The 140,234-nt window shown below is 52.9% G+C and overlaps 2 protein-coding genes across 14 annotated transcripts; both read left to right on the top strand.

Moving 5' to 3' along the window:
* The first annotated feature begins 34,343 nt into the window (after positions 1-34,343).
* Spocd1 (SPOC domain containing 1) lies at positions 34,344-61,897 on the top strand. Its single transcript, XM_060379483.1, has 14 exons — positions 34,344-35,166; positions 52,046-52,087; positions 52,993-53,142; positions 53,613-53,670; positions 53,884-53,962; positions 54,704-54,863; positions 54,976-55,092; positions 56,638-56,763; positions 58,454-58,625; positions 58,770-58,920; positions 59,234-59,369; positions 59,783-59,872; positions 60,282-60,468; positions 61,203-61,897. The coding sequence occupies exons 1-14, from the start codon at positions 34,387-34,389 to the stop codon at positions 61,844-61,846; spliced, it is 2,892 nt and encodes a 963-aa protein (XP_060235466.1). The 5' UTR covers positions 34,344-34,386; the 3' UTR covers positions 61,847-61,897.
* Positions 61,898-64,717: 2,820 nt separating this feature from the next.
* Positions 64,718-125,932, top strand: Adgrb2 (adhesion G protein-coupled receptor B2). Of its 13 annotated transcripts, none has more exons than XM_060379477.1 (30): positions 64,718-64,828; positions 95,483-96,302; positions 108,475-108,558; positions 108,837-109,001; positions 110,201-110,365; positions 111,009-111,173; positions 111,257-111,424; positions 111,523-111,624; positions 111,774-111,880; positions 112,733-112,927; positions 113,011-113,079; positions 113,158-113,266; positions 113,589-113,922; positions 114,643-114,748; positions 114,927-114,970; positions 115,208-115,334; positions 115,671-115,774; positions 115,869-115,971; positions 116,921-117,071; positions 117,249-117,318; positions 117,736-117,802; positions 117,950-118,035; positions 118,332-118,430; positions 120,413-120,584; positions 120,900-120,995; positions 121,290-121,329; positions 122,026-122,645; positions 124,552-124,587; positions 124,890-124,988; positions 125,450-125,932. In XM_060379477.1, exons 2-30 carry the CDS (start codon positions 95,498-95,500, stop codon positions 125,633-125,635), a joined length of 4,674 nt encoding a protein of 1,557 aa, XP_060235460.1. In that variant the 5' UTR covers positions 64,718-64,828; positions 95,483-95,497; the 3' UTR covers positions 125,636-125,932. The 13 variants fall into 13 exon arrangements, with proteins under 13 accessions (XP_060235460.1, XP_060235463.1, XP_021492394.1 ...); XM_060379480.1 differs by having other exon boundaries at positions 64,749-64,828; positions 124,893-124,988; XM_021636667.2 differs by lacking the exon at positions 64,718-64,828 and adding an exon at positions 88,632-88,782 and having other exon boundaries at positions 124,893-124,988.
* Positions 125,933-140,234: the final 14,302 nt, after the last annotated feature.

Raw genomic sequence — 140,234 nt, 5'->3', positions numbered from 1 at the left:
CCTCTACCCTGGGAACATTTAGGGGCTTGAAAAATGCCATGGAGAGATAGTGCCGATGTTAAAGCGTGTGCCGCACAAACGTGAGAACTGGAGTTTGGATCCTCAGAGCCCAAGTAAGGCCAGGTGGACGTGGTGGCCCTTGGAAGGCAGAGAAAGATACCTCCAGAGTGGGCTAGCAAGACTAGCTATATTGGTGAGGCCCGAGCTTGAATGAGAGACTCCGCCTTAATGAAGTGGAAGAGGAATGAGGAAGGAACTTTTTTTTTTCTTCCTTTTCTTTGTTGTTGTTTTGTTTAGGAACAGTATATTTTTGCTTTTGGTTTTTCGAGACAGGGTTTCTCTGTGTAGCCCTGGCTTTGTAGACCAGGCTGGCCTTGAACTCAGAGACCGGCCTGCCTCTGCCTCCTTTCTGAGCCTGTGCCTTTCCACACCCTAGTCAAACACCGTCTTAGGTCTGTTTGGAAAAAATAAAAAAAGCCTCAGCCAGTTCTATGCTGTTTGAATTTCTAAGCCTTTGTAATGCACATGGAAAACTCCTGTTCACTCAGATGCCAAATTCTTCAGCATATGCCTGTGTATGTCTGTCTGTGTGTATACGTGTGTCTCTCTGTGTGTGTTTGTGTGCCAGGAGTGTGCAGGAGTCCACCAAAACCAAAAGAGGGCGTTGGGCACCCTGGACCCCTTGTTATAGACCATTGGGATGAACTCTACATGGGTTAGAATTGAACCCAGGGACCTCTGGAAGAGCAGCAAGAGCTCTTAACTGCTGAGCCATGACTTTTATTTTTACAGCTTTATTGTTCAAATTCTCTTTTTAAAAAAGTTTGTTTGATTTTACTTTATGTGCTCTGGCTGGTGTGAGGGTATCAGATTCCTTGGAACTGGAGTTACAGACAGTTGTGAGCGGCCATGTGGGTGCTGGCAATTGAACCTGGGTCGTTTGAAAGAGCAGACAGTGCTCTTAAACACTGAGCCATCTCTCCAGTCTCCTTCAAGTTCTCTTTAGAATCGCTTTGCCAGGTTTTATGATAAGGCCTTTGGGGATTCTGAATATGATTTTTATATTCGTTTGAAGAACATAATTATGATTCTTCTTTTTTTTCTAGACAGGATCTTGCCTGGCTGCCCTGGAACTTGCTCTGTAGACTGGACTATCCTTGAACTCACATAGATCAACTTGCCTCTGTCTCTTGAGCGCTAGTATTGAAGGCATGAACCATCTTGCCAGAATTTTTGTTTGTTTTTGTTTTTCAAGGCAGGGTTTCTCTGATTAGCCCTGGCTGACCTGGACTTGCTTTGTCGACCAGACCAAGCTGGCCTCGAACTCACAGAGATCCTCCTGCCTCTGCCTCCAGAGCACTGGGATTAAAGGCCCGAGCCACCACACCTGGCTTTTGTTTTGTTTTTGACAGAGGGTCTCAAACTGACAGAGGCCAGACTGACCTTAAACCCACTATGTGACCAAGGTGACCTTGAACTTTTAATCCTCCTGTCTCTACTTTCTTAGTGCTGAGACTATAGATCTGTGTCATGCCTGGTTTTGTGTGGTGCTGGGGATTGAACCCAGGGTCCTGTGTCTGTTAAGCAAATACTTTACCAACTAAGAACTTCATTGGGTTTAAACACCGAGTGTCTCTTGTTCAATTCTCGTGTTCCTCCACAGAATTTTCCCCTATAAATGTTTTACACACTGTGGTAAGTCTATTTCTTTTAAAAAAAAAAAAAACATTTTCATTTGTTTATTTTTATATGTATTTGGTCTGCATGCATATCAGTGCATGCATGTCTATGCATCACGTGTGCCTGAGGAGGCCAGAAGAGGGGGCCGGATCCCTTGGTACCAGAGTTCCAGAAGCTGTGAGCCGCCATGTGGGTGCCGGGAATCAAACCTGGGTCCCCTAGGAGAACAGCCAGTGCTCTTAGCAGCTGAGCCATTTCTCCAGCCTAGTTTATTTCTGCTTCCTTTAGGCTTTCAAGATCCTGTGACTGGAATCATTCTGTATCGCAGTTTCTAAGTACTTTTTATTGTTTGATTGGAATGCCATTGATTTTTGTATATTTATTTTGTAATTGGCCAAGTTCCTAGACCCAGTTAATATATTTAATGGATTTCTGGGAGGGATTTCTAGATATTTAATCATAGGGACTTTAAATAATGATTACTTGGCCTTCGCTTTTCTAATATTTATCTCGACTTTCATGTATTTCTCTAATTAAATTAACCAGGACTTTCAGAACAATGTTAATGAAGAGCTGTGGTCGGGAGATGGGTGGGGCATTGTGTGTTTGAGGTCAGTCTAGATGACGAAATGAGATTCTGGTTTTTTTAAAGCTGGGTGGGCGCTCTGGATTGTTCTTTACCTAGAAGAACTGTTTGTGTAGTTTCCTTGCGGTGCGGATGCTAACGGCTGCCTTGGGACCTTAGAAACCCTGAATGGAGGTGCGTGCCTGAAGCCAAGCACCGGGGAGGTGGACGCAAGAAGACCGGAAGTTGAAGGTCATCCTCTGCACAGTGGGTTCTAGGCCAGCCTGAGCTAGAGACCCTGATTCAAAAAAAGAAACAGGCTCGGTGAGGGCGGGTGACACCCCGGGGGGAAAGAGGCCGGCTGTCAAGCCTGAGGACTTTACTTTGATTCCGGGGACACATGTGGTAGAAAGAGAGAAGAGGCTCCCGCAACTCGTCCTCCAGCCTCCACATGCGCATGCGCACGGACCACATGCATGCGTGCATACATACCTAAGTGTAATAATTAAAATAGGTCTGGCAAGATGGTTCAGTGGGTAAGGTGCTTGGCTTGATTAAGCCAGATGACACAAATCTGATCCCTGAAACCCATAGGTGGAAGAGAGAACTGGAAGTTGTGCTTGGATCCCTACTTGTATGACCATGCTAGGGCAAGCGCGTACACGCGCACAGACAAATAAATGTAAAAAAAAAAATTAACGTATAATACAAAAGTATCATTTTTATTTTGGTAAGATCTTAGAAACACAGGGATATTATATTTGTCGAGTATATTTTCATTATCTTTATATAATGGTTTTCGTTTTCAAATTATAAATCAAATAAATTATATCAATAGATTTTATAATATTGATCTATGTTTTTATTCTTGTAATGAGTGCCACTTGGCCTTGGTATATTTTTCTCTTAAACCATTATTGTGGTCTCCTTTCTAGAATAAGTTATATTAATCGATTTGCTAATATTGAACCATCCTGACATTCCTATAAGCAGCACCCCTTGATCTGGCGTATTTTTCATCTAATACACGGAGGCTTTCCTGGTCATAGTTTGTAAAGGGTATGAACATGTTCTATGAAATTATCTGTATAGGAAACATCACAGCCAGCCGAGGTGGCACACGCCTATAATCCCAGCACTCGGGGAGGCAGAGGCAGGCGGATCTCTGTGAGTTTGAGGCCAGCCTGGTCTACAAAGTGAGTCCAGGACAGCCAAGGCTACACAGAGAAACCCTGTCTAGAAAAACAACAACAACAACAAACAAACAAACAAACAAACAAAACCCATCACATTCTGCTGTGGTTTTATTAGGAGTTTTGCATCAATATAATAGAGGGAGGTTGTTCTGTTTTTTGTTTTTTGTTTTGTTGTTGTTGGTGGTATTTTTTCCCCCTTTACTGTACTGTCTTTTTCAAGTTTGAGGGACTGAGTCCTGGTAAACAGCATCAGGAATGCTTTCTTCTTTTTCTGCGTTCTGGTGCCCTTGTCCCCCTAACTGACATAATTAACTGTCCAATACGTAGGATGCGTTATTCCCACCTGACAGCTCAACAGGGATGAGAGCCACACCTATCACGGGAGAGCTGGGAGGTGAACTTTGTCCCTGAGGGGCAAGGGAGCTGGGGGCTTGCCTTAGTCTGTGCTGTTCCAACAATACGCCTGGCAGGTGTGCGCGGCACCACGCCTGCCAGCCCAGAACCCGGGAGGCTGAGGAAGGAGGGCCTGGAGCTCAAGGTTGTCATCAGCTTTAGTTTGAGTTCAAGGTCAGCCTGGCTTCCATGAGATCCTGTTTCAAAACCCAAACCCAAGACTGGGTGCCTTACAAGCAAAAGGAACTTAAGTTTTCTGGAGGGGGGGTGGTATATGAAACGGAGGCACCGCACCAGCCCTGGGTGTGTGGTGACAGCCCTCCTCCTTTGACCGTGCTTTTCCTGACCTGCGCTCACACATTACAGGAGGAGGAAGGGCCAGGAGGGATGGCTAGTTCGTGAGTCACTGAACCTCTTCAAGAGTGCAGAGCGCGTGCCTTCAGCCTCACTTCTTCAGGAAAAGAGAAAGGTGGCCTCAACAGCGGAGGAGTGGCTTGGAAACACTTCCCTGCTCGCGTCCATACCCTCCTATGCCCCCCCCCCCCATTGTCGAGTACCACTTGCCAGGCTAGGGATTTAGGAGCTCAGCAGCTAGCTCTCTGCTTCGCCCACTCAGACTCACCTAAACCAGGGCACTGCACACACATGGCTGGCCTGGGTTATATCGGGAGATTCGCTCAGCAGTTAGTCGGAGCCACTCGGATTTTCACTGCTGTGTCCATAATAATGTAAAAAGTGGTGGTGAATTTCAAGTGAGTGGATAGAGCATTGGAGAAATGGGAAGAAATCGGAGTCTCTGGACTAGTTAGGAAGATCTGGCCTCTCTTGGTGTGGGTGGGACACATTTAGTCAGTAAGGGGTGGAAGAGCAAGAGAAAAAGGGAGACGGATAGGGACAAGGCAAATCCACTCTTTCCTGGAGCCAGGAGCCATCTTTTCCTGCCCCTGGGCACCGGAATCTGCAGCTCTGTGCCTGCTGGATACAGGGCTCGTGCCAGTAGCTCCCAGGTTGACTTCAAATTATCCAATCAGCCCTCTGGGTCCTCTGGCCTTTGGCCTTGGCACTGTGTCAGTGACTTCCCTGGTTTCCCAGTAGCAGCCATCTTGTAGATGGCCTGTTGTGGAGCTTGTCAGCATCTGTGATCATGTGAGACAAATCCTTCGATAAAGAAATGTTTATCTGGGGCTGGAGACGTGGCTCAGGTTAAGAGCGCTCACTGCATCCGGGCGGTGGCGGCACGCACCTGTAATCCCAGCACTCTGGGAGGCAGAGGCAGGTGGATCTCTGTGAGTTCGAGGCCAGCCTGGTCTACAAAATCCAGGAAAAACTAAGGCTCCACACAGAGAAACTCTGCCTCGAAAACAAACAAATACAAACAAACAAAAGAGTGCTTACTGCTCTTCCAGAGGACCCGAGTTTAGATCTCAGCATGAAGGCTGAATAGCTCACAACTGGCCATAACTTCGAACAGCTCCAGAGGATCCAATGTCCTTTTCTGGAGTCTTTTGGCAACTGTACTCACATGGGAATATACCCATACATCTAATTAAAAAATAATCTTAGGCCGGGCTCTTACTTGGGAAATTGAGGCCAGAAAATCATGAATTGCCAGGCGGTGGTGGTGCACACCTTTAATCCCAGCACTTGGGAGGCAGAAGCAGGCGGATCTCTGAGTTCCAGGACAGTCTTGTCTACAGATTTCCAGGACAGCCAAGGCTACACAGAGAAACCCTGTCTTGAAAAACCAAAAACCAGGCCTGGAGAGATGGCTCAGAGGTTAAGAGCACTGGGTGCTCCTCCAGAGGTCCTGAGTTCATTCCCAGCAACCACATGGTGGCTCACAACCATCTAAAATGAGATCTAGTGCCCTCTTCTGGCGTGCAGGTGTACATGCAAACACACATTGTATACATAATAAATAAATAAATAAATCTTAAAAAAAAAACCAACCAACCAAAAAAACAAACGCCCAAAAGGACAAACAAAACAAAACAAACAAAAATAAAAATAAAATAATTGATACCATGGTTTAAACTGTCTCAGACCTTCCTATAACAATAGCTAATACTTACAAAACATTCTCTGTATGCCAGAATCTGGCTAATTGCTTTTTTAGTACTGTGTACTAGGTTGTCTCATCTGCAGGATTCGTGTTTTATTATTATTATTATTATTATTATTAATTTTTTATGTGTATGGGTGTTTGGTCTACACACATGTATGCATGCCCTATGCATTCCTGGTGCCTACAGAGAACAGAAGAGATCAGCAGATCTCCTGGAAGAGTTACAGATGCTTGTGAGCCACTGCAAGGGTGCTGGGTGGTGAACCAGGGTCCTTTTCTGCAAGAGCAGCAAGTGCTCTTAACCCCTGAGCCATCTCCCCAGCCCCATCCGAAGGATTCTTGCCTGCCAACCTCAGTGGCCCTGAAGGCTGCCGGTGCAAATTGCAGATCTTACTCTCTCCTGTGCTTTTCAGTGGCTGTTTCACACAGTCCTGACTGTCTCCTCCCTGGTGCCAATAACTTGTCTTCCAGCCTTCTCCTAGGCCAGGCCTTTTCTTTCCACAGGCTAGCCCCCATTCTTCTTACAGTTGCCATTGTTCTTGCAACTCGCCAAATTCGTGTTTTCAAAAATCTACTTTTGGCCAAGACGTGGTGATGGGCAGCAGAGGCAGGCAGATCTCTGTGAGTCTGAGGTCAACTTGGTCTACCTGGTGAGTTCTTGATGGGCAGCAGAGGCAGGCAGATCTCTGTGAGTCTGAGGTCAACTTGGTCTACCTGGTGAGTTCTAGGCCAGCCAGGGCTATGTAGAGAGACCCTGTCTCAAACAAACAAAAACAAACAAACAACAACAACAATGAAAACCGAAACAAAGCCCTAAAGAACAAAACTACTTTCGCAACAAAATTCTAAACAGCCGAAGTTGCTCCTTAAGCCTGACATCCCCTTCTGTGTGGTCCCAGGCATTCCACATATCCAGAAACAAGCTCAAGCTGGGCTGAAGAAGGATTGCTGGTGGTTAGATAAAAGCCAGCATTCCTCAGGAACTCGCAAAACAGGTTCTCATCCCCCCCAAAGGGAATCACTTCCCTTACTTCTGGCAGAAGGGACAGGTGGTTCTCCATTGCCCTGTATCTGTGTTGTGTATCGAAACCCATGCTGGCCTCCAGGTCCTACAGTCCCTAAGCTAGCATCCTGGCATCTCTCACCTCCTTCCTTACCCTCAAACTCCCAGGCCTACTCTAGCTCACAAAACATGTTCTGCGTTGACATACTTCAGTTAACAAGAACAGTTAGTCAGATGTAGAATCACAGAAACCAAAAGACAAGGTTAGAACATTTAGGGACATTCCCATAACTATGGACTTTGATGGATTAGGTCTTTGTTTTCATTTGTGGCAGGTGGTGGTGTCTATGTGAGGAGTTTTACAGCCTGAAGGGCATTTCTATCATGGAGTCAGTTGTGCTAAGTTCTGGGTCCCTGCTGCAAAATTAAAGATTTATTTATTTGGGACCGAATGCTGGGTCTTCACATGGCAGAAGGGACAGAAGAGAAGAGGGGCCTAGTGGCTATGTTATCTTTTCATAAACACACTGATCCTAGAGCCAGAATGACTTAACCATCTTCAAAAGACTTCGCTTCCTAAAGCTGTCACTTGGGACTTTGGTTCCAACCATACAGAAATTTGGGGGGACATATACATGCAAACCACAGCAGGAACTATGAGTAGCCTGATATAGTGGAGCCATTTTGCAACTGAAGACTGAGGGACAGAGAGAGAGAGAGAGAGGAAGGGGGGGATGAAAGTGGGAAAGGTAGAGAGGGAGGTGGGGCATCCTTGCTTTGATGGTCTCTTACGCTCTCCAGCCTTCTCTCTGGTTGGTCTCTTTAGGGTCTCTATTTCTTCTTGAGTCAATTTACGTGCCCTCACATCCCAAGTGCTGGGATACAAGCATGCACCACTGTGCCCTGCTTCTCACTGTAAACTCTGACAGAGTCGACACTTCTTCTTAATGAGCACGTGACTATTCCTGGGGTTGTTCACCTGAACCTCCTCCTCACACTGAGTTCTTGAATGAAAGGATCGTGCCTGTCTTTTTACGGTCGCGCCCGTCTCTTTACGGTTGTGCCCTCTGGAAATAAACAAGTGCCTGGCACTTAGAGGGCACATGACATGTGTTCATTGAATGGATGGCTAAAGAGGGTCGCTGGTGGAAATGTTAAAATAGTATAACTTGTTTGGAGGAAAACTTTAAATTTTCTGAAAGAGAGAGCCAGTACTGTTTATGCATTTACCCTTTGACCCAGTAGCCCTGCTTCCAGCGTTTTCCGCTGAAGGGTCCCTGGGAAAACAAGACTAAAATGGCTTTCGCTTGAAGTTGCTTGTTCTGCATCATTTGAAACAGAAAATGTACATAATGTAAACAATCTAAGTGACCATCATTAGGAGAGTGCCCGGATAAACTGTGGTATACCCATACAGTGGAACACACTGAAAAGGAACACGGACGGTGCATTGCAATGTGATGGCGTCTAGGCTGTCTGGAGCGAAAAGCACAAAGTACGGAGCTGAATACATATCATGCCATCCTTATATAACAGTGGGGAAGGAGAAAGCCAGCTCTCCACCGCTGAGACAAAACGCCTGAGACAGCAAAACTTAAAAGAAGGAAAGGTTAGCCTTGGCTCACAAATCAGAGGTTTCAGACCATTGTTTCTCTGCCCTGCTGCTTAGAGCCTGTGATGAGGCAGAAAACTACAGTAGAGAATGTTTATGGAGCTTACAGTTGCTTGCCCAGTGGGGGCAATAAGCTAAAAAAAGAAAGGACCAGGGCTCCAATATCCCCAGGCATCTAACTTCCTTCCAGTAGGACCCACTTCCTAATGGTTCCACACACCCGTACCATCATCTGGGGACCACGCCTTAACGACACAAGCCTTTGGGGGAACATTCGAGAGCCAACCGGTAACAGAGGGGTATAAATGTGTACACAGATGGTTTATATTTGCCAGAAAAAAAATGTAAGGATAAACAGCTAAGCAGAAAGCAATAAAAATGATTGCTTACAAGGGAAGGGACAGGGTAGCGGGAGAGTGATGAAGATGGAACTCTCTAGATACTTTTATGTGGTTTTGACTTTGGAATCATATAAATATTTAATAGATTCAAAATAACATTAAATCAAAAGGGAAGGAGGGAGGAAAAAAAGCGGTCCCTGTCACCTGAAGACACCCTGAAATGAAAGACCTAAAATGTACAGCAAGCGGGTGATGTAATCAGTTGGTGGAAATAGCCAGCTTGAGTAGCTTTACCTCACAGCCCGTGGACCATACGTCCTTACAGAAATGTTTTCTGAAGCGAAAAAGACCTTCAAAGGAGTCTTAAGACTTCATTTGAAATTCTCACTGTTAGAAAAAAATATATATTGTCACTATTTTTGAAACTTTTATAAAAAAAATCACAGGGTAATATAAATAAGTAATTATGCTAATGCTGAAATCTAAGATCGTCAGTGTGTGAGAGAAGAGATCTGGGGAAAAGATCAAAGAGACTAAATAAAACTTTGAAATGTTATATTTGACTTGGAGAGATCAGCAGGCACGCAACCATTCTTTTGGTTTTTCTGTTCGAAAAGTATGGATTTGCTGTCTCCATCCACCCACAACCTTGAGAAGCAGTAAAATTCCAGCCATTGAGCATAGCTGGGGTCAGTGTGTGTGCTCCGAAATGGCTGAGTCCAGCGCTGGGCCAAGGAACAGGTTACGGAAGCTTAAACTATCTCATTAGGCCAGAAAATGAGGACCCTGACAAAGGATGACAGAACCACGTGTGAAGGTCAGAGGACTGAGGATAAGGATGCCCACCAGGGAAGGACAGAGGACCTGAGAACAGGGATGCCCACTGGGGAAGGACAGAGGACCTGAGCAAACAGATGCCCACTGGGGAAGGATGAAAGAGTGACTGAAAGTCATTGAGGTATACTGAACATACAGATACTCACCTGTTCATGTGTGTACTAGTTCCTTCTGAGTTGCGTGACAAGACACCTGACGGAAACAATCTATGAAAGGAAAACTTTATTTTGGCTCATTGTGTTAGAAGGTGACAGTCCTTCCCAGCGTGGGAAGACATGGAGGAATGGCTGAGCCTGTGGTGGCTTGAACTGTGTTTGTGTCACTGTTCACATTGCTGCTGACCAGGAAGCAGCGGGACTCTAACCTTCAACAGCCTGGTCCTAGTGACCTTCTTCTTTTCCTCCTTCTCTTTCTGGACATTTATTGTTATCATTATTGTCACCACTGTCTTGGTCGTCCTCATTATTGTCGTTATTGTCATTGTGTGTGGGTATGTGTGTGAAGGTCAGAGGTCAGTTCCGTGGGGCCACTTCTCTCCTTCCACCTTCACTCGGTGTGTAGGTTAGTTTTGTGAGCGTCACACAAAACTAGAGCCATCTGAGAAGAGGAAACCTCAGCTGAAGACTTGTCTCCGTCACATGGGCTAGCCCAGCACACCATGGGGAATGACACGCTAGGTGGTTGGTCTGGGGCTGTATAAGAAAGCAGGCTGAGGAAGCCACGGAGAGCAAGCTGGTGATCATTATCCCTTTATGGTTCCTGCCTCGACGTCTCTCAGTGAGCGACTGGGACTGGGACATGTGAGCCAAATAAACCCTCTCCTCCCCGAGGACCTTTTGATCATGGGGTTTATCACAGCAGCGGAAAGCACGCTAGATTGGGTGGTGGTGTGCGCGTGCTTTTGGTCCCAGAAGTCAGGTGGATCACTGAGTTCGAAGCCAGCCATGTGTTTGGAGTGAATTCCAGGACAGTCAGGGCTACACAGAGAAACCCTGCCTTGGAAAACAAAACAAAACAAAAATTTACCAAGCCAAAACAGGACACTTGATTCCAGCGATTGAAACTTAGGTTTGCCCGGCAAGTGTTTATGGTGTGGGCTGTCTTGCCAGCTCCTCCTTCTCTCTTCCTTCCTCCTCCTGTTTTCTTGTGAGTTCATCCGTGAGAAGGTCCATGGGGTGGGGAACACATGATGTGTGTGCTCGGGAAGCCAAAAGTCATTGCTTAGGAGCCCTCCAGCTTGTTTTTCAAGCCAAGTTCTCTCGATGACCGGGAGCTCACTGATGAGTCCAGGCTGCTGGGCCAGCGGAGTCCTCCTGGCTCTGCCTCCCAAACACTGGGATTACACACTTTCTGGACTGAACCATCTTGGGCCTCCAGAGACCCACTTCTAGCAGCCAAGTCCTACCTTCTCAAGACTCCGCTGCCCCCCAAAGCTGAGCCACCAGCCAGGGAACACTCAGAGCAGGAGCCTGTGGGGGATCATATCAGATTCAGATCACAACAATGCTGATAGAACACAGTGGGGGGAGGAGGAGCCCCAAACCCATCAATGTCATTAGATACCATCGGAAGTAACTAGGGCACAATACCTCATCCTGAGAATTAGCAACGAGGAAGGAAAGAATCAGGCCTTTAGCCTGTCATTCCTCTACTATTTCATCTCAACTTGAAAGTCCTGGCTTATGAGGGGGAAGAAAAAAAAAAAATCCCGGCTAATGAAAGCAGAAGGATTGATAGGATCTGGAAAGCCATTTCTTTATATCCCTTAATAAAATAATTGATTCGGGCAATAACCACTGATGGATGGAGCGATTAGTCAGAGGGGTTGATAAGCAATGACCTAGTGGGAAGCAGGTCGTCACCTCTGACGGCACCGACACTTGAGGACTTTGTGTGTCCCTTGAGATTCCGGGACACACAAAGCCCCGCCTGTGAGGTGTCTCCCAAACAAGAGACCCTAGAGAAAGGACCCGGGTCCGAGCAGTCCAAGTATTTGAGAGATGAGCTTAGGGATAAAATGAGAGGGGTGGTGACGCTGGGGAGGGAAGAAAGCCAACTAGAAATGAATGATCAGAGCGGGGGAGGTGGCTTCAGTTTGTGAAGTGCTTGCTACATAAGTATGAAGATCTGAGTTCAGACCTGCAGCCTGGTGGAATGGGGTGTGCCCTGTAATCACGCCACAGGGGAGGCAAAAACTGGGGGAATCCCGGAACCCCACTGATGTTCCGCTTCAACATATGGGTGAGCTCTAGCTTCGGTGAGAGAGCCTGTCTCAAAAAACCAAGGTGGAGAGCAAATGAGGGAGACACCCAACATTGACCTCCGGTTCTTCTGCGTGCACTCACGTGCCCACACACACCTGCATTCACAGGAACACGCGTGCACCCAAACCTGGATGCACACACACACAAAGTTAAAATAAAAAAAAAATGAACTATTAGGTCTGCAGAGGTGGCTCAGCGGTTTTTAAAAAATGAACTGTTGAGTGGGTTACCTTCAGGCAACTGGAGCTCAAGACTACAGGACATTTTAGATGTCTCCCCTAGAGAGAGGGCTGAGGACTTAGCTTCTGGTTTCCACCCTGTCCTTATCTAAGGGTCCTCCAGGGTTGCTAACCTCCTTCTCAGGACCAGAGAACTCTCTGGAGTGGCAGGTTCAGAATACACAGGTGGAGAACACTAATGACCTCTGGGCTGGCCAAGAACATGTGGCCGGGCAGTTTTCGCCAGCTGTGGAACTTTGCCACTAGTTACTGGAAATACAGAGAAAGGAGTAAAGCGAAGGGGACCACGGAGACTCCCGTAGATGCATTCTGATGGGGACATCCTTCAGGACACGGGACCCACCAGGGTGTTCACTGAGCTGGTTCCCACGGTGAGCAACGGGAGACTTCACTGAGGCGTGTAAGGCCAGGAAGCTGAGGCATCCCTCCAGGACTCCAGTCCAGGCCTCTACTTCCTGGATTTCCAGGCTGTGCCTGCTCAGGGCTGAGCGGCTTCCCAGTTAAGCCCTGATATAGCAAAACTGAGGAGAGCTGCAGGGCACAGCCAAAGCGGGGCTCAGGCAAGGGGCAGGCAATGGTTTCCCCAGCATCTGCGGTCTTGACAGATAACTCACATGAGCTTAGAACTCAGTCATTGCTGTCAGGCACAGTACCTGCCGCGCTACCTCGACCCTGACACCCTGGGCGGGGGTCTCCCGTCCTCACCAAGCACAAGCATTTCTTTAGGACTAGGATTCTGGGCTGTAGCAGGCGTGTGTGCTATGAGAGTGCTTTGGAGCCCTGCTTTGCAAGCCAGTACTTCTCAGGCCTGACCCACTTCCTGCGCACAGACTTGGGCTGTCTGTGAATCCCCAGGTTTGCTCGAGCCACGTCACTGTTCAAGGTCACCTGAGCAGCCGCCCACGGTTCCTGAGCATCCTGGCTCTGAAACACTGGGTTGAGGACATTTCTGCCTCTGGCCTCCTTTTTCCAACTCTTCAGTTGCTCAGTGTTCCCTCTCCCGAACCCAGTATGCGACCCGATTCTTCATAGCAACATTGCAAAGCAACCCCACAATCACGGCGGGCAGAACCTGTCATCGGCTGTCTCCTCAGCCGTCTTCGGCTGGACATGTTTGTAGATGTGGGTCTGCCCAGCTTAAAGGCAGGTGCGTTTACACCTGCCTTTAAGGAAGGAATCGCCGAACCATCCTTTATAGAGGCCTCACCAATGACCCGTGTGAAGTTTTTTTTTTTAACTTTTCATTGATTCATTGTGAATTTCACATCATGCACCCCAATCCCACTCATCTCCCCATCCCTTCCCATTGGCCCTCTGCCCTTGCAACCTCCCCCAACAAACAAAACAAAACAAAACATCTCATTGTGGAAGCTGTAGTGTGCCGTACAGTGTACCCCTTTGTTCCCACATCTTTACTTGCAAATGTTCATTGTAGTGAGTCATTGGTCTGGTTCCAGGCCTCTTCCTCCACACTATCAATACTGGATCCTCCCTGGGACTCCTCTCAGATCTCCTGTTGTTGCCCTGGGTCGTGGGGACCCAGAAGCTTTGGATCTCCGGGACAGGCTCCAGCAGTTCCTAGATGGGTTAGATTTTTCCAGTGGGTCAACTCAAGGGCCTGGGTGGTAGCCGAGTTAGCCTGTCGGTTCTCCCCACCCCCACCACCAGAGCTGACCCTCCAGTGCTGCCCCAGCTGGCTCCTCAATGCTGCAGCTGGCAAGGGGCAGCTCTCCTGCTGTCACACCCTCAGGCTGTCTCCACCTCCCCAGTACCATCAGGGCCAGCTCTCCTGTGCTGCACAGTGAGGTGCAGGCCCACTCTCCTGAGGGCTGCCGCCCGTGGGTCAGCTCTGTGCGGTCCTGGAACATCAACATGGTCCCGGGTGGCAGCCCAGGCTGGGGACATCACATGACCTTTGCTGGTAGTATGAGCCGTGACATCAACACAGATAGCCTCTGCTGCATGGCCGTGGACCCAGACATGGGCCTCAGCGACCCATGTCTGGCCAGGACTTCACCACGGCCTCAGGGGGCGGGCAGGCTACTTGGTTCAGGCTATTCCTTTCCACCCTCGAATCTCCACTTCTGCCTTTCTTCGCAGTGCTCAAACTCTTCCGCTTCTCTTTCCCTCCCCTCTCACCACCACATACTTGCCAGCTGGGCCTCTGGGTGTCTTCTGCCCGCCTGTAAAGTTTTATTTTCGATGCTAAAGAATCAAAAAATAGAACCGGGCATGGTGGCACACCCCTTTAATCCCAGCACCCAGGGAGGCAGAGGCAGGGGGATCTCTGTGAGTTTGAGGCCAGCCTGGTCTACAAAGCTAGTCCAGGACAGCCAAGGCTACACAGAGAAGCCCTGTCTGGAAAAACCAAACCAAACTAAAAACAAACAAACAAACAAACAAAACAAAACAAAAAAAAACAAAGAAAGAATAAAAAACAAAAGTTTAAAAAATGGCTTATGAAGTATTTTCTCTGCTATTTATTTATTTATTTAATTTTTGAAACAGGGTTTTTCTGTGTGGTCTTGGCTGTCCTGGACTTGCTTTGTAGACCAGGCTGGCCTCGAACTCAGAGATCCTCCTGCCTCTGCCTCCCTGAGTGCTCGGATCACAGGCAGGCACTAGCACACCCTGCTTTGCCTTTCATTTTTTTTATTTTGCTAGTTTGAAAAAAAATGTACGTTGTTGTTTTTAGCTTGAATTTTCCTAACTGACATGGAATCTCTTTCTTATTCTTAGTATTTTAATTTCCGTGTGTACGCGTGTATGTGCACATGTCTGTTTGGGGCCGCAGTGTGGAGACCAGAGGATGACCCTAGGGTTGTTTGCTCTCCTTCCACAAAGTGGTTCCAGGGGTCTGCTGAGCTGCCCTCATTGTGGGGTCGCCCTTATTGACGGGGTCTCCAGAGGCAGCTCTAGCCAGCCTTGAACTTGCAATCCTCCTGCTTCAGCCAAGTGCTAGGATGACAGGTGTGCCCGTGCAGCTCAAGTTCTGAGTTGATGTTCGTAGTTTTTTGTTTTTTTTTTTTCTTTTAATGTGGAGTTTCCATCTCGTATCTTCTGTGTTCAGTTTTCTATTGGCTCGAGGATCTTTTCACCGATTAATTGGGGCGTTTTCTAAATTGTAGAGCTATTCAGCCAGGGTAGATTCTACCACGATCTACCCGGTTCTGCCTGGGTACGGGCTGCTTACTATGCATACCACGGCTCCCTTGTGGATGTCAACAGTCCTGCGCTCTGCTGAGGCAGGGTGCCGGCGCTCGTGGAGGGGTCACACGCGGGTGGGGCTCCTCAGACAAGCCCAGCCTGGGTGGCTATCACCCAGAGCACCTCAAGCGCCTGTCTGTGGAGGCCCTCGGCAGACAGTGAGGAGCTGAGAGGCTACATGCTCCACAGAGGGGCAGCCGGACACCGGAAGCGGGTGGCCCGGGTCCGCCAAGTTCCGGACGCTCGTGGAGGGGGTGCGGCGACCTCTGAGCAGCGACCAGCCCACCCCGCCGTGAAGCTCCCTCCTCCCACACCCCTTGACCTCTGCCAAGGTCGTGGCTCACTCCCACTCGCCGGCTTTCTCCCTTGCCCAGTGCCACGCGCATCCTTCCCCTGGGGCACCCAGCCCGGGGGCTTCCCAAGTCGGGTTCGGTATCTAGTTAAGGCGTGCATTTATCTCCAGCTTTCCCCGGGACCTTCCCTTTTGATTTTCAAGAACATTTTCTTCTCTCTGCTAAAGCAGTCCTCCCGAATCAAAGGCTCGGCCCTTCTAAAGCGCGGTTTCTGATGTGGGCTTCAGTGGACTTGGCTGCGAAGTTACAGAAACAATGACATGGGAGTGCTGGCGGTTTCTCTCTTTATCTCCCTGCTGTAAAAGCTCTAATTCTCCTTGAGGTAAAGCAGAGCATCTGATTGACATGGGAAGCGGGGGAAAATGAAAGCCAAATTATTATGATTTCAAGTTATGTTCTTGCAGCGTTCCCGAGTGTCTGCGGTGGGCTTGTGTTCCCAGTGTTTGTCCTCTTTTAACTGGATTCGCAGAGTCTTCTGTTGTTTGCAAGTTGACTGTTTTTATGTAGTCAAACCTAGATGTTTTTCTTATTTTTCTTCTAATGCTTTTCTGGCGTTTTGCTTTTTTTTGCGTTAGGTTCTTTAAATCAAAGGGGCTTTGTACCGGTGTTGAGCGTGAGGTGGAGTTCAAATTTTGTACTTTTCGAACTGTAGGACCATTTATTAAATAATATCTTCACTGAGGGGTGGAAATCCTTCACTTAGAGTGTACAGATGGAATTCATCTTGCTTTATAAGATATTGTTATTTATGGCTTGACCAGTCTCTCTCTCTCTCTCTCTCTCCCGTGTGTGTGTGTGTGTGTGTGTGTGTGTGTGTGTGTGTTTGCAGGTCAGAGGCGGAGGTCAATATCCTCTATAACTCTTTTAGTTCTTCATCTCCCTGACACAGTCTCTCACTGAGTCTAAAGTCCCCCTTTTTCATTCTAGCTGGGCTGGCTGGCTCACCACTCCCAGCTCTCCTCCTGTCTCTGACACTCCCAGCCACTGGAGTTGTAGGCACATGTGGCCACTCCCACTTCGTGTGTGTGTGTGTGTGTGTGTGTGTGTGTGTTTGAGATTCAAACCCATATCTTCATGCTTGGACAGCAAGCACTCTTACCCACTGGCCCACCTCTCCATCCCTAATGTCTCCCATTTTCACTAAAAAAAATAAAATATATATATATTTTTTTAGATAGGGTCTCTCTACATAGCCCTGGCTAACCTGGAACTCACTATGTAGACTAGGATGGTTTGGGACTCTCAGAGGTCTGCCTGCCTCCGCCTCCTGAGTGCTTCACTCAGCTTTTCCCTTTGTTAAGTATGGTGGCACATGCCTATGGTCCTAGCACTCTGGAGACTTGGAATAAGAGGGTGCTGGAGATCTGAGTCAGGTTTATATACTGAGGGCTACATAGTGAGTCTCTGAGGCTGGCTTGGGCTACATTTTTGTGTCTCAAAACACAAAAATGGGGTGGGAGATACAGGTCACTGGGTGGGTAAAAACATTATTTGAGGACCTTTGTCCAAATCCTCAGAGCCTGTGTGACCTAGTTATTTTCTGTTGCTGGGATAAACACCATGACCAAAAGCAACTGGGGAGGAAAGGGTTTACTTGGCTCACAAGTCCCAGTCTATCAGTGAGGGAAGCTAAGACAGGAGCTCAAAGCAGGAACCTGGAGGCAGGAACTGAAGCAGAGGCCATGGAGGAGAGCTGTTTACTAGCTTGCTCCCATGGTTTGCTCAGTCTGCTTTCTTGTAGAACTCAGGTCCACCTGCCTAGGAGTGGTGGTGCCCACAGTGGGCTGGCCCTTCCCACATCAGTCAGCAAGCAAGAAAATGCCTCATCTGCCGGTGGTGGCGCACACCTTTAATCCCAGCACTTGGGAGGCAAAGGCAGGCGGATCTCTGTGAGTTCCAGGCCAGCCTGGTCTACAGAGTGAGTTCCAGGACAGCCAGAGCTACACAGAGAAACCCTGTCTCAAAAAACAAAACGAAGCAAAAAAAAAAAAAAAAAAAAAAGGAAAAGAAAAAGAAAACGCCTCAAGGACACACTCTTCCCAGGTGACCCTAGTTTGTGTGAAGTTGAGAAAATTAACCAGCACAGCATCTGTCGTGTGACGCGCATTCCCACCGCAGGTTGGATATGGGAGGAGCATCCTTGGAAGTTCAAGGGCAACTAGCCGGCGCACACAGCTCCACAACAGCAGGTGAACAAGGCAGGTCATCCTCCAGCCTCCACGTGTATGCGCTTACACACAGGAGTATGCACTCGGCTGCAAGAGTGCATACAAACACATGCACACACACACAGCAGACACACACAAATAAAGAAAGCACTACTTTTTTCTTTCTTTCTTGCAGGAGTGTGGAATGGGAGTCGGTGCTTAATGGGCACAGAGTTTCCATTTGGTTTGAGAGACGATTGGTGCTGATGACTGTAAGGCATTTTGAATGTGCTGAGTGTCGCCAAATTGCACAATTAAAAAGGTTAAAATAGTGAGTGTTATGTGTACTTTCCTCTAACAGAATAGTGTATTTTTTTTTCTGGTATGTTTTATTCTTGTGTAATAAGCCTTGTAATTTTTTTTTTTTTTACCCTTCCAGATTAACTGGAGAATCAGCTTGTCACATTCTATTAAAAGTCCCTTTGATATTTTTACTGCGGTTACATCAAGTTTATGGATTGCTTTGGGGAGAACTGACATTTTTATGGCTCTGAACCTTCCCCTAGGTGGAGCGTATCCTCATTGACGGGGAATCTCTTTTTATGCCCTTCACTAAAGCTGGGTGATTTTATTCCTATCAGCATGTTCTTAGCTATGTGACAGCTTTAGTTGCCTCTGTGAATGGAGTCCTGGGCACAGCTCAGGGGCTCCTGCCTGGGTGACTCCAGCCCACCCCTGTGTGGCATGGCTGGCTCCTTGGGAACCCGGGAGGGAAAGCATCTTACCGAGGCCTCCGTGAAGGCCTTGCATGGGTCTGCGCAAGACTTCATAGCAAAAGGTTGGGCTATCAGCAAGAGGAGGGCTGGGCTCTCCTGAGGGAGCTGGCAGGGATAAGAGAAGGGGCCTTCGGGAAGAACCTTCTAGGTCAGAGGAACCTGGATTTGTCACCAAAGGGGTCACAAAGAGGATGAATGCTGAGATGGGAGCTGTTGCCATGGGAGCCGCTCGTGAGGATGTGGCCGAGGTACCTCTCGGGCTGCAGTGCCAGTGTGGCTTCAGAGCCAAGGGATTCTGTCATGCACTAAGTTTCTTAGTTTCTCAGAAACTTACTGTCCTCACCGGCAAATAAGGGCGAATTCCAAGGCCAGGTTTCACCGTCTCCACTGGACTGTCACCGCACAGGGCAAGAACTGAGTACGTTGAGTTCATTCGTGTGCAGGGTCCTCCTGGCCCCCAGGGGACACAGATGGCTGTGGGTCTGCAGCTGAGCAAACAGCAGGGCTGGGGCTGCGCCCCACCTACTCTTGGGCTAGGCACCTACAATACACAGTGTGTGCACCCCATGCTGAGCACGGGTGGTGTGGGAGCAGTGCGCAGGAAAGACGCCTCGCTAGATGTGGAGCTTTGGAGAGATGGATGAGGAGGAAGCGGTTGCTAGTGGAGTGATCTGTATGGGTTCAGGACCCCCAGGACTGAGTTCTCAGCACAAAGGAGATTTATGTGCCCCCAGAGGGACAAAGAACAGGGAATAAGAGACAAAGGGAGGAGATGGAGGAGTAGGGAGAAGGGAAAGGGAATAAGGGAGAGAGGGCAGGGATATTTGTCTCAGAGTGTGTGTGTGGGGGGCGACAAAGGACTGCCTCTGGATAGAGAGGAGACAGATGTGGCCCATAGGCAAATGCCGGTTTATAAAGCCTTCACCTGTGCTAGGATGCAGCGTTTAATTTTAACTGGGCATGTTAATTTAGTTTTAATTGGGCACGGTCATTAGTTGAGCTTTTGATGGCTGGACTTCGATACTTCGATAGCTGGACCTTGGTAGTCAGCCTCAGGAGGAGGAAGTGACCAAATAAGGGAAAAGACCTTGGTGGTTAGCTTTAGGAATATAATCTAACGGTTTTTAGCAAGGCAGAGGGAATGGGGGAGAAGGGCAAGGCCTGCCAGCCATGTTTGCCAGGCTCTGGCTGGCTAGAGTCCCTTCAGTCAGGCTTTGCACACACTGGTCAATCCTTTAGAAACACTTTGACGCCCCAGGAAAGCGTTGCCAGCTTCTTACCCTAACTGCCATCCACTGAGCCCCACCTCTCACCGCTGAGCAGCCAGCCGTGTCACACTGGGAGCCGGCCTCCAGCAGACGTGGGACACACTCAGAAGCTGCCCCAACCCCTGAAGTCGTTTCTTCTCTAACCAGCTGGATTTAAGACTGTTCAGCTTCCTTCCCCTGGGGGCTGGGGTTGAGGCTCAGCCATGCTCTGCAGCCCTCTGCCCCTGCACTGGACTTCAGCCTGCTTCCTCCTGACTTTCCTGTTTTCCCCAGCCCTTCCCCTGCCCCTGTGTTTTTGCCGAGATTTATTTTGTGCTGCTTTCATGAAGACTTCCATTCTGCAGTCGTGCTGTCTTCCTTCTGCCGTTTCCTGAGCCCCGAGCCTCTTTGTTATCTTGCTATTATCTCCTGAGCTCTCCCATTAAGCGCTTCATCTGGGCGTTTCTTCTCCGGTGCCCTGTGTTTATTAGATCCGTTGGTTTCTCTTTTCATCTCCTCACTCGTCCTTGCCATCCTTGGCTCTTGTATCTGTGTTCAGATCTGGAGGAGGTTGACTGTTGATTGCTGACATTTGAACGATGTCAACTTTCTCCAGACAAGCTTTGGCATGAGGTCGTGGTGGGGAGGAGCCAGGGATGGCGGAGGATTCTTTGAGCCTTTGCTTCCCCACAGGTAATGACTGCTGGAAACTGAGAACCCTCCTCCCCATCACGCCTTAGTTGCCTAGGTGTGATTTTCATTTTATTTTTTTAAGATTAAACAAATTTAAACTGTGTGTGTGTGTGTGTGTGTGTGTGTGTGTGTCTGGGTGTGGGTCTGTGCATAAGAGTGCAGTGCTCCTGGAGGCCAGAAGAGGGCATCGGATCTCTAGAGTGACAGGTGATTGGTGAAGCAATGAGGTCTGGAAACCAAACTGAGCTCTCCTGCAAAATCAGTATGTGCTCTTAACCCCTGAGCCATCTGTCTTTCCAGCCCCTGAAAATGTTTCTTTAAATGTTTGTTGGTGTGTGTGTGTATGTGTGTGTGTGTATGTATTCGTGTGTGTGTGTCTGAGTGTGCCTATGGAGGACAAACTTGGGGGTCTTCAGGAATGCTGTGCACCTTATTTTTTTGAGACAGAGTCTCTTGTCAGCCTGGAGCTCACCAGTGAGGCTAGACTGACTGGCCAGTGAACCTCATGGATTCTCCTGCAATTACAAGCAAGTGTTACCATGCCTTGTGTTTGCAAGGCAAGTGCTTTGTTTACAGGGCTCTCCTCCCAGCCCTCATGCACGCTCATGCATGCACACACCACACACACACACACACACACACACACACACTCATACTTGCACAGGATGCCCGAAGAGACCAAAGGACAGCTTTGTGAAGTCAGTTTTCTCCTTTTACCTTTCCATTGATTCTGAGCATCACCATGAAGTTGTTGGACTTGCCAAGGCCTTTGCCCCTTGAGCCATCTTACTGGCCCTGTTTTGCTTCTTGAGACACTTTCACTCTGTCACCTAGGCTGACCTGTAATTCACTATTATAGCTCACGTTGTCTGTCCTTGAAGTCACAGCCTCAGACCTCTGAGTGCTGGGATCACAGGTGTGTGATCCCAGAATGTGAGTGGTTCCTGATTCAGCTGTCGAGCCTCTGTGTGGTGAAAACCGGTCAGGTTCTGGGAGACCGCCACACCCCGGGCCCCCTAGGCCCCTCCCATCCTGCTCTGAAAGGGGACGCCTCCCCCCACCCTGTTTCTTTCCGTGGCTTTCCATTGTCCTCCTGAGCGCTACACAACCCTGCGCTCTGTTGACCTCTCTGACCTCCTCTTCTATGTCTGTCAGCATGACGTGGACTGACATCCTTCCCTTCGCTTCCTGCCTCAGCTTTCCCCTAGTGAGTCTTCCCCTGTCTGGCTGATTCCACTCAGCCTCCAGCCCTCAGCTGAGAAGGCCCGTCCCCCAGGAGACCAGACTGCCAGCCAAGGCCCAGCCAGGACTGCCAAGGCCCAGCCAGGACTGCAGAGAGTTACTAAGTCCACCTAGGGAGTGACCGGGCTCGTCTCTGTAGTGTTCAGAAATAAAGGCCAGAGTCCAACCACCATGGCCTTGGGATCCCCACAGTGGGGATGCAGGCAGCTCCTGGCACAAAAAGAGGGTGTTACTGAGTCCTAGAGGAAATCATTTCCAGCTCTCCTGTGGGCTTAAGTTCCTATTTTTTCTTTCTTTCTTTTGTAGGAACAGGGTCTTATAATGTAGCCCAGGCTGGCCTTGAGCTGGTCTTCCTACCTCAGTCTCCCTGGGAACCATAAACCAATGAAGATAGCTCAGGGCTATCTCGTAGCATAGTTCTGGCCTGAGCATGGGTGCTGGACAGCAGAAGGCTGTGCCTGTGACCTGTGAGATCTCTGAGGGAACAGGGCCGAACTGTTGTCTGGAGACAGCAGTGGTTTTCCTTTGAATTGTGTTTTCATTGTGCAAATGGCATTCGGGCAGGGAAAGGCCCAGTTAAGAAGCAGGGAAAGCCGCTGGCTCCCATGCATCTTCCACACCTAATCTGTCAGGAAGAGCGCTGGACCTGGAGTCCAGCACTAAGACTGCCATCTCTCTGCCAGTTTGGACCAGGCCACCTCTGACCGGCTTTACTGCCCATCTCTGTGCCTTGCTGTCTCCCTTGTCTGACTTCACAAGAATATGAAGGCAGCCGGGGCAATTCACTGAGACAGCGTACATTTGCAAGCCCTTGGCGGAGAGTCCAGCATGGGGTGGGTACAGTTTCTTTTTTATCAGAGCAACTGTTTTCATTTCTCTCATATTTTCTGCCAAGCTTTCATCAAATCCAGATGAACATTTTGCACACTGCGGCCGTGCTTTAAATTTAACTTTGCAGTTATCCTTGCTTATACCAAGGCGACGGCTTCGACATTTTCATAATTATTTTGTGGTGGAACACTATGCCACTGGATTGATCCAGCCTTGTTTACGCAGCCGACGTCCTTCTGCTCTTGGACTCTTTCTGGCGTTATAAATAATTCTGTGCTGAATTCTGCACTCTGTGTTAGCTGTGCTTTCAATTGTATCGAGTTTGTATCTCTTCTGTTGAAGCCTTTCCATTCTTCCATTCTTAGTTACTGCTTCAGTCTCCTTTCTGGAATTATCTGTTCATGGCCTTGGGATAAATATCACTTAGCAACTCAGATTTGTGTGAGTATGTGAGTATGTGTGTGTGTTTAGAATCTATGTAATGCAAATGCTCAGGTGAATTTTTATTATGGCTTTTTTTTTTGAAACAAAAATTCTCTATGTAACCCTGGCTGCCTTGGAACTCACTATAGACCAGGCAGGCCTAGAACTCACAGAAATCAGCTATCTCTGCCTCCCAAGAGATGAAATTAAAGGAGTGAGCCACACTGTGCCTGACGATTTTTATGTTGCATAAATTTTAAAAGTTTTGTCTTTCCATCTTTGAATTTCCTCTTCTCCTCCCACCTTTCAGCCCTCACCCCGTTTTTCTTTTTTGGGGCAGGGTCTCACTATGTAGACCAGGCTAGCTTCACAGAGATCTGCTTTCCTCTCCCTCCTGAATGCTGGGTTTAAAGGTCTCTCCCACCATACCCTTTCTCCTCTTCTCTTCTTCCCCTTCCTCATTGCTCTCCATCCCTTTTCTCTTTCTTTTTGAGTCTCCCAGGCTGGCTTCAAGCTTGCCGTGGAGCTGGAAGTGACCTTGAACCTCTGATCCTCTCACCTCGAATGCATCACCACACCTGGGTTACACAGTGCTGAGGACTGGGCCCAGGGCTTTGTGCCAGAAACACGAACACTCCACCAGCTGAGCTATAACCCCAGGCCTCGTTTATAGTTTCTTTTATTGAATTTATCCAACAGACACTATGCAGACTTCTGATCTGTGTGGCAGGTGCATGAAGAGGCATGGGGTAAAAAAAAATACGGCAGGCTCTGGCTTTCAGAAATGGGCTACAGCTGTGCAGCGTGGCCTGATAAGCCTGGTATGTGAGAGCAGCAACAGGGGTCACGGGACTCTGTGCTAGCCTCCTTCTAAGAACTTGCCTGCGCTAGCTCCCCCAAACCTCCCCAAAGTCCTGTGGCTTCACAGCTATTTTTATTTACCCCATTTTGAAGTTGAGGAGAATGGCTACATGGCTTCTCCAAGCTCCAAAAGCAAGTTCCAGCCAAGCCAATAGGCTTCGAAATCAAATGGGGGGGGGGCTTCAGAGCGTGCCTTCTTCACCAGCTCACCAGCAAGGCCCTGTAGCTAGTGATGGAGGTGGCAGCGGCAATGGAGCCTCTGAGTGGGAAAGCCTCCAGGGGGAGGTGAGTCAAAGCTGAGCACTGGAAAACAGAAGACAACTTCACGAGCAGGGGAGGGGCCGGGGAAGAACGGTGTTCACCAATTAGGGCTGGCATCCCACAGGCATGAAGAGCCTTCTCTTGGGACATGAGTGGCCAGAGGCCTAGGAGTTCCCCCCCCGCCCCCAGGCTCCATCACTGCCCAGCTTTCAGTAACCTCTTTATTCACCACAGGTTCCACGTGAGAGTCTGGGGCTATGGAGGCGAGCGAGACACTCAAGGTCCCCGCCTGCATGGCATTTACAGTCCAGTTTTGGAAGAGGCAAGAAGGAAGATGCTCAGAGTACTTGTCATTCATGATGCTCAGCAAACTCCTTCTGGGGCCGGAGACATGGCTCAGCAGTGGATATCCTTTCAGAGGACCTGAGTTTGACTCCCAGCACCTGCATGGCAGCTCACAGCAGAATGGAACTCCACTCCCAGTCAGATCTACAGGCACTGTGTGCGCACACGGAGCATGGACACACGTGCACGCAGAACACCACTTACACATGAAATAAAAAAATTAATATAAAAAATTCTTTCTGCATTTTGGCTCATTCCTGGGAACTTGAGTTCCTCCTTTTTAAAGGCCAACGTAGCCTCTCTTGCAGCTACACGCAAGCATGTGACCCAGACGCCTCCAGTAGATAGATGCTTTAGGTATGGATGGCATGCGGGCATCTCTGTTCTGGAATCAGCAGCGACTCTCCCATGAGTCCCTGCAGTGTGTGACGTGGAGAGATTCAATGCCCCCAATGCATCCTGCTTAAACCAGCTGCCTGTAAGCAGGTGTACTAACTAACAAGTGTGTGACGAGAGAAAGCATCTATTTAGAGACTCAGAGGAACTCAGGGGTTGAGCGGCTAAGAGCCTGGTCCTACCCACAGAACCCGAATCCACTAGGATGCGGAGAACAGGCGTCCCCACCCGGGTGCTGCCAGGTCTTGGTCCCTTAGGGCCTGCTTACACCCTCAGTTGATCATTGGGTCTCCCTTCTTTGAATGGCTTTCCTTTCTCCTGATGAGGCACACAGGCTGCTGCTGGCCGGGAAGAGAGCCTCTGCTCATGGTACCACAGCTCTGGATCTTTTTTGCAAGGACTACTGCACTTTGAGTGTTGTGTCTTGAATCTCTCCGAGTCACCAGGTCAAGGATCATAAACGAACGAGGTGCTAGGGTATGAAGCCTGCCGGGCCTGTCCCGGGAAGAAAGGACGAACAGAGTCAATTCCAGACTGTGGCCCTGGGCTGGGGCTGTCAGCTCTAGCATTTCTCCCAGGAGGCTGGCTCAGTGCCCTTGACATCACTGTGCTGATCAGCTATGGAGAGATAAGCAGGGGACCTCACCCACCATTCTGGATCTGCCTTAATGAAATCAGATTCATGTCCAGGGGGATAAAACAACTAGGAAGGAGTTGGGGAATCACACGGACGAGTTTCTCCACAGGCCTGAGGCCCGTTAGCAGCCTGAGATGCAAGGGTTTTTCTGTCGGATATATTTCTCTGCATTTCCCAAGGCTGCTGGATCAATAGTTACAAACAGCCAGAATAAATTTCTGTCTCTGCTCCCCATTCCCTTGGATGGAAGGGTGGACTGCTGGAAAACTCAGGCTCAGATCAGGAGTTATGGCTGTCCGCAGGTGGGCACGCTGGGTCATCACAGCGCTTTGCAGGTCAGGGCTCCGGTGCCCATTTCATAGACATAGAGGCTGAGCCTAGGAGAGGAGAAACCGGCACGTGCCTCGTGGGCCCCAAGACCTCTGTGAGTGTAACAGAGCACTGTCAGTGTCTGCAGGCGGGAGCTGTACCCATCCCCTGGGAAGGGAAGCCCCCCTTCAAGGTCACATAGGCAGCGCATGGCAGAGCTGGGCAGAGGTCACCGTGTGGGTTGCAGTACCCTTGCCCCCAAAAGCTTGTCCTCCTGGGCCATCTGGCCTCTAAACACAAACTAGGGAATCAGTGGGGTGGGGTGGGAGAGCTGGAACTATCCTGGAAGTTCCTGGAAGAGGGAGGGAGGGTTCTTCCGGGCGTGGAGAGTGTCAATTCCAGGCTTCAGGAGGACCTGATACTCCCCAGGGCTGCAGCTCTATTTTTAGTCTCAAATCCATCAATAGAAAGATCCTGGTGGAGCCAGAGACTCCTGGCTGCCTGATGCTATGAGGGAGAGGATCATTTATTAAGCACTTCCCGTGCGGGGCACCCTGTGTTGTCTCACTGGATTATCAGCTTCGGTCTGTACACACTGCCGTGGTCACCAAGGGAATCCCCATCACTCCACACACGGAAGGAAAATGAAGCTTAAGGAGCTGGGGAAGTTGAGGCCATGTACCTAATATGCTGAACCATGATCTGAATGCAAATCATACTCAGGTCTGTGGGCTCCAAGTTCTTGTCCCAGGGTCCTCATCACTACGTCCTCCGCACCGGTGTAGGAGCCAAGTGAGACAGTGCAATCCCGGGGCTGGGAGACAGGGCTGGGAGGATCCCTGGAGCTCACTGGTCAGTGAGTCTAGCTGATTCGAGGACCATGTCTCAAAGAATCCGATGGAGAGTGGTTGAGGAAGACGCCTGCCTCCTCTTCAGGAATGGGCACACACGTGCACACAGACACACAGATACACACAGAAGATCTTGAACACAAGGTAACTGTCATGTCCGAGTGGAGTGTGGGTAGAGGAGAGATTTTAGAGAAACACCGGAGAGAAGTTGAGATGTCAGGGAAGGAGTTCAGCAGCAGCTGGCTAACTCCTGGCTGTGTGCACTGGGCATCGTGTTAGGAGCGTTCCAGAAGTTATCTTGATTGCCAAGGCAGGGGCTCGGCCCATACCAGCCCTTTGGAGGCCATTGTTAGCCCTCGGTGAGGGAGGAGGAAACAGGCCTGGAGAGGTCAAGTGATGCCCTGAGCGCCACAGTGGAACTCTAGTCCGGATGACTCTGGCAATGCTGCCCTGTCAAGTGGGAGACTGAGTGACAGATGTTCTCAAGGGAGAGGACAGAGAGGCCAAGTCTGTTATCAACCTGCCTTCCTTTCTCCTCCCTCTCCTCCTTTTCCTTGTTACTCTTCTTCTCCTTCTTCTTCTTGTCCTAGTTTTTCAAAACTTTTTATTGACTTGTAAGTTTCACATCATGCACCCGAGTCCCACCCATTCCTCATCTCCTCATTTCTGTCCTTCTCTCTTGCAACAAGCCCCCCCTGCCAAAATAAGAAAAAAAAAAGAAAAACACACATACCACTCCCACCACCACCACCACCACCAAAAACAAAGCATAGAAAACATCTCCTCATGCAGCTGTAGTATGGCCCAGTGTGTCCCACGTTATATCCCTCTGTCCACACATCTTCACTTACAAATATCCACTGCAATGAGTCATTGGTCTGGTTTGGGTTCTCTGGCTTCAATAACACTAATAGCATCAATATCGGATCCTCACCGGGACTCCTCGTGATTATCCTGTTGTTGCCCTGTGTCATGGAGATCCTGCTGCTTTGGATCAGCAGGACTGGCCCTTTCATATGTCCCAATCATTCTCAGGCAATAAAGCTGTTGGGGTGGGCCAACTCAGAGCCCTGGATCTGGGCCCAGGTGGTAGCTGAGCTGATCAGCAAGCTCTCCCTAACCCTGAGCTGCTGCTTCTTCTTCTTCTTCTTCTTCTTCTTCTTCTTCTTCTTCTTCTTCTTCTTCTTCTTCTTCTTCTTCTCCTCCTCCTCCTCCTCCTCCTCCTCCTCCTCCTCCTCCTCCTCCTCCTCCTCCTTCTCCTTCTCCTTCTCCTTCTTCTTCAGGCAGGATCTCACATGTTCCAGATTTTCTGCAAATTCTTGTATAGCCAAGGGTGACCTTGAACTCCTGATCCTTCTCACTCCACACCTTGTGCTACCACACACAACTTACGCAGGGCTGGCTCTCAGACACTGGGCTTCACGCATGCTAGGTGAGCACTCTGCCAGCTACACACCAGCTCCCGTGTTGTCCTTTAAATAAGTTTGTTCATTCGCTCGGATGGCGACAGTCCTGATCACAAAGTTCCCTGGGCAGAGATGGAGGAAGGAGTCTACAGGGGTGAGGAGGAGGTGAAGGGACAGGGTTCATAGTCCCCATGACAGAGGAGAAACCAGGGTCAGGAAGTCAGACCACATAGCATGTGGTGTGGGAATGAATGGAGAAGAACCATTTTTTTTTTCTCAACTGCAATCAACAGGAAGTTGACGTCAAAGGTCAAAGGTCTCTATGAAGGTAGGGAATCACACAATCTCTCATTCGTCTACACACACACACACACGGCTGCATACAAATGTCAAAGAGTTTAGAGACAACTGTAAGACCAGATAGTGACCCCAGCAGGATTTTTGTTTGCTTTGTTTTTGAAACAGAATTTGAGTAGCCCAAAGTGACCTCAAACTTGCTGTGTGGCTGAAGATGACCTTGAACATCTGAGCCTCCTGCCTCCAGCTCCTGTGTGCTGGGTTTGCAGGCATGGGCCACCCTAACCCATTTACCCAGTGCTAGATCTCAAACTCAAAGCCTCACGAATGCCAGGCCAACACTGTGCCAACTGAGCTATCCCTCCAGCCCCGCAGCCGGATTATTTTCAACACAAAGTAAAGTGGTGTTGAATTATGACCCAGAGATAAAACATCCGGAGTCCACACTGAGGTAATGAATGATGTAATGAAGGAACTGGGACAGGGCTCACCTGTGACATTCCAACTGATGTGTATCGTTTCTGTGCCTGTGGGAGGGTGGGACATAGACCCCCGTTCCGGAAGACCGTGGCCTTGCATGGTGGCTTCCCCATCATAGCTCACAGTGGGCAGAGGTAGGGAGAAGAGCCGCCTGTTCAGTGGAGAGCGCAGACTGGGCAATCCCATCTCATCCAGGGGATCCAGTTTAGCATCAACAGTGATATCCTATTGATGTCGCACGTGTCCGCTGGCAGCCTTGGTGAGGGAGCCAGCAGCACCTGGCCGTGTTGGAAAAGGGCCACCCGTCATTTGCACATACACAGCCATTTTCAGCAGCTGTGCCTTCTGTTGGCTGTGACTGTCGGTGCCCTTGCAGGATGAGGACCCCAGGCCCCGGGCTCTGTCCTCAGCCGCTATAAACCCAGAGGCACAAAGAGTTCCATCCCTTTGCTACTGCCCAGGGCTCAGAGGTGCTGCCATCTGAGTGACACCTCCTGTTGAGGGGATGGCATCGCCCAGTGATTTGTAGTTACGGGATTGGCAGCTTCCAGCGGCAGCAGCTGTGACCTTGAGCGCAAAGGAGCAACTGTGTTCAGAAGGGTGCCCAAGGGTGCAGAAGGACAGTGCCCCTTGCTAACCTCAGAAGTTCCTGGGTGCAGTTCCATCTGGTTGTAGGCAGTGGAGACTGAGCCTCAGGACACAGAGCGTCTGGCTGGGGTCTTCCAGGGTCTGCTCTTGGTTTTCCAGTTCATGGGTTCAGCCCTTATGACTATGCCTCAGCAAGTGAGGGGGCCTGGGAACATGGCCATTTTCACTCTCATTCCTGATTGTTTCCTGTGGTGGTTTGAATAAGGATGCCTCCCACCCCCACCCCCACTCCCACCCCGGGCCCATATGTGCTTTGTTGGAGGAAGTATGTCACTAGGAGTGGGCTTGGAGGTTTCAAAAGCTTGCACCCAGGCCCGGACCCGTTCCGAGGCTCGGTCTCTTTCTCTGTCAGGATGTAGCTCTCAGGAACTGCTCCTGTTCATGTGTGCCACCATGCTCCCTGCTGTGATGATAACAGACTAAGCCCCTGAAACTGTAGGCAAGCCCTCAGTTAAATGCGTCCCTTAGAAGAGATGCCTTGGTCGTGGTGTCTCTTCGCAGTAATCCAAGACACTTCTCCTTTGGGTGTGAGTTTTGTCCTGTTTCTGGAAGTCACCTCTCGAGTCTTTTCATTCCTTTCTCTACCAAGCCTTTAGCTTGTTCCCATCTGTTGCATCCCTGTTTTTATGCACCCCTCCTCCATCCCTCTGATGCTCCAGCCTTCCTGCTCTGTCCAGCTACTTCTCCTACAGTCACAGGGCCTCACAAAAAGCCCTTTCTTAATCTTTTATTTCCAGGCCCTAATGCTGCAATTGTTATTTAATAGAAACTACCTGGAAACATAAAATTTATTTCTGCTTCTGTAAATTGGGCGGTGATGACCCTCACTTTTAATCCCAGCACTCTGGATGCAGAGGCAGGAGGATCTCTGTGAGTTAGAGGCCAACCTGGTCTACATAGTGAGAGCCTGCCTCGCATGTGCACACACACACACACACACACACACACACACACACATTTTAAATTTAAAAGAAACATAGCAAGAAGAAAAGTGAGATGTGTTTATGACAGGAGAGAGGGAAGCAGGAAGAAAGGAGGTTGTTGGGGGAAGGAGGAAGAGAGAGAGAACACAGGCTGCCATGCCAGGTACTGTGTCAGCTTGAGGACCCCAGGTGTTTCGGAGGGTGTGCACTCACTGCTAACAGAGTGCACAGTGCCACAGCCTCTTCGGAGCATAACTGGGTTTTAGCAAGTGGAGCATTCATCATTCCCATCTGGCAGTTGCCTCAGGTCCCTCGAGTTTAAGCAGTTAAGAGCATGTGTTCTTTCGGAGGACCTGAGTTCAACTCCCAGCACCTACCTGTGTCTAGCAGTTCCCACCTGCCTATAATTCCAGCTCCAGGGGATCTGGCATTCTTATGGCTTCTGCAGGCACACACACGCACATATAAACACATGTATGCACAGTATAAACACACGTAGAGACGTGAATACACATATTTAAAAATAAAGTAAATATTTTTATTGTTGTTTTGAGACATGGTTTCTCTGTGTAACCCTGGCTGTCCTGGAACTCACTATGTAGCCTTAATCTCACAGATTCACTTGACTCTGCCTCTGGCATGTGCCACCATGCCCAGGTATTTACTTAAAGATTTACTTTATAGCTGGACATGGTGGCACTCACCTTTAACCCCAGCACTCAGGAGGCAGAGCTAGGCAGATCTCTGAGTTAGATGCTAGCCTGGTCTACAGAGTGAGTTCCAGGACAGCCAAGGCTACACAGAGAAACCCTGTCTCAAAAAAACCAAAAAACCAGAAAAGAAATTTCATGTCATATATATTGTTTGTGGAACAATGCAAAATATAGGAAGCAAAAGTAGCCTCTTAGGAAGAGACAGGCGGTGTGGTACCTTCCATGGGGGCACGGCCCCCACTGTTTTCCTATGTTTGACATCACAGAACACCACTTTAAAATAGCCTTTGAAAATACTACCTCTCTTAAGAGTGTTAAGACTCTTAAAATAGTAACTTGGCTGTGGCCAAGTCTGGAAAACACTCTACCCGTGGTTGAAGGTTAATGTGACTGGTAGCTGTCACCCGCCGCAGGAGGACGTGACAGAAGACACTTCCCCCCCTCACTGAAAATGCCTAACACCAACCTAAGCAGAAGGAAGCCATTAGAGAAACCAAACCACAGCTGGCAAACGCTGTACAGGGGTACTCTTCAAAAACAGTCATGGTCGTGAGAAACCAGGAGCGCCCGGGACTCTTTAGAACGGGGTAGGAAAGGAGACAAGAAAGCTAAGTGCCCTCCAGTACCTTTGGCGGGAGCCTGGGACCCAGAGGGCAGAGGGGATTGCAAGCTTAGCAGACAGCCCTAGACTGTGGCTGGCTGCTGAGCCACAGCGAATGCTCCTTGATAACACACAGTGCAAAAAAGCAGGGAAGCAGGCGAGGCGTGCACAGAGCTTCTAGAAATATATACATTTGCACCTTCCCTGCCCACCCCACCCCGCCCCCACGCTAGAAATTATGCTGAAATAAATAAGCTCTTAGGACAAACATTATCATTGGGTTCCACATTTTTTAAAATATGTTTTTGTATGCTTCTAAAGAGTGGTTTTTGAAATATCTAAAGCAGGAATTTAGAAACATGAATCCACAATAGTAATGTGAGATTTAAAAATACCCCACTGACAAGGGGTATTTTTAACCCATGACTGATATTTAAAAATACCCCGCGGAAGGCCCAGAGACAAGGCGGCTCAGTGGGTAGAGGACTTGGCTAGATGCGGGAAGCCCGGCTCCTTCCCCAGCACCACACAAACCCAGGGGTCGGGGGGTCCACACCTGTTGTCCCAGCAGCCTGGAAACAGAAGTTCAAGGTTACCCTTGGCCACTCATTGATTTCTAGGCCAGCCTGAGATTCGTGAGGCCCAGCCTCAAATAACCAAACCAAACCAAAATACCATGAAAAAGAGAGAGAGATTGACAGATCAATTAGATGAAGGATATTGTTGCATCCATGATCCCATTCAAGTGCCTTCTTCCTCCCTCCAGAGGATGGGATGGGGAGGTGGCTTCCCAGGGTCCCTTGCAGCTGGTATTTCATTTTTTCGTGTCTGTTTAATTTGGGACAGGGTCCCATATGCCCAGGCCAGCTTCTGAACTTCAAGGTAGAGGATGATCTTGAGTGGCCTTTTACTATTTTGTTTTCTTTTCCTTTTCTTTTTTTCTTTTAACTCTGTTGCCTTAGCTATACTGGAGCCTACTATGTAGCCAGGTTGACCTTGAACTCACAGAGATCCCCCTGCCTCTCCTTCTTGAGTGCTGGGATTAAAGGTGGGTGCCACCATGACCAATATATGATTTTTTAAATTAAAAATATACAAAAAATTAAAACTGGGTGGTGGGGGGAGAATGGTGAATAAAGTTGGGCACTGGTGGCACACACCTTTAATCGCAGCACTTGGGAGGGAGAGGCAGGTGGATCTCTGTGAGTTCTAGGCCAGTCAGGGCTACACAGAGAAACCCTGTCTCAAAGAACAAAAACCAACAAACAAAAAAGGTAAATGAAATCACCGGACGTGGGTTTAATAAATATTTAATTGCTAACAAATTATAATTATTGTGTATAATTAACTAATTATCACATGATTAACAATAACTATAAATCATAAATATTATTAACGAATTATTAATAATGTTTTTTTTTTTAATTTAAGAACCAAATGATACGAGCAGGAGGATGCAACCCACAGTTATGAAATCAGGAGAACAAATTCGACCACAAAGAAAAACCCCAAAGTTTCCCCAAGTGGAAGGCTGAGAAATGAGAGGAAGTTTAAACCTTTCTATTTCTAGGCGTTCTATTGGGCACACGTGTCTTCCAGGCACAAATCAGGAATACATAACTAATTAGGAAAAAATATCAGATTTGAGTCTCGCAGCCCCCTGGGGTCTCAGACACCTCCTCCGCCGTGTTTACGTCCTCAGGCAGCTTTCAGGAGTCCTTTGCCCACGCACCCGCCACGTGGCCTGGAGGCAGGGTGACTGGCACCTCCTCCCAGAAGCCCTCGGCATGGAGCGAGCGCCCCCTGCTGGACAAGAACGCCAGCACCCCGCGCGGGCCGCTGCTCTGCACCAGCAGGCCCCGCCCCCACCCTACCCCCACCCGGGGTCCAGGACCAGCTCCCCCGCATCACGCGCTCCTCTCCTCACCTTCCCACTCCCTCCCCCCCCCAGGAGCAGAAGGAGAGGGAGCTGTGGCACCCCAGGGGTGAGTGGTTGGAGTTTTAGGCCTGGGATCCCAGGGAGTTCAGGGACTGGCTTGATTCAGAGTGGGGTCTGTGGGAGTCGGGTGGAGGGGTGATGGTTTTCTGCTCCGTGGAGTTTAGAACTGGGCTTTGCGTTTCCGGGAGAATCCCCTCGTTTCTGCTCCCTGGGTGCTCTTGGGCAGTCTCAGAGTGGGCTGGGATACCTGCCCACAGGGTTATTAATAAGCAGCGGCTTTCACTCTCTCCTATTTAAGCAGCCGTGGGAGGGCCACCTCCCCACCCCCCCATACCCACCCCCTGCGGGACAAGAGGTGAGATTACCCGCGGAGGGTCAGGCTTTAAGACCTCCCTCTTTTCCACACCGGCCTGTGGATCAGCTCTTGGCCTGGCCTAGGTGGACAGAGAGGACCTTGTTTAGGCTCCAGGACTCTCTGTGTGACTTCTGGGCTGCCAGAGGCTTCAGAAATCTTTGTCACACAGCACTGGGCTTCCCAGATAGAGCGCTGGCTGCACGGAGAGGCCAACAGCCGCAGGCCTAGACAGGGTCTCCGGGCGGAAGGTATGGGCTCCCCGGAGGGTGAGGGAAAAGTCCCTTCACTAATCAAGGAGGGGCTCAGTGGAAGGGGCCTGGCCCCTCGGAGGGTCCGAAGGAAATACAGGAAGTGTGGGATCTGCCCCCAGGATGAAGAGGAGGCGGGCTTTTCCTTGAGGCTTGGTCAGAGCCTTGATCGGGACTGCCAGTCGAAGCAAAACCCTCCCCAGAGTGCGTCTCTTGAGTCCCGGACAGGTCCCCAGACGTTTCTTTCTCCTAAGGACATTGGAGAGCCAGGTGGGAGTTGGGCGGAAGGTGTCCCAGAGGCTGAGCTTGAAAACCTCCTCTTTTCTAAGAATGTGGCCCAGTCAGACAGCCTCGATCACTTTTTTGGATTCCCGGGGCTCTTTGGGGGTGAGCCCCTTAGTCTGGTCACACAGGATTCTCCCCTGAGCACAGCACTGTCCCCAGAGGTGCTGACAGGGGACTCTGTTGAGCAGCAGGAAATGCAGCCCTTGTTTGTGGTCGGCAGCCCTGGCACTCCATCTGACCCGGAGAGGTCAGAGGTTAAGGCTCATCCAGAGTCCAGGATGGGGCCCGGGGAAGGACTCACGGTTCCAGCCGACTCCCGTGCCAGCTCCTCAGAGCCTTTGGGTGGTCTCAGTGATGCCTCCCTGGGACAGAGAAGTCCCAGGTATGTGAAGAAGCGGCGATGGGAAAGTCGAGTGTCCTGTGCCCCAAAGCAGCGCACAGGCGCCGCCAGCCAGGATCACGCAGAGGAAGGCAGTCCAGGAGGTTGTCCCAGCCTGGTAAGTTGAGCCTGACGGTTTGGGATAAGATGGCTTCCGCGTCTCTCCTCCATGGCGCTAAAGCAGGTACAGTCTACTGTCTGTTAACATTTCTCTCATACTTGTTCTGTTTGGTTTGTTGGGGGTCTGAACCCCGGGCCTCATGCATGCTGGGCAGACACTCTACAGCTAAGCTGAACTCCCGAACCCTATCTTTACATTTTATTTTGCTACAGGGGTCTCATTAGGTTGCCAAGGTTGGCTTTGAACTCACTGTAGCCTACCCTATCTTTGAACTTTTGATGTTAATGCTTCCGGCTCTCAGTTCTGGGATAACAGGTGTGTGCCACCATGCCCAGCTTTCCAGGTGATGTGGATTGAAATTCTGGAGCTGGGAAAGGAAAAATAAAATACGTTACTGAGTTTCCCATGAGGCCATTATTTTTTGGAGGCAGCAAGTGCTAGGTTCAAATCTTGCCTCAGCCTACTTCCTGGAGGACTCAACTTCCCCTATTTTTAATAAGTTTTCTCTCATTTAAAAATAGTAAACAAAGTAAACTGGGTGAGGTGACGAATACCTCTGATCCCAGCACTCTGGAGGCTGAATTTGAGGGTAGCCTGGTCTAGAGTGTTGCAGGCTATGCAAAAACAAAAAACAGCAAACAGCTTTAGCTGGCCTTCCACACTGTAGAGCCAGTTCCAGGCCAGCCAAGACTCTCTGGTGAGACCCCGTCTGAAATAAAAAGGAAATACACAATCCCGTTTAATGGGATTTTGAGGAGTAAATGAGACAGGGCATGAAAGGATGTGTTTAGCATAAGGTGGGAGGTAATTCCCTTTTCTTTGTAGTGTTTGGAATAGTCCTGCAAGGTAGGAGTTAGCCCCACTTTGCCAGATGGGGAAACTGAGGCTCAGGGAAGGTGACAGACTCCCCCAGGCTCACACGGTGATGGAGTCAACATTTACCCGTGTCCCCTCTGCCCACCGTTTCTCTTTGCGTTCACTGTCTATTTAATGATGACACTAATTTTGTTAATCGTATCTAATGTCTGTAAGCCAGGGGTGGAAGATGGCATTTATTTATTTTTCCCACGTAGTTGACTGTTCTAATAGGTTTATTGTGCGCTAGGTGCTTTTGATATAAATACATGAAGCATAGAAAGAAAAGGAAATGATAACCAGGTCACAAACGCAGGTAGTTTGTCTTGTGAGTTTGCACGCTTAACATTGCTGGGTGCTGAGTTGTCTTTGTAACAACCTCTGAGGTCTATAGACACTGATGACATGCCCATTGCACTGATGTGGTCCCAGAGGCTCTGGAAGATAAAGTGACCAGTCAGGGTCAAACAGCTCATTACTAAGATTGAGACAGGACGCAGTGAGCAGCCGCGGTTATGTCTCTTTGTAAGATAATTGCATCCCAACGCTGTGACATTGTTTTTGCAAGCATGTATTGTTGTTTTAAAAAAATGAAAATCCTAACCGTTCTATTTTACCAATGAAGACTCAGGAGCCACATGCTGATGTAAAAACCTGCTAGCTCAGAGAGGCAGAGCACCCAGCTGACCTTTCTTCTCAGCTCAGGTCCAGATGGAAGAAGCCCAAAAGGCTCACTAACTCAGCTGACAGCCCAGGAGGAAAACGCCAAAAATCCCAAGGCCAAAGGCTTGCTAGCTCAAAGCCTAAAAAGCTCCAAAAGCCAGAGAGCCAGAGAGCTAGAGAGCTAAAGCCAAAGAGCTAAAGCTCCTTCTACTTCTCCAGGCTGTCTTAAACGCTCTTCAACTCAAGGTCCCTCCTACTCTTTAATCCCTGTCAGCTGGTGTCTTGCTCCCTCTCTTGACCTAGGGTTAACTTTATAAAATCCTGTGTACAGCAAGCTCTTGGATTAAAGGTATGTGCTAGGGCTGGGTGAACCATACCATTACCACCTGTTTACAAGAAACAGAACGTTCTTGGGTTAAAGGTGAGTGTTAGGGCTCAACCACACCAAACAAGGTTGGTTTTATAGTTTATAATTTTGGGGTTCAAAATGGAATCAACTATCCTGCAACAACCTATATTTTGGCATTCAAGGTGGTGGCTCAAGGTCTGGGGTAGCCCAGGCTAGCCTCAAATTATTTAGGTAGCTAAGTCCAACCTGAATCCCTGACCCTCTAACCTCCTAAGAAGTGGGATTGCAGGCCTATGTCACTACACCTGACTCAAAACCACTGATCTGTTTTGTTGTTAATTACATTTGTTTTATTAGTTACTTTCCATATGTGTTTGCGTGTAGGGGTTTGTGTGTGTGAGTTGCAGGAGCCAGGGAAGGCCAGAAAAGGGCATTGGATTCTGGAGCTGGATTACAGGTGGTTGTGAACCTCGAAGAGGGTGCTGGGAACCGAATTTAGGTCCTCTGGAGGAGCAGGAAGAGTGCTTAATCTCTGAACCGTCTCTCCAGGCCCCCAACTGGTCATCTTTAATTTCAAAAGTAATATGAATTCATCTTAAAAAATAAAGAGGAGCTGGGCACGGTGGCACTCACCTTTAATCTCAGCACTCTGGAGACAGAGGCAAGCAGATTTCTATGGGTTCTGAGGCCAGCCTGGCCTATAGAATGAGTTCCAGAACTGCCAGGGCTTGTTACACAGAGAAACCCTGTCTCAAAAAAAAGCCCAACAAAACAAACAAACCAACGACTAAAACAAAAAAGAAGAAAAGAAGAGGAAGAGGAAGAAGAAGAGGAGAAGAAGAAAGGAAGAGGAGGAGGAGGACCCTGCCTGCTGCAGCGTCTTGTAAGCATTTGGAACTGGCCTTATGCTAATCTTTTTCCTACACATATGCCTTGTCTTACCCAAAACTGGGATTGCTGTACCACATTTAATTTTTCCCTGTGATGTTTAAAATACTTCCCAATTAGGGTGAGATTTTGCTCGGTTGGCAGGATGCTTGTCTACTGTGCCCCAGGTTCTAGGTTCACTGCTGGGGGGCAGTGCATAGATAGGATGTGGTGGGGGTACACCTGTAACTCCAGTTCTGGAGGTGGAAGGAGGAAGATCAGGAGTTTCAAGTTATCCTTGGGGTAAGTTGGAAGGCAGCCTGGGAAATGAGAGAGAACTTGTCTCAAAACAAACAAACAAAAACCAACCAACCAAACAAAAAACGCAAAACAAAACCCGGAGCTGGAGAAATGGCTCAGCAGGCAAGAACACTTGATGTGTAAGCATGGAGACCCGAGGCAGAAGCTGAGCACAGACGTGTATGCATGTGAACAGTGGGGGGTTGTGGGCACTTAGTTTTAAAGTCTGCTTTATCTTAATGGGGTTCTTAGACCTGTATGTCCCTTGCCACCCTTACCTACCTCATACCTTCCAAGCCCCGAACACCAGGTAGGAGAGGAGGGTTAGTGTAGACCAGGCTGACCTCGAACTCACAACAGAGATCCGCCTGCCTTTGCCTCCCAAGTACTGGGATTATAGGCGTGTGCCACTGCACCAGCTCCACAAAAATGTCTAATTTTTTTTTTTTTTTTTTTTTTTTAGTAAAGAAGTTAGTTTGAATGCCTTTGAGACAGCCGTTCGTTGGGGAGTAACAACTGTGTGAGGCTTGTGCCCTTCAAGCTCCTCTTCATGAGTGTCTGTGTAAACTCAGACATCTGGTTTGGACCTTCTCGTGTGTGAATAGGGCTCTCAGGCTGCGCCGGCCGGTGCCAGCTTCTCAGTTCGTCAGGCCCCGTACCATTTGAAGGTCTTTCCAGATTGGTGCACATTGTCCTGCAGAAGTTGTGCCTTTCCCGGCTCTGTGTCAGAGCTGTCTGTAGCTGTATTTGTCACGGCCGTGGGCACTGAGAGGGGAGAAGGGGCAGGCACTTCCTTTTCTCATTTCCAGCCCCGGGAGGGTACCGAGAGCTGCCACTCGGCCTCGCTTTGCCTGATGACCCAAGCGAGCGCCTTCACCTTCCGGGGTGACATTCTTTGATTCAGAGCACTCGGGTATTGATGACACTTAGCTTGCTGGATGGGTGGTGGGGAGTCAGTGTGATGACACGTTTGGCATTTAACTTGATGCCCGTGACAAGGAAGCCGCTCCGTAATGTTCCTGAAATATGCAGCTTGGTTGTACTGGTCAAGGAGGCTGGGGTGAGGTTCCTGGCGCAGCTGGCTTCTCTCCCCACTTCAGACAACTTGCTGGGATTGGACGCCAGGTTTGGGATTCCTGGGGCCGCAGTGTTTTCGGGGGCTTGTCGGAGTGCGGTGGCGTCACCAGGTTTCCTGCCTGGCTTGGCTGGATGCAGCCCACGGCTGCGTGATCACTCCAAGCACCATCCTTGATACCGCAGCTCAGCCTATCATCCCACAGCTGCCCAAACAACCCGTTTCCATGGAAACCGGTGCCAGCTGCAGGAGAAGAATTGGGGATGCGTTGTGCCGGGGACGGACGGGCGGTGGGTGGTTGAGGACAAGGCTGAGTGGGGTGTGAATAAGCACGAGCACAGCGCCCAGCTAGTCATCTGCCAGAACCCCTGGGGGTGGGGGGAAGGCAGGGGAGAACTTTTTCCTGGAGGCTGTCTGGGTGCAGGCAGGGCCAGACTGAGGAGTTCAAGGTCAGGCTCTGAGTGCACAGAGACTTCAGGCAGAGCTTTTTCTCTCCGAATTGTAATTGCCTCCTCTTTGAAATAGAGAGCCGGAGGACTGGCGAGCTCTGGCAAGAGAGCTTGGCCGTACTGTACTCTGCCTTTGAGACTGGGACCCTTGGAGAGGGGAGGGACAGGGAGGATGGTGTCAAGATGCTTTCTCCCTCTCTGTCTTGAGCTCTGCAGTGTCCAGAGAGGTCAGGAGCTGCTCTGGAGATGGGGAAGAAGGAGGTACGGGGTTAGGGTGGCTCCGCCAGTTTACCTCCAACCCATGGCCTTGTAGCTCCCCTGGCCTGACCCCGACACCCTGGAACAGGTGCAGTCCAAAGCTGCCATGTGTGAGGAACCAGGCAGGAAGGAGGGGGTGTGCCCACTGGGTGGCCTAAGAACAGTTCTTTTGTCTGGAGATGTAGCTCAGGGTTAGAGTGCTTGTCTAGCATGCACAAGGCCCTGGGTCCAACTCCCAGCACTGAAACCAACCAACCAATTTCTTTCTCCCCTTCTCGGCTCAGCTTTGTGTTTTGTGATACAGGGTCTCGTGTATCCTAGGCTGGCCTCAGGGTCCCTGTGGAGCCAAGGACGACTAGGTAATTCCAGTCCCCCCCACGTGCTAAGACTGCTGGCATGTGCTACCACGTCTGGTTTGTGAGGGGCTGGAGACTGAAAGCTCTACTAGCTGCACCTCAACCCCCAGCTCCTTTTTTTTTTTTTTCCTTTTTTTCCTTTTTCTCTATCAGGAGTTTCACACATTATCATCATGTCATTTAATCCCCACAAGAGCATGAAAAGTCAACGTTAATATCCCTGCTCAACTGATACAAGAAAACTGGCTCCCAGACTCACTCAAGTTCACAGGGCCAGAAAGGGCGGAGCCAGGAATTGTATTCAGGCCTGCGCAAGCGCAGAGGCTGCCAGAGGCCTGGATAAAGGCTTCGGATGTGTAAGGGACTTTATTGTAATTCCTGGGCTGGTTAGCCTGGAGCGTGGTGGTGGTGGCGGTAGTGATGGTGGTGGTGTTCCTGCCTGGATCTTGCAGTTTAGAAGGGCGCAGGCAGGGTAATCAGAAAGTTGAGGTTCACCGTAGATGCCCACGTGGTGGGGTGGGACAGAGGGCTGGGCTGTCTGAGCTGGGTGGGTCTGGGCAAGGGAAGTAGATGCTCAGCAGGCAGAGGCGGTCGGAGGAATATGCCAGGAGCTGGGGCAGCTGGAAGCGTCGTAGGGGTGGAGTGGTACGAATGGTCTGGAGACACGAGAAGCGATCAGCGGAGGCACACGCGCGCACACACACACACACACGCATTGGTTGGAAAACGTGAAGCCGTGTATGTCAGGAGGGAGATCTTCTGAGGGAGGAGCATCTGAGGGACCTTCTGAGAGACAAGCCTAGAGCATCTGTATTGGCAGAGGGAGAGCTTGGCTGGTCTCAGGTGCCGATGCTAATCGTCCTTGAGGTCACAGTCCTTGCATCAACACTCCGAGGTAGATGCCGGCATTATCCCCATTTTGCTGACAGAAAAACCGAGGCACAGAAAGACCGAGTAACTGTCTCACAGTTGCACAGATGCTAAATGCTGGCAGCGGGTACCCGCCGCACAGATGTGCTACGGTTATATTTATGGCATTTGGGGCTTTGTAGGGTTTTTGTTGTTTTTGCTATTACACATGGATATGCTGTGAACAGTTCAGCATTTGTTCTTCTGACATATTTGATCAAGAATATTTTCACAGTGCTCAACCTCCAGAGATAGATTTCTGAATTGTAGATTCAGTGCCAGATGCTCCCCGAGGTGACTGAGGCCAGGTGTGCTCAGGATGGTGTGCCCGACTGTGGATGAATGAAGCCGTGCCGTCATTTCACATCTTTCCTGACGCTTGATGCTATCAGCCTTTGGTTTTTGCCAAAGCAGAGATAGAGAGCCCAACTCTGTGGTCTTGATTTTGTCTTCATGTTAATTCCCTAGTACAAGAAATCTGTGTTAGTCATCCCTGTTAAAACTCTGGGAAGTAATCTTTGGCGTTAGTTAACTTCTTACGAATTCTTGTAGGAATTCTTTACATACTCTGTTTGCTGTTCCTTTTACGCGTTTTTTTACGCGTATATTCTCCCAGAGTGAAATCTCATGATTTCACTTAAAGAGAAAGATTTATTTGTTATTTTGTGGATGGGTGTGCATCTGTGTGTGGATTTGTGCACATGAGAGTGGGTGCTGTCTGAGGCCAGAAGAGGGGAACATATCTCCAGGAGCTGGAGTTACAGGAGACTGTGTCTCCTGTGGGTGCTGGGAACCGAACTCAGGTCCTCTACAAGAAGAGCAAGCGCTTTAACCACCAGTCCATAATTTTGCTTATCTTACAAAATCTGTTGGTGAAAGAAATTCTAAAACATTTTATTGTGTAAATACATGCAACATAAAATTTGGGTCTGAAGAAGTTTTTAGGTGTACAGGTCAGTGGTATTCAGCACCTATGTATAGTTGGCTAGCCATAAACTCTACCCTTTGTCAGGAGCTTTACACACACACACACACACACACACACACGCACACACACACTCAATCACTCATGTGCACCCTGAAATTGAGTCTCTCCACCTATCAGGCAGTATTTTCTGTCCCAACCCTGGTAACCACATTTTGCTTTCTTTCCTGTCAATATTTAAGATGAGGGGATGAGAGGAGAGTCATTCCCAAGCCTTTCTAGCTCTTTCTGAACTCTTTTTTTTTAAATTTTTTATTTAACTTTTATTAATTATACTTTATTCATTTTGTATCGCCCCATAAGCCCCTCCCTCCTCCCCTCCCGGCCCCACCCTTCCCCCCTTTCTGAACTCTATAAAAAAAAGAAAAAGCCCTATTAACTATGTACACAGTGTTCTGCCTACATGCAGGCCAGAAGAGGGAACTGATGTTTAGAAGCCACCATGTGGTTGCTGGGAATTGAACTCAGGACCTCCAGATGCTCTAAGAAATACAACCAGTGCTCTTAACCTCTGAGCCATTTCTCCACCGGATTGAACCCGGGGCTTCATGCATGCTAGCCAAGAGCCTTACAACTGATCCACATTTCCCAGTCTGACCTTGAGCTCTGATCCTCCTCCCTCCTGAGTGTTGTGATTGTGTGTGTGTCGGTCACTGTACCCAAATTTTATGGGGCTGGGGATTGAACCCCGGGGCTTGTGAGAGCTCGGCAAGTATTCTACCAGCTGATTCACACCCTCAGCTCCCAATTCTTTTATGTATTTATTTATTTTTGAGACAGGGTCACCCTGTGTAGACCAGGCTGGCCTCAAACGAATGCCCCACCTGCCTCTGCCTCCCGAGAGCCGGGATAAAGGTGTGTGTCACCGCGCCCAGCTCCTGATCTAGTTTTATAGTTTGCCTTTGAGTGTTGGATCCGGTCTGCACTTTCTAAGTGGCTGAGAAGTTCCTGTAATCCACAGGCTCTCCCTTTCTCTTGACTGTTTTTTTATTACAGCAAGCTGACGAAATGAGGTTGTTCATTCTATAACTTACTGCATTCCTGTTCCACGGTTAAACATGGTCCTTGTATCTTTCTTTTTCTTTTTCTCTGAGGCAGGGTCTCTTTCTGTAGCGCTGGCTGTCCTGGAACTAGCTCTGTAGACCCGGCTGGCCTCAAACTCACAGCCATCCACCTGCCTTTGCCTCCCTGGGTGCTGGGATTAAAGGCGTCTCTGTGTGTTTTTCTGTACTGGAGAAGAACCACCCCACGGAGGATTTGCCTTGGAGCGGGATTTTATAGATTTTAGTCCACCATGGCGGGGGAGGGGGGCGGTCAGGGTAGGGCAGGGCGGCCCACAGTGACAGGGAGCGGAATGGGTCACCCTTACTTCCAACTTCCTCTTACTCTTGTTCCATCTAGGCTTCCAGCCAGTGGGATGGTGCTGCTCACATTTAGGGTGGTTTCCCCCCCATCAGCTCATTTTCTCCCAGAGACCCATCACGGGCCTGTCTGAAGTATGCACACTCTCCTGGTGTTCCTCGGTACCGTCAGGCTGCAGGCAGACTAGCCCCCTCTCTCCGCCTTCCTCCAAGACAGTGATTGAATCAGAGCCTTGATTGGAAGTAGCCAGCGCCTGGGGCTCATGCAGCTTCCTAGGTGGTCTGTTCTTCTCATCAGAGGCCTCGCCGTGTGCACTCGCCCTACTGGGCGTGTTTGAAGCCTTTCTAACATGCTAACTTTAAAAATTTCGACGTCTGGCTGTTGGCTGTTGCTGGCATTAAAAAAAAAAAAAAAAGAAAAAGATTGATTTTTGCTCATTGATTTTGTATGTAGGAATCTTGCTGAACTCTTACTAATTCGTATAATTTATCTGTTGGGCTGTTCCTGTGTTCTATAGACACAGTTCCATGCGGACAAATGGCAGTTGTGTTATTTCCTTTGCAGCCCTTTGTTATTTCCTGTACAGCTCTTTATCATTTCTCCCCTTCCTTATCTGCTATGTTGATATAACCCTGGATAAAGTTGGCTGTAGGGAACTTTGACATCTTCTGAGTCTTAAATGAAAATGTTCAGGCTTTCATGTCTGTGGTGTTTTCTTATTGATGCTTTTTAGCAAGCTGAGCAGCTTTCTTCTGCTCCTGGATTGCTAATTATTCTGAACACACAGTGCATTTGGGGAGATAATCATAGGATTTTTAGCCCCTAATTTATTAATGCAGTAGAGTTAATGAGTTTTTAAATGTTAAGCCAATCCTGACGTACTGAAACAAACCTGACTTGACAATGTCCTGGTGGGTTTCTGTGTGTATGTGTGCGCGTCCTATTTGCTGAGTTCTTATTAATAATTTCTTATAATTTTTTTCGCATTTCAATTGATGAGTTAACTGTCCTGAAATGACTGAACTGTGGGTTGTGCTGTCTTCTAGGGTAATTTCTATGAGGTTGGAATTATTTGGTTTTTTGAGCATTGTGGGAACAGAGCACTGGTTTAAAAACAAAGGAACAAACAACCCTTAGAATGGTATTTTCTTGAGGAGAGATGTTTCCTCCTGTGGACTGAATTCTTGTGGATGGAATGTATCTTTGGGTTGCAGTTGTAGCTGTGTTGTGGCTCAGCCATCTGGCTGTTCTTTCTCTCTACACAGATAGACATGGTGGGGGGTGTCAAGTGCCCGTAGCACTGAGGGGAGACAGGAGAAAGGTGGGAGCCATAGCAAGGCACCTTTTGTCTTGGGGTTCTCCTGTAGGCCTCGGGTATGGAGATGCCTTGTTCTATAAAGTAAGTTTGTGGATGGCTCTGAGAAGCTGGGATTCCTCAGCCCTTGCTTGCAAATGGCTTTGCAATTTCCAGACAGGGTCAGGTCTTCCAGACAGGCCTAGGTATTGAGATTCCTCAGCCTTTCGCAGCAGCCAGCATTGCAGCCCTTCTGTAGGCCCAGGAAGGCGGGACTCCTTGGACATTAACACCACCAGCATGAATCATCAGCTCTCTCAGCCCCAAGTCTGAGGCCCTGGGTCCTAAGGCTTGACTTGGCGTGGAATTCTTCTGGGAACCAGGGCCTGGAGCTACTCTTCTGCGTCTTTACAGTCTTTCATCCTTCCTCAGGCTCAGCTCTCCACCCTTTCTTGTCTCTCTTCTTCCACTGCCCGTTTTTCCTCGACTGCCGCCCTTGAGCTGTTCAGGCTGCCGCTGCTCTAGTTTCAGCATCCAGCTGCTTGCCTGCTCCCACGGCCTGCCATGCTGACTGCTGTCATCGCTGCCTTCTGCTGTTTCTGCTGCAGCTTCCTTGCGTTACCGGCTCCACCCACGTCTAAAGGTAGACAGAGAAGCCTTCATTGGACCTGATGTTGCAATGGCAGAGACGCGGCACAGGACAGCGGTTCCCAGCCAGGTCACTGAGACTGAGTAGCTTGCTTCCGGGGCCTGGGAAAGGGTGCTTGGACCAATCATAGATGTTTGTCTTGGGCCAGTTGTAAACTTCTTCCTTTTTGGAACACTCATGGCTGAGCCTCTTAACACCAATCAGTTATTAAGACTTGGGCGGGGGGGAACCAATAAAAAAAACTGTTCACCAAGTAGTCTGGTACTGATGGAAGGCGGTTACACCACCTGTTGGTCAGGGCGGCGAGCCAGAGTCCAGTAGCTGTTAACGAGGGAATCAGGCTGCCCATCATCAGTGTTTTGCTGACAGGAAAATGAACTTTAGAAGGGGTACTACAGTACAAACTTAGGGAATATGGGGCCGGTGAGGTGACTTAGGAAGTCAGGTGCCTGCACCAAGCCTAACGGGCTTGAGTTTGATCCCTGACATCCAGATGGAGGAAAAGGAAAACACACACACTCACACACACACACACACACACACACACACCATCTTCATCGCCACATCACGCCCTCCTAAAATAAATGGATGTACGAAGATTAGAACAACCTCCACCACTCGTGACTAATACTGATGATGACTTGGGCAGATTTTTCACAGCACCTGCCCAGTGCTTCAGGAAGAGGCAATCCAGCCTCTCCTCTGTCTCAACTGTATCAAGTATGTTTTGAATCAGTTTGGTTGAGTTATATTTTCTGTAGGTATGTATCTACGTTATATAGTTATGTGCCCGTGTTATCTGCCTTTACAGATTCATTGCCTTATTGACGTGAATATTTCACAATGGCTTCTTGCCAACACACCTTCTAATCCTTCCCAAACAGTTCCGCTGTTGGGGACCGAGTATTCAGACACGTGAACCTATTGCTGTGTGTTCATAAATACCCATTCCAGCTCTGTCCAGCTGTATCTCCTCCCTCTTCTGTGGTCAGTCTGGCCAGGCAACTGCTTTCTTCAGAGATTTCATGTTTGCTTTTGTTTATCTGTTTTCTGTTTCCGATGTTGTCTCTCTCCAGCACATTATTTCATAGCACCTTAAAAAGATACTTAGTCCATAATTTCCTGTTTCCCGATAAAGTCACTTAAAGCTACAAATGAGCTTTAAAATATCACTTTTGCAACACCCACAGACGTTAGCCTCAATATTTTTATAACTTTATTATAAATTGTTTTTGAGCCATTTGAAGTCAGAGTCTCGGTCTTCCCTTATTCTCCTTTCCCTCATCTTCTTTTTTTGAGAATTTATATTTATTTTGTATGTTATTTTGCTTTTATGTATGGAGGTGCTCCATGTGTGTGCAATGCCCATAGAGGCCAGAAGAGGGCATCAGACATTAGAATTGGAGTTACAGACACTTGTGAGCCATCATGTGGGTGCTGGGACCTCTGCCGGAGCTGAAAGTGCTTTTAACTTTTCTGTTGTTGTGATAGAACACCATGATCAAGGCAACTTATAAAAAGAAATTGTGTTTTTTTTTCTTTTCTTTTCTAACATAAACCAAAGACTTCACAACTCAGGGATACTCAGAGCTACAGCAAATGTTGAGGAGAACTACAAAAAAAAAAAAAAAGGAAAATTCAAATACAAAAATTCAAAATACAAAGAAGAAGACAAATTCACTATTACAGCAAGCACATATCTCTGAATCAAGCTGACAAAACAATTGGTAGGAATAAAAAAGATTTGACAAAACAAATAACCAACTGCTTTAACCTACACAGATAATACTGGCCCCTAACCAAAAACATTTGGTTTATGGTTTCAGAGAATTATAGATCTTACCTATGATGGAGCAAAAGGACAACAGAGAGTTCACAATTTGATTTACAACCAAGAGGTAGATTTACACAGGGAATCCCAGTCTTTTAAAACCTCAAAGCTGCCCCCAGTGACACAACTCCTTTAACAAGACCACACCTTCTAATCCTTCCCAAATGGTTCTACCAACTGAGGACCAAGTATTCAAAGGTATGACCCCATGGGGGCCTGTGGTGGTTCTCAGTTCAGCGGTGTCTGTGTTTGTGTGTGTGTGTGAGAGAGAGAGAGAGAGAGAGAGAGATTTTGGCAGGGACCTGGAACCAGCTTCTGGATGGAAAATGGGGGTTTGTTTTTCTCAGGAACAGCTGGAAAACTTCAGGGTGAGGCCTGAGTGTGCTAGGCCAGGTTGTGGAAAAGGGTTTTCCACAGTGTTACAGTTTAGCTCTTTTAGAATGAGATCTCCTGTGGCATTCCAAAGCCTATGGCAATACGGAAGTGATGCAGCTCTTCATTAAGCTGCTATGCTGAGCTTGGCAGAGGTGCAGGCGAAAGTCCATGTCTGGTCAGCTTGCAGTGGAGACCCAGGCCTGGTGAGGCCCAAGTCCAGCAGGCCAGAGGGCACGAGATTTATCGCCCAGTGGGGGATAAATGATGAATCATGGCCATGGTGGAAGGCTGATGGTATCACACAACACACAAACCCCAGCAGCAGTATATTTAAAATCAGGGATTTATAAACCTTTGGGCAGTGGGAGGGATTTCAAGGGAGAACCTGTTTGAGTTAACAGGGTCAGGAGGTCAGGGATACTTGATTTGCATGTGGTGACACAGTGCCTCATTTTCCATGCAGTAGCAAGGTCCTATCACAAGAAGAAGAACATAGTACCTAATTATCCTAGGGATGAGGGGGAAATCTCCAAGTACAGCTGAAGGTCACTGTTGAAGACTAAGATCCTTAGCAGGGTGGGGTATTCCTAGGAATAGATAGCCAGCACCCGATTCTGGTCACATTAAGCATCGGGTACAAATCACGTTCCACTTACGTGCAGGCAAACATACATTAAATAAATAATACTAATCTTTGGAGATCTGCTAAACTTTGGCTTATGGCCCAGGCTCTGCAGTATGTTCATGTATGTTACATGTGTACTTGAAAACAATGTGTGCTCCGTAGATGTGAGGGGCCGGTATTATCTGTGTGGGTTAAAGCAGTTGGTTATTTGTTTTGTCAAATCTGCTTTGTTCCTACCAGTTCCTTTGTCAGCTTGATTCAGAGATACGGGCTTGTTGTAATGGTGAATTTGCCTTTTTCTTGTAGCTCTGTCAACTTTTGCTTCCAAGCTTTTGAGATTATGTTATTTGATGCTTATAAGTTCCGAGCTGTATCTCTGTGGTAGAGCATTGTATTGCTGAGTTGTGAAGTCTTTGGTATTATGTTATTCTGGCTCTGAAGTCTCTTATTATTTGCTGTTTACATTGCTCTGGTGTTTTGTTGTGCTTGGCATATGCACATTTTTGTCTGGTGGCTTTTTTCATCATTACATTATAGAAATAGCTCTTTTATTTCATGGCTGGATTTTTTTTTTTCTTCCCACTGTACTTCTTGCAATGGAGCAAATAAGCATTTTTCTCTAATCAGCGAATAAACAACTAAAATAAAAACCTGATACTTTTTGTAATTGTCTGAAATATTAACTCATTTATTTATTACCTTTTTTCTTTCATTTGAGATGTGATTTTGTTATATAGCCCAAGCTGGCCTATCTATGGCATGATCCTCCTGCCTCAGCTGCTGAGATTGGAGGCATGCGCCAGAGGCCCGAGTGCATTCCTGCAAGTGCAGGTTGTCTGTTCCATCTTACTGTGTCCTGCTTGTACCCTTTCAGCGGCTCTCATGGGAATTTTAACACTAATATTTCACTCACCCAAGGAAACTTCTTCCCCTGAATGGCTGGCTACAAGGGTCTTGGGATGTTTTAATTCCAAGCACGCTTCTTCCCAATTTGTGTACTATTGTTATCCAGTAGATTGGTCCTTTCTTTATGCTTTTAATCCCCCAAATTACACACCATTATTATTATTCTAGACAATGTTTAGGTTCAACATGGTATTTTTTTTTTTCTTTTTCTTGGCTCATTGCAACTTATCTTTGCTGTGTGGGATAATTTGTTTTTCCTTCCAACTCAGGTTTGTCCTTAAGCACTTAAAATTTTTTTGGTCTTTTTTGGTTCGTTTTGCCTTGAGTACATTTTGTTTGCTGAGTAACATACAATTATCAAGAAGAGCAAGTCCTGTTTTTCTCTGCCGCATCTTTTCTCATTCTATTCTCAGAAAAGATTGTGCCCTGATCTACAGTGGCTGTGGATGATTGCTTTATTTGAGTACCTTGAAAATAATATCCTGCCTCTTCTGCTTTTCCTTATCGACACTGGGAAGCCAGCTGTTTGGCTAAGTGCCCGTTCCCTTCATAGGCAGTGTCATTTTGTGAATGCCGTAGCGTGATGGGTGAAGGTGGCGCCTTCTAGAATCGGACAGGCTGGATTTAAATGTCATCTCTTCGGTTTGCTAGCTAATTAGCCTATCTCTGTGCCTCAGTTTCCTCTTCTGTCAGATGAGACAGTATCAGTGCCGACCCGAGGATGGTGGAGGGAATTCAGAGCACCGGTAATGTTCTCCACAGCAGCAGACTGTTTTAGTGTTCTTGCTGGCCATTATTTTTCTTTTTTCTTTTTAAAATTATGTTGTTATTATTATTATTATTATTATTTTTAAAAGATCCGTGGGCCTGTATGTGCCCCATGCATGCAGGTGCCTGTGGGTGCCAGAAAAGGATGTCAGATCCCCTGGAGTCCCAGTTACAGGTGGCTGGAGAGTCCCTTAATGTGAGTGCTGGGAACCGACCCCCAGTCCTCTGCAAGAGCATCAAGTACTCCCAACCCCCGAGCCCTCTCACCAGCCTCCTTCCCTCTTTAAATAGCGTGTGCACACATGCGTTTGGGGGACATCCACTCTCCCTGGAGCTGGAGTTACAGGCAGTTGTGAGCCATTAGACCTGGGTGCTGGGAACAGCAGTCAGGTCCTCTGAGAGGGCTGCCGGGTCACCTCTCCAGTCCTTTTCTTGGTGTTTTTTGAGTTTTCATGTTACTGGGGATTGATGTCTGTAGGTGTGAGATTCCTTCAGTTTTCCTGTTTGTACTCCACAGAACTTTTTTAAACTGTGAATTGCTCTCTTTTATCAGTTCTGGAGAAATTCTTAGCAGTGTACCTTCAAGGGCTGCTTTCACATTTTCTTCCCTCTCTCCTAATTAGTTGGATTAATTAGTCCTCCTCACTCCTATCATTTGCATCTTCTTGACTTTGCTCCACAGTCTCTGTGCTGTGACTATTCTGGATAATTTCTTCAAATCTATCTCCCAGCTCATTAATTGGCTTCAGCTGTGTCTAATATGCTATTAAAACCTATACACCGAGTTTTTAATTTTAATTATGTTTTTATTTCCAGAAGTTATGTTTGGTTCCCAACTGAATCTGATTGTTTTCGTCTCTTCCCTTCCACTCATCTCCCCCTTTAAGTGTTTCATACATTCATCCTGTTCTTTCTATCTCGTCCATCGACAGACTGACCCTTGGGAGACCGGTGGAAGGACCCCTGAATCCAGAGCCAGCCGGAAGGCTTTCAACTGCAGAGGACAGGCTGCCCTTAATGCCTCTCCCGCTTCCCCGCCCCCGTGTCCCGTTTTCTTCCTTTCTCTCTTGTTCTCAATTACCTTTTTTTTGAAAGGCTGATTCATCCCACAGTTTGAAAAAGAAACTAAGTGTGGAGTCTCCCTCCCAGCACTCAGGGCCCCGGGCCGTCCCTGCCGGCAGCCAGCACTAAGGGATCTGTGGAGACTTCCAAATATATTTCATGTGTAGTCAAGCAAATACATATTTAAAAATTCATTCTCTCTGTAACGCAAACGGTAACGTGCTACATATATTGTTCCGCACTCACTTTTTAATAAAAAATATGTTTCTGGTTATGAAAGAAATACGTGCTCATTTTGAATAACATCAATTCCCAAGTGTACATGTGTAGAACATGAAAGTCTCCCTGGAGTTCATTCCCCAGAGATAACATCTATTTTGCATCTATAAATATATATTTACATAAATGGGCTTATGCAACAGACACTGTTTTCTAACCTATTTTTCTCCCTTTCCTCCCAATAACACATCATGACATCGGTCCATGAATCTTCCATGGCTCGTGTAGCCCCGCATGTCTGGGGCTGTGGAATCCGAGAGGACTGAGTTCCAACATTAGCTGCTCAGCTCCGTAGCTTAGGCCCTTTTATAGCTGGCTGAAGCCTCGGCTTCCTCATCTGTGAGGTGGTAGCACAGAGTATAGCTCCTAGGCTCCTCCGGTTCTGGGAAGGCAGTGAGTTCATGCAGGGTGTGTGCCCTCCGGGCCCCAGGAGAGGGTCGATTCTTACAGGCTCCCTCCCCTGTTTAAGAACCACATGGGATTCATGGTCTGGAGATGCTACAGTGTGTTAACGGTGTCTGTTAGCAGACACTGGATTGTGTCCAGGGTCTTATTACCAGGGCCAGCCCCATGAGCAAACGGTTTTGTGATTTCTCTGGACTGGGTTATAGGGTCTCCTGGATTCTAATCTCTGTACCTTTTTTTTTTTTTTCTCTAAGGAGGAGGTGAGAGTGCCCTGCGGGGTGAAGCTCGTGTACTACGTAGGTGTCCCTTCTCTGTCACTGCCCCTTGTCCTCCTTTGCTCTGGGACGCTGGTCCCTGTCAACGGAGGCTCCCTCTCTCCTGCCCCCCCCACCTTCCTGATGCTGAAGCTTAGCATCACTTTAGTTCCTGTCAAACCTTGCAGCCCAACTTCCCCCTGCGTGCGCGCGCACACACACACACACACACACACACAGACACAAACGCTCGCACGCACGCATGCACACAGGCTTCCAACACAGTTCCTGTGACTTGCAACATATTAAAAAGAATTAAAGGGCAGTTTAGAAAAAAAGAGAGAAAAGCCCAAAGGAGCCAAGAAAAGGAGAAGGAATTGAGCGTCATGTACAACAGCCCCTCACCCTCTGTCTACTGATCCTGAAAAGGCACAGCTGCTAGGGTCCGAGGGAGCACTGAGTCTCTTTTGTAGCAGCGGTAAAAAGGGAGCACTGGGTTAGAAGTGTTCAAACGACTCATCACTGAAATAGCCAGGAAGAAATTTCCCTCTTGAGTGATTGTACCTATAGCTTTACAGAGTCCCCGAAAGAGGCATGAGAGATTTTTGAGCGGAAGGGGGTAGAGTCAGGACAGCTGTGTCCTTCCTGGTGGATGGTGAAGAGGAGGGTGACAAGGGTCGCAGTGTAGAGCCTGTTTGACTGGCGGGGGTTGGGGGAGGGGGAGGAATGTCAGAGGGGAAGTGAGAGGATGAGCACAAAGACAGGTGGCTTTGTTCCTGGGACAGAGGCTGGCCAGGCAGCAAACACTTAGTGAGCCCTACTGTGTGCCAGGCCTTTATGGACACTGGGCTGTGTCCTAACCCTGTCTCAAGGGAGGTGACTGGCTTCTGGAGGCCAGAGCCAGTCAAGGATTGAAGCCAAGGCAGGGCCGTGCTCTCTCCCTGCAGGTCTGGTCCGGGCCAGTGATCCAGCTCCTAGGAGCCATCAGCAGCAGCCAGCCAGGGGGACAGATGGAAGCTCTGGAGGACTGGGCGGAGGTTAGCCCAGCCGGGAGGAAGAGAAAAAGGCTCACGATGCCTCACCCTGCCAGTTTTCAGGTACAAAGCCAGCTTCCTTGCCTGGGGGCTAGCGATGAATCTCACCTCCCTGGGTTCCTTCCACCTGGTGTCACTGAGGCCCAGGGTGGGGTGATGTGGCCAAGGTCACAGAGACCAGTGTTCAGAGGTAGGTTGGCTTCACTGTCCTGGGCTCTGTGGATGCTCTTTCTACCACGTTTGGGAGTTTTGGGATGTGTGTGTGGGGGGTGCTCTTCTTCCATTGTGACTGGCTTTCTCTACTGTGACCCCAGCTGACCCACATAACTCAACATACCAGGTTCCCAGCCATCCGTTGGAATGGGACCCGGAGTGCTTTTAGACAGCTTTTCTCCCAAGCTCCTTAGGGACCTCTCCATAGGGGCTGAGTGGCCATAGGTGAACTGGACCCTCGTCTCCCACCCCGCCCCCACCCCGGCAAAGGCAGCTTTGGCTGGAGTGGGCCTCTCTACCATGCTCGTCTCTCTCTGCAGTGTGACCCTCCAGCAGCTGAGACTGTAGAGCCTCTTCAGCAGAGGGCACAGGACCCAGGTGATGATCCACAGGGCCAGGGGAGGATTCTCAACCAGCGCTTGGCTCCTGCTAGGATCCTTCACTTCCCATCAGTCCACAGTTCTCCTCCAAAGGGCTCCTAGGTCCTTGAGTAGGGAGCCAAACCCTCTTGAATCTGCCCCCTGCTCCCCCCCCCCCCCCCGTGCCCCTTGACGTCCCCTGGGACGACAGGGTACATTTCCTCCATCCCAGGTGAACAGGAAGCGCTGCCTCTGGGTGTTGAAGTGCGATCCATGGTGGTCCGGGCCATGCAGGAGGTGCTGTGGACTCGGTAAGGCCCTGCTCCCTGCCTCCCAGCTGTGCCGACAGGCTCTCCTGTGTGGCTTCCGGCCGGGCCACGTTTGAGTGCGTGTGAGTGAGTGAGTCTGTGAGTGTGGGTGTGTGAGTGGGTGTATGTGAGTATGCCTGTGAGAGTGAGTGAGTCTGTGAGTGTGTCCCCAAACCTATTTGCTATTGGGGTGGTCACTGGCCCACACAGCCAGTGTCAAGCAGAAATGGGAACCTGGGTAATACACATTTTCCATTGCAGTGAGAGCCTGGGCTGCGAGGTCTCAGAGGTCTGAGCCAGGGTTCTCACTTACAAATGGTGAGACCAAGCTCACAGAAGGCAGGAGCTGGCAAAGGCCACGCAGCAAGTCAGTCGTAGATGAGGGTTACGTGTGCCCCTCCCTTGGTCGACCAACCCCACTCCAGCTTGGTCCTCTCCTCTGGGCTGGCCCTGTCCACACAGAGCCAGTTCCTTTAGCAGGACCGAGCAGCCTGGCTTGGACATGTGTGTTGCCGCTGGTCCACTGTGTGGCCGTGGGGTGAGCGCTGAACTCTTGCGAGAGCTGTCCCTAGGGAAATGGACATAACCATTTCTCCCTCACGGAGTTGGGGTGGGACTCAACAGGTCCGTGGGGAGACACCCATAACAGAAAGGAGGGAGCCAGCCCCTGTCCCCTACCCCTGCATCTCCCTGTGGGGCTGAGGGTGTGGACAGTTCCCGCTCAGGCCTTGCTTGTCCCCACAGCGTCCAGGAGCTTCCCGGCCTGCTGCTGAGAGAAGAAGACGTAGCGGGGATTGCAGAGGGCATTGAGGCGGCCCTCTTCCACCTCACCCAAGACACCAACGTCCGCTACAAGACCAAGTACCGCAGCCTCCTCTTCAACCTGAGAGATCCCCGGAACTCCGTGAGCAGGGGGAGGTTCGGCCTGCCCAGCCCTCCCTTGGGGACGCTCGGAGCCGACAGCACGTCGGAGTGGGCGCTGTTGGGGTGGAAAGGTGCATTCTCTCTCCCCGCAGGACCTGTTTCTCAAAGTGGCTCACTGTGACATCACCCCCCACGACCTGGTGCAGATGAGCTCAATCCAGCTGGCCCCCAAGGAGCTGTCCCGCTGGCGGGACCAGGAGGAGAAAAGGGTGAGCTGTGTAGACGGGTCACAAGAGGTCAGAGGGCGTGTGTGTGTGTGTGGTGGGGGGGGAGGTCCTGCAATGGAGGATGGGAACAGAGGAAGCAGTACAGATGGACAGTCAGGACTGATGAGGAGCTGGAGAAAACAGAAAGCAAGCCGGGGAGTTTTCCAGGACAAAGGGAGAAGAGGCCACACTCTGCTTTTTGTTTCTCTGTGGAGCGGGGCCGCATATGAGTGGAGGGGCTTCAACAAGCAAGGCCCCAGTGCTCTTCTTTCCATCACAACCTCGGGTTTGGAAAAGGGACCCCACAGTTCCACCCTCTTCAGTCAAGTCCTCCTGTGCCCTGCCCCTGGGCTTTGCCCTGCGTGGAGCTCTTGGGAACAGAGAAGGCACAACATTGGGGTGGCTTCTGGGAAGGCTGGCGTAATGCTTAGCGACCAGAGGCAGACGGGACTGGTCCAGGGCTGAAGTGGAGAGGGTGCTAAGATGCCGGGAGAGCTAAGGACCCAAGTCCAACCGGTGGGTCCATCTACTCAGCTAAGTGTCTGCTCCAGGCCCGGCAAGTGTCATAGGATGGGAGCGGCTGTGTAGGTTAGGGGTCAGTGCAGTCTCTGTGCAACAGCCATGAAGAATTCCGGGATGGGGGCTGGGAAGGGAGCTCAGCTGGTAGGGCGCTTGCCGCACAAGCATAACACCCCGAGTTCAAGCTCCAGCATCCATGTAAAAAGTCCGGCAAGATGGCGTGCATTTGCAATCCCAGTGTTGGCTGGGAGGTGGAGATAGGCAAGCCTGGCTTGGTGAAAGACCTTGTCTCAGAAAGTATGGTGGGTGGCTCCTGAGGAAGGACCCTGAACGCACGAGTACACGCACCCAGCCGCCCTCTGTGTATACCCACATTTGTATGCTTGTGTACAGGCAAGGATGTCCAGGCAAATGAACACGGGGCCTGAACTGAGTGTGAGCCCAGTGTCCATGCCCTCATCATGGAGTCCGCCTGTCTGGGGGTGGGGGTACAGGACCCCTCTCTTCCTGCACCATCAGAAAAGGAGAGACAGGCTTCCAGGTCAGGTGACATTGATCAACAAAGAGAAAGACAGCTAGCTAGTGGCCGAGATGAACCCAGAGCGAGGCTGAGCCCTCCGTGGGTGTTTATTAATATCTTAATCTCCAGAGAATAGATAAACAGGCTTAGGACAACTAAGTGATGGCCCAAAGTCACACTAATCCTTAAATCTTTATTAATGGCCCGTCTGAGACTCAGCTTGCATACTTGTTGCAGACACCACAGCCTACCTGGGGCAGGGCTGGGTGGGGTGGTCAGGGGCATAATGGACTTGGGTGAAGGCCAAGTCCAGGAGCATTTCTTAGAGGAGGCAGGACTTGCATGGAAGCTGGAGGGGTAGGGTTGAGGAGGCTGGCTTTCTAGGTGAGCAGAGAGAGAGAGGCTGGGAAATGAGAGGAGGCCCGAGGGAGAAGCCTGGAAGGAGGAAAGGGAGTGACTGGGTGCTCTGTTGTCAGAGGCCCCTGACAGGTTTGGCTTCGCCTCTGCAGGGCCTGGATATCATTGAGCAACACCAGAAGGAGCTGTACCGACTCCCTGCCTCCAAGCTGACTCACAAGGGTGAAATTGAGATCCCTCGGGACTCAGACCAGATGCTGACCCTGGAGGACCTAATGGTAAGGGGTGACCTGGCTTAGGCACGGGTACCAATTCCATGTCCTGCTAACTGTGGCCATTTCCTACTCCACGAGCCCCATGGTCAAGGTTTAGCAGGGACTGCTGCCCTTCCTGTTCACTGATGGCAAGTAGGCCTGGTACTTTTAGTTCTTTTAGCCTAACTCCAGAACACTTACATGAATGATGCTAAAGCTTGTCACTGCAATCACCCCAGCGCCAGCCATTCTGCCTTCAGGCAGTGGCTTTTCTAGAGGTGAGAGTTGTTTTGTCAGTGGGTTTATTTGCTCGGTGTTACCACAGGTAAGGAACCACCAGCAACCCTGGGCGGTCCTGCCAGAGGCCCTCCTGACCTTCCCCTTGCACCTGGAGGAGGCCCAGTATCTAGGCCTTTCACTGATGGGTCAGCTTCATCCCCTGGCACGTCCTGTACCATCCTCCAGCAGAGCACCTCCATCTTGCTCATAGCCCGCTTAGTACAGCGGCTCATCTGCAACATGGCTCAGTGTCCTGTGGCCAGCCTTCCCCTTGCCCCCACATTCTTCACTCTCAGAAGGCCACTCTGCCTCGGGTGGGGTCTCTATGGGTCAGTTGCCACCTGGTTCTGATCAGAAGATGGGGTGGAGGGCAGGCACATCCCTTAGCTCATGTTCATTCCCTCAGTACAGATTTGTTGAGCCTCGCCTGGGTGCCAGGCCCTGGGGGAAATGGCAGCGGGTGTGACGAGACAAAGTTCCTGCCACCTCCGTACCCCATTATTCAAGCCAAGAAGAATCGCTGCCTGTGTAGAGAGGTGCCCTCGGGGGACGCAGCTGCTCCCCAGCCTAAGCCAAGCCACATTCCCTCAAGAGGCTGGATGTTAGCGTTGGAGAGGGACATGGAGAGAGAAGTGTCAGGAGAAGGGAAGAAAGGAGAAGGGGAAGGTGACAGAGAAGAGCAATCTCACTCCTATTGAGTACCTGCCCTGTGCCCCTTTTGCAAACAGCACCTCATTTGAACGTGGCAATTACTGACACTGCCTGAGATCCGAGGCATTGACTCAGCTTATATGTAGTGGGCAGGAGTGGAGCGGAGATTCGAGCCTGGCAGCGCTCTGAGGACCTATCTTTTCAAACCTTCCTCACGCAAGGGATTTCTATTATGAGGGGGAAGGTGATTAGAATATTTATTCTCCTGGGTTCTGTCCCCTGCTTCTGAGGACTTGACCTAAGGAGGGGATGCAGAATTTAGGAAAACATTCTGTGCACAAAGATGCCTTCGGGGCTTCGTGCCAGTGACAACTGGAGGTGACCAGAATGTCTAGCAGTGGAGGTGACAGTCTGCCCCCGGGGTCTAGAGAGGGGGGCAAATGTCCCTAGTGCAGTTAATGGGGAAAAATGAGAATACAAAGAGTATTTGACCCCAGCTATCATAGGAGGATCCCCCAGACCCATTGCATAGAGAAACTGTGAAAGAACAACCCAGCGTCTCAACAGCTGTCTGAACAAATGGTGTTTTCTTTGTTTTTTGTTTTTTTTTTTAACAATTTATTTTTTTAACTTCCCAAGTTTTCTTTACAGATTCCCAGTGTTTTGGAATATGAAAACATATTTAGAAAAATAAACCACTTTCTTGAGGCTCTCTACCTATAGAGGGGCCCTGACCTTCCTGGCCACCTCACCATCCAGCCCTCCCTGCTCCCGTGCTTTCCAGGAACCCATGATGCCCAGAGAGTGCAGCCCACGGTCTCTGAGGACCCCCCTGGAGGACACCACAGATCAGCATCAGCACCACTTCTGGGACACCAACTGCGCCATCTGCAAGGCGGGGAAGGATGTCAGCGGTAACCAGCCGGAGCCGGATGCAGGCAGCAGCCACAGCATGGGTGGGTAGCCCAGTTGGAAAGTGTCAGAATGGGAGTGCCCATGCCACAGGTCACCTTGGAATGAGGCTGGCTCAAGCTGTCACCCTGTGGGCTGGCTCCTGTCTCGGCAGAACTCATTTCAGCTCTGGCCTCTGCTCTTCGCAGGTCGGGAATCCTCAATTGAACTGCCAGGCTTCCCCGGAGCCATGAGGGACACGGAGGAAAATGTCATCCAGAAAGCCCCCAGTCCAGCTCCTGTGTCCTCTCCAGAGATGCTCAAAGCTGGGGAGACACCTCCCAAAGAACCGCAGGAGAGGTATGGGGCCGGCAGCCAGGAGGGTGAGCAACCCGGAAGCATGGGCGGGGAGGCCAGCTGGAGCTTCAACATGCACACGCCGCAGGAGCTCCTCCCTTTATGACCTTAAGTCTTCCCGTGTTGGTGAGCCTCTGTTTTCTATCTGTGGAATGGAACTTGTGCAGCTTCCTGGTTCCCTCTTGCTCAAGGCCAGGTTTAGATCGGTGCTCAGGTCTCTGCAGTGAAGACACAGCACTGGCTCAGCAGAGAAAGGGGATCCTGGGGACAATGTAATGGATGACTCTGCATGACCCTGTCCTGTCCCTGCTTCTAGGCTCCAGGTGCCCCCTGGGCCCAGAGATGCCCTGCCAAACCCTCCACCCTGGGAGGGCTCGCTAGACATGTTTTCCATCAAGCATTTCCGGGCCAAGGCGCAGCTGATCTCAGGGCACAGCTGCCAGCTCGTGCAGGTACTCCACTTCCGATTTCAAGGAGCCCTGTTGGTAATTCATCCATTGGTTCTGCGAATCACCGCTGAGCCCCATGCTAACTGAGCAGAAGGGCAGAGGAGCCTGATTCTGAGACATGCTGAGGCTCATAGCTCTACCCCAAGGCATAAGGCGAGGGAGTCTCAGGGAGAGCATCCTGGGGCCTCTCTGTTCACAGGAGGGTTTTAGGAGCGATTGTTGAATGACTGATGAGTGAGTGCTCATGAGATTTTGGCCAGGATGGGCTGTAGGTCTCCAGGGGCAGGTAGAGCTAGCTCTCTGGGGAGTCCTCAGGAGTTTGGAGACACTGTCTACCCTTCTCCCCAGGCTTTGGCCTGAGGTGGTGGGAAATGAGAGGGTGGGAAGCCGGGTGCTGACCAGTCGCCTGCCCCCAGGCTCTGCCACAGGTCATTCGTTCAGCCGGCTGCCTCCCTGCCAACAAAGTCTGGGGTCTTCTAGACCTCGTGTGCCCAGCCAGGGCAAAGGTAAGCTGCCCTTAGAGTACCCTCTTCTGCCTCTCCTTCTCGGCTCCTTCCCTCCCCATCTAGCTTAGCGAGATTCCCCTTCCCCTGCTTCTTCCTAGAGTACTGGTTCTCAACCTGTGGGCCACACCCCACACTGGCTTTGAGGGTCCAACCACCCTTTCATGGGGGACCCCCTATCGGATATGCTATCAGAAATTTACATTACGGTTCATAACCGCAAGATTACAGCTGTGAAGTAGCAAGAAAAATAATCTTTCGGCTGTGGTCCACCACAGCACGAGGAGCTAGCTACCTACATTAAAGAGCCAGAGCATCAGGAAGGCTGAGAACCACTAATTTGGAGAAGTCCGAGTGGGCCTGCAGGCCCAGGGGGTGGCTGCTCCTTTGCCACTTCCTCTGCATCCTCCAGGACATCTGCGCTGTTAGACTCTGTCCCCACGGGTCTCGGGACATCCACAGCTGCCGGCTGCTCTACTCCTACCTCAACAACAAGCAGTGCCACTGCCTGGCGTCTGTGGAACCCATGAGGATGGTCGTGCTGCCCCTGCCTGCCTTTCAGCCTCTGCCTGCCAGACTGCGCCCTCTGGGGGGCCCAGGTGAGAACCAGTTCCACACCCAAGTAGAACTACAGAGCAGCCACTTTTGATGTAAGTGTTAGCAGGACAGTGGCAGATCCAGACAATTCACTGGAAAAGTCGTAGCGGACAGGAGGGGTAGGTGTTCCTCAGCAGCTGCTGTAGTCAAGCTGGGCTCCAGGGCAGGGATCAGCGCAGGCCTGGCCCTAGGAAATCACCTGTGGAAAAGGACTTTTGGGACTCAAGAGCAGGGTGTGCCTGCCTGCCCTGAAGAAAAGAAAAACAAAAAAACCTTAAGATCTTCCTGGGCTGCAGTTCCCAGTAGGCAGATTGGCATGTCCTCCATCAGGCAGTTCTGGGCAAAAGCCCAGCTTGCGTTTGGAGGGACAGAGCTGCCAGCTTGTCCGGGTACACTTTCTTTGTTCACAAGGTCCCCCTCTATGATACAGTCACTTCGTTCATCCATCCATTCATTCATTCTACAGTAAGTCATCACCTCGCTTTATGGTTGGCACAAGGACAGATAATACACCTTCCTAAGCCTTGAGGTCAAACAATCCATGCTCTACCCTCTGCCAGGTGACCACTGATCGCTAGACCAAGCATTCTGAGACAGGCTCCACTTGCCTGTTGTCTTTCCCCCACCTTACTGCCAGGAAGCTCTCGCGATCAAACCTGCAGATCCACTGCAGCTTTCGGGGGAGTCCGTGTTGACTTCCTTTGGGTCTTGGGACCCTTCCTCCTCCTTTGTTCAGGACTTGAAGCTACTCACACAAGCCTGTTGCTGGCTGTGCTGTTCCCTAAGGATGGGATTCCGGACGAAGCTATGTCCATCCGCGTGTGGAAGAAGGTTCCAAAGACTGTCTCTTTCAGCAAGAAAGTGGAAATGAGACACTACCAGCCAGAGGAGAGGGGGTCAGAGGCCACCCTGAAAGGGTCATCTCCCCATGAGGAGGCTCCAAAGCAGAGCTTGGCCAAGGGCAACCCGCCTCCCAGGAGTGTTTGTGCTCCCCAGGGCCTCCCCCGAGGCAGGGGGAGACGAGAACCTGGGTGGGGACAGTGGTTCCCAGAAGCAGGCTGGTGCCACCCCCAGCACCCCAATTCAGCAGGACCAATTTTCACTGGCAGTGGCCGTGGACAGCACCTCCACAGGGCCTCCTGTTTGCACCAAGACCTACTCCAGCACCTCAGGGTCTTAGTGTCCATGACTCAACAGTTCCAGGCCTCACTGTGGCCCTCTGGCCAGGAGCCACTCCTCCCATCCTCTGCAGGATCTGCAGTTACAGATCCCCCTGGGCCAGTCCCAGACCCTTCTTTGGGGTCTGTGGATGGAGGTGGCTCTGATTGTCCCCTGCCAGAGAGGCCTAACCCTTCAGACGCCCTGGAACAGGAGTGTTGATTCCCTTAACCAGTGTTGAACCAGAGGAAAGGCAAGTCCACTCTCCCGCACCTGCCCAGTCTGTGTCTGTTCTGCAGTCGGTTTGATGTTGATTTTTGGTTCATTAAAAACTTGGCAAAGTAAGAATTGCATCTGATGGCTGTGTAGGAGTCTCTAGTCCCGTCCAGGTGTGGTTTGATGTGTCTTTGAATTTTTGTGCACAAATACATGACCCCCAGTTGCTGATTGGGAATCTCGAATCATCACTTTGCCCCAGGACAAAGCTCTTGCCATGTGGCTTCTGGAGGCATTTAATACTCTGTGAGGCGAGGGTGGACACCTCTAATCCCAGCACTCAGGAGGCGGGGGCAGGTAAGTCTCCTGAATTTGAGTCCAGACTGTTCTACATATGGAGTTCCAGACCAGCCAGTGTCACACAGTGAAACCCTGAGGTGGCTATTCCTCATGTCAACTTGACTGCATCTGGAATTAACTAAAATCTAAATGGCTAGGTACGCACATCCTTGAGGGATTTTTTTTTTCTTCCTTAAATCATTTGAAGCAGGAAGACCTACCTCTAATGTGGGTCTTTGAGGTCTTTAATGCAGATCTTTTGAGGTGGGAAGATCCACCTTTAATCTGGGCCACGCCTTCTGCTGGCAGCCTATATAAAAACATGGAAGAAGGACGCTGGCTCTCTCTTCTTTGCCTGTTAGCTCTGTCTAGTAAGTCCACTCCTTCCCTGGCATTAAAGCTTATTTCTTAGGGACTTCCTGGTGTATACTGAAGACCGGCTGAGACATATAGCCTTGTGGACTGAGCAACTACTGTGTTCTTGGGGTTTACATTGATATACAGCCATTGTTAGACTAGTTGGACCACAGCCTGTAAGCCAGCATATATCTATAAATATATACAGACAGAACTTATGCATATGTATATATTATATGTACATATGTATACACATTTGTATATAATATATATATTTATATTTATGCTTTAAGTTCTGTTCTTCTAGAGAACCCTGACTAATACACTGTCTCAAAATAAAAAAGTTTGAATCAAGGGGAAGTATCAGTGGGGAGAGAAGACGCACCCGAAGGGCACAGCAGGGAAAGCTGTTCAGGAAAGCTCACCACTCGTTATGACATGCACACGCACCCGTGAGCCTCGGAGGTCAGAGCGGAGCTTCGGCGTCTTCCTCTTTTCACCGTTCGCTTTGCTGCTTTGAGACAGGATCTCTCATGGAAGCAGACATTGACCGTTTTGGCGAGGCTGTCAGACTAGCCAGTAATCTTTGCAAATGAGCTAGTTGCTATTCCCCTTGCTCTAACGCTGGTGCTGACAGGCTCTTAGCCACTGGGCCTTCTCTCCAGCTGTAGGAGTGGGTTTTTTTTATGTCTGAAGTCAAAATGTTTTTCTTTTGGATGGGTCGGTAGGTAGCACAGGACACAATGTCCCCTAGGAGTCTGTGTCCCAGTGTTTTTGTGAGGGCCTCTTAGTACATGCTTGTGATCGCGGGTTTGTGTGTGTGTGTTGGGGAGGGAGTGTGTTTCTCTGTTGAAGGAAATCAACAGATGATTTCTGCAGGTCTTACCAACCGCAGGAGACAGCCAGGGTCTAGGCCTGAGAAGACGTTGGGGTCTGGGTGAGGTTGGTATGAACGTTGCCTCGCCTTGGATCTGGAGTGAGCCTCTCACGGCAGCTTTGAGTCTGGAGACTGACTGGCTGCCCCAGAATGATTGACCCAGGGCCGCGCCCTTTGCTGCAGCATCCCAAACATGCCTCATTCTGGAGCCTGCTGGACTGGAAAGGGAGAGGAGCCCCCTCTTTATACCCCAAGAGCTCTGCGGCTGCCCTACCCCCAGCCGACAGCAGAGGGGGCCCTCTGCCTTGGGATGGAGGTTGGGGCTGGCAGGACCGAGGCTGAGCCGGGGGCGGGTGAGAGAAAGTGGGAGGGGTTGGAAGTGAGGGTGGTGGGCGAGGGGGATTGGAAGTGGGAGCAACGAGCGTGTGCCGCACAGGTGAACCAGAGAGAGAGGCACGGGGCTCTTGAGGGAACTCCCATGGCACAGAGGGCACGGGAAATGCCGCAGCCTCAGCGCTAAATGCAAATGATGCGAATTACTATGCAAACCTGCAGCTCCTGTCGGAGCCCGCAACTTGGGTGGCTTTCCCAACGCAGCAGAGCTTGGGGAGAAAGCAAGGCAGGCCTCTCTCTGGCTGTGGCTCTCTCCTGGAGAGACAGCGGAGGCACCGAGGAAGAGCCGGCTAGCCTTTGCCCTTCTCCGGGGCCTGGCCGTCTGCCCTTAGAGCTTCAGTTTGCCCTAACGCGGCCTTCTGACAACTCGCCCCAGGGAGCGGGGTAGAGGTGGACCCCGAAACTCTGCAGCCTGCCTCGGGGTGGGGGGCTGAACATATGACACCCCCCCCCCACCTTCTGCTCCTAGTTCCCAAGCCCTTTGCTTATCTCTTGATGGGGACCGGGAAAACAGCTTGGCATGACGTTGCTAGGGGGTGTGATGGGCGGTTGCTAGGTTCTAGGAATGTTGCTATGCAACGCCGGGCGGGGCCCTGGTTGCTAGGCCGAGGAGGAGTCGCCCGCTGCCCAAAGGGTTTTAGAAGAACTATGTCCGCCCCTACCGGGACCGGTGTCGACGCCCCCAGGCTGGGCGCAGTCTCCAGGGTTCCTTCCGGTTCATACCCTCTGTCACTCCGTGATCCTCTGGGCTCCGGAGCGAGGAACCCTGGGTCTTTGTACACGTGTTGCAGCGCCTGCTGGTGAGGGGGTAGGGGGAGGATGTCTCTTTTGAATTTCCATAGCAACTGCTCCCGTGTCACCCTATTGCTCCCAAAGGTTTAAGCAGTTGAGTGTACAAATTTACATATATCTGCATGTCATTAACATAGAGGCGGAGCCCGAACTTGTTTGGGCAACTATCCCTGGACAGTTCCCCTGGCTTTGCTTTCATCCCGTCCGATGGCCACCTGGACTGCGCATGCGTGAGTGCTTTTTACTTCTCCGTGTTCTTGGCTTTGAGGTGGGTGGGAGACTTTTGAGGGTGACCATGAGCTCAGGTCCTTACAGAAACATCCTAACCGAAGATTTTGTTCCCTGAGCAACAGTGAGACTTGTTGGACCTCAGTTCTGCCTTTCCTGCCTGTGTCATCTTAGGTTGGTGCCTTTCTCTGTGGCTCGGTTTCCTTCTCTGTAAAATAATTTCTAACTCACTGGGTTATGTGAGGGTTCGTGGGCTGCCTCGTTGGCCCACCCTCGTCGGTGTTCTGGTACACAGTGGGGCGGTGTGTGCTTACTCCCTGCCTCTCTCCTCAGAGCCCAGTTCCACTCAGAACCTAGGTAAAGCAAATGAACTTCCTTTGCAGCTCCAGACGTGACAGGTTGAACTGCCAGGTGTCAGGGCAGACTGGATTGGGATGGGATGAGAACTATTGGCCAGGCCAGGTTGGTGCACCTGGACCCTGTCCTCTCACCCCACTGTCACTCTCAAGGAGTCCACTGTGTGGGGGGAACCCTTGTATTCCTACCCAGTTCTGGAGCTTAAGGTGGTCACAGGCCCAGCAGCTGGAAGGCTGGAGTTAGCCGCCCCTGATGGAGTAGGGGGCCGGGTCAGGAGAGTAGAAACTTTGCTCTGAGATTTGCATGTCTGGGCTTTCACCAGAGGGGACTGAAGAGCTTGGGACAACTCCCTTGTCCTTCTTGGACCTCAGTTTCCCTACTCAGGACACTTGGGAGTGTCTGCTCCAACGCAGGTGTGTGTGTGTGTGTGTGTGTGTGTGTAGAGCTGTTTTGAGGCAGCAGCAACGCAGGGAGTGAGTTCCCCATTCTTGGGACTATGTAAGCAGAAGTGTGGCTGGAATGGAGCAGAACTTCCGGGAAGCTGCCTCCTCCAAAGGTGGAGCTCCTTCCTAAGCCTGACTTCTGTGTTTTGGCAGAGCCTCTCTTGCTTGCTTTTCTCTCTCCCAGTGTTCTTCTAACCTTAACCGCCTGGACAGCTGGAGCCACAAGGAGGCAGAAGAGGCATTAAAGGGCGAAAGCCAGTTCCGTTCTGTGCCGGGGATAGCTCTCGTTAGGCTTAATTAAAATAAATAGGCTGGCTTCCTGTCTTGAGTAGACTGTGGTTGTCGGTGATGAAGAAGGGCATGGGAGCTTGGCTCTGACTGGTCATTTGGCTTCTGGGAGGAGCTAGGACTGTATTCAGACTAGACTTTGCAGGTGTCGTTCTGCCTGCCATATGCAGGACAGCTCTCTGCTGGCAGTAGACCAGGCTCGTCCCTGTAGCCACCTGTGTGCCACAGGTGAGAGTTCCAGGGACAGGCTGAGAGCCTGGCAGTGCCCGGCTGGCCTGCCCGAGTTCCACTCGAGGGGCCAATTAAGTCTCTATCCCTAGCCGCGCCGATTAACAGTTAATAAGGCAGCAAACACCTGCAGCTATGGAGGCGAATTAAGAGCAACAGTCGGCATAATACACAACCCGATAAGTGAGCAATTAACAACCGGAGAAAGATTAATAGAAGCAATTATGTCCTACTTGGAGCTCTGTAAATACATACGACTGTCAAGCACTGGGGAATTCAGTCCAGTCTCACCTGGCTCCACCCCGGCCACAGCCTCTGCAGGCAGTGGAGACACTTGGGCTAGTCTGTAGGGACTAGATCACACGGCCGGCCAGTGGCACGTGGGGCACAGTAGGATGTGTACACATGAGCATAGACATCCGAGCATACCGAAAAATGGCCCACAGGACACAGTTACACAGACACACCCCAACCACAAAACTCACATTCACACAGATGGATAGACGCAGACACATGGAGGTCCTTCCCGAAACACACACAGACCTGCAGGGAAATGCCCACTGGGCCACAGAGAGAAACTCACGTGTCACACACAGCCTGGGCTACACGATGTATGACACATACATGATCTGAATGTGGACATATGAATGCATAGCTTCGTGGGGTCACATTTTCATATTTGCCCACCACGTTTGCCATCTTCTGAGGCCGCATTGTAGGGAGTCATCTTGCTGAGAGATAGAGCATGGGAAAAATGGAGTGAGGGCAGGAAAGGACACGGAGGGGCAGATGTGTAGGAACACACATGCAAGAATGATGCATGCTCGTGGTGTTAAGCATTCGTGTCTGCGTGTGAGCATGTTATCAGTTTGTAGGTATGTTTTAACATGTAAGCATGCATGCACCTATATGTTTACATTCATATGAAGCTATATTGGTGTGTCATGATGTAAACATGATTGTGTGTTCATCGTGTGCTTGGGTCTGGTGGATATGTGACTCTGTGTGTGTGTGTATGTATGACTTATACTCGATTCTGTATAATGGACCACTGTATGTAAGAGGGGATTTTACATGTGACCGGTCTTTCTGTGGGGGTGGGGAGGGGAGGATGCCTTTAGGAACCTAGGGACTCTGGTGACCTGTGAACCCATGAATCTGGGGTCCACCTCCAGGAAGTGGGGTTTGAGGAGAGTTAGGGATTCCTTAGGCTGACTTAGGTTCCCTTACGGGATCTAAAGAAATGGAACTGAAGCTTCTCCTAATCTGAACAAGGTCCCCATGGAAAACCCTCAGAACAGGAAGCTGAGGCAGAAGGATGGTGTCTTAGGGTTATTATTGCTGTAATGAAACATTGTGACTAAAATCAGATTGGGCAAGAAAGGTTGATTTGGGTTACATTTCCACAGGAATTCAAACAGGGCTCCTAGGAGTCTGGAGGCAGGAGCTGATGCAGAAGCCATGAAGGAGTGCTGCTTACTGGCTTGCTCCCCAAGACTTGCTCAGCCTCCTTTCTTACAGAACCCAGGACCACCAGCCCTGGGGTGGCTCCACCCACAATGGACTGGGCCCTCCCACACTGATCCCTAATTGAGAAAATGACCTTATGATCTTATGGAGGTATTTCCTCAATTGAAGTTCCCTTCTTTCAGAAAACTCTAGCTTGTGCCAAGCTGACATAAAACTAGCCATCACAGATGGCAAGTTCGAGGCCAGCCTAGGCTGCAGAGTGAGCTGTAGGCCAAAATTATACAAACAAAGCCTATATCCAAGGCCAGGAAGCTATTTCAGTTGGCTGAATACTTGTTGTGCAAGCAATTGAGAAGCTGAGTTCAGCCTTCAGGGCCCACATGAAGAGCCATTCATGACATGTGTTTGAAATGCCAGTGCTGGAGGGGCAGAGACAGGAAGATCCCTGGCCTCACCGGCCAGCCCACCTCAAATAATCTGCAAGTCCCATGTTTCCGTGAGAGACCCTGCTGTGTTTCAAAAGCAAAACAAATCAAAAAGCAAAAGCAAAATGAACAGTTTCTGAGAAACAATGCCCAAACTTGCTCTCTGGCTTTGACATGCATACACATACCCAACATGTAACACACACCATACACCCAACAACCTTTACATAACACACCTAACACAAACACACACAACACACACACAAACTTAATACCTGTTCCCCCCCAACCCCCCGCCAAAGAAACTCTCCACCCCCGCTCTCCAATCTAGGACACACACCATCATACACAAAAATCTTACTGTAAAAAGACATAGGCCAAACATAGAAAATCATGAATAGAAACATACGAAATGCTCCTTGAAGGTACACCAGGATCTCACCACCCTGCCTAGGCTCTCTCATACACAATATCACTCCTGCAGGCCCACACACCATCCTTGTCCGAGGTGAGGCTAGGGCCAGGCCTAGGAGCACGGAGGGTGTCCTTTGACAGGCGCTGCCACCTCCTTCAACCTCAGACTGGCCAGACGGTAGAATCTGGCGGATCCCAAGAGGGCTCTCCATCACTGCTGGCCTGCCTGCTGACAGGCAGGTGCACTGAGGCCTGGCTGTGCTGCAGGGGTGGAGTGTAAATACAGAGCCAGGAGACCCACCAGCACCTCCCCGGCCTCCCAGCCCCACAGCAGGATGGACGGCGAGTTGGCTCAGAGCTGCCCCTACACTCGGGCCTCTAAGGGACCTACAGGACACCAAAGGACCCAGAGCTTAGATGGGCACTTCAGCTCCCACAAGGAAGAGCCACCTCCCAAAGCCGGGACTGGCTCGCAGAGACCACAGCCAGCCCGCTGCTCCCCTGCTGACCACTGACCAATGAAAGTAGACAGAAACAGATCTGGGGACCCCAGCCAGTCCCTCCAGCCTGCTTTCTTTGACTCACTTACTCTCACCTTCTCACTCATTTGTTCATCCATCCATTTGTTTTGTCTTCTCGATTGTTCAGTCAATAAAGACATTAAGGAAACCATGACATTTAGTGCCCCTGCTTTTTCTGGATGCTGGCCTGGGCATACAGAGTGGGTGAGGGGCAGAGGCGGTCTGGACTGCAGGGAAGTCCCATGGCCCGCTCCTTCCTCCGTTTCCTGAAACGAGAGAGGAGCTGCTGCTTCTGCAGCTGGAGGGAAACCCACCAAATCCCAGGATGACGGATAATAATAGCTGACGTGCACCCGTACGCCGCGCCAGGCATGGTTCTGAGCGCTTTACGCGAATTAGCTCCGTTCTTCAGCACAACAACCCACAGAGGCAGCTGCTATTATTAACTCCATTTGTGGTCGCAGGGAGGTGAAGCGACTTGGCCAAGGTCAAACAGCTTGTCAGAGTCACCCCGAGTGATTAAGGCCTCCCAAAAGAGGCAGCTAGCTCTCCAGTCCCACCGCCACCACGCAGCTCCGGGGCCTTCCGAATGTCCACGGACACTCAGCTCTCCAGCTAGCTGCTGGCAAACAGCCCCTCTTTGAGTTGGGGAAAGAACCCCACAAGCTCTAGGGACTGGCTTCTGGCTCTTTGGGTGGAAAATTCTGGAGTCCCAGGTGACACAACCCTTTGATCCTGGGGAACCTATGAATTCTTTAACTCTAGCAAAAAAGGGCTGAAGTGGGGGTCATCTAAAGTAGGGGTCGCAGGGAAGACATGTCTCGGAGGCCTGGAGGAGGGTGACTGGTCCAGAGTGTAACCAGAGAGTCAATATTCTGCAGCAATTGAGGCAGAAGTGGCTGAGTATTTCCTCTCCCACCTCAGCCCAGACCTTGCCATGATTAAGCACTTGCACCCAGAAAAAATACTTTGGGTCCTGGGTGAATCCCTCAAGGATGATTTAATTCCTAAATCTTGTCACCTCCGCCACTTCATCCCTGCCCTTCCTGCCCCAGGGATTAGGGAGGAAGTGGGGTTTCCAGGGTGGATCAGCTGGAGACCCTCGGAGCCCACAGGCACCTCTCTGCCTCTACTTGTAGGGCCTCAGGATTCCTGTTCAGCCTCCAGAGGCTTTTTCACACAATTACCCAGGCCAGGAATTTGGATCCCTGGTGCCAGCGCGGCCCTTGTTATGCAAATGTAGGCAAATGAGATGCAAACAGAGCAGTCCCAGATTAACAGAGAAATCCCCAGCAGCTGGAGGAGTCACCAAGTCAGTTTGCTATAGCTTCCCTGGTAACCCCCCTCCCCCGGGGCTTCATCCACCTGGATCCGCCAGGACCACCATTCTATCCTTCTACTCTCCAAACCAGCGGTCCTCAACCTTCCTAACAACGCTGCGACCCTTTAGTAAGTTCCTCATGTTGTGCTGACCCCCCCAGCCATAAAATTGTTTTCGTGGCTACTTCATAACTGTCACTTTGCTACTGTTACGAATTCTTAATGTAAATGTCTGTGCGTTCTGGTGGTTTTAGGCAGCACTGTAAAAGGGTTAGCCAACCCCCGAAGGGGTCTCGACCCACAGGTTGAGAACCACTGCTCTAACAACAGTTTGCTCAGACACAGGAAGGGGCTGGAAGGGTGGAGGTCCCTCAGCCTCTCTCCCCACGTTTACCTGGCCATGGCAGGAATGGCAGTTAGTCGTGGCGTTTCCCAATTTTGTTCATGTGAAAGAGGGAATTCTCTCTCTCTCTCTTTAGCCACCCCTGCCCCCACGCACACACACATTCACACACGGGGTAGAAGAGTCCCCGCTAACGACACACAAATACACTCATTCAGACCCGGTTACACACAGCCCTGCCCACTGCGCTGCATAAATCAGTCGAAACCCTTGTGATTCCCTCCCCCGGGACTATAAATTAAGCCTCGGTCATCTACATGCTACAGTGCGTGGGCCATAAGGCCGTGTGTCTCCACCTTGAGACTAGAGGGTGAAAGGTACTCCTGATTGAAGGTCACTAGGCAGGGTGAAGGCAGCTAAGCAAGAGACCAAGGCCTTGGGCATGACCCTGAGGAAGGAGCCCAAATGTGGGCAGTGCCTATCAGAGCCCTTGGGGGTTCTGGCTGGTGCCTGTGCCTGTGGGAACCTGGGCCCTGGCAGGCCCAACCAGTCCAGGCCCAACTTCTAAAAATAAGAGCCGAGGAGCGGAGCCTCTGGTTGGTTCTGTGGGAGCCTGTTGCCGTGGCAACCCTTCTCAGAGGCCTCCCTCCTGGCTGGGTTGCCCCGTTTGGCTGCAGGTCTCCGTGCCAGTCCCCCAGTGCCAGCCCCTCTGCCAGCCAGCCCTCTGTCCTGGCTTCCTTGGTGGGGGGAGCAGGTGTGGGGTGTGGGTGGCACAGGCGGAGGACCTTGGGAGCCCTGACAGAGCACAATGGTCTGAGTGTGAGATCCAGGCTGGGTCTGCTGGTGTGGAGGCTGTGTGACGGCGGGGTGTGTGACTGTGTGGGGGCCTCTGTTGGGCTCTTTCCCTGGGTGTGCATCAAAGCTGTAACTTGATGGTTAGGGTCCCTGTGGATAGCCGTGCTTTGTCTCTGTGAATCAGCACCCTGCGTGTGACAGTCTGTCTGTGTGCTGAGGGAGGGGCCTGGCTGTGGTTTCCTGGGAATGTCCCTGCCCTGTCCCTCACCTTCTGGGGTTTTAGGCTTGCAGTGTAGAGGAGAAGGTAGTACAGAGGTCCCTGGAGTAAGCGGGAGCTCAGCATGGTGATGGGGTCAACTCTTCCTCAGACCTGCTATAAACACCACATAAACTCCAAATCTTCCCCATGTGGGAGCAATGTGAGGGGGGATACTCCAAGTCTGCAAACTAAACCCAGGAGTCGATGAACGTGTGCGCGCACTTGTGCTCGTGCCCGTCTGTAAGTATGTGCTACGCTCACTGTCGGTGGCACAGCTCCCCTCCCCCAGCCCACCTCTTCCCTCCAATCAATCACCAAGTCTTGTCAAGTCTGCTGTAATCACTGTTGCAGGGTGCCCCCTCCATTTCCCTCTCAGCCACGGGGCCAGACCAAGCCATCAGGTAGGCTGTGTGATAGGCCTTGCGGGATAGCCTGCTGCTGCATTGGCTTCCAGTGTTGCCACACCCCATTCCTCCTGTCCCTGTCCTTTCTGCTTCTCTCCTCCCCGCAAGATCCACTTGACCTTATACTCGAGGCCAAATGCATCTCTTCCGCCTGGTTTTTGGGCCTCCCCACTCTCGATTCTTCGCCCACCTCTTTGCGGCTTGAGAGCTTCCAGGAGTGGTCAGGATGACTTTCTTGTGTGGAAAACAGAACCTGCCTGTGCTAGTCAAAGCTGCTCCCTTTGGGCCTCAGAGTAGCATCACTTCTGTGGCCCACGTTCCCAAGGCGGGCAAGCTTGTTCGGGCATCCTGGCTGCCCTCACTCCATACATAATGTCTTTGTCTTTCTCTTTATGGGGATTGAGCTTAGGGCCTTGCACACACTACCACTGAGCTGTCCTTTTCCCACTTTTTATTTTGAGAGACAGTTTTACTAAATTGCCCAGCCTGGTCTTGAAATCAACCCTGTGTCCTAGGCATGGCTTGCATTTTGCATCCTCCTTATTTCAGTCTCCTGAGTAGCTGAGATTCCAGGACTGGTGGCACATTGCAAGGGTGTGTGTGTGTGTGTGTGTGTGTGTGTAGGCCAGAGGTGACATCAGGTCTATTTTTCAGTGGCTCTCTATCTTATTTTATTTTCCTACCTTACTTGTTGAGACAGACTCTCTCACTGACTTGGCAGGCCACCTGACCAGCAAACCCTAGGCATTCTCCTGCCTCTGCTTTCCTTCTTTTGAACACACAGACACATGCCACCGTGCCAACCTTTTTACAGTGCATTCTTGGGTATCGAACTCAGATCCTTGTGCTTGTGCAGCAAGCGCTTTGCTGACCACCGTCTCCCCAGGCTGCATGTCCTTCTAAGAGCATTTGCCCTGAACATCTGTAGATCCGGAGGAAAGATGAAAGCATGAGTTGGAACAAAGAAACCATCCCTAATCCTCTCAGATCAGCTGAGTTTGTTTCTCGGAGACTTTCCACACATTGATTACCTATTTTCTGTGTGCAGCCGGCGCCCAGCCCTTCCTGCAGTTTTCGCTTCTTGCTTTTGTTTCTCTCATACCACGAGCATTTCCCGCCCCAGGTGATTAAAAATTCTCCAAGAACATGACTTTTAATGTTTGCATAATATTCTTCTATATGGATGGATCATAATTTATTTAACCAGCCCTCCACCACTAGACATTTTTGTCAGCTATAATTTTTCACTGTTATAAATAACGGCGCTGAGCATCCTTGTACGGGGCTCTCTTTTATTTATTTATTTTAAACATCTCTGGTTACTTCTTAGACCGAGTCCCCAAAAGTAGACTTATGGGGTGAAAAGGTCTGTGAGTTTTTAAGGCTCTTGGCATCCAGGGCATCCTGTGGTACCACTGCCCACAGGTCCAAATGTTAGCAGAGTTACCACGACACTGCCCACTGGCCTTCCCGAAAGCTGTCCTAACTCCCTTCATCCACGGAGCCTAGCTACCGGGATTTCAGTTCTCATCAACACTGCAGCTGTCTTTAAAAAACAAAACAAAGCAAAACAAAAACCCTGTATTAATTTCAGTCGACAGAAACAGGTATTGTACTGTTGTTCTAATTTGCATTTCTTTGGCTCCTGGTGAGATGAGCCCTTTGTACTCCTTCCTAGCAGGCAAGCATCTCAGGAACTGTAATTATACCTGTACTCCCGGCCTCTGCCACGCCCTCCTCAGCTCGAGGGACTGGAACAGGACGGGGACCATGTTCCTGGATTACCTGAAATGATTGAGACTCTGCCGTCAGCCTGGGCTTCCAGAGAGGCCTAGCTTACTCTGAGACTCGCCTCGCTTGCGTGGACCTGGGTTTCCTCGTGTGTCTCGCAGGTTTGAATGTGGCTCGATTTGATGTAGGAATAGGTGTTCCAGGGTGAGGAGACCACTTGAGCTAGTGTTCATGGACACGGGCTACCCCAGCAAAGAAGGCAGGTGTAAGAATGGCCAGTTCCTCCCTTCCAGAGGCAGGAAGGTTCTCAGTTGCCTCTTGGTTCAGAAGTGGGCAGGGGCTTAGAGGAAAAGATGCAGAAGAGACTTGGAAAGGCCGTGGTAGCAGGCAGGCCTGAGTTCAAGTTCAGGGAGGTCTGTGTCTTTGGGTAAATCCAGGCATGGCTCTGTTAAAATCAGCAAGCTTTGTGTGGCCTGTACTTTTTAGTTTATGCCTTTGGCTAGAAGGATTTAATTACTCTCTTTGGTGCTCACGGAACAGAGAAGGAGAACACCTCTCCCTGGGTGGCACAGCATCCCTTCAGGAGTTGGCCCTCTGCCACCAGGAACATCTTGGAGGCAAACCTCGGCCGGGGTGCCCTCACCCATTCTGGCTCAGGACATGTTCCAAGACAGACACGCGCAATTTCTCTGCACATTACCAGCCTAATGATACTGTCGTTTGGAGTCTGGGAATGAGGAGAAATCGGCTTTTTCTCGGTAATTAACGTGAGTGATGGGCCCTGAGATGGAGCAGTAGCCCCCCAAGTGGGAGAACGGAGATCTCAGGAAACTCAGCTGGGTCATCCCCCTGCCTCAAGGAAGGTCTGTGCTTTAGCCGTGGCCTCTTCCTGGGCTCCCTGGGACTGAGCAGCCCCCTCCCCAACTTCCCTTGCTTATTGGTCATTCCTCCAATAATCACTAAAGAGGAAGCACTAAGATGGTCAAGGGTGTCCCCCTTAAGGCTGCCTGCAGCCCTTCATACTGAAGTCTGCCCTCTGCCAGTGCCCTCAGGGGAACTGCTGTTGCTTTTGGGGGAGTCCTTAACTTAGAGATCCTGTATGTACTCTGTGAGTGTGTCTGCCATACCCACCCAATTTCCATGTGTGTTTGGGGATCCCTACTCGGGTCCTCACCATCCTCCTTCTTCCACTGAGCAAGTTCTTTATCCACTGAGCCACCTCCCCAGGCCCTCCCTGTAGGCTTTTTTTTTTCCCCTTCTGTATTTATTGAAGGCTGGGGTGGAAATCCCTGGGTGGCAGTGAGTGTAAGCAGCTCCTGCAGGCTCTGTGAGAATGTTGAGGAATGAGCTGAGACCAGCTGGGGACAGGGGTGGGCCGAGGGCTGGAAGCTGACCTGGCCTTGCTTCCTAAGAGAAACTTGACTCGTGACATTTTCTCCGGATCTCTGCCTCAGTGTCCCCGCTGTCGTTGGGGGACACTCTGAGACCCACTCATTGTCTCCTTTAGTCACTTTCTGTCCTTGTTGCCGCGTCAATCAGGGCTGATAACGTCAGCTCCACACTTGGCCAGTGAAGAGCTCAGCCCCAGGGATGTGGGGAGTCCGGCGCGTGTAGCTCAGCTGTACAGTGACCAGGGACCAGAAGAAAGCTTCTACAGGGAGCCATGGGGAGCAGCAAGGGCTTGGAGGGGTGCAGGAGCCTGGCCCCTTTTGTTCATGATATCAGTTCCCGGAGCACAAAGGAAGATGGGAGGTGAGATGAAGAGAATGGTCGAGGTCCCCAGGGATCAGATGGTGAAAATCAGCCGCGCAGAGGGCGGAAACCTGAACTTTGTTCTGACAGCACCAGGGAGCCGTGGAGGGTTTAAATCAAAGAATACATACGGCTGTGGGGGGGGACCAAAGCAGTTGCTTAGAAGAGACAATAGGTAGGAATTGGCGTGGGAGGGGGGGGCAAGGAAATGGGGAAAAGGGCTGGCCACAACGTAAGTTTGGATTCCCAGAATTTACCCAGAAAGCCTGATGCCCTGGTTCACCTGCACAATCCCAGCCCTCTACTGGGTAAATGAGAGGTTGGGATAGGAACTCCTCCTGGGAGCTCACTCCAGCTGGCCTGGAGCACATGGCACATCAGCAGAAGCAAGGGAGACCCTGCCTCAGCAAGGTGGAAGGTGAGGATCGACTTCCGAAGGTTGCCCTCTGACCGCCACATGACACACACACACACACACACACACACACACACACACACACACACACACGCTCGCCCTCACTCCAGGGAGTAGTAGGGGGAGCACAGCTGTGGTCTGGGGGCTGGAAGAGGAGTGGGAGGCGTCAGAGTGGCAAGCAGGGAGATTAGACCATCTGCTCCACGAACCGGAAGATGATGTGCTGACGCGATGGCTGGTGATCCAAGTTGAGTCTCAGCAGCCTCTTCCTCCTCCTTGGGACCCGCAGCCTGCAGGAAAATGTCCTGGAACAGAGGTCCCCCTCTGTCCCTCTGTACCCCTGAAGTCTTGCACTCCCCTTCCCCCACCCTGCACCCCGGCTGTGTTCCTCAGTCATGGTGAGTGCATTTGGCTCACTTCGGCATCCAGACTTGTGCTCACATTAATTATTGTCCTCTCTCCCGCTCCACCCAAGCCATCCTCCCTCCGGGCTCCCCGCCTCCTCCATGAAGCCTGCTCTGCCTGTTCAGTTCTTTCCTCTCTTAGCACAGGTCTGTGTGGATCATGCTGCTAAGGACGCTGAAAGAAGACCTGAGTCCTTGGTTCGGGTGGGGGTGGGGAGGAATGCTCTGCCCTCCTGGGGTCCTAAAGGGCCCAGGTGGGGTGAATGGTCTCATCAGCAGCTCTCTTTTTCCCCAGCCAATGGAGCTGTTGTTATTGCTCTAAATTAGGCACCAATTTGCCCGTGTAATTGTTTGCTAATTGGCATGAAATCCTAATGTAATTAGTTGGGCCCCTTATCGGGGAGCCTGGGGAGCCAGAGGCAGTGGGGGGCCGCTCCAGCATGGAGGGTCTGGGAGGCTGGGGACACATTTGAGGAAGGAGGCCCTGAGCTGCCTTCGGGGCTGAGGCGAAGACTGATGGAAATGGCAGAATCCCACAGGTGAAAGGGCCTTGGCCAGGCCAGCACTTGCTACCCATCACACAGACTGGAAAACTGAGGATGAGGGAACTTCTTGGGATCTGGCGGCACAGCTGGGTCTGGCATCCAGGTTATTGCTCTCCAGCCACCCTGCTGGGGGTCAGGGTGGTAAGGGCCATGGCTTTCTGGCATCTGTTTCCAAAGGCAGGTGAAGAGGGTCCAGGTAGGGACACCCCTTCATTAATGTGCTGGGTACAGAGCTTGGGCAGGATGCTAAGGAGTGAGAGCCAGAGGAACAACTGGGCCCATGAGGCTCCGAGAGTTTCTGGCCGGCGTATCGATGAGAGACGGGTATTGAGAAGATGGGGCTGGAAGCCTGGCATTCCTTCCTCCGCTGCCAACCAGTGGGTTCCCTGCCTAAACCCCAGGCTCCCCGTCTCTCCCCATCTCTCTGGGAAGGGTCTTGGAGCTGACTCCTCTCAGCCTGGCAGTGCTGCGTCCCAGCTTTTCTGGAACTGTGCAAGTAGCTGACTTCCCATTGGTGGTTTAGATTGTCTATCCTGGGAGCACTGATGCCGCAAGAACCGGCAAATGCTACAGAGCAGAGCTCCCCCGCTCTGTCTGTGCCGGTCCCTGGACAGGGACCAGCATCCTACAGAACCCATCTGAACACGAGGGCCTCTTCCCAGAGGCCTGATCACACTCTGGCTTGGAAGGTCAGGCTTAGGTATCACCCCAAATCCCAACAGCAGGGGAATTGAGCCCAGCAACCTCTTGGGGAATCTGGCCAGACCTCTCAACTCTCAATTGGGCTCCCTACTCCAAGGCTTGACGACAGCTTCGCAGAGACTGTAGAGACTGTAGAGAAGGGCCCTGCTTCATCTGATGGGCAGTCTGGCTCTGATGGCCAGGATGAGAGCAGGCCCATAGGAGGTCATCTAGAAAGGGCCCTGGCGTCAACAGCCTGGCCTGCCCACCCCCCTCTTGCTGGCAGGAAGAGGCAGGGCCGGTCCTAGCATTTTAGATACATTGTCCCCACCCAAACAGCCAACTGAGTCTTCTGCCTCCGGTCACCAGCGAGCCCAAAGTCTCCACTGCGTTGGGTGCCCAGGCGTCCTTTCTCTTTAATTCCTTTCCTTCCTATCTCTGCTGTTTCCTGGTCACTGTCTCTCCGATGTCCTGAAGGTGCCTCAATGCAGCAAGTCCAAAATAGAAAGATCGACTTCCCACACCCTTTCCCCATTTGAGTAAATGGCACACTCCTCCCCAGGGCCTTTGCACCTGCAGCTTCTCCTTTTTGGGCAGTCCTTCCTCCCTCTCCTCCCTCAGGTGTCCGCTCAGATGTCACCTTCTCAGAGAACCTTCCCCAAGCGGCCCCCTGGGCTCCGTCACTCCCGCCCCCTCAACCTGCATCATTCTTTTCCTTTGTCCTCATCACACATGTTCCATTCGTGAGCCAACTTTTTACTGAGCCAATTCTCCAGCCCCCCCCCCACCTTTTTTGTTTGTTTGTTTGTTTTGTGTTGAGACAGAATCCCACTTCGTCGCTCTGTACAGCCTAGACTCTCTATGTAGACCAGGCTGGTCCGGAGCTCACAGGGATCTGCTTCCCTGAGTGCTGATATCGAAGGAGGTCGCTGCCACACCCAGCCCCTGCTTGCTTCTTAATGAATTTTTTGTTTTACTTTTTCCCATGCATCCATGCATGTGATGTGTGTGCAAGCATGCTCGTGTACGTGTGGGAACGCATATGTTTGGGGATACATGTGTATTCCTATGAATGGGGAGGCCAAGGCTCACGTTGGGAGTCTTTTTCAGCCACTCTCTGCCGCAGTCACTGCCGCAAGGTCCCTCAGTGAAACCCAGATCTCCCTGAAGGCTGGTCTGTTTAGCCAGCTTACTCCAGGGAGCCCGTGTCTCTGTCTTCCCCGGCGCTGTGACTGCAGGAAGGCCCCCATGCCCACCTGGCATTCACCTGAGCGCTGGGGGTCTGAATTCCAGTCTTCACATTTGCAAGTGTTCTCTCTACCAAGCCATCCCTTAAGCAAATTTCACTGCCATTCTGTCCTGTCCCAAACCATTCATAGTTCCCCTTTGCTTTCAGAAGAACACTTCCCTCGGGTTTTGCTTACAAGGCCATCCGTTACGCATTTCCAGTTGAACCTGGCCTCATATAGGCTCCTCCAAATGCGTGTGTGCGCGCGCACACACACACACACACACACACACACACACACACAGACACATACACACACACACACACACAGAGACACAGACACACACACACACACACACAGACACACACACACACACAGATACACAGACACACACACACACACACACAGAGACACAGACACACACACACACACAGACACACAGACATACAGACACACAGACACACACACACACAGATACACAGACACACACACACACACACACACACACACACACTCAGAGCTGGGTGTACTATTTCTTCCTTTTGTTTAGTGCCCTCCCTTCTGTGCCCCGCATTTCCAAGTCTTTCCTTCATTCAGGCCAGCGGTCCTCAACCTTCCCAACACGGCAGCCCCTCAGCACAGCTCCTCATGGTATGGTGACCTCCCCCCAACCATAAAATCATTTTTTTGTTACTGCTCTGAAACTGTAATTTTGCTACGGTTATGAATCATGATACAAACTTTGTTTGGAGATAAATGATCGACAAAGGGGTTGCGAGCCACAGGTTTGAGAACCGTTGGTTTAGGCACTCACTGTTTCTAGAGTTTCAGGGCTGGCCCTGTGCTGAGCCCTCCTGACACCTCGGGAGGCTGCCCCTCTGTCAGGGAAGGAGCCTGGAAGCCATCATTCCATCTCCAGGGCCTCCCTTCGTGTACCTGGTCATGCTGATGTTCCTTCCCTGGGCCCAGCCAGGTCTCTGGGAGCTCCTACACAGGGGCAGTCCCTGTCCTTGGCTATGGATTGGCACCCTATAGGAAAGCCTGGATCTGGGGCCTCCCAGCTGAGGGTCCTCAAGGCCCAGCAGAGAGCACGACTGAGTAGAGGGGCCATCAAGTGACAAAAGGCTCCCCATGGTCCCTGGACTGTGAGCCTTGGCTCTCTTCTTCCTCAGAGACTCAGACCTGGGGATGACGGTGTCAAATGATTGGAGTGTATATACACATAGACTGAGTTGTCTAGTGTGTGTGTGTGTGTGTGTGTGTGTGTGTGTGTGTGTGTGAGCATATGTGTGTGTATGTGTGTGGTGTGTGTGTATGTGTGTGTATTTGCACTCTTGGGTGCCTTAGACTCCTGTGAAGATACGCAAGCTATCAGAGGTGCTTGGGAATGCCATATGTGCTCTCTGGGCACACGCATGCAGGTGTTCACGGACACAGCTGCTTCTGGACTTATAGGTCTTTCTGGTGTTCTCTGTGCAGCCTCCAGCACAGCCGTAGTCAGCAAAGCTCTCCCAGCAGCAAAGGCCCATTGCCTAAGACAGATGAGCTGCCCCCTGCCCTCAGCCAGCACGGCGGGGAAGCCAGCGCCAGGTGCCCCTCCCACTAACAGCCCATCCTCTCCGGCTGTTGCCTCCTGAACGCCCATTGAGAAGCACGGGTCACCCAGCCCCTGGAGGGTGAGGGGGGGCAGGCCTGGTTTCCATTCAGTGCCCAGAAAGGACTGTGGGTTGTGTGGCGCTGGCTGCTTCTCTCTCTCTCTCTCGTTCTAGTACTTCCATGGCCTTTGATGCCACCACACACTCACACACTCGCACACTCACTGGCACAGAGACTAAACACACTGGAACAGAGATACAGTCATGCGCTTCCGTGTCTACAGATATGTGCCAACATGAACTCAGGACACAAGACAGGAACACACTAAGACTGACACACTCATATGGACCGAGCGTTCAGGGACACCACTGACCTGAGACAGGCTTCAGGAGCATTAATGTGGCAATCGCCACAACCTCTCAGCCTCACTGTACTGACACACTGCCCCATGCAAACACCGACACAGGGTCTCAGAGGAACAGTCGCAAGGCATGTTTCCATCCAGATGCACACCATATCTGCAGGTGCACATTTGTGGATCCACCATAGGACACACACGCACACAAAACGAACCAACACGCCCATCCAGCTCTGCCTGGAGCCCAGGCTGCCTTTGAAATTCAAATCCTCACTCTCTTTCTCCAACCCGTGGCCTCACTGGCGGCCCCAGCACCCTGCTGCCAACCTGACTAGCAGCTCAGAGCTCACTGTGTCCGCCTGCCCTGAGTGAGTAGAAATTAAAATTCGTTCCAGGGTCCATCCAGCACCGTGTGGGGTGCCGGAAGCCCAGGGGTGGGTCTTCTTATGAGCAGGAAGAGGTGCAGGACACCACAGGAGAAGGTGTCAGCCTGCCCCAGTGGGTGACCTTGACCCAATCTGGTGGCCAGTTATCTCAGAGTTCCGTGAAACTCTGGGTAAGGCAGGTGCAGAGCTGACAATGATGGCCGACAATGCCAGGCAGGGCTGAGCTCTCAGCCCTGTGCGGAGGGTGCTTCCCAGAGCATTGTTCCACAGGTCCCTGGAGTTGAGAATCACAGGTCTACCCTGCATATCTGCAGACTTACACCATTCGGTTAGTTAGTTATGTCCGAAAACTAGGCACATACCAGAGAGTGTACTATGGCTTGCTGGTACCTAGAAGAGCACAGTGAGGCAGGAAAAGACATATACTGAACCTACTGATTGGTTAAGATCTATGCTACACCCTGAGTCACCAAAGGCCAAACACACACACACACACACACACACACTGGGGAGAGAGTGGGAAGGGGCTGTGAGCTTTCAAGGAGATGGAGGTGCCTGTGAAGAGGCTCCAAGGTTCTGGTACAGGGAGGGTCAGGAGACTCCCTCCAGAAGGATGGGGACCCTAGGCAAGCCTGGAGGGACTGATGCATCGATCCATCTTGGCTGCCCTGGGTCTTCTCCCCTGGGCTTTGTACCATCTGGATCCTGCCAAATGGGCTTGTGCCAAGCAGGACACAATGGGCAGAACAGGGAGGGAAGGGGACACCTAAGGAGTCAGGGCACCAGCTCCTGCGGCCGAGCCCCCCTGGGGCCAGATGCCACATGTTTTTCATTTAGTGTTAAAGAGAACCCTGGGCCTCACCCTAAGGTCTCTACAGCCACCCCATTTCACAGATGAGAGACTGACAAGAGTCTGACAAGATTCACGTCTCTGCCTCTTCCAGGGTTTGTGCAAGACCTTGCTTCAGCCCTGCCCTGTCCTCATCCTCCTTGTCGCCTCCCCCCCGCCCCCTCAGAGGACAGACCAAGCACCAGCTGTGGAAAACGATTTATTTCAGGATTAGAGCTGATCTTCCCGAGAAGACCTGCTCCCTCAGGGTGACGGACCTGGAGGGCTTGACTCCAGGCCCTGGATCCTGCAAGAAGCCACCGGAGTTTAGCTGGTGACAACAGTTGCTGAGAACAAGGACTGCTGTCGCCCCCCACACCCCGCCCCCACACTCCAGGAGGACATCCATCCCTTAGGGCATAGCTCTCACTGCTGGGTGAGGAGTGGGCCTTCTAACTCAGCACCATCCGTGGTATAAGTCTACTCCTGGCTGGGCGTGAGGCCTATGGGAGGAGGCAGGAGGAAGAAGAGGTTCCTGGAGGTTATGGTCAGAGGGGGCAGGGCTCAGAGCGCCTGGCTAACTGAGTGTTCTGCGTATCAGAGTGGGAGTGAGTGGGGCTGCGGGTACAGGAGTGGGCGGTTGTGTGCGTCAATGTGTAGGGGGAGAGTCTGTGTGTGTATGGTGTGACTGGGTGCAGTCTTTGTATGTGTCTGCCTGGGCTTTGTACGTCAGGAGGTTGGATCTTGCTCTGAGCTCTCTGCTGCTGCGAGTCTGTGTTTGTGTGTGTGTTATCTGCAGGGTGAATAGTATTTCCATGCATTTCTTTTTTTTTTTTTTTTCTATTTGTGGTGTAGAAAACATGGGTGTCTAGTGCTGGGGTTTGTGTACCTGCTCAGTGTCTGGGTGAACGTGATTTGTGGACAGGGCAGGTGCTGTCTGCAGATGGGCACGGTACTTCCTTGTATTCAGCACATGCCTGAAACGGTTACCAGGGCCAGCCCCTAAAGCCCGACTCAGGGAATTGGGGGGTTAGACTAGGGGGAACTGTGCCTGATCTCTGACCCGAGCCTGGAGCAATGGGCAGGGCATAGATAAACAGATGCCCTTTAGACCAAGAAAAATGAGGCTGTGGAATTGCACCCTGGAGCTGCATGTGTGTATACGCTGGTGAATCTCTGTGGCGGTGTGTGGTTGAGGCCACCCGTGTACGTGGTCATACGTGTGTGTATGTCGACACAGATCTGGAGGAGCAGAGGACGGAGGGATGTTCTTCAGAGAAGAGGATCCAGATTTAGAAAGCACACACACACACACACACACACACACACACACACAACACAACCACATTGGCAGCTCCCTCGAGGCAGGCACCTCATGCTTCACTGGGCTTCACTGGTCCCTTCTCTCTATGATCTCAGCAGACAGAGGTCCAGCTGATGGGTATTTCCATTGTGGAGGGAAGGGGTCCTGTTCAGGACCTGAATTCTGAGCCATCTCCATGTCCCCAGAATCTAGGCCAGCCCTGGGCCTTGAGTAAATCTGAAAGGAACTTGCAGATGTGCCTGCCTGGGCACAGCACCATGCCAGGCACCTTCTCCTTGTCATCTCTATGGCTCTGGTAAGTCCAAGCCATTATTTCTATTTTACAGAAGAAAAAAAAATAAAGAGCCTTGGAGAGCATAAGTGACCATCAGACAGTTAGTGATGGATGGAAGCCATTTGTGACCCCCAGACTCTACTATTTTATCCTACGAGAAAGGGAGATGGCTCAAAAGCCAGCTCCTTCATCATTCAGTCACTCAGCAGGTATTTCCTGGGTACCCACCTTGTGCCTGTTGGAGAGCTGGGTGCCAGGGGATCCAGTTGTGAATAGACAGACAAGGTTCTGTCTTCACGGGATTCACGGTTTCACCATTTGGTAGGCGGAGAGTTAGCGGATGTGTGTAGAAAGAAAAAACAGAGTGATGAGAGCCACCGAGGAAGATCAGCTGAGGCATGGCATGAAGCAGTGGGGGGAGGGGTGACCGAAGCAGTGTAGACAGGAAGGTGATATGGAAACTGATCAGAATGGGTGAGCCAGGGGAATTGTTAGGAAACAGTCTGGAGCTGGGCGTGGTGGCACATGCCTTTAATCCTAGCACTTGGGAGGCAGAGGCAGTCGGAGGCCAGCCTGGTCTACAGAGTGAGTTCCAGGACAGCCAAGGCTACACAGAGATAAACCAAAAAAAAAAAAAAAAAAAAAAAAAAAAAAAAAAGCCTGGAAGTTACTAACAGTGAGGAGGAGGTCATGGGACCAGTTGGGGCTCAGGGCCTGGTGGAGGCCCTGGTGGAGAGGCTGGCGGGACAGGCATAACTTGGGCTATAAGAAGGGGCCCTTGCGTTTGCTTTAAAGAAATGGTTCAGCAGGCCCGGGAGGATATCCTGTCATCAGAAGGGTAGGAGGAGGAGCCCAGAGGTGAGGTCTGAGAGTCTTCACACTTAGACTCTCTTGCTGGTAATGATGCTGTGAACAATGGGTACACTGGGGATAGTTTTGGAGTTAGAGGAAGCCATGAACTTGCTCATAGGTGGGGTGTCAGTGCCTAGGAGAGAGCAAACGCTCAAAACAGACTTGTTGGATGAATACTTTAAAAAATAAACCTTCTTGGCACCTGGCTTTGCAGTCACTCACATGTATCCTTGAGCGTGACCACCCAGGACCCTAAAGGGCTTCTCTACCCCGAGAATGTACACACTGCACAAACGGACCACGCGTAACCAGGCCTGGGTCCTCCGGGAGGATTTGGTGAAGGAATATCTAATTCCACCTTCTCTCCCCAGTCTTCGACACCAGGAAAATGGAAAACGCACAACCGAGATGGCCCAAGCCCCTAGACCCGTTTAGTTAGACACACAAGGACTTCCACAGCAGACCAGGACCCATGACCTCCCACAGCATGGGGGCGTTCTGCACGTAAGCCCGGGGGTAGGCCTCAGTGAGGAGATTGCTGAATGGGTTTGGGTATTTTGGCAAAAAGGGTGTGGGCTCCTTGTTGGTGTCTCGGGTGATTATGGGATTGCCTAGCTGAGGGGCAACAGTGAGTAGGGGCTGAGTGAGGGGCCCTCTAGGTCTCATCGGCTGAAAGGAAACCAACCTGCCTAGGCTCCGGGCCAAATAAATCACTGGGAAGGGAAGAAGAACATTTTCTCATCTGTTTAAAGGGCAACGAAGCATAGCAGCTCTGGCCCAGCGGGAGGCGAGGCTGAGGCCAGGCGGGTGAGGCCAGGAAGCTTCCTGGCTTGACCCCGCATCCTCTCATGAGCTGCCCTGCTGGCCTTGTCTGGGACAGCTTGCTGCCTCCCCGCTGGGATATTGATGGTAGTTATTCTTAACAGAAATATTAACTAAGTGCAAATAAGATCATTATTGTAAAAAGAGCCCCTCCCCAGGGCCTGGCACTTGCTAATCCATACCTCGGACCTTCCTGAACCCCAGGCTGAGATGGTTTATGTTTTCCACCATTCCGCAGACGAGACGCCAGAGGCCCAGAGAGCCGGAGAGGTTTCCTCAAGGTCATTCAGCTTAGCACCAGGTCAGGGTAGGAAGCCTGGCCCCTCACTACCCATGGGTGGTCGGTCCCCTTCATCTCCGAGCTTCTACAGCAAACCCTCATGGGACACAGGAGCTGGGGACTCTGTCCTTTGCCCAGAGTGTAAGGATGCGGGCGATGGTCCTCCACTCTGCCCAACTGCCTGAGCTCTGGATGGCATCTCTTCCCAGGTCCTCTCAGCCTTGGGCTCCCTGGGGGCTGGGGGGGGATGCTCCCTCCTGAGGCTAAGATGCATTCTTCTCACCCCCGCCTAGGCTGTTCAGAGAAGTAATTTCTCTTCAACCAGCTGGATTTGAATATGGAAACAATTTGTAATTACTCCAAGTCCTCCTGGGCGGGCAAGCAAGCAGGCAGGCAGGCTGGTGGCATTATCACCAGAGTGAGCCTGGAAGGGCAGGGACTCCTGGGAGAGCAGGTGGGGGAAGCCCGGAGAGAGGGAGAGAGAGAGCTTCCCAAACACCTGCCCTAGAGACAGACAGCTCTGTCTCTGCCCAGTTTACCTATCTTCTCCTTCCCAGCCTGCCCCGTGAGCCCCTAGGGTAATGGAATATCAACCATTTAACACTCCCTCATTGCATCCCACCGCGTTTTTCATAGGGCAGGAGGTCAAGAAGTCAGAAGACCGCCAAGGAACAGAGAAACAGATAAATAACATCCCCGTCTCTCCGGAGGCGGCCCCTCCCATCACCCCTTATACAGCTGGATCTCTCGGAGCAATGGAAGAGGGTGGCGTTTAGAGATCCAGCTGCAGCACATCTGTAAGAGACCCGCCTGCCAGTGTTTCTTTTGGTGCTAGGGCTCTAGCATGCAAACGATCATGAATATTCATAAGGAGAGAGGCGGGGCTCCCTATATTAGAGGAAGGGCCCGGAGTTCTGGAGGACAGGGCTGTAGAGACTTATGAGGATTGGCGCTTGCATCCTTTTGGGCAGTCACTTTCCCCACTTCTGTCCACCTCCTCGAGGCTCCCAACTCTGGCAAACTCTTGCTTTGCACAGTAGCCAAGTAAGGAAGGAGCCCAGGATTTCCCACTGTATCTGGTGGCTGTCAGTGCTTTGCAGATAGCAAGGCCTGCCTCAGTTTTCACAGTGGTAGCCAAGACTTTTAACTATGCCAGGGAAGGTTTGAGGGTGCCTAGCAAGAATCTGGGAGCTCTGCCTGCCAGTTGCTAGGCCCAAGGCATTGGCCTTCACACGGCTCCCACAGGAAAAGGCAAGGTGTAAGCCCAGACCTCCTCCCTGCTCCACACAGCCTCATAAATTCCCTTAAGGTGACGGGTGAGATTCCTTCATCGCCCCTTATTACCTCCTTCCATTAAAGTCGATAATCTCTCCCAATCACTCACAACAAATGTCACCAGAACTGCTTTAAGGGGGAGGGACAGAGGGAAGGGACAGGGAACTTTGCTTCTTTCTGGTGACTCCTCTTGAAAGAGCTGGGCCCTTCTCATCTTGACACAATCTGCAGGGGCCAAAACTCGGAGCCATCAGGGGGAAAGGTGAAGTTAGCAAAGGATGGGTGGAGGACCATTTTTTCCTTACAGGACCGGGCCCCTCCACGTGTGTGAGCCTTCCAAAGGATGTCCCCCGAACCATTCCACCCTCACTGCGAAGCTGCCCCCTGCTGGCCTCTCTGCCCAGAGTCATCAGATTAACCTACTTGTTTTGGCTGCTGTGGTGTGTCCCCGCTCAGCCCACCTTCCAAGTGGCAACGCGCCCAGGCCACAAACCGCCTGACCAGAGCCCTGAGCCACGGACATGCCTCCGGGTACCGCCCAAGCCATGTGGGCTCAGCCCCACCCAACTGTTCCTGGGCGCAGTGCCAGGATGGGGTGGGTCTGTGCATCTCTGTGGCTTCTACACAAACAGACGCAACATGGGGGCGCCCCTGGCACAGAGAAAGGCACTGGTGGGGGAAGAGACTTGGGAAAACATGTAAAATACTGCACACGTGTAGCCTCCCCGTGCCTAGGGACATGCAAATATCACAGCGACCAACATCAGACTATGCAGTAAACATGCCAGGCTGCGGGGTACGTCTGTTGTTTCTACATACGAGTTACCCAGAGCATCCTCCACACACATGCGGCACCTGTGAGCTTCTGCACATACAGTATTCTTAAGGCTGGGGGGGGGGGGGGAGAGAAGCATGCGTTCAGGACCTGAACGCATGTCAAGGCACTATGCATATGTGCAGCGTCTGCACGCACCCAGCCAGGCAATAATGCACACGCAGGGCACCTGTATGCATATGTAAAGTTGAGGGCACGAGTGGCCCCCGCGTGCCCAGGGACGCGCAATGGGCCCTGCCTGATTGGGGAGGGGGAGCAAAATGCTACGGCCTCCGCAGCTCGGGGAGACCCTGGCTGCGCTAGGCGCCACCGGCCTGGGGGGGGGCAGCCGGAGGGGGTTATCACCCGGTAGGCTCACTCTGCAGTCCAAGCGGTCACGGCCAGGGCGGGGACTTACCCCCGGGCTTCTCCCGCGCCGGCGCCCGGGGGGCCCCGGGGTGGGGAGGGAGAGGGCGCGCTCGGCTCGGCTGGCGCTGCTCCCCCTTTAACAGGAGGCGGCGCGCGTCGCCCCCGCCCCCCCCTCCGCCCCTTCTCCCGCGGCTCCTCGCGCCCGGCCCGGCGCGCGCCCCCTCCCGGGCCCGGCCCGCGCAGGCGCCGCGTCCCGCCTCGGCCGTCACTCGGCCCGGCGCGCGCTGCGGGCAGCGGCCGGAGCGGCCGGAGGGATCTCCGCTTCGGCGGCGGCGGCGGCGGCGGCGGCTGGGAAAGCCGAGAGGAGGATGCGGCAGCGGCAAGACGAGCGTGGGGCTGCGGCCGCCGCCCGCGACTAGGAGGCGGCGCGCGCGCGGCGCGGGCGGTGCTCGGGGCGGGGAGCGGGGGGCGGCGGCGGCGGCGAGGAGGAGGCGGCGGCGGCGGCGGCGGCAGGAGCCCGCGCCCGGCCCGGCGCCCGCCCGCTCGCTCGCCCGCCCGCCCCGCGCAGCTCCGCGGCGCCTGCTCTGCACCCGCCGCCCGCTCGGCGGAGCGGGAGCCTCGGGCCTCGGCGCGGCTGCGGCGAGCTGCCCGGCGCCCGGCCCGGCCCCCCCCCAGCCTCAGGGATGGCAAACTTGAGCCCCGCGGCCGCCTCCGCTGGCGCCGGCCCCCGCTCCTGCTGCTGACGGCGCCCAGGTGAGTGCTCGGCCCCAGACCCCGCCACCGAACCCCCCGCACCGAGCCCCCCGCGCGCGCGCTCGGTCCCGACTTTCCGCACCAGCCCGCACTCGGGCTGTTCCGTCCACCCGGCTCGGCTCCATCCTCCTCCGGCCAGACCGGAGCCTTGTCCGGCGCTCCCCCCAACCCCCCCCTCCCGTCTTTGGAGGGACTCCCGAGCCCCGGGACGGAGCCCCTGGGCTGTCCCCCCTCCCCCAGCCTGGACCGACCCCCTTGGCCGGCCGTGTCCAAGTCCCTCACCTTTGAGCATCCTGACCCAGACTGCCACGCCGCTGTCGCGAGTCTTGCCCTGTCTCGGCCAAAATCCGGGCGGTGCGCCCTCCCACCCCCCACCCCCCGCTCCTCTTCGTTCGAGCCCCCCTCTCCAACCTGCAGCTCGGCTTTCCCCTCCCCCACCTCCCCCCCTAGTCCGGCCGCCGGACCTCCTGGACCCCTCTCTGCCAGTCTGCCCCGAGTCGTTCCGGTCCCCGACCGTGCCTGTGGCCGCCCTCCCCCGCGCCCGCACGGCCACCATGCGCCCCCTCTATGCCTGCCCCGGTGCCCCTTCCCCCATATCTGCCCGGAGTCCCGCCTTCCCCTTTCCGATCTCTGCCGCGAGTCCCCTCCCCCTCAGCCTGGAATTGGGGCCGTGTCCCCCTCGCCCCTCCAAACCCCTGTCCCCCAGGCCGAGCTCTCCATTGGACCCGCACCCGAATCCCGCGTCGGTCTTTGGCCGGACCTCTCCCCCCCCAACCCCCTCCATCCCTCTCCTCCCACCACCGGTCCTAGAGCCTGGCACCCGACGCACTCTCCTGCAACCCTGGAGGCTGGCATGGTTTGGGGGGTGGGGCGAGGGGTGCTGTAGGCTGTGAAGTTGGCGGCCACTCCTGCGGCCGGCCCGGTCCGAGGGCACAGCCGCGGGAAATGCTCCGCGCCACGGCTAGTGCAGAACGGGCGACCAGTCTGTTGCCCGCGGGGGGGAGGGGCGCTCGGACCGAGCGATGCCGCCCGCCTGCCCGCCTTGCCAGCTGCCTGCCCGGCCCCTGGCTGGGCGTCCTCTGGCGCCCCCTGCCCGCAGCCCGGGACCCACCGCCCCTTCTTTCCGCGGACAGCCCCGGGTTTCCGCAACCCAAGCCGGTTAGGTGTCTGCGGGACTGATGCTGGGGAGTCCCTGGGGAGATGAGGTTGGTGGGCGAGGCCAGGTGCCCTACACTCCTGGGTGGTCGGGCTGCGTGCTCGGGGGAGGGAGAGGGATGGGGTGGATCGCTGGTCATTCCGGCAGCAAGTCAGGGACCCTTTGAGCACCAGGCACAGCTGGACGGAACCTGCTTTTCAGGATGCTCTGGCTGCTCGTTGGGCTTGAGTAGGTGTCTCTAGGGATCTTGTGTCTGCCTACCCCGTCACATTCTTCACGAGAAAGGGGCAAAGGCGGGCTCTCTGGCTCCGGCATGGAGGAGACTATGGACAAATCCACCTGACCCGGGGACAGAGCAGACACCGGAGAGTGGGGCTCCGCAAGGACACCCCGGTGATGTTTTGGGGAGATGAGGAACCGTGAGTGACAGGGAAGATCTTCCTCTCTTCTTGCCTTCTGCCTCCCTCCTCGCTGTCCCCGCGTGTCCTCTTGCCCACTCTCTCTTCAGAAAGGGGCAGGTCTCACTGAGGGTGTGTGTCAATGGTGGGTATTTCTGTAACACAAAGGGAGGTTCTAGTTGGTCTCTGCTCCCCTCCCTCCCTCCCTCCCAGCCCTCGGCTACTGAAGGTGAGTAGCTGAGAGTCAGCTTTTGATCAGGTGACCTGGGTTCAAAAGCCGTGTTAACTGCTCCCCCTACTTAACCTTCCCGAGCCTCGGTTGACCCTCTGTAAAATGGGTCAGTGACCACTGCTCCCTACAGTTGTTGGGAAATGAAACCAGATTTGTTCTATGGAGTGTCTGACACCTATCAATACCCAATGATGATGCCTCATGGTTTCCCTTCAAAGCCAAGGTCAGGTCCCTCTCTACGACTAATCCCAAGGAGGAGCATAAAACGGGTTCTTTTTCCTTCACGCTAGCTAACCTTCAGAATAATAAAGACAGAAGATACCTTCGCCCCCCAGCCTCTAAAGGGTCCAGGAAGCCTGTGACTGTTAGCTTCCTCCTCTTCCTCCCTGCTCCCCATCATCTGGACCCTCCCCGGCCATAGGGGCAGCAGTGAAGGCCAAGCCAGGGGCTCTGAGGTCTAGATTCAAGGATGGAGGCTAGGGGAGTGGAAGAGAGCGAAGTCAAGGCGCCCAAAGGCAGGCAGTCGGTTAGAGGTGGCCCACACGGAAAACCAGCCACTCCTTCCCTCTTCCCAGCCCTCGGAGATAAGACATCATCACGAACTTTCGACGTTACTTAGCGTTTGCAGGTCAGTGAGGGGCAACCTGGCCTGAGAGCCATGGAGTTTGGAGAAGCCTAGCGTTGACGTGAGTGCTTCAGCGAAGGGCTAGGAGGAGGAGGAGGACGAGGAGGAGGAGGAGGAGGAGGAGGAAAGAGACAGGAGTCCGTGGCGGTCAAGTCGGCTATTCATATTCTGGCGGTGTGGCCGGACCTGGGTTCCAGCGGGGAGTGGCAGCCGCCCAGCTACCCTCCCGCCGGGGCAGCCCTGACACCAGGGAACAAAAGCTTTCGGTTCCTGTAGCAACCGCTCCAGCTGCTGCAAAGTTCCGGGGAGGCGGGCGGAGGGCGGCTGAGTCACCGCCCCCTCCCCTGCCACCCTCGCGCCCCCATCCCCGGGGGCCGCCCCACGTCTCCGTCCGCTCGGCCAGCCTCTCCCTCGGTGTGTGCGGCCGGCCCCCGGAGCGACCCTCCCTGTCACCGGTCGGGGAAGGCCTCACCCGAGTCGCCCGCGCCTTCGGTCCCGCCCCCTAGCCTGAGACGCTGGAGGGAGGGTGTGCGCCTCCTTGGGTGCCAGAGCTCTGGGAGAGGGGTCCGAGCACCCTGCCCCCGGCTCCGAGCACGGGCGGGCGGGGAGACCCGGAGGCCCCGCGGCAGGCACCGAGGAGGCTGAGGCTGAGTGACGGGCGCGTGAATTGGAGCTGCCGGGTGGATAAACGCGACGGATGTGCGCGTCGCCGCGCCCCCTCCTCCGCCAGTCGCCCCTCCCCCGCTCAGGGCCAGGACTCCTCTCCCAGTGTCCAAGCTCACAGCTGGTCCCCCAGTAGACAAGAGTGGATCTGATCCCGGGGACCCCCCCCGGACAGCCCCACCCCCTCTGCTCTTCATCCTCCACTCCCTCCAGCTGCCAGAAAAAGCCTTGGGGTCCTTCTTTGGTGCAGAATGGAAGCCCCAAACTGGCCAGGTCTGTGGGTTCTTCAAGGATCCTGATTCTCTCCTGAACCTAGGCAGAGAGGACTCTTGGGAATTGGGAGTTGAGGGCGAGTGTTAGCTGAGGATCGCGTCCCTGAGACAGACTACCCGAGGCAGCTCCTATCCCATCTCAGTTCAGAAAAGCCTGGAAGCCTTTTGACCCTCTCCATCAACCTTTGCTGACCCAGGAAGTTCTGCCTTAGAGCTGACCTTGGCCTTTCTACTGTCTAGCACTTGTACCTTGGGAGGGTCTGTGGTCTTCCTGGACTGTGAAATGACAAGACCACTCTCTTGGATTAACCCAAAGAGCATTCCCTGCTGCAGGGGCCTGGACCTCAGGCAACAGGAGTATCAGCCTGATTCTAAGAGACCAGGGACAGAGCTCAGCAGTTTGTGGTGGGTCAGGCTATGTGTTGGAAGGCTAAAGGAGAAGGCATGTGCCATTCTGAGGGGAGTGATGACACTCTATTCCCCAGAGAGGGAACCTGAGGCCCAGGTGGGTATGCATGGCTGATGATCACTTGGATGTCCTGGAGGCTAGGATCTTTCCAAGTCTTTTTCCGGGGTGTGGGCCCTGGGTCAACGCCCCTAGGAAGGCAGGCCACCCACACACACTTCAGGAAGCTCTTGAATAAGGCCATGGCTGTGACCCAGCTTCAGCTGCGTCTTTACCTTAATGTGAATGAATGCCTCGCCTTACCCTCAGTCTCATTTTGAAGCAGGAGCTATGGAGCAATGAAGACCATTCTCTGAGGGCAGGGTAAAATCCTGGAGTGGGCCTGCGGTGTCTGAAGGAGACTAGGTGGACAGGGGAACTGGCCAGTGTGTACAGGTGGCTCCCATCTGGAGAAGCCAGACCTTGGCAGGGACCAGTTTGGATTTAGTGTTTTGGTTTGTTTTTTGTTTTTTGTTTTTGTTTGTTTCTTTGTTTTTGTTTTTTGATGAACTGATGAACTGGGAGCAGCAGAGATGCAAGAAATGGGACCAAGGCTCTGCGATGCCCCAGCCGTAAACACACAGGGAAGAGGCAGTGGGCAATCCCACCCAATACTTAGCTGTCATATACAGAGCCCGCAGGGCCAAGCAGCTGTGTGCGTCCACTCGTGGGGACAGAGGCATCCCTGTATGTACGCAGTGGTCTGACTCCACTGTGTGTGTGTGTGTGCGCCCTGCGTGCATGTGTGCCTTCTCACATGGAGGACGCTGTGAATGCTTGTCTGCACATATGTCTGCGCACTCGTGCTTCTGGGTATGTGTGTGTCTCTGGGCCCAGGTCTGGTGAGGTATACATGAGGAAGAGGTTCCCCGCCTCGCTCTAGGTGGGGGAGGGGAGGCCAGCTATAATGAGACCCCCACCTTCCCTCTGCTGAGCTGCAGCCATGGCCTGAATTTTGCAGCCTGCTTAAAAATAATTGGGGGCATCGAGGGGGACAGGGGGAGGGATTGGATGTCACTTGTCATCATCTGCTGGTTTCGCTGCTTGCTGCAGCGGTTCGGGACAGGCATGATTTCGGGAGGGAAGGCCAGGGCTCCTGTGCCTTTTTCAGCTTTGCAGGGCAGAGTAGGGCAGAGACAAGAGCCTGCTCTGGCTTGTGTTGGTCTTTGGAGGAGGGTGGGGCGGCTCCTCTTCAGTGAGTGAGCCTGGTGATGACGCTGCCGGGGGGGGGGGGGGTCTCCTTCCTTTCCAGGATGGTTGGGGAAGGACAGGTGCATGCCTGTCACTGGGGCTTGGGCCTGACTCAGAGGCGCCCCATGTGGAGAAATAACACTTAAAGCTCTGTGAGTGCCACAGCTGGATGGGAGCACTGGGGTTCAGTTCCTTCCCCTGCTCCTGGAACTGTTTAGAACTGTCCTGGGGAAATTTGTCCCTAGTAGGCAGCGGTATCTTAGGAAACCCTAGCTACACCTACAAGCAGTCCTGTGGTCCCCAGAAGGAATCACTTGTCTACCAGGCCGGAATCCTGAGCAACAAGTTAAGGGAAGGTACAAGAAATTCTTGGGGCCGGGGCAGGGGAGGGGAAGTGGATCATGGGCCTGAGCTGAGGTCCTGAATTCCAGCTCTAACTAGTCCGCTTTTGTATGATCTTCAGCAGGGGGCCTTATATTTTCTCTAACACAGAAGCTCTGATTTATATGGGTCCGTGCCGTTCTGTGGGCTGGGTGGTGGCGGGGAGGAGGGAGGCTGTGTGGTTGTGTTAGAATTAGGCTGGAAGTGAAGCCCACCTAGATTTGCACCAGGCTGGGTTTTTTTTGGGGGGCGCAGTGGGGTAGAGGCTGGGTGGGAGTGGCCAGAGGTTCTCCTCAGGTGTGATGGGGAGAAGGTGGTCGCAGCCTTCTAGCCTGACTGCCCTGCAGTGTGGGTCTTGGGGCCCATGTGGTTCCTGGGACCCATGTCTGCCTGCCTGGAGTGCATTCAGACTCGCTGGGAGATCAGCCGAGCTTAGCCCTTTGAGGGGAGGGAGGCTTGAGAGCAGCCGCAGGGAGAGCACACTGAGGGTGGCTGGCCCTTTGCCAGGTCTTGGAAGCTAATCCTGTGGAGAAGAGGGGGCTATGATGGGAATTACTGTGCCCATTTTGTAGATTAGGAAATCAAGGTTCATGAGGCTCGCCCAGCCAGCAAGTGGCTGGCTGAGCTGGCCTAATCCTGGTGCCTCTCTCCTCATTCCCATAGCAGCGGTACCCATGGCATTCATACTGGCAATATCCTGTCAATTCCACAGGCACGGCTGGGTTGGGCACAGTTCCTGGCACCTGGCAGCGACTCCACCCCTTCCTCTCTTGCTCAGTGGAGGGAGTGAGTGAGAACACTGTTCCGGGAATAACCTTGAATCTCGCTGATTTATAAAAAAGCAAATGGTTGTCAAACATCACCGCTTTGACTGTTGGATCACACACGGCACTCCTCACAGCCGATCTCACGACACACTGTGCCCGAGAGCAGTAGCTCTGGAGGATAAAGGGCCGTAGGGATGGCAATGGATGTGTGTGTCAGGCCCAGACACCTCTGGGTGGCGTGTTGAACGGGAGGAACTGGACAGTGACCCTGACATCTAAGGGTCCGCAAGCAGCCAAGCCTCCTCCTGGAACTTTTCCCTAGGCTAGCTCATTTTGCCCTTGTGGGTTAGGTGAGATGGGTAATTTCGTAGGAAACCGTGAGATAGGTACAGCCAAGAAAAAGCAGGTCACGGAGAGGTCACCTGCCTGGTTTAAGGTCACACAGACATTCCCAAGTGACTTAAAAGAGCACGGTCGGAACTCAGGCCCACTGCTCGCCACTGGCCACTGGAGCCTCAGAGCACTTGCCCACTGACCTGGGGCCCAGCTTACTTCTGTTCTTTCCCACAGGGCAAGGGACATAGGATGACCCCAGCCTGTCCCCTCTTACTGTCTGTGATTCTGTCCCTGCGCCTGGCCACGGCCTTCGACCCTGCCCCCAGTGCCTGCTCTGCCTTGGCCTCGGGCGTGCTCTACGGGGCCTTCTCGCTGCAGGACCTCTTTCCAACCATCGCCTCGGGCTGCTCCTGGACGCTGGAAAACCCCGATCCCACCAAGTACTCCCTCTACCTGCGCTTCAACCGACAGGACGAGGTGTGCACCCACTTCGCCCCCCGCCTGCTGCCCCTGGACCACTACCTGGTCAATTTCACCTGCCTGCGGCCCGGTCCCGAGGAAGCCGCAGCCCAGGCAGAGTCAGAGGTGGGGCGGCCCGAGGAGGAGGAGGAGGCGGCGGCGGCGGCGGGGCTGGAGCTGTGTGGCGGCTCGGGCCCCTTTACCTTCCTGCACTTCGACAAGAACTTTGTGCAGCTGTGCCTGTCGGCTGAGCCCTCCGAGGCCCCGAGGCTGCTGGCGCCTGCGGCCCTCGCCTTCCGCTTCGTGGAGGTCTTGCTCATCAACAACAACAACTCCAGCCAGTTCACCTGCGGGGTGCTCTGCCGCTGGAGCGAAGAGTGTGGCCGCGCTGCGGGCAGAGCCTGTGGCTTTGCTCAGCCGGGGTGCAGCTGCCCCGGGGAGGCTGGGGCCGGCCCTGCCACCACCACGCCTCCGGGGCCTCCAGCCGCCCACACCTTGTCCAATGCCCTGGTGCCCGGGGGCCCGGCCCCTCCTGCTGAGGCTGACTTGCACTCGGGGAGCAGCAATGACCTGTTCACCACCGAGATGAGATATGGTAAGTCTGAGCCGGGGGGCCCCAGGTCGGGCGCGGCTTGGAGGGGGCTGACCGTGTCTTGCTGGTGTCCGTGGCTGGCTGGCCGGTCCCAGCCACTGGCAGCGTCACTCACAAGATGTCACCTCTGTGCTCAGCCCTGTCCAGATGGGAAGGTCATCAGAATCAGATCTTAGCTGAGTGGGATGCAGATGAGGGAGTGTGGAGTGATGGAGCTTTGGCAGGGGACCTCTAGCTGGCCAGTAGAGCTCCCTGAAGAGAGGGCACAGGAGCACAGACCTGCAGAACAGGTGGGAAGGAGACAGGCCCCAGGAGTGGCGAGGGCATCCCGGGCAGATGGAGCGAGGAGAGTGCAGGGAGCTCAAAATTGGAGGGGCTGTGGCAGACCCTGGCACTGTGGGTTGACAGATTTGCCTGGAGGCTGGGGCAAGAGATGTGTTCCTGCCCACGCAGGTCAGTGTTTCTTTGGCAGTACCCCAAGGTCAGGGCAGGTAAGGAAGAGTGTGGCTGGGTGAAGAGGCCTGGGCCCTGAGGATGCCTCAGGGGGGCTGGGATGGCTTAGCTGCCGGTGTCCCGTCTCCCCCACTGGGCCTATGTCTTCTGGGACCTAGGCTGCCAGCTGCCGGTGCTTCTTGCTGACTGGGCAGAAGCTCTTCAAGTCCCTTGTGCCTGCCTGCTCCCACACCCACCCAGCTTCGCAGCCATGGCCACCTTCCACTGACCTGCTTCCTGCAGCTTCCAGCCCCAGCTCCCCCTGTCCCCTGCCCCTGGCAGCTGCACCCCCCCTCATGCCTGCTGACCAGTGCTGAACCAGGACTGACTTAGGGGCCAGCGGGGAACAGGCACCAAAGATAGGGAGACGGGAGAGAGGGTAGGTCAGGGAGCTGGTCTGTGATTGGGAGGACCTGTGCCTCTCTGGGACTCTGTTTCCCCAAATGCTGGCCTACGTTGGAGAGGATGACGGATGCGTTTAGGTCTCACTGAGTATTTACAAGGGGGAAGGGAGGCTCACGTGAGGACACTGGAGGGGTTACAGAAGGGCAGAACCTCCCCTCATCCCTGTTTGGAGACTAGAGCCCAGGAGCTGGGCATGCTCTTTGACCTTTAGCATCATTGGCAAAGGCATTGGTTTCTTTTGGAAACTGGGAGGTGTCCCTGTATCAGTTATAAGGGGGGTTATGATAATGGCTTCTCCTGGTGCTTTCCAGGGGGGACCTTCTTGGCCTTCCCCGTGAAACGCCTGGCATCGTGCCCACCCGGACACATTGAGCACCCGGTGGCCTCTCTCCTAGGCCAGCTTGGCCTCTAACAGCGGTCGATGAAGCCATCCGTGTGACAGCCAGGCCGTGGGCAGGTTACAGGCCCTGGAGGCTGGCCTGGGATTTAGTGCCTGCAGGAAGAAATTGAATTTTGCTTCTTTGTCGAACATCAGCGGAGAGCGCCAGGCGTATATCAGGAGGTTTATGGCTCTTCCTGCGTGGTCACCACTGCTGTCACTCTGCAGGGCCTACCCCATTCTGCTCAGCAAAGGCAGGTTCTTTTGTCTGGCTTTCCCTGTGGTCCACCGGCCCAGTGGTTTGGAGTGGATGGAGCAAGGCTTTGCCCTCCTGGATGGGCACTGGCTGGGCAGGGTGCCATGTGGAGCACAGAGCCAGGAGCAGCCAGCTGGGCTTGGTTGAAGCCGGAAGCGGGATCTAGTTGGTAGCTAGGGCATCTTCAAGAGTCAGAGAGGGCTGGTAACTGGAAGGGCACTATTTCAGAGCCTCTGGGAGGACTCTGGAGTCTGATACCAATGGAGGTCGGGTGGCTGGTTGTTCTTAAGGCTCTTGAAGCAATGATGCCTGAGCTGGAGGGTCTGGCCATTTTCAGGCCTGACCTCTGCTGTGCCCCTTACCCTATTTGGCACCCCTTCAGGTGGTTGCTCTGCAGGGAGGGCTCCTGTGGGGAGCTGGCATGGGGGATGTGGCATCAGCTGACTAAGTGAGCTGAACTTGCCCAGCATACTGGTACCCAGAGCTGGCTGGCACAGCCCCTTCCTCTCCCCCAAGCAGGCAGAAGGCTCTTCCGCTCTGCCACCTCCTCCCTCCTGCCCAACCTTTCTGATGTGAGAGACAGGCGGGTACATGACTCAGTTCATTTCACGTGTCAGGGTGCGTCTGCTGGTCAGAAGCATTGTCAGGGCCCAGAGCACGCCGCTCTTCTCACCAAGACCTGGGGCTTCCTCCACAGCATCCTCTATGTCACACCCTAGGATGTAGAATAGGCTGGCACGGGAGCTGCTAGGTAGCGAGCAAGATTTGTGGGATGGTGAACAGGAAGAGACCCTCTGCCAGGAACTGGGACAGGGAAGGGAGCTGGGTTCACCCTCTTCGGGACATCCTTGAGAGGAGTCAAAGACAAAGCAGGATGGGCCCAGGGTGACAGGAGCTGATAAGGCGGCCAGGGGCAGTGGTGTACCTTGGCCGGCCTCAGAGAGGAGTACGTTTGACAAGAGGGTACAGGCGCCTGTTAATTTCACGCAAACTGCCTTTGATAGATCTCTTGTTATTTTTGGTGAGTTGAGCCATAAATTTGTGCCATCTTGCTGCCGCAATCTGTTAAGTGTGGGGAGAGGAAGAAAGAGAAGGCAGGCAGGAAGGAGCTCTCAGAAGACTGGCACAGAGGCGGGCTGAGGCCAGAGCTGGGAGGTGAGTCAGAGAAGCGGTGCCCACTGCCGGGCCCGGCTACTGAGGACAGGCCAGGCTCCCGCCCACTACTCCTCCAGGCCTGAGGTGGGGGCACCTTTGCCTGGTGATGCCTGGGAGAGCGTCCCCCATCCCGCCGTCCCCTGCAACTTCCTTCCTCCTCTGCTGCACAACTCTCTTCCCCTCGGGGCCCTTTCCCTCCAGGGGCAGATGTTCTCCTCCTACCGTACTCCATTTCTGAGGCATAGCTACCAGGGGAGGCCTCGGATGCCCGGGAGGCAGGAGTGGCTTCAGATCCCTACCCTGCCCCTGCCACCAAGTCACTTGGACAAGTTGCTATCTCTCCCAGAATGCCTCAGGGACCCAAGATCTCTGTGTATCACCTTCCCAATCCAGTGCCGGGGCCTCCAGCTCTACCCAAGCACCTCAGCCCTGGGGTTGGAACTCTCTCCTGGGCACAGCGTCTATTTTTTTTTATTTTATTTTTTTACAACTCTCCCTCCATCTCTCTCCTGCCCACTCTCTGACCCCTCATTGTTGTCCTTTGAGGCCCTGCTTTCTACCTTCCTACCTCTGTTTGGGCTGTTCCCCTCCCCGGGATGCCTTTTACCCGTGGGGACAAGAACTCTTCCAACCTGCTAAGCCTCATACACACGTGTGTTTCCACCCTGTAGCTGCTAGGGAGGACTGCCCTACCCAGGCCTGAGAGTAAGTTTTTTTCACTCACTCCCATGTCTTCTGTGTTGGCTAACCTGGTCTGGTAGCAAGAAATGGCGCCTCACCTGCTTCCCTGAAGCTCCATGATAAGTAGGCAGGCCCTCTCTCCTACCCTGTAGCATCTCCTGGGGTCCTGTCAGCTCGGCCCAGAATTTTCAGGCCTTTCAACACGGCCTGCCAATTGCTCAGATACAACATCACTGTCTTTATCTCTGGAGCTCCCGTCAAACCTTGGGCCAGCTCTGAGTGAGATCAGGGAAGACCGAGGCACATTTCGGTACTCTCGTGTCACAGAGTGGCCGCTGGTATACAGTGACAGTCAAGGCCACAGGCTGAGGTCGCCCAGTCCTGAGCCGTGTGACCATGACCAAGTGACTTCACTGCTGTTTTGTCGTCTGTGAGGCGAGGCTAGGAGAGCTGTGCCCTGGAGGGATGTAAGAGCTCAGTTTGGCACCTGGCTACAGTAAGCTTCTTTCCTGTTACTAACGTCACAATACCACGGACTGGGTATGTTCTAAAGAAGAGATGTTTATTTTGGCTCATGATTCTATTCCAAGGCCAAGGGCTTGTGTCTGGTGATGACCTTCTTGCTGGCAAAGTTCCTAGATGGTATATAGCATCTCTCACATGCAAGAGAGGGGCAGGTGTGCATGTGTCTCCTCTTCCCTTCTTTCTTTCTTTCTTTCTTTCTTTCTTTCTTTCTTTCTTTCTTTCTTTCTTTCTTTCTTTCCTTCCTTCCTTCCTTCCTTCCTTCCTTCCTTCCTTCCTTCCTTCCTTCCTTCCTTCCTTTCTTTCTTTAATATAGGGTCTTAGTATGTAGCCCTGGCTGGCCCATAGCTTGCTTTGTAAACTAGATTGCCTTCAAACTCACACAGATGTATCTACTTCTGCCTCCTGGGTGCTGGGATTAAAGTTATGCACCACCATGTCTGGCTTCTTTTGTATTAATACTCTATTCAAGTTACATTTTTTTTCTCTCTCTCTCTCTCTGCCTCTCTGTCTCTCTCTCTCAGAAAGTGTCTCATGTATCCCAGGCTGGCCTCAAACTTTCTACGTAGATGATCAAGACCTCAAACTTCCAGTCCTCCTGCTTTTATCGCCTGAGCTTCGGGCTTACCGTGCCCAGTTTTATGCAGTTCTGGAGACTGAAGACAGGGCTTCAAGCATGCTAGGAAAGTACTCTGCCAATTGATTATACCCATAGACACCTTTTTTGTTTTTATTTATTTATTTGTTTGTTTGTTTATTTATTTATTTATACATACATACATACATGATTCTGCCTGCAAGCCATCATGTGGTTTCTGGGAATTGAACTCAGAACCTTTGGAAGAGCAGCTAGTGTTCTTAACCTCTGAACCATCTCTCCAGGCCCACCTTTTTTGTTTTTGAGACAGGGTCTCATGTAGCTCAGGCTGGCCTCAGACTCACAGTGTAGCTGGGGATAACCTTGAACTTCAGATCCTCCTGCGTCCATCTCCCCACTCATAGGATTACAGACCTGTGTCACCGTGCCTGGCTCTAAATTTCCACTCTCTTAATGTCTCGCCATGGGGATTAAATTTCTATACAGAAACTCTTGGGACACACGCTGAAGCCATGCCTAAACCACAGTGCTTGCCAATAACCAGTTGCTGTGTTATCACAATTTAGTGTTCTGGATGTCACAGTCTGGGGAGGGAGACAGGGGGATCAGACTATGAAGGAGTGGGAAGGCGGTTCGAGGAGGTGACCATGAGGTGGGTTTTGAGGAATGAATAGGAATCTACCAGCCTGTGAAATTTCTCCTTAAATTGAATTGCCTTTTAAATTTAATATATTAAAAAGAGATTTCATATCATAAATGGAAAGAGTTATCACTTATCTGAAATAGAAGATAACAAAAGCAACAACCACGGTGAAAACAAAGCAGTGGTATTGAATTCTAGCCTGCTGCTCGCCTCCTGCTCCATTTGTTAGAAAGAGAAATTAGCACCCGGTTGGGTACGTGTTAAAGTCTGGGCTCAGGAGACCTTCTCCTTTGTGCGGTTGGAAGGACGTTAATGGGAGAAACTGTGCCCCATTTCAACAGGACAACAGGCACCAACAGGACTGCCCCCAACAAATCAGCAAATTGTCCTAGCAGAGAGCCGCCCCAAGGGCAACTGCCCCGGCCCACAAGGCTCTTTCCGAGCCAGCCACCACAGTCATCCTGCTGGCACTTGGTGCAAGCCTGTAGAAGGGCCTTGTTAGCAGCGGGAACAGCCTGCGCAAGGGCGGCAAGTGTGAACCGTCACGTCACGTGGAGGAGGGCGCTATAAGGAGCAGAGCTGCTGGCTGTGAGGGGAGACCAGGGCTCTGACTGCCGTCCCAGGCAACAAGATGTACGCCTGGCTCGGGAACCTCATCCCGTTGGCCAGAGGCTTGGAGGGAGCAAGAAGATGGGGCCGCTGTGGGGGAGGCGGGCTGGGTCAGCTGCGGTCCTGGCTTTCCAGGAAGATGTGGCCACAAGGAGAGGTAGCAGGGACCCAACTCAGGTTGATGGGAGGAGAGTCCCCCAGGGGGTCTGGCATTCTGGCAGGTACCTGAAGTTTTCAAAAACCCCTTCCCTCTCTCACCCCTGGGATTTGCACGCCCTGTTGGAGCCAGGAGGGCATGGAAGAACACATCAGGGGGGCTAGCTGGTGCCCCAAGGCCCCGAGGCCAGTGCGAGGAAGGAGAGCCTTGGGGAGGACAGTTGCTCTGGGAGTCACGAAGAAGCGGTGGTTATTGCGGTCGCCTTTAACACAGTCATGACGTAGAGGTCTCGGGTGCTGAACTATTCGGAGCCCAGCATGGCAGCTATCTGCAGCTGCAGCCCACAGTCAGAGCAAAGGGTAACATCTGTCATGTGTAGGTAGCCCCTGGGGTCTGGGGTGGAGGGACCCCAGGATGCTCCGGCCTGCGCTTACTGTGTGGTTTCCTGGTGCCTGGCTGCTCAGAGTCTAGGCCTTCTGTGCTACCGGGCACTGAGGATTGAGACTTGGTGTCATAGGAGCTGTGGGAACAGGGGACTGGCAGCTAGCGTACGATGCTCTAAGAACTGGGCCACAGAAAGGGGGTCAGCGCACACAAATTCCCTGTGTGGCCAGTCTAGGAGGGCTTCTCGGAAGAGGCCACGTTTACTATGTACTTGGCGGGCTGAGGTAGAGGGGAAGGGCCCCTTGCAAGGAGGGAACAAACTACGCATTGAGAGAATAAGCTCTGTGTGTTATTGAATGATGAGGGGTACAGCTCCCCTTTTTATTGTGCTCCAGACAGTCCACATCTTTAATTCTCACTATGGGGATATGTGGTAGGCGTTATCCTTAACTTCCAGCAGAAGAATCTGAAGCTCGGAGAGGTTAGGCTGCTTGGCTGAGAGCACACAGCAAGATGGCGGCAGAGGTGGAAGCCATACCCACACCAGCTCGGCTCCAGAACCGGCTCCAGAACCGGTGTCCTCATTGGTCCATGCTTGGTGTCCCCTGGCCGCATGCTTGACTGTCTGGTGGGAAGGTGAGAACAGGACTGACAGGCCAATGGGAGCCAGAGGTTTATAGCACGGCTTCAGCAGTGAGGAGCTACTGAAGGCCTCCTCAGGAGGGGAGTCATGTGGCTGGAGCTAGGACCCTAAAGGGTCGCTAGAGGCCACAGAGGAGAGTTAGGCCCTTAGGGTGGCAGGGGTTAGAGTTGGGGAGGGAGAGCAGAGGTGCAGGGGAACAATTAGACAGCATGTAATTAGACAGGGGAGGACCATGGTTTGTGTGAGGCCCCGTGGGTGTTAGGCAGGAAATCCAAGAAGGTTCTGGCTGAGCTTCGTCTTCTCAGAGCAGGGAGGTTCCGTAGAGGAAATCCAAGTCGGGCAGGCCTGGCTCTGAGTGTGGAGCCAGCCTCTCTCCCACAGGAGCCTCATTAGTGAAGGGGGTGAGCTGAGGGGGCTAGTGGGCTTGCACGGTGATGGGCACCCTGGGCTGTTTAACAAATGGCGTCTTAGGGCTGGGGAGGTGCCTCTGTGGATGAAGTGCTTGCCTTGCAAGCCCGAGGGCCTGAGTTGGGATCCCCAGAGCCCGTGGAAAAGCCAGATGTGGTTGGCACACATTTGTAATCCCTGTGAGATCGTGCAACAGAGTGGGAGATGGGATGGAGACCCCAGAAGCTTGCTGGCCAGCTAAGCCTGGCACTTCTGGTGCTGAACAACAAGAGACCCTGTCTCAAACAAGGCGGGAGGTGGGCACTTACACTTGTGGTTGTCTTCGGTCCCCCATATGTGTACCGTGGCGTGCACAAGCCTGTCCTCACATGTGTCACCACACACATGTACACAGGCAGGACAGCGGGGGGCTTATGGAGGCGTTCACCCCCTTCCTGGCTCCCCCTTGCCCTCTTGGAAGCTGCCTGCCTCAGCCTCTCCATAGGCCTGCTTTGTTCCGGGCCTGTACACGCATACTAAATAAATGTTCCTGGCGGTAAATGCCAGCCGGTCTTATCTGTCTTCATCCCCTTCAGGGACAACTGGCTGTCCCGGGCGGGGAGATGAATTGCTGGTTACTCCTGAGGGAGGTGGGCTGGTGCATGGATGGGAAGGAAGGCTACGGGAGAGGGACCCAGCTATGCAGCTGCAGGCTTGTTCCTTCACCCATCTGGCCCAGCTCAGGAGACTGAGGGCGGGGGCAAAGCCAGGGTTGGGGAGTCTACTGATTTCAAATAGGGTGGCCTCTGGAAGCCACTAACTCACTCCTGGTTATACTATGGGGCTGGTGAGCTGGTTTGGGGATGTGAGGTCCACAGGGAGCCACGCAAGCCCACAGGGTACAGGTCAGACGGTCTCTGACATGTGCGAAGTTGTGTTTCACTGCATGCCAGGCTGGGAGGAGGACGCCCTCCAGGCGCAAGAGCTAATCAGAGCAGCTACTGCTCTTAGGACCCATTGCAGTGTCTGCAGGATGCGGGCTGTGATTGATGCTGGGCTTAAGGGTGGTCCCAGTGGGGGCTGGCATTCTCGAGGCTCGGGAGGAGGGCAGACTACATACAGCTTCAAAGGGCTCAAAGGGAGAGGTGGGCATTGCAGACAGAAGATAGAACCAGGGGAGGGAGACATAGCTTAGTGGCTCAGAGCACTGGCTACTTTTCCAGAAGACCTGGGTTTGCTTCCCAGCGCTCACATGGCCACTCTTGTCAGAGCTGTCTCTAATTCCAGTGTCAGGTGACCAAACAACCTTTTCTGGCCTCCAGGGGCGCTATATGCATACAGTGCATACACAGACAAAACACCCAGACATGTAAAAAATAAATAATTAAAAAGAAGGAAACGGATCCATCTATGATGAAAGGGACATAGGAAAGGGGGCAGCTACTGCCTAGGAGCGGTCAACAAGGAAGACTTCTGAGATGAGGGAGGTTATTGAGGATGGGGTTTTAAGGCTGAGTAGGAGGTTTTCCAGTAAAGAAGGAGAGGATCCAAGGGGAGAGGTTTGAGATGATGTGTTGAATAGGATCCGATATGAAGCCATTGAGGAGGTCACCGAGCTGCAGAACATGCCAGGGTCTGGGCAGGATGGCTGGGGGTTGGGGGGTGGCTGTCTCAGAGGGGTTCATTAAGCTTTGAGAGCGGCTGTGGAAGCCGTGGATGCGTGCTATGAGAAGTGACAGGTAGGTAGACTGTGGAGGGAGGCGCCGGGTAACCCCTGCGGAAAGGCAGGAAGGCAGGTCAGGAAAGATCAACGGGGCCAACAGTGTTGAGGGTCGAGCGAGATGAGGCGTTCGGAGTGTACTCAGGACTTAGCAGCAGTGAGAATGCTGTTGACTTTGTCAAGAGCGGTTTCAGCAGCAAGATGTGGGCAGCTGCGAGACTGCAGTGGATCAACGGGGGAGGTGACGTTCCAGCCAGGAAGTGAGTGGCAGGTGAGAAAGTGGAGTGTCAGCTGGGGAGCACTCAGCAGTATTGGATGGAAGCCAATGGCAGCAGCTAGTGGAGGCAGCGGGGGCGCAGCGAGAGAGACCCCTAGAACAGAGGAGGCCAGGGTCAGTCACCGGCTATGAGGAGGGGTTGCAGAGGCAATGCTCACAGAAAGGCGGCTGAAAGGATGAGGCCTTCCGGGAAGGTGGACTGAGGGGTGGCTACAGGTCAGGGCTGTGTGCCCTAGTGTCTCCCTTTCCTTTGAAAGAGGCTACAGCTGAAGGAGTGGGTGGGGTGGGCTTGAGGAGAAGAGCTGGTAAGGGCTGGGGCTGGACCACAGAGGGGAAGGAAGAATGAATGAAGCCCACGAGGGTCTCTGAGAAGCCTGGATACCTAGAGGATGCGGAGCCTTAAGCCTGTCACAGGGCCAGCTGGCTTCCCTCTAGGGCCTTCGGCAGCCTGGGAGTGGGCGTGGAGAAAGTGGCTTGTCACAAGGCTCTAGGCCGGGATGGCTGAGCAGGCGTGACAGAGGAGCTTGGTAAAGGGGACTGAACAGCCCCTGGCCTGGCTCCAACACCTCTGACAACTGCTGGAGACCGTGTCTTAGGTAGCGTTTCTATTGCTGTGGTAAGACATCACGGACCAAATCAACTCAAATAAAGGGTTTATTTCACCTTTCAATTTGTCCATCACACAGGGAGGTTAGGGTAGGACCTCAAGGCAGGAAGTGATGCGGAGGCCACGGAGGAATGATGCTGACTGGTTGCTGCCACTCACGGTTCATTCTGTTTGCTTGCTTTCTCTCTTATCTATCTATCTATCTATCTATCTATCTATCTATCTATCTATCATCTCTCATATTGGAGGCAGGGTCTCTGCATATCCCTGGCTATCCTGGATCTCGCTATGTAGACCAGGCTGTCTTGGAACACATAGAGATCCTCCTGCCTCTGTCTCCCAAGTGCTGGGAATAAAGGCGTGTGCCACCACGCCCAACTCAGCCCGTTCTGTAATCCAACCGGGTCACCAACATGGAGCAGGGCCCTCCCACATCAGTTATTAATCAAGAAAATGCACTGCAGACTTGCCTCCAGGCCCGTCTGATGGAGGCATATTCTCAATTAAGATCTCCTCTTCTATAGCTGGGAGGTTTATGTCAAGTCAACAACAACAAAATAACCAGCACAGACTGACACTGTATGAGGGCTCAAGGAAGCATGGAGGCTCTAGGGTGGCGGGAGAGCAGATGATGTCACAGTTCACATAATTCCTGTTTTGCTTCCTTCTTAAAGTTAGTGGTCTTAAAGCTGGGATGCCATGAACTCTGTTCTCCAGAGAAGTCAGGGTCAGAGCTAGGAAGGGGCTGCCCAGAGCTACATAGCTGACCAGTGTTGGCCCCCAGTGCCCACGTTCCAGGGGAGATCCAATGATGCCCTTATGGTGCTCAGGCTTCCGACGTGGTGCAGAAGTTACAGGAAATGGCACAGCCCCTGAGGCTGAAGACTGATGGACATGGCAAGCCCTGGATACTGTGCTGGGGACAGTTCACACCTGGGCAGAAGCTCTTCCAGAGGTGGCTACCTTACTGGCCTGGTCAGGAGCTGCCCTTAGGTGTAGAGGCTTGACAGAGCAGCAGGGGTGGGAGCAGTACAGCCTTGTGAGGCCCCAGCTTAGGCTGACTCAGCTTTCTGAAACAGAATTGAGACTTAGGAGGAGAGCAATTCTTTCTTATGGAAGGGGGAGGCCACACTGTGGGCTGAGCTCTTCCGGCCTGCCCAGTGGCCTCACTATGAGTGTGGCCATCCCTTGTGCATTCCATCTTGTCCCCGCCCGATTGCCCGAGGGTGAGGCTGTTCACTTTGCCTTTACTGTAACAAAGACCTTAGTGATCAGCTTATAAAGAGAAAAGGTTTATCTTCTTACTTTGTGAGAAAGGGTACTTTGACTCACAGGTTGGAGGCTTCAGCTCTTGTCCTGTGGCAGGGTAGCATATCACTGTGGAAATGTGTCTAGGAATGAAAAGGCACAAAGAGGGGACAAAGGACCGCTTATCCCCTCCTGTCCCCGGTAACCCCAAGGCCTACTAAGCTCCCCCCAATAATGCCACCTCCCAGCAGGGCCGAACCAAGAGCCAGACCTTAAACCCGTGGGCCTTTGGAGGGCACTGCAGCAGGAGGAAAGGCTGTTGGAGCTGCTGTCTACAGCAGGGCAGGCCCAAGCTTCCAGGCCCAGTGGGAGGAGGGCCTGTTGGGTATAGGCTTCTGCCTGAGCAACCCCTCCCCTGGGTCTCAGACGAGCTAGAGCCTTTACACCACAGTCCATTACGTTCTGTGTTGAACCACAGGCTTATGGTTCACTCCATGCAAACCACGACCCGAGAGCAGGTCTGGGGTAGTCAGGCTGTTTTGTCCGTCATTCAAGGTCAGTTCCGGGAGGACAAACAGCAAGGCTGCAGGCTCAGCGGGGTGTGTATTTCTGGATGAGTCATTTCTCTAGTCCTTAGTTTCCCACCTCTCAACAGAGAGGACAGACACATATTCCCAGGGAGAGGGTTACAGGAGGTTGGTGTAGACGTGGCTTGGGATGGCACAGACGCCTCTCCAGAACTCAGTATGTTGACCCTTGCCCTCCAGTCCCATCCGGTGGAGGCAAGAGGTGGACAAGGTGGTTATGAGTCCCGTGTGGCCTTCTGAGCCTCAGTTTCCTGATCTGTAAAATGGTGGTGGCGGGGCAGGGGGCAGAATGCGATGCTTCCTCTGCATCACCTACAGTTGGTTCCAGGCCCTCAGGCCGAGGACCAGAAGGCTGCCCTCTGTACCACTGTGGCAGCAGCGAGCTGGCTTTTGCTAAGCCCCTTGCCACCACCTCCGTGTTCCAGGTGAGGAGCCGGAAGAGGAACCGAAGGTGAAAACCCAGTGGCCAAGGTCTGCAGATGAGCCTGGGCTATACATGGCGCAGACAGGTAACTCGGGCCCGCCTCTCTACCTCTGTGGCGGGGGCCCGGTGGCATGTGTGCTGGCGTGTGCCTGTCTGTGTCTATGTCCTGGAGCTCAGTTATGTTGCCATGTGAAGCCTGCGGGAAGGGATGGGTTGCCTTCCAAAGACCCTGCCACTTGGGGTCAGGGTAGGAGGGTCCCTTTGATGCCTACTCCCCCCACCCCCTATCTTTCTGGTCTTTCCATGATCCCATGAAAGTCTCCGGGAGGTGTCCCTTGCCGCGACGCTGTCCCTCTCTCGTAGGCGACCCAGCGGCTGAGGAGTGGTCCCCGTGGAGCGTGTGTTCCCTGACGTGTGGGCAGGGTCTGCAGGTGCGGACCCGCTCCTGCGTGTCCTCCCCCTATGGGACCCTGTGCAGCGGGCCCCTCCGGGAGACCCGGCCTTGCAACAATTCAGCCACCTGCCCAGGTAGGCGCGCTCCTCCCCGTCCCATCCACCTGCCAGCAGAGTCAGGTCCCGCCTGGGACAGGACGGAACACGTAACAGCTTCCCTAAACGACCGGTTACCCCTTCCTCGCCTCCAACAAACACTGCCTGCCCTCCACACCAGGCCTTACCCAGGCACTATGGTGGCCTGGCAGGAGACACTTGGAGTTACAAAAGAATCAACACACATGCACTTTGGGTGTTTCACCTCCCTGTTGCCTCCATCTTGGTAGTCAAAGGCTGTTCCTTGCACATTGCCTCCTCCCCTTTCCCTTAGTCCTGACCTCACCAGCACCTCCTGTGGCAAGCATCCCAAGTCCCTGCATTTGCTTATTCCTGCCCCAGCCCCCACCTTGGCTAAAGCAGTCAGCTCGCCCTTGGATCTAAGACATGTGCCACTCCATTTTAAAACGAAGTCCTCCCTGATGGTTTGCTCCGGGCTGGCCTTCCACTCCTCTGGGTGCCTCTGGTAGACCGCTAGGCTTAAGTCAGTTGAACATGCAAGTACTGCAGGCAGGTAGGGAGGAAGCGCATGTGTCTGCCTGGGTCAGTTGCTGACTGAGAGAGACAGGGCAGTGTCAACCAGTCCTGCCCTTTGCCTCCCTGGGGTGAGGTGCTGGCAGCGGATTTAGAGTAGGGCCTACTGGGGGGAGCCTCTCAGTGTTTGGCCGGGGGTAGCAGGAGCTTGTGGACAAAGCTGTGTCCCCGCCTGTGAGCTCGCTGTGTCCGTCAGTGTCTGTGTAGAGGTTCGTGTCTGTCTGTGTGTCTATGCGATTGGGGCTGGGAGGGGGCCGCTTGCGTTGCCCCAAGGCCTGCCCTGTTGGATTCAGGCCCTGGGTCTGGGGGGTGGGAAGGGAAGAGAGAGGGATGGATCTTGGATCCTTTCCTGGGTTTTCCTGGGCCTCCAGGAAAGGGAAAGCATTGGCTTCTCAGGCTGGTCCTGTTCACCCTATCCGGGTGTCCACAGACTCTGTCCTGCGTGATTTGGGACCACGTCCTCACCAAGGGGTGGCTCTCCCGGGACCCCTAAGCCATTTCGCCCTGGCCACAGAAGCCAGGGCGGAGCCAATAAGGAGTGGTCGTAGAATTACGGAACTCCTGATTGGTAGGCGGATGGGCAGGCTCTGGCTGTGGGCGGAGCCAAGGTGCCGCCCAGACACCGGCCACGTGCTTCCTTGCAGTGCACGGCGTGTGGGAGGAGTGGGGGTCCTGGAGCCTGTGCTCCCGCAGCTGCGGGCGGGGGTCCCGGAGCCGGATGCGGACCTGCGTGCCCCCCCAGCACGGCGGCAAGGCCTGCGAGGGTCCCGAGCTGCAGACTAAACTCTGCAGTATGGCCGCCTGCCCGGGTCAGTAGAGCCAAGGGGCTTGTAGTCAGGCGCTGCCCAGCCGGGTGGGGGTGGGGAACTGGAAGACCTAGGGGAGGCAGTCAGGCTCAGTGCCCTGGCCCTGAGGTGGGAGGGGTTCCCGTAGCCCGGACCACGCATGGGGAGACCGGAGGAGTACACCCGTCAGCAACCAATGGGAGGTGAAACCCAGCCCTGACCTGGCCTTGGCACAGTGTGACCCCATCAGAAGGGAGCTGCTTTCCAGCACCCATTCCTCCGTGCTGTCAGCTGCCCTTGCCGTAAATAGCACTCCGGTGTCCGTGGCACCGTGGCCACAGGGCTGGGCTTAGGTGTAGGTGAAGACCAAGAGGTGCCGCTACACCCCACATCCTCACACAAAACCTCACAGCCGGGACTTGGCCTTGGTGCTGCGTGGAGAGGTCTCGTGTGTTCCTGGAGCTCGTGACAGGCAGGCAGAACGAGGCCCGGTCACCACCCACTCACTCACTCCAGACCCTTTCATATGCCCAGCTCAGATGGCCTGGCCTGGCTCGGGTCTGTCTGAGTGGCCAGCAGGCTCTGCCATCTCCCCGTGGAAGTTGTTCCCACTAGCCCCACCCACGCCCTGCTCAACGGCCACCCCTGCTTGTGTCTCCCCATGCAGTGGAAGGCCAGTGGCTAGAATGGGGTCCCTGGGGCCCGTGCTCCTCATCATGTGCCAACGGGACCCAGCAGCGCAGCAGGAAGTGCAGCGTGGCCGGTCCAGCCTGGGCCACGTGCACGGGCGCCCTCACCGACACCCGTGAGTGCAGCAATCTCGACTGCCCCGGTGAGTGCCCGGTGTGAGGGTGGCAGGCGATAGCCCCGGCCCCTGAGGCACCTGTGGCCTCTCACGCTCCCCTTCTCTCATAGCCGCTGACGGCAAGTGGGGGCCGTGGAACGCGTGGAGCCTGTGCTCCAAGACGTGTGACACGGGCTGGCAACGTCGCTTCCGCATGTGCCAGGCCACCGGCACGCAGGGCTACCCTTGCGAGGGCACGGGAGAGGAGGTGAAGCCCTGTAGTGAGAAGAGGTGTCCAGGTACTACTGAGACAGCTGCCCAGGGCCGGGGCCGTGGGGGGGGACACATGTGTGACCCCCCGGCTGAGCCCCGCCCCACCCCCACCCTCTTCCCACAGCCTTCCACGAGATGTGTCGGGATGAGTATGTGATGCTGATGACGTGGAAGAAGGCGGCAGCGGGCGAGATCATTTACAACAAGTGTCCCCCCAATGCCTCCGGTAAGGGCGGGCAGCTGTCCCTGCAGACCCGTGCCCCGCCATCCCCGTTGCCCACATCTGGGCCCAAGCCCTGGGAACTGCACCCTGAGATGTGCAGGAGGGAGTAGGCGAGGCCTCGGCCCTAAGGCCCTGCTGTCTTGTCTCCGCAGGTTCTGCAAGCCGCCGCTGCCTCCTCAGTGCCCAGGGGGTGGCGTACTGGGGACTGCCCAGCTTTGCTCGGTGCATCTCCCACGAGTACCGATACCTGTACCTGTCAGTGAGTGTGCCTGGGTGGGCTGGAGAGCCCTAAGGATGTGTCCCAAGCCCTGACAGGCTTGTTCATTCCCCCATGCCTTAGTATAAGCTGCGTTTCTCTTTGGCAAACTCCGACTCATATGTCAGGGCCCTTTAGGCGTCTTCTTCTATCTCTGGTACATACCTCTGCGTTCCGACCCACAATCCCTCATCCTGAGCTTCTTAGACAGGGAGAGTTAAGAATGCAGTGAAGCTGGGCGTGGGCTCCCGCCTTTAACCCAGCACTGGAGAGGCAGAGGCAGGTGGGTCTCTGAGTTCGAGACCGGCTTGGTCTATGTAGCAAGATCCAGTACTGTCAGGGCTCCTGTCTCAAGGAACCAAAACACAAACAAAGAATGCATTTTAGTGTGCTCTGCCACACTGGGAGCCCTTTGAAGGCAGGGACAAAGTTGAAGTTATCTTTGAGTCTCCAGTTCCCAGCCTAGGGCTTGAGTGGGGGTAAGGATGCGATCAACAAATGTGGCCTACATGTACTTGTTTCTAGCCAAATTGGGTAGTGATGATGTGTTTGCACTGAGAGCTTGCATTCGAGGGATCCTGTGTGTGGACTTCAGAATGCCCAAGGGCCCTTAGGAACAGGGAGGGCCCAGTTCCCAAATCAGCATATCATTCTGAATTTGGACATCTGCGTCCCTTCTGTCTCCTAAATGACCTCTGACCCCTCCTCGGACTGTGCCTCCTGAGACCAGTCCCTCTATGATTTTGTATGCCCCCTCTCTTCCCGGATGCGCCTAGTGGGCCGATGGGAGGGCAGGCCAAGGGCTGGACCCGGTTCCTGATGCTGCAGTGACAGGGGCACGCATGTCACCCGCAGCTTCGGGAACACCTGGCTAAGGGCCAGCGCATGCTGGCAGGCGAGGGCATGTCACAGGTGGTGCGAAGCCTGCAGGAGCTCCTGGCGCGGCGCACCTACTACAGCGGGGACCTGCTCTTCTCCGTGGACATCCTGAGAAATGTCACCGACACCTTCAAGAGGGCCACCTACGTCCCTTCCGCTGACGATGTGCAGGTACCGCTCCCCAGTGGCCGGGGTCTGCTGGGGTGGGCGGCGCAGGGCGGCTCGGGCCTCCTGACCCAGTCTTCTTTCCCCAGCGTTTCTTCCAGGTGGTGAGTTTCATGGTGGACTCAGAGAATAAGGACAAGTGGGATGACGCCCAGCAGGTGAGGGGCCGGGCCTCCGGCTTTCTCCTCCTGAGACCCAAGCCCGCCTCAGGGCCCTCACCCCGACTCTGTTCCCAGGTGTCGCCTGGCTCTGTGCACTTGCTCCGTGTCGTGGAAGACTTCATTCACCTCGTGGGTGATGCTCTCAAGGCCTTTCAGAGCTCTCTGATTGTCACGGACAACCTGGGTACAAGGAGGCAGGCCGGGGAGGGGGTTCTGGATAGGATCAGAACCCTACTTCCCTGGGTTAGGGATGGCGATGCGGGTCGCTCCTTTCTTGTTCTTTTATTTACAAGTCTTGTTTTATCTCCCCCTAACCCCACGCCCTGTCTTTTTCTGTGTGTCTCCCTCCACTCCATTGTCTCCGCGTTCGTGAACCTCCCTTCTGCGTCGGTTCCAACTTCCGTGTGTCTCCCTGGTGTGTGTCTCCCGGCTGTCTCTTCCGCTGTGTGCCCCTCGCCTCCCTGTCCTGTCTTCGGCGTGCCCTGCCCTCCCTCCCTCGGCTGCAGTGATCAGTATTCAGAGGGAACCCATCTCAGCGGTGTCCAGTGACATCACATTTCCCATGCGGGGCCGCAGGGGCATGAAGGACTGGGTGCGACACTCAGAGGACCGCCTCTTCCTACCCAAGGAGGTGCTCAGCCTGTCCTCCCCGGGGAAGCCAGCCACACCTGGGGCAGCCACAGCAGGCAGCCCGGGCAGGGGGAGGGGCCCAGGAACGGTGCCCCCTGGCCCAGGCCACGCCCATCAGCGCCTTCTCCCGGCTGACCCAGATGAGTCCTCCTATTTTGTGATTGGTGCTGTGCTCTACCGCACCCTTGGCCTCATCCTGCCACCCCCCAGGTGAGTCCACCAGAGACCTCCACCCGCAGCCCGCGCGTACCTGGAGGCCCCTGGCCTGGGTGTGGGTGGGGTCACTTCTCAGAAACATGAAAGAGAAAGAGAGCCTAGGTGAAGTGTTGGCCTTGCAAGCCTGAGGTCCCCAGGACCTATGCCAGTGGTTCTCAACCTTCCTAATGCTGGGGCCTTTAATACAGTTCTCCATGTCGTGGGGACCCCCAACCAGAAAATTGTTTCTGTTGCTACTTCGTAATTTTGTTCCTGTTATGAATTGTAATGTGAACGTCTGTGGTTTTCTGTGGCATTCGGGGGTGATGACCCAAAGGTTGAGAAGCATTGACCTGCATAAAACAGCCTGGCATGCTGGGAAGGCAGTATGAGGTAGAGCTCTGGGCTTGTAGGCCGGCCTGCCCAGCTAGCTTCGAAAGGCCTGTGAGGGAGCCTGTCTGAGGAAGGAAAGCCGGACAGGGCCTGGGGAACAATATCTGGGGTTGCCTTCATGAAAACACATGTACACGTGCCCACACAGATCCACAAAACCAAAACGCCTAGGCGGTTCCTGGAGGCTGTGCTGGTGTCCAGGACTTTTCCAGCCAAGTGCTGGGCCCCACAGAGCTCTGCGCCTGCCCTCGGGCCTCAGCCCTGGCAGTCCCCAGCCATGACAGACAAAAGTTAAGTCTGGACACCTGCTAGCAGGGGCTGACCTCCGCCTCTGTCCCCCAGGCCTCCGCTTGCTGTCACCTCCCGGGTGATGACAGTGACTGTGCGTCCCCCCACCCAGCCTCCAGCTGAGCCTCTTATCACAGTGGAACTCTCCTACATCATCAATGTGAGTGAGGGCCCAGGTGGGGACCCTAGCTATCTGCCAACGCGGGGCCGGCGGCCTAGCTCAGGGAGGTGCTCTGTGCTGGCTGCTGGGCCTGACCTGTCCGCTGCTCTGACAGGCTGGATGATGGCAGTGTGCTACTCGAGCTAGGCTTTTTTACATATCTCTTTGCTCCCCCCAGGGCACCACTGACCCCCACTGTGCCAGCTGGGACTACTCAAGAGCGTGAGTTGGGGCAACCCTAGAGCCTCTCATCAGAAATAGTCTCCAACGTAGAAGGTCAAAGGGTTCCCTGGTGCCATCCTTGGCCTGAGGGTTCTAAGAGCACATCTTGGGGCTCCCTGCTGCCATTTCATGGATGTAGCCTTGTCCTGAATTTTGCCTGTCTGGGCAGTAGTCAGCCCTGGGTTTGGGGAGTACGGAGCTGGGCCCCGGGTTCATGCCACCTCTCCCTCATCCAAGAGATGCCAGCTCAGGGGACTGGAACACTGAGAACTGCCAGACCTTAGAGACCCAGGCGGCCCACACTCGCTGCCAGTGCCAGCACCTGTCCACCTTTGCTGTCCTGGCCCAGCCACCCAAGGACCTGGTGAGTGGGAGGGGGGTGCCTGGGCTGGTCAGGGCATCTATCCGGGTGACCCCAGACGTGGCTCCGTAGAGATGTACTTGTGGGGTTGCACACGGAAGGGGGAGCTGGTGTCGCTTACAGTCATGACATGGCTGCTCGGGAATACACAACAGCGGGTGAGTGCGAGCATGTGTGCACACGCGTGCCTCTGGTAACGTTTGGAAGAGCGTGGGTGACTGAGTGTAAACACATCTGTGCACGTGTGCCCTTCTGCACGTGAGGAGCATGCCTGCTTGCGTCAGACAGGGAGACTGGGTGCCCTATCTCTGCCCTCTCCCAGCAACCCATCTCCCACAGACGCTGGAGCTGGCAGGTGCTCCCTCTGTCCCCCTGGTGATCGGCTGTGCGGTATCCTGCATGGCCCTGCTCACACTGCTTGCCATCTATGCAGCCTTCTGGAGGTAAGTCGGACGCCGAGCAGGATGGGAGGTGGCTAGCTCTCCAGGGTCGGGCAAGCGGCCAATGCCTCTGCCCCTGCCCGCTGTGCCCTGTCAGGTTTATAAAATCAGAGCGCTCCATCATCTTGCTGAACTTCTGCCTGTCCATCCTGGCTTCCAACATCCTGATCCTCGTGGGCCAGTCTCGGGTGCTGAGCAAGGCAGGTGCAGGCTCCTGGGGGCGTGTGGGAAGAGGCATCAAGGGAGGAGGTGGAGGAGGAGAATGCCTGCAAGTGAGGGGAGATGGGTTTTCTTGTTTGTTTGTTTTTTTTAATGATTCATTTATTTTTATTTTATGTGCATTGGTGTTTTGCCTGCATGTGTGTCTGTGTGAGAGAGTCAGAGCCCCACGAACTGGAGTCACAGGCAACTGTGAGCTGCTGTGTGGGTGCTGGGAATTGAACCCTGGGTCCTCTAGAAGATTAGCCAGCGCTCTTAACCACAGAGCCATCTCTCTAACCCTGAGAGTGGATGTTTGTATGGATGTCCTGAGGATATGGATGTACATGTTGGAGAGGGTGTGTGTGAAGTAATGTGCAGGCATACTTGAAGGCATTGGTGCGTGCGTGCGTGCGTGTGTGTGTGTGTGTGTGTGTGTGTGTGTGTGTGTGTGTACTCAGTAATGAGTGTCTGTGTCCATCAGTAAATGTGTGCATGGGTGCCTAGGTGCATGTGTGTTGGGAGGGAGGCACTGGTCGGACCCCCACCTCTTGTCTGTGAGTCCTCCATCACCATCTGCCTGTGGATGCTCCATGCTGACTGTCCCTCCTACCCGCCCTGGCCCTCTGCACAGTGCCAGCGCTGTGAGAGCCAGGTGTGTGGTTCTGCTGGGCCACGACATGGCAAGTGCTCCTGTCTGCGTGGGTGGCCTGCCTGCCCGCCCGCCTCCCCGGATGCCTAGTGCTGTGTGCATGTCACCAGGCCTGTGTCGTGCTGTGTGTGGGTGCAGGAAGGCGGGGGTGCCTGGCAGGGCTCCGGTGGGGGAGGGGAGGCTCAGGTAGGCGGCTGGCCATGCAACGCTGCCTAGGCCCAGCAGCCAGTGTGGGAAGCTGGCAGCTCCCGCCCTGGCCACTGCTCAGGGCCGCTCCCTCCTGTTACCTTTCCCTGCAGGGCGTATGCACCATGACCGCCGCCTTCCTGCACTTCTTCTTTCTGTCCTCCTTTTGCTGGGTGCTTACAGAGGCCTGGCAATCCTATCTGGCTGTCATCGGGCGGATGCGCACCCGCCTGGTTCGCAAGCGCTTCCTCTGCCTGGGCTGGGGTGAGCGAGGCCAGTGCTGGACTCTGCTGTAGGGCCTGGAGTGGCAGGGGAAGCCAGGGACGTGCTGCCTGGACTCTGGCCCAGCTCTCTGGGGATGGGGTCAGTTGGGTTGGAGGATGATGGGGGGGCCCCTTGTGTCCCTGCAAGCCTTCTCACCTGCAACCTTGCCCTCCCCAGGTCTGCCCGCCCTGGTGGTGGCTGTGTCTGTTGGCTTTACCCGCACCAAAGGATATGGTACATCCAGCTAGTACGTGTGCCTCCTGTGGTGACGGTGGGGGTGGGAGGCTTGTCAGTCTGTTAGGGGAATTGGACTGGGTATTAGGTCTTCTTGGGCTGAGGTTTTGACCTCTGCTTATTGTAGTTCTTTGGGTAGACTTCCTTATCTTGGAGCCTCAGTTTCCCTGGCCGTAAAGGGGCATGTTGAGATTGGGTCATTTCTAAGCATCAGCGCACTTGGGGATCAGTTTACTTTTCTTTCTCTGGGGGTCTGATGTGAGTCTCTGTGGGAAAGGAAACAAGCTCGTCCAGATCTGGCTGTTTCTTCTTGTCTGGAGTCTTAGTATCTGCTGGTGATGTGGGCATGACTGCCTAGGGTCTGAGGTGGCGGACGAAGGGAGAAAGGGCTTTCTGGGTATCTGATTTCCTCTTTTCTCCCCGACCCCAGCTGCTGGCTCTCCCTAGAGGGTGGCCTTCTCTATGCCTTTGTGGGTCCAGCAGCAGTCATTGTCCTGGTATGTGTCCCTTTCAGCATCCAGGGAGGGGGTCATCACTTCCCTCTGCCTTCTCCCCCTGACCTCCAGCCCTCACCTGGGGACGTCCCTGCCCTGAGGGCACCTGGTGACCCTATCCCCCCCACTCTGCTCCACCGGGCCCCCTAGGTGAACATGCTCATTGGAATCATCGTCTTCAACAAGCTCATGGCTCGAGATGGCGTCTCTGACAAATCCAAGAAGCAGAGGGCCGGGTAAGGGGAGGGTCTCTGCAACTCAGCCTTCCTGGGAAATGTGCAGGGAGGGGGAGCCGAGTGCACCTCGGAGACTCAGGGTTTGCTGATGCCCACCCGGGCTCCCCAACCTTGGGGCATCAAGGGTGCAGGCAAGGTGGGCACCCGGAGTGCTCAGCTGCGGCCCCTCACCCACCCTAACCCAGCTCTCTCTCTCTCATCTGCCCTCCCCTCCTACCCTTCTCGGGGCTCATTCTGCCCCACTTCCCGGCTTCCCATGTGTCTCCCCCTTCTCCCGTGTCTGTGCCGCCCCCGAGGTCGGAGCGGTGCCCCTGGGCCAGCCTGCTCCTCCCCTGCTCAGCGTGTGGAGCGGTCCCCAGCCCCCTGCTCAGCTCAGCCTCGGCCAGGAATGCCATGTTAGTCGTGCCCCCTGGGGGGGCGGTGGGGATGGGCAGGGGCTAAGGAATGGGGGGGCAGCGCCCGTGGTGGGGACGGGAGGGATCTCAGCCCAGAGCCCTGGAGAGCTTGTCCTGCCCCGGCCTTCCTAACTGCTACATGCTCTGGAGCTCAGGGATGAGGTGGCTGAGGACAATGAGAGTGACTCCCTCCAAAGGTGCTGTGGCAGTGCGCCTCCACCCCCTTCTCTCTGGTCCCTGCCCCTGCTCTGGCTTAATTTTCTGCACAGGCACAGCTGCAGACCCCCTCCTCTCACTACCAACCTGAAGCTCCTGAGAATCGTAGGCCCTTAGAATCGTTGAGCTATTAAAACCTTCAAATTAGGCTGGTAGAATCTTAGAATAGGACAATCAGAAACTGGAGAATGCTGGGATGACAGAAGCATCCTTATCTGTCATAGCATCTTGACTTGAATTTCAGAGGCCTCGGACCTCACAGTCAGAGACAGCATCATGGAGGAAGGCAATTATTTCTGAGACATCCCAGCCTAGAAGCTAAGAATCTTAAAACCGCTGTTATGCAAGAGTAGAAAGGCCTTGGGCCCAACCCTCCTACTAGGGCTGGGCCACCCAACCAGTGAGAGCCAAGCTTTGTCACATCCCTCAGGGGGCCTTGGAGGCGGCTGGTGCCATCACTGCGGCTGCTCCACGATGCTCAAGGAGCAGTGAGCTTCATCCGCTTTGGGGTACCACCTCCCCGTGTGCCCAGTTTGCTGAATCAGCAGATCAGAGTAAGGGCCGTAGAGTCTGCCGCCAAGCTGGGTCTGTGGCCCAGCTCCCCTCTCTCTGTCCAGCTGGGCGCGCTCCAGTCTCCTCATCTGTCAATTGGGATACTAGTCCCCGGGCCTGTTTGCTGGAGTTGTTTTGATCACAATCTGAAATAATCTATGTAAAGTGTTCAGTGGAGAGCCTGGCAGAGAATCGCTGGTTAATCAATGGCAGCTCTTATTACTGTGATTAGAGCCTCTCTGGCTCTTGGCTCCGCCTCCACCCCAACCTTGCCTGGCTCAACTAGCCCTGAACCTCTCTCTCCATAGGACAGGTCTTGGCTCCCCTGCCCACCCGTCTTTCTACCTCAGCCTCTGGCTGTCTTTGCAGAGCGGTGCCACTCTGTCCTGTCTGGAGCTGTGCCTGACTCTCCACTGGGGATGCTGGGAGTGGCTCCTTGCCCACTAGGGCAAGACAGCCCCTTCTGTCTCTTGTTCCCCATGGGCTATAGCGGTTGTTGGGGATGGAGACCAGTCTGATGGCCGCAGCCTGTCTGCCTTTTGTCTCGGCAAGGAGGCCAGGGATACATAGGCTTGGGTCTGACCCCAGCTACAATGCTTTTGCCCTGGGTTCTGAGCAATCACCGGGAGCGGGAGGCTCCTCCAAGCCTCAACCTGGCTGGCTTGGCCCCATCTTCTCTGCAAGGATTTGTGCTGTGGCGTCCTCCACAAGCTCTGCCTGTCCGGTCTTCCTGTCTGGGGGTCTGTCTGTCTCATACCCCTCTTCCTGTGGCGGTCGTCTTTGTTCTTCGCTCCTCCTCTCCCCAGCCTGCTGTCTTGGAATCTCTGGGGACGTGGCTCTGACCTGTGTCTTTTTCCAAAGCTTCCAAGGTGCAAGTTGGGCCTGACACTCTCGCGTTTGCTTCTGTCTGCCCCTGCTTCCCTCCTGTTTCTACCTTCCTCATTCCGCTTCACAATCTCGCCTCTGTGCCTGCTTGATCCCGCTGCGTCCGTGCGTCCATCCCTCCTACCTCTCATGGCCCCTGCTCTGGCCCTGTAGTTGTCTTTGTCCTCTGTTTCTCCTCCAGTCCCGTGGCCCCTCTCTGCTTGGAAACACTCCTGAGGTCCTGGAGTTCGGGGCCCTGCCAGTCCCCAAGCTGAGTGGAGGCCCAGGCTCCTGCTGTCCTGTCTTGTGGAGTGGCGCTCTGACACGCTCTCTGCTGCCGTCCCTCTCAGGGCTTCCCTCTGGAGTTCCTGCGTGGTCCTGCCTCTCCTGGCGCTTACCTGGATGTCTGCTGTCCTGGCCATGACAGACCGCCGCTCCGTCCTCTTCCAGGCTCTCTTTGCCGTTTTCAACTCTGCTCAAGGCTTCGTCATCACTGCTGTGCACTGCTTCCTGCGCCGAGAGGTGGCTAGGCTCTTCTTGCTTGCCCACCCCATGCTGGGCTCTGGCTTCTCTCCACTGTGTGGTCCAGGGTGACCAGGGTGCTTCGGGCCCCTGGTTGTGAGGCCCTTCAGGCACTTCTAGCTCGGGCAGCCTTGAAGGCCTGGGCTTCCCTTCAGCTCCTTCTCCCTGAAAGCCCAGCCCAGGTGGCACCACCTTCAGGCTGGGTGCCTGTCTCTCCTTCTACTCTTACTCTGGGGTTCCTGGGGTGGGAAACCAGTCCACTATGGTGGGGGTAACATGGAGGCCTCAAGCCCAGCAGGTACTTCCTGCTCTCAGGTCCAGGACGTGGTAAAGTGCCAAATGGGTGTGTGTCGGGCTGATGAGAGCGAAGACTCCCCTGACTCATGCAAGAACGGGCAGCTGCAGATCCTGGTGAGCAAGGAGGCCCAAGCACAACTCTCCTGCCATAAGTTCCTTACCTTACCATCCCATCTGGGACACAGACTGGGTTTAACTGAGGCTCAGCTGCTGACAACAGGGTAGCGCTGGGCTAACCCCTGCCACGTTCAGCCTCCTCCCTACAGTTTGAGGCTCTGCTGGGTGGTACCTCAGGCTTGAGGATTGAGGAACAGGAGGGAAGAGCCTGAGCCTCTCCCGCCCTGACACATGTGTGTGTCTCTCTCTCTCCTCCCTCTGTCAACCTGCTCTCTCCCTCCCAACCTATAGTCAGACTTTGAAAAGGACGTGGATCTGGCTTGTCAGACAGGTGAGTCTATCAGATTGAACTAAGAAGTCCTTAAGCATGGGCAAGACAGGGTTCCCACACTCTGTCATAGCAGCCCTGATGGACACCTGGCTGCTGGTTTCTTTCTTTGACATTAGACAGGGACAGGTTAGATTTACCTCTGGGAAGGCCAGTCACCACTGCCTCGGGGCAAAACCCCCTCTGTAAGCCTCAGCTACACACCTAGGAAGGAGACAAAAGCACCGTCCGGGTCAGGTGGAAGGCACAGGGCCTACACGAATTTGGGGCCATGGAGTTTACAGTAGTTCACAGAGACTTGGCATGTGTTGGCTGCTGCATTCTTTCATTACCTCGGTGGCTTTCCTGGCATCTCTCTCCTGTCTTTCTCTAAGGTACATGCTTCCTTAGGGAATGGAAAAGAGCAAGACCTCGCTCCGACAGCTTTGGGGCTGTGGGGTAGAAGTTAGGTCATGTTCCAGCGCACTCATGGGAGTTTAAGCCTTGGCTTTCCTGCTCTGCATTTCTTGGGCCCATGATCCAGTTGCCTTTCTGGTCTCTCTGGTATGGGGGAGAGCACCAACCACCTCCCCAGAACTCAGTTTCTCTTGAGGCTTCCCAAGCTCAGAAGCTCAGTCCCCATCCAAACCTGGGCAGGAGGCTGTCATCACAGGCCCCTCTTCCTTAGGGCTTACCTCTCTCTCCCATCTCTGTCCTCAGTTCTGTTCAAGGAGGTCAACACTTGCAACCCCTCCACCATCACTGGCACTCTGTCCCGCCTGTCTCTGGATGAGGACGAGGAGCCCAAGTCCTGTCTCGTGGGCCCTGAGGGTGGCCTCAGCTTCTCGCCACTGCCTGGGAACATCCTAGTGCCCATGGCAGCCTCACCAGGTCTAGGGGAGCCACCGCCACCCCAAGAGACCAACCCTGTGTACATGTGCGGGGAGGGTGGCCTGCGGCAGTTGGACCTTACGTGGATACGGCCAAGCGAACCGGGGTCTGAGGGGGACTACATGGTGCTGCCCCGGCGGACTTTGAGCCTGCAGCCTGGTGGGGGGGGGACAGGGGGTGAGGAGGCCCCAAGGGCCCGGCCTGAGGGGACCCCCCGGCGGGCTGCCAAGACGCTGGCCCACACTGAAGGCTACCCCAGCTTCCTGTCTGTGGAGCACTCCGGTCTAGGGCTGGGCCCTGCCTATGGGTCTCTCCAGAACCCATATGGAATGACCTTCCAACCACCACCACCGACACCCAGCGCCCGCCAAGTACCAGAGCCAGGGGAACGCAGCCGGACCATGCCCCGTACAGTGCCTGGCTCCACCATGAAGCTGGGCTCCCTTGAGGTGAGGGGCTGTGCGGCGGGGGGGAAAGGGGGCTTGGGAGGGGAGGAGGCTACCTACTGTGTGCCTGAGGCCATGCCTAAGTCATAGGCTGCAGACAGGAAGGAACAGCCAGGTGTATCCTTCCTTCTACTGGAGCTCAAAGAGCTCAGCTCCGAGAAGACTCTGGATTGTCTGAATGCCTCAAATGGGCGAAGCTTCATGAATTCACTCACTAGTGTTCCGATACCCACTCTGGGCGACTGGTCAGGATGAGCCCTCCGTTAACGCAGCCATGGCTCGGGTGCCCACTGGGTAAGGAAGAGGCTGAGCCTGAGCCTCTGGGGCGTGTGGAGGTCCTATGCCCGACTCAGGTTGCTGACCTGTGGCAATGAGATGTTGTGCATACTGCACCATCTCTCTAAGCCTCACTTCCTGTGTGTCAGCGGGGGTAGCACAGAGACCTCTGTAGCAACGGAGAATGGGATGTTTCTGCTTTGATTCCTGTGTGGAATAAGTAGAAAGTGCTAGAAAACTGGAAGATGCTGTTATCACAGGAGTTGGCCTGGGGTGGGGAAATGGAAGCCCCTCTGTTTCCTCTGGCCTGCCCCTTGCAGGCCAGAACATGTAGATCAGTAGAAGCCCAAAGGAGAACTCTGAGGCATTCTGGAACTCTTAATTGGAGGGCTGAGGGGGATGTGGATAAAGAGGTTGGAGTCACAGCTTCTGCACAAGTAGCTGCTCGTGTCTAGCCTGGAAAAGTTGCTGTCTGTCCTCTGCACAAAGACAATTAAGTTAGCAGCTAGAGAGGTCACATAGTTTAGCTTTGTGCCTAAAATGTTCCCCGAACATTTGGTGCCTGCTCCTGCCACAGATGGCAGCAAAACAGGAAGGCGTTGACAAAGACAGAAAAGATGACATCAGTGGTGGGGAGGCAGTGTGCTTAGCATTAGGGTGGGTTTTGTTCTGTGGGCACCTGCCCATGGTTGGAGGGGCCAGTGCTGGGCTTCTTGTGTGGGAGGTAGTAATAAATGTGGCAGAAGCTTGACAGGTCAAGGAGAGTGTCCAGAATAGTATGGGCCCAGTGGAGGCCCAGGCGTGGGTCTGCTGAGCCTCTGGAGCACTGTGGTAGGGAAAGCAGAGCTGCTGCCTGTAGAAAGAGAGGTGGAGCTAGGGATGGGCAAGACTTAGTGACAGAAAAGCAAGGTGGACGGTGGAGGCGGAGCCCTGGGAAGCAGGTGGAAAATCAAGAGAGTGGAGTCAGGTTGGGTCTTACAGAAAGTCCACCTCACGGTCTGACGTCACCTCTGAGGGGCCTGGGGCCAAGTGGCAAGTCCTTTTTCCTTCCTTCCCTGGGTCTCGGTTTCTCCATCTAACTGGGACAGTTGGCCTTGCTCTCCTGAGTCCTCTCAATGCTAGCATTCTAAGACTCTGAAGTCGTCTTGAGTGGCACTGGATGTCACCGAGCTTGTTGGGGCCTTGCTGGTGGCCTTGACCAGGTGAGGGTCACAAGAGCATGAGGAAGCAGGGAGTCAAATGAAGCAAGGTGGGGCAGCTTGGGTGGGCATGAGAAGGCCCAAATTCCCCTTGTGGGGCAACTACAGGATTCCAGGGAGGGGGCGGGGAGCACGGTGCAGGAGAGAACGCTAGACTCCAGGGCACGGAGAACACACATGGTCTGTGTGGTCCTACGTGGTGGTTGCCTCTTCACAGCTGACCTGTGTTTACATCCATGTGTGTGCTCCCAGGAGCATGCCACGTCACATGTGTGCATCGCAGACCTCTGCTACCGTGCTGTGACCCCAGGGCTAGCCCACAAGATAAGGATTCTCAGCTCCAGGGTCTGGGTGGGGGAAGGTGCCATACAGTCCTGGGACCCAAGGTTCCCCGCAAAAATTCCCTTTCTCATGGCCTGCTTCTTGCTCCGTAGCGGAAGAAGCTTCGATATTCAGACTTGGACTTCGAGGTGAGTGCTGGTGCTGGGAAGGGGAGTATCCCAGAAGGTTGATCCCTAAAACTATCCCAAGCCCCATTGCAGAGCCCAGTCTGGGGCCACCAAGCCTCTGGATTCCCTGGCATCTCCCCCACTGTCCTACTCACCCCCCACTCCCGTTACTATGGGGCGGAAACAGGTGTAGGGAGTGAGGGAGACAGACAAAGAGAGGGAGGGGAGGGGGAGAAGCAAGCGCCAGCCTTGCCCCAGATGGGCCAGTAGGCCCAGGACAGAGGGCAGGGGAGCACTCCTCCTGACACCCAAGTGGCCCCCAGAAGGTGATGCACACCCGGAAACGGCACTCGGAACTCTACCACGAGCTCAACCAGAAGTTCCACACTTTCGACCGCTACCGCAGCCAGTCCTCAACCAAGGTGAGGCTCTTCCGGTGCTTCCCTGGCCCACAGGGACCAAGTGCCTGGTCCCTGAGGTGGGGTGAGACTTGGTGGAGCGTGTCCTTGGCTAGAGTGGTTCTTACGCTGCTGAAGTACCCCCGGGTGAGGCGGCCTCCGAGGGGCGCTCGCCTGGATAACCGCAGCTCCCCTCACCGAGGGCCTGCCTGTGTGAGCAGCAGTTTTAGCGTTGCATGGGGGTGGGAGGGTGCCACAGAGAGCTAACCCTGACAGGGCTCCCCACGACTGGAAAGGAAGGCGGGCAGACAGGAGACATGACCTCAGGGGAAGGCCATTGCAGTCAATGAGGGTCAGGAGCCCGGCAGTTGTATTTGACTGCGCCTCACACCTCAGTGACACTGGGCAGTCTAAACCCTCCTGGGACATCCTTGGTTCGCTCTGTACGGTGAGGGTACCAAAGGCTCGCCCTGCTCCTCCCGCAGGAGAAACCCAGCCCCGGGGAACGCCCTGGCCTGTCCCAGCACAGGAGGCATCAAAGCTGGAGCACCTTCAAATCTATGACACTGGGCTCACTGCCCCCCAAGCCCCGAGAACGGCTGGCTCTGCACCGGACAGCGGCCTGGGAGCCCACAGAACCGCCAGATGGCGACTTCCAGACAGAGGTGTGAGTGCCACGCCGGACTGCCCACTGCACAGAAATATATATCTATTTTCACACTCCACTTTGGAACTACCAGGAGCCAGCGCCCCTCCCCCTCCCGAGGCTGGGCAGGAGGTGCCGAGGACTCAGCCTGGCTGGGGGCAGCCAGACTGGCAGGGCCTGGGGACCAGGACCCCTCCTTGTTCTCAGAGGGCCCTTAGCCACACACACTGGAGCCTCGTCTTTGCCCCAGCCTGTCTGTCCCTGTCCTGGGCTGGGGAGGGGGGAGGGAAACTTTGTCGGGAATAAACTTCACTCTGTGGATTTGGCTGCCGAATCATTTGCTGCGCCTAGGCAGAGCCCAGCCCTGGGACCCCAACTTCGTTCCTCTAGCTCCATAGATGTGTAGTGGGGTCAGGCCGAGCCTGACTGAGAAGGGCTAGCTGCATGCTGACCCTGTCTTTGGCCTTGACTCCCTTCGTACACACCCCTCATCTGCTCTGGGCTGGGGTAAGAAGCTGGAATGTGGTAGGTAGGACACTCTGGGACTGAGTGATTGTCCCAGTCATGGCTGCCTTTCTCCAGGGCCGGGGCTCAGGCTGCTTGCACTGGGTTGTTATCAGGACAGGGTTCCAGGTGGGTGTCAGACACATCGCATACATGTCCTCAGTTCCTCACAGCATCCATGATGGAAAACTTGCACATTCTGTGCTAAAAAAAAAAAAAATGAGATATCGGAAAGTGATGTGCTCAGGGTCACAGTCAAAGGCAGAGTCTGTTCCCACACAGGCTTGGAGGGGGCAGCATTTCAGCTCAGCTTTTTGGGGCTTGACCTTCATGGCCGAAGCGGAGCCATGAGGAGCTGGATTGTGGTGGAGCCTTTGGTGTGGTAGAGGGTCTGGGGGTGCAGAAGCGAGGCTGGTTTGGTGTTGGAGGGCGGGACTCTGAGGCTCACTACAGATTGTATTCTTCACACGTCTGAGTTCCTGGGCACGGGGACAAGGGGACATAGGATCAGCATGCGGAAGGGTTTGTGCTGCATGCTGTGTGTGGTTCTTCCAGGCAGGCGGGAGCTAAGGATGCCGCAGTGGCCATAGGTGTGGCTTGATAACCTAGTCATTTAGTAATGTGGCCATCTCAATCCACCCCTGGGGACTCCTGAAGCACAAATCCAGTCCCTGGAGAATACAAAGAGAAGGGACAGCTCTTTGGGGTGGGTTATCACAGCTGATGGCCTCAAACTGGCTTGAGGGAGGCACTTTTTCGATTCTTCAGGCTTCAGCAAGGCTTCTCCATCCCACTGTAATCCTGCCTGACATGGGCCCTGGTCACAGTGGAACAGAGTCCTCCCAGAACTGTGCTCCTGGCCTTATGTACTCTGTCCACTCCCCAGTGTTTACTTATACAAAGTGCTTACTGGGGCACTAACTCATCAGATTTCCAGATCAGTGTTTAAGTTCCTTGTTTTACAGATGAGTAAACTGAGGCTCAGGAAAGGGATGTGACTTTCCCAACTCCCCCAGCTTATGAGGGGCACAGGGTTGGGTCCCTGGCCACCACGGGAGGTGGGAGGAGGAAAAGGAGGAAGCCAATCTCTCACAGCTTGTGAGTGACTAATCGGGGTGCATTTAAAGAGGAGGCAGAACCTGGTACCCGCCAGCTAGGTGCAGGGGAACTTTGCTCACTCAGGAATACACACAGGGCAAGGACAGACGTGGGTGTATAAGGCTAGCTGTGGGTGATGGGCCGAGTCTTAGTCTTTCATTCCCTCCCGGCTCCCTCCGTTCTTTAGGCAGCCTTCCTCACCTCCTGGGCTAAACAAGGCTTCCCCCTGTCACCACGCTGCCTTGGCCCCAAAGGGGAAGACATTTTTCTCTTGAATTCCAATTAGAAAATGCCCAAGGAAGGAAAATTCTCTGGTTGGTCCCAGGCACTGTGATTGGCAGCCTCTTTAGGAGCCCTGGTGAGGGACACTGGGCTCAAGTTGGGGGTGGTGGTGTGCCTATTCCTAGAAGGGGGTGATAAGGTTGCACAAACAAATTCCTGCTTCAGTGCTGCCGGCAGATCCCACTTCACATTCCTGCCAGGCCTTTCTCAGAGCCGGCCCCTGCCATCTCTAATGGGTTTCTTACTGCTTTTCCTTCTCCTCCTGTCCTTTCTTCCCCAGCCCCGGGCTGCACCAGCTGGCCCCTCCTGGGGACTCTCCAGGGCTAAACTGGGAGGTGGAATTCTCCCCACCCCACCTCACCCCACTTTCTTCTCATTGAAATTGGATCCCCCTCAGCAGCCACAGCTATCAGCAGAGGCTCCTGACAGTTTTGAGACCCACCAGGTCCATGGTCAGGGGCTGAGCTTTGCTCCGGTGCCTTTGTGCCCCTGCCCGACCCCTAGTCCGCACTTCCGCAGGCGCTGACCTGCCTCGTGACCTCACGAGGGCCTCCAGACGTTGTTTGGCCTGCATTTCTTCTGTTTTACGGGGAGAGATTGGAGCTGGAACCCAGAGCCTTTGAGAATGCTATCGCTCCACCAGCTGCTCAGAGTTAGGCTCCCAACCTTGGCCCGACAGCCACTCTGTTGCCGCGCTGACCTCTAACACCTGCGTTTCTTCCCTGGGCTCGAATGTCCCTTCATCATCCTCGTGTTCTTTATCTCTGGTCTCCAGTTCTTCACATGCATGGCCCCCATGTGATATTTCTGAAACACAGATCTGGCAGTGCGTTGCCCAGTGTTTGCTCTGCCGGAGGATCAGGCAAGACCCTCAGGGACATGGCTATTGCCTGTCTCTCCTGACCTTACTCTCACCTCCGTGCCTTTCTTTCCACCTGTACTCTTGCCCACTGAATTGGCAAATCGCATTCTTCCAGCTTAGAGAGCCCTGTTTGTGATGCTGGCCCTGAGCCCCTGGCTCGGCAAGCACCACTCACTGAAGCCCTCCAGCCTGGGTGCGTTGTTACGGTTGCCGTGATCACACAGAGCGGCTGCCATGTGCACCCACCTGGTTCAAGCATGTGCACCAAATCGGGGAGCAGAAAGCAGACCTCAGCAGACTTCCCAATGGAATTTGAGGGATGGTGGTGGCGCACCCCTTTAAAGCCAGCGCTCGGGAAGCATAGGCAGGAGGATCTCTGACTTCGAGGTCAGCCTGGTCTACAGAGTGAGTTCTGAGGCAGCCAGAGACACACAGAGAAATCCTGTCTTCGAAAACCAAAACCAACCAACCAACCAAACAAACAAAAAAGAGGGTGGAATCCACAGAGCTTGCTGAGACATCATTTCCTCAACTGTACCGTGGGGATGGTGACAAAGGGATCAACCCCAGGGCATGTGTCTGCTAGCCAGCTGGAAGTGTGGCTCAGTGGTAGAGTGCTGAGTGGTAGGATGCTGGAGTGAGGAAGGAAGTTGGGGAATGTTTTGCAGGCGGGAGGAGCTCCTGGAGCTGTCCTGTAGCTGACCTCTGTAGGATCGCCACTACCTAAGCTGGGCGCTGCCCGTGGTGCTGAAAGGACTTTCTTCCAGGTCACAGCAGGCAAGATTCCATGGCCTTGGAGCTCACCTGCACCTCTCCTTGTCTCGCAGGTGTGGCGCTCCTAGGACAGATACAGCATTGCCTTCCTCTACTGAAAGAAAGCCCTGGAAATTACACACCCTGTTTACAAGTTTCAGATATCTGTTTACAATGTTTTCTTTAAAAGATTTTTATTTATTTATTTTATGTATATGAGCGCTCCATTCGCGTGTGAGGGGGCAGTAGAGGATGTAGGTGGTTGAGAGCCACCATGTGGTTGCTGGGAATTGAACTCAGCACCTCTGAAAAAGCAGACAGTGCTCTTAACCACTGAGCCATCTCTCCAGCCCTATAATTTTATTTTATTTTATTTTTTTTAAGTTAAGCCAGGCAATGGTGGCTTACAGGGAAGGTTGAGAGAAGATTACCGTGAGTTTGAGGCCAGTCTAGGCTATAGTTCCAGGCCATCCTGGACTAAAAAATGAGACTCTGTCTGAAGATACAAGTTTAAAGAGTTGAGATTAACTGTAACTATATATTTAACATAATCCCTTAAAATTATGATTTTTTTTTTGAGACACGGTCTCAGGTAGCTCAGGCTGGCCTCAAAATCTCTAAAAGGCTCAGGCTAGCTTTGAACTCCTAATATGTCTGTCTTCATCTTTCACATGCTAGAATTACAGGTGTGTGACACAGTGTATCTTGCTCAAACATGATATAAGATCAATATAAAAATTACCAAAGGAGTTTGCTTTTAGTCACAACAAGGTCCTGCCGAGCAACTCAGCCTGGCCCTGAACACACAGCCCTCTGCCCCATGTATTCTGTTTTATACTTGAATTCTCATGTGTATGTGTTACACGCCTCAGTGTCATGTCACACATGCTCAGTACCCGTGTGTGGCACCACAGCATAGCTTAGGCAGAACAGAGGCAGTTCCCTTGGGCAAGTCCACACAGTATCCTTTGAAAAGGAGGAACCTTACGGAAGGGTCCCAGGGTGTGACACAGTGCCAATTTGAAGGAAGTCCCAAGTCGGTGCTCATGAAATCTAGTGTCCTGGCAATGCAGGTAGGGGCAGAGGTGGTGTGGGAAGGTAGGAGACAGCCCCAGGGACACCTGTAGGCTGGGATCTGATGGCCTTGGGGGCAGGAAAGGGTACCCTTTCTCCAAGCCCACCCTCACCCTTTCTTTTTAAGAAAGCAAGCAGGTAGGGGCTGCTGTTTGAATGCACGCATGAAAACTCAAATGAGTTTAATTTTCTTTCATTAGGTACCAATTAAAAGGACATTAGGTGGCCTGAAGGAAGGCCTATGGCAGTTGCTGCTGGCTTCTGCCTCAGGACTCCTTTTCTCCGGGCTTTCTCATGCCCACACTGGCTACTTCATGGAGGCTGCATTAGGGCTTTCTGATGCTATCCCTCAGAACCTGCATATTCCTTATCTCACACCTTTAGGGCCACCTGCTCCAGCAAGACTACTAACCTCTTAATCCTCAATGACATACGCTCAGAGTGCAGGGCAAGAGGAACTCCACTGAGGATTTGGGCCTTTAGTGGGATGCCAAGGAGGATGTGAATAGAGCATGATGAGATTTGTGTATTAACAAAGTTTCTCTGGGTGGGTGATCAGTGAGTTGGGGTGGGGGTCACTAAAGAGTGAGGGTGGTCTCAGAGAGACCAACAAGGAAGCCAGGCACAGGAAGGAGACTTGGTGGGAATGGCCACTGAGGAGAAAGGTGGTTTGTGTGCACGCACGGGCAGAACTCTCTGTCCCTTTCTGTGGATGGCGTGAGGAAAGGAGTGGTGGCTTTGGGGCCCTTCTCTCATCCACCTGGATAGACGGCCATGCCACTGGCTTTGGAGTGCAAGAAGAACTGCTTCGGGAAAGACAGTTGTGCATTTGGCCTTGAGCATGTCAACTTTAAGATACTGAAGGGGAGAGGAATCAGGAGAAAGTAGGCGGTAGGACAGGAGGCTAGAACTCAGGAGGGTACTGGCTAGAGACTGTGACGTGGCAGGAAGCTGGGTTGGAGTGGGCTGTTGAGCGAGTGAGGGAGTGAGAGGAGAAGGAGTGAAAGCAGTGTAGACAGTTCTTGACACAAAGCTTTGAAGGAGGGAGAGAAAACTCAGGGCCTGCTGCAGAGGCCGAAGGTGAAGTCCCTGGAGAGCGTTACCCCGCCCCCTCCTCCCTGCCAAGTTCCTACATAATGAGAAATAACCAGCCCTACCATGCTGAGGCGGGGTCCTGAGGCCCAGTAATGGGGCTCATCACAGAGATCGATTTAAGCTCATTGCTTGGGCTGTAGGCCAGCCACAGTTCCTGGAGAGGGGAGGAAGGCAGTGCTGTGGGTAGGGGCGTTTGATAAGTCTGGGGTCTAAGGCCTCTCGGAGGAGGAGGAAGCTTGGCTCTTTGAGGAAACTCCCAGGCAAGTCCAACACCCTGAAGCCTCTGCTCCTGCTCCTCCCAAGCCAGCGAGAGCAGGGGGAACCCTCCCCACAGCCCTCAGCTTTCTAAAGTGCCTGCTCCAGGCTGGTATGTCCCCTTCTGCACTGGTGGCACTGCACAGCTCCAGCCATCAATCCGGACATCCCCAGAGTCAACCAGGAAAGTCAATATTTAATTTGGGCACCATGTTAATGCCATCGATCGGCAGCCCCCTCCCACTCCCACTTCCTCAGGCTTGTTTGTCCCTTCCTACTCACTGCATGCTCTGTGGTGGGATGCTGGAACCCAGCAGAGGCACAGCTCAGCTTGGGGTTGGTGGTGAGAGGCTGGCCTGCCTGTCAGTGCTGTTTGGAGACGCCCTGCTTCCTGTCCTCACTGAGAATCAGCTCTGCTCTGAGCATCCTGAGAGAGCAGTGACTCTGGGGGATGAGGGTCGAGGGTAGGTCAACTTTCTGGGTCTAATTCCCTTAGGGTTTATATACAGAGTATGTGATGCTGTGGAACCCACATGAGGACCCTGAGATGAGGGTCCCTCTCTCTCTAGATCCTAGAGGGAAGATTGGGGGAGAATTTGAGCTGAGAGGCTCAGAACCCAGCCCAGCAGCAAAAAGTAAAAATAAGAGAGAAGAAAAGAAGGAGGAGGCTAGAGCAAGGGCAGGGCTGCCTTCAAGGCTGGGCTGGTTTCCCTCCGCCTTCTATTAACACAGGCTCTTCTGTAGCCCAGACAGGCTTTGATCTTACTACACAGACCACGCCTGCTCGGGAACTAATTGCTCACACCCATGTCTGTCTGTTCCCTGGCAGCAGAAGATGACCTTGAACTTCTGACCCTCCTTCCTTTGCCTCCAGAGCAGTAAGATTCTAGGCATGAGCTACCATGTGGTGTTGGGAATCAAACCCCCGCCTTCTTGAATATTAGACAACACTCTACCAAAGAAGCTACATTCCCAGTCCCGCCTCTCAGATCAACCAATGCCATATCATTGATGGCATTGTTGGGCAAGCCTACCTGATACCTACCTAGCTCTGGATGACTTGGTGGGCAGTCTTTTTCCAACCTGGCATATATCATCATTTTATGTACACACCACAGCATACATCAAACACTTTCAAATGCTTTGATGAACATATCCAGAATTTTGCTATTAAAAATCCCAAGACGGTTATTTTTGTTTCAGATAGACGAATTTCTACGTTTCATAGACTAGTGTGTCTTCCATTATGGATCCGAATGGAAAGGCCAGACTCTTTTAAATGAATAGAACATTTACGTATGTCCTCCTGGTGCAGATGACCCCTATTCTGAGTTACCCAAGGACTCCTCAACAACCCAGATGATCTGCTTTGGGCCTTTTAGTTAAGCCTTGGGCTAGGAGAATGTGACTTGGCCATTCCGTAAATATTGTCTGTGTTGGGTCACAAGTGGGTTGATGATAACAGAAAGATGAGGAAGAGATAGTCTCTAAGGATACCAAGGTGGCAAAGCTGGGGAAAGCCATAGATATTCTTTCCTGAGGCCTCTAACTGTTCTTTGAATGAATGTGAACCTTCTCTCACAGTTCAAGAGCCCTAGCATGCTTTGGTCCCCACCACTGTTTGCCCGTGTTCCCATTGCTCTTCTCAGACTCAGCTGTGGCTACCTTGTGGCTGTTTCATGATTTGTGTCCTGCTAGGGACTTTGAATTTGCTGTATCTTCTGCTCCAAAGACTTACTATTCCTCTTTTTTTTTTTTTTTTTTTTTCCTGGTTCTTGTTATTTTCTGCTGTTGTTTTGGAGACAGGTCATACTATACCCTGGCCTGACTTGACCTCAGCTGTGATCCCCCTGCCTCAGCCTCCCAAATTCTGTAATTACAGAAGTGTGTCACCATGCTCAGGCCGCTCTTTTTTTTTTCATATTTATATCAAATAATAACTCATTCAGGCAAGGATGCAGGGAAAGGGGAACACTTATTTATTGCTGGTGCAAGTGCAAACTGGTCCAGCCGCTCTGGAAATCAGTGTGTCAGTTCTTTAGGAAGCTGACAATTGGTATAGTTTAAGATCCAGCTAGACCACCGTTGAGCATACCCAAAGGACTCTACATTCTACTACAGAGCCACTTGCCCAGTCATGTTCATTGCTGCTGTATTCGTAAAAACTAGAAACTGGAAACAGCCTAGATGTTCATCAACTGATGGATGATAATGAAAATGCAATACACTCACGCATGGAACATTATTCAACTGCTAGGAAAAATAAAAGTATGAAAGTTCGGATACATGGATAGAGCTGTAAAAATCCAGAATGGGTTAACCCAGACCCCATAAGACAAATATTATATGTTTTCTCTTATATGTGGATGTTAACTTTCAAGCCTTCCATGTGTGTACTACAACTGGAATAACCACAGACATTAGTTATCTAGTAAGGAACTAGAGGAAGGGAGAGCATCTCCAAAGTAAAGGAAAATAGAATACACTGCCATGGAGAGACAATGGGGAAACTAGAGGAGGAGAATTAAATAGAGAAGGGAATGGTTGAGAAGAGGAAATGAGGGAATACGGGGATAGAGAGGTAACACTAAAGGGCATTTGAGAAACTGTATAGAAACCTACTACTGTAGAAGGTTCCGGAATATATACATATGTGAAAGGATTCTAAATGGAGTCAGAGAAAAATTGAGCTGGTGTCTAACTAGAAGCTTCAAACCCCTACTGAGCAGTACTCACGATACTGGAAGGTAGTCAGCATACTCTCAGAGGAGAAGGTTAATCCTTAATTCCTCCAGTATAGAACAGTGACCAGCCTATAAGACATCCTGGTGCAATGGTGGCACAAATGTTGTGGGAGTAGCCAACCATTTACTGACTGGCTTTAAGGCCTGCTCCATGAGATTGAACCCATATCTGACACTGCTAAAGTGTTCAAGAACCTGAGGCTAGAGAGGTCACAGGCCTAACACTATTAATCTGCTAAAGGAACGTAACAGTGAAATTATTTCTAGTGACATCTTGCCATAGCCACAAACCAGTGCCTCGCTCGGCTCTCATCAGAGGAGCTTCTTCCTGTGGTAAATGGGAACTAATAACTGGACAATGTGCAGAGAGTGAGAGACTGAGAGGCCTCAGTTCCAAATGGGACGTTTTCATCAAGGCCCTTCCCTCAAGGCCCTGGGATCTATGTGAAAGAGGAGGGGGAAAGGTTGTAAGAGCCAGATGATGGATGAAAAAGGAAACAGTGTGATCACTGAGGCACAAATAAACTCACAGGCACTGTGGCAGCACACACAAGTTCAAGCCACATGGGGTCCTAAGACTGAGATGGGCAGGTAGACACAGGGCTCCCCCCCCGAACCAAGACGCTCTCTGCCACTGATACATGCTGGCAAAGGAAAAAGTCAGTTTTTCCCAGGGAGTGTTGCTGGGTATATTAGCTACACTTCCGGTCAGGCCTCATGCCCAGGAACAATTGGACAATACAGAACAAGCTCAATGGTATTTTTATAGACCGTTTTGTCCCGTTTTGCTTCGGTTGGGCATGTTTTCTTTGTTTTCGTCATATTGGTTTTTTTGCTTGTATATTTTTATTTTCATTTTTGTGGGATTTTTTTTGTGTTTCTTGTTTTTGTTTTGCTTTTGTTTGTTCTTAAAGGAAAAGAACGTAAGGTCAGGTTGGTAGAGAGGTGGGAGGAAGCAGGGGAGGGAAAACATCATTTCACTCAGATGTTGAGTTAACAAAAATTTTAATAAAAATTTTGAAATAAAGAAAATATATTTATTTTATGTTTATTAATGTTTTGCCTACATGTATGTGTACTATATGCGCGCCTGGAACCCACGGAGGTCAGAAGAGGACACTAAGTACCCTGGAGCTGGAGTCATAGATGGTTGTGAGCCACTCTGTGGGTGCTGGGAGCCTAACCAGGGTCCTCCGTAAGAATGAGCATTCTTGCCGGGCATGGTGGCAAGTGCCTTTAATAGGGAGGCAGAGGCAGGTGGATCTCTGAGTTCAAGGCCAGCCTGGTCTGCAGAGTGAGTTCCAGGACAGCCAGGATTACACAGAGAAACAAAAACAAAGACAAAACAATTTTTTTTTTTAATTAACCGTTAAGACATTTCTCCAGTCTCCTAATTTACTCTTGATGAGTGCTACGGAAGGGCCGTGGTTATATCTTGCTCTCTTTGAATCATTAAAAAAATAACATATATGGGCCAGGCATAGTGGCACAAGCCTATAATCCCAGCACTCAGAAAGGTAGAAGCAGGCAGATTGCTGTGAGTTCGAGGCCAGCCTGGTCTCTGAAGTGAGTCCAGGACAGCCAAGGTTACACAGAGAAATACTATCTCAAAAAACCAAACAAAAACAAAAAAACCCATATATATATATATGTGTGTGTGTGTGTGTGTGTGTGTGTGTGTCTGTGTGTCTGTGTATTTATATATACACACACACACATTTCTATATGTATTTATGTAAACATGCACACATGTGTATGGAGATGCCTATCATTTATGAGTGTGTGGAGGTCAGAGAACATCTTGTGGGAGTCAGTTCTCTCTTTCCACAATATGGTTTCCAGGACTGAACTAGGTAGTCACATCAGGTAATGAATACCCTTACCCACTGAGCCATTTCACCAGTCCTGGATAATTTTTTAAAACCACATCATATTAATCTTTCCGAAGTACTATTTCTTTAGATGTGAAATTATAGCTAGTACGTTCTTGCCTTCCCACTGGCCTGTGAGCTCCTGAGTACAGAGCAGGGTCCTAGTCACTGACAGGAGTGCTGTTCGCCTGGCACACCGTAGGAACGTCAGAGGCGATGCTGAAGGAAGCAGTGAAGAGCCTGGGAGGGAAGTGCCCAGAAAGCAAGTGGAACCGGAGGTCTGGGTCTTGGTGGCTGTTCTGCTGCCGGCAGCCTGTGTCTGTGTCTACAGCTGGGGTGGGTGGGAGAGCAGGCCGAAGCCTGCGCAGGCCTGGGAAAGGGGGAGCCCCACAGGACACCAGCCTCGGGGCATGCATATTGCAGAAGGCTCATTCCTTGAATATTAACACGCTGCTGGACCGGCAGCCTGACTGCTTCTGAATTTTTCACTGTCAAGGCCAGTGGCTGACTGGGGATGGGGGGTGGGGAGGACCCAGCATCCAGAAGGCCATATACTTTTACGCGTGGTTCACATGCAACTGCTTAGCAGGGGCTTGCTCCCAGGTGGCTGTGTGCTCTGCCGTGTGCATCTACATGTCTGAGCATGCACTGCTTTCAGTAAGTCTGCAGGGACAGGGTGAACTTGGGTTTGCATGCCATGGCCAGCTCAAATGAGGGGAGGAGGGAACCCAGGAACCACGGAATTCTATTCCCTCCATTGCGCAGTTAGAGGGAAACTGAGGCTGGAGGATACTGAAGTCACACCTCTAGTCCATGGGGGACAGAGTGTCATGTCATTATGCTGGGCAGAGGGGACTTGCTACACCAGAGTAGCCCAGGATATGGCCTGAGGAGGACACAAACATGGATATGAGCAATTGGTTCCAGAGCTGGAAGGGTCTGTTCTCTCTTGCAGGGGGCGGGGGGAGGAAGTGTCAGGGAAGACCGGGAAGGAAAGACTTTCGCTGAACTTACACTAATTGAAAGCTCAGCAGGCAGAGAGAGGGGAAAGGGCACCGGAGGCGGAGGTGCCACATAAGCAAAGGCAGGGAGGCATGAAACAACCTGGCAAGTTGGGAGAATTACAAATAGTGCCATTTGGCTGGAGAGGAGCCTGCATGGAGGGTGGATTGCAGAGACGACAGGCTGTGCAGGCGTGTGTGTGTGTGTGTGTGTGTGTGTGTGTGTGTGCGCACTACGATCCCAGGAGGCTTTATGGGTCACAAGAGGGGATTGTGTGTGAGCTTATTTGCAGGGCTATGGGGATGCCCTTGTGTATAGCACTAAAACAGACTTGCCTTTTTGACTCTATGGAGGAAAAATGAATTCAACAGGAAAACATTTTTTGAGCTCTTATTATGAGCCAGACCCCATGCTGGACCCTGAGGTGGCGATTCTGAACGAACATCACGTGGTCTCAGCTCTGTGTCTGAGGCGCACACAGGCAGGGGTAGCAGGTAGGAGTCTTGGCCCCCAAAGTACCCTGTGTCTGTATTCTCTTAAAGCCTCCTCCAGTCTGATTCACCCCAGGCCCCATCCTGTGAATTTGCAGGAAAGCCCATCTCAACCATTACTGGACCGTCCTCCTTCCTGCACAGGACCTGATGCTCCTGCCTCCACCGTGGAAGAGCTGCCTCCTGTCCTGGCACGGAGAGGCCTGCTGTGCTGGTCCCCATGGACCAGGGCTCTTCCTCTGCCACCTGGGGAAAGGGAGACCAGTATCTCAATACCCACGCTCCGGTTTCCCCGGGCGCATTAGCACCCAGACCCATAGATCCTGTCATCTACCAAGGACATCTCTACTCACGGTACCTCCCCCACCCCAACTGCTGCTCTCTGTGCAACTAGTTGCCAACCTCTTCTCTCTTTGTCCTGTCCTGTTCATCCCTGGAGAACACCTGGCACAGTTGCTTCCAGAAGGTTAGCTTTTTCAAAAGGAGACAGGAGCCATCAGACTTCAAGGGCCTCTCGTGTGTTACCCAGCACAGTTCCCCCAGGCTAGGAAAATCAAAGGCCCTGGCTACCAGCTTGGAAGTAGGAGGGGTGGGGGAGACAGGAAGGGCAGAGCAATTAATATATCCACGAGCTGTCCTGCAGAAAGACCGGCAGCCGGAGTCCTTTGTGGAGACTGCTCTGTAGGCAGGAGAGGTGTGCTGGGGGCCGTGGGAGCGCGCCCCCTCCAATGGCAAGGATTAGGCCAATCTCAGGGAGGGCTCAGATGGGATGGAAGAACAGAGGGAGCCGTCAGAGGAATGAGGTTCCCAGCAGTTGGGGTTAATGGTGAAGAGGACATTGGGTCCCGAGTGTGAAGTTTATCTGGATCCTGAGACGCTGTGGGGATATTTTAATCATGAGTGTTACGCCGCTAGCGTAGAAACACTGTGGGTCTATCAGGAATCTAGAGGAGGCAGCAGCTGGCAGGTGCTTCAGGGACCAGTGGCTGGGGTAGACAGAAAGCAGCTTGGAAGTAATTCCGAGCAACAAGAGACAGGCAGGGCTTGGAGCTGGAAGACAGCCACGAGAGCGGCTTCTGTTTCCAGTGAGGGAAACCCCGTGGCTGTGCCCTAGAAGGGTGCCATGCTAGTCCTGGAGGGAGGGAGGGAGGAGGCTTAGCGCCCCCATCTGCCCTCCGCGATTCCTCAACTTCCCACTAGATGGTGCCGGGAGAACGGGCTCCACCTCCCATTATCCGCCCCTCACCCCAGAAGGATGGCCCTAGACTTGGACCTCTCCAAAGCCGGGTCCCACATGTGTTCGGCTCTCTTCATCCCTCAGAAATGTGGCCTCAGCCTCTGCGGTTTAGTGGTGAGGCCTCGGCCCAAAGACTTCTCTCTGCCGAAGTGCCATCGTGTGGCACCCCGGGTCTGTCTCTACAGGCTTGTTCCCGTGCTCAGAGCTGTCTCAGCTCCTCTGGCTTCTATGTCTGTCTGGCCCAAGCGGATGTGTCCAATACCTTAGGTGTCCAATGGCCTCGCCACTGCTGACTCGCTATCCCCCACGCCCCACGCCTTTCCTCTCTGATCCAATGCCAGAGAGGAGGGATTGGGGCAGGGGTTGAAGCTGGGGACTCATTCCTCTCACGTCTGCCCCCTGCTTCACATCCAGGTCCTCTAAACCTTGGGACAGGGTGGAAAGTTGAACAGGGGTGGGCAAGCCAAGTTGGAAGTGAGGGCGTACTTAACGTTAGTTTCTGGAGAGGAAGACTCACCTTCCATAAAGGCAGGCCAAGGGGCGTGGTCAGTGAGGGCGTGGCTATAGTGAGGCTGGGGGCGTGGCCGACAGCTGGGTAGGCTCTGGGTTTCTGAATCTGGCATCTCTCTCTCTCTCTCTCTCTCTCTCTCTCTCTCTCTCTCTCTCTCTCTCTCTCTCTCTCTCTCTCTCTCTCTCTCTCCTCAGTCGCCAGAGGCCCTCCAGCCCTGGCCTTCAGTCCAATAGACAGACACTTCAGCTCTTGGCCTCACATAACAGAGGCCACACCCAGCCCTTTAGAACTGTCAGGCTCGGTGGGGGGGCGAGAGGGGATTCATCTCTGTGCCTGCGCTGCACCCACTGCGTAGGTGATGACGCTAGTACCCCCGCGCTTCTATTCCTTTCTAGGTGGACAGCTGGAAGGCCTCAAGGCTTGAGCCCCAAAGGATGAGCGGCTCAGGCGCTGGCGTCTCAAGCTTGTGCTCAGACCTGGAGCCAGGTCTAAAAATAGACACAGGCACTGGAAAGCGCCCACCCAGGAGGGGGTCAGGGAGGTCTGAGTCACCAGTCCGGAGTGCCTTTTCTCGCATCCCCCGCGGGAGCAGAGGCAGTCTTGACGGTCAGGCATCACTCCTGGTCTCTTGGCCAGACTGTGCTGTTGGCCATGCCGTGCCCTGCTTCCAGGCCCTGTGAGCAGTAGCAGCCACAGCCGGGAAGGATTAGAAGTTCCTTGGCCTGATTTATTTGGTTGTTTTTGTGCGTCTGGCTGCTGCGCCCACCCCTGGCTGGTCAGTCATGTCTGCACCTGCCCCTCGCCACCCAAGTTCTTTAGGCTGGTCTGGGCTTCTGGGTGTGGAC

Source organism: Meriones unguiculatus, chromosome 3 (assembly GCF_030254825.1).
Source record: "Meriones unguiculatus strain TT.TT164.6M chromosome 3, Bangor_MerUng_6.1, whole genome shotgun sequence".
Lineage (NCBI taxonomy): Eukaryota > Metazoa > Chordata > Mammalia > Rodentia > Muridae > Meriones > Meriones unguiculatus.
The sequence above is the reverse complement of the archived record's forward strand: the minus strand, read 5'-3'. Positions and strand labels throughout refer to the sequence as shown.

Excerpts from the sequence above, each read along its gene's own strand:
- Spocd1 (XM_060379483.1), top strand. The coding sequence starts at position 34,387 with ATGGGCTCCCCGGAGGGTGAGGGAAAAGTCCCTTCACTAATCAAGGAG. Across the intron at positions 54,864-54,975 it reads TGAGAGATCCCCGGAACTCC|GACCTGTTTCTCAAAGTGGC; the intron begins GTGAGCAGGGGG and ends CTCTCCCCGCAG. Across the intron at positions 56,764-58,453 it reads TGACCCTGGAGGACCTAATG|GAACCCATGATGCCCAGAGA; the intron begins GTAAGGGGTGAC and ends CGTGCTTTCCAG.
- Adgrb2 (XM_060379477.1), top strand. The coding sequence starts at position 95,498 with ATGACCCCAGCCTGTCCCCTCTTACTGTCTGTGATTCTGTCCCTGCGC. Across the intron at positions 117,319-117,735 it reads GGATATGGTACATCCAGCTA|CTGCTGGCTCTCCCTAGAGG; the intron begins GTACGTGTGCCT and ends CCCCGACCCCAG. Across the intron at positions 124,989-125,449 it reads GCAGCCAGTCCTCAACCAAG|GAGAAACCCAGCCCCGGGGA; the intron begins GTGAGGCTCTTC and ends CTCCTCCCGCAG.